Raw genomic sequence first — 144,179 nt, 5'->3', positions numbered from 1 at the left:
CCTACCTACAAATATAAAAGCACATTTCCTTTTATTTTATTTTTTGATACTAGAGATATTTTTGGAACTGATATTGTGGCCACCTCAGGCTTTTTTGTTTTTTTTTTGAGTCAGGGACTTGCTAAACTGCCAAAGCTGGCCTCCACCTTGCAATCCTCTTGCCTCAGTCTCCCAAGTGTTGGGATTAAAGGCTTGAGCCACCACATCCAGCTTCAAAGCAAAATTTAATTATTCATAAACCAACCCAGTTTGTCCTGTAGAAACATTTATAGGTCGGAAATAAAATGTCTCTCTTGACTACCATCCCTAACCTCAGTTCCCATCTCCTGAAGAGGTAGTGAAGGGCTGAGAATATAGCTCAGCAATGGCGCACTCACTTGCCTAGCATGTGCAAGGCTCTGGGTTCAATCCCTGGCACTGAAAAAAAAAAAAAAAGTTAGCTGGAGGTAGCTATTGCTGTATATAAATTACAGCCTTTTATTTGTATACAGGCCAATTAATAAGCATGCTGGAGCTTTAATTTTGAAAAGTTTCCAGGAGTTGCATCTGGGTTCTTAATAATTGCTGCTTGCTAAAGATAATGGGTTTTAAAAGCTATTACCAGGAAGTGTTAATATACCAATTTATTGTTGCTTGCTACATAAAACTTAGCCACCACTACGCAAATTTTTCTGGTTGAGATTCTCCAAAAGAATTACTTTCCTTTCTTTTTCAGATGTAATTTCAATATGGTACTGAACAGCAGCATGTCACAGGACAGAGTTAAAAATGATAGCTCTCTTTCACTTCCAGCTTGAAATCCCAGATTTCTAAAATCAACTCTCAAAAGTTGAATGAAAGTCAATTTTCCTAAAGCAGAGAGCCCCAGCCCCCTCTCTTCTGTTCTCTCCCTTTGTACTCTTCTGCGGGGACCCTCCCCACCTTTTCTAATCCAGCTGAAGAGAGAGCCATACTGGTGTCTTGGAGTCCTGAACTAACAGGCTAGGACTCTCCAGGGTGAAGCAGAATCATTTAGTGCATGATTTTTGCTGATGCACTCTCTGAAATTTCCTCAAGCGACTCCCCCCTCCCCCGGCTTTATATAATTTTGTTGCTTTTCAGTGATGGCTGCCATCTACATTCCTGTACTCTGCTTCCCAGCCACGAGCAGGAATTGGGATATGAAAATAGTCAAACAAAGATGCTTTTTGGCCCTCCTGAAATGAACGAAAGCATCAGAAACCCGAGTTCACATTAAAATAGTAAAAATAATAATGGTCACTAACAGGTGATAAATGCTTCATCTATTTCAGACACCCTTCCCAACACTTTGCATGGCGTTATCTCATTTCAAAACAGCCTTTGGCGAGGGTTGCTAAAGAAACGCTAAATCTGTGGGGCCGCAAGATCAAACCCTCCCCTCGTGGAAGCTGACAAGGTAGGGGCGAATATGGACCAATTCGTACAAATGAAGATTCCAGGTCCTTTCAGAGAGCCTTAGTGCCAGGCAGGCCTAGTGGGAACTCCCGTGTCTTGCTTCTCTTTCGAGTCCTGGTATTGAGCTGGGGCCTGGCACCCAACCATGGAGCTACGTTCCTAGCTCCAACTTTCATCTTTGGAAAAACCTGGTCGGTAATCATCGTGCCTTTCTGTCGATGAGGAAATGGAGGTGGTGGATTCTGAGCTGAAACCTGAACAGTGAGATCATGCAAAAAAACGGTGGGGGAAGTGCCCCTGGTTCGGGAACCAGCTTGGACCTTCAGGGACGTTGTGGAGGCCAGCTGTGGAGGCTGGGAGGGAGGCGATCCAAGGAGCGAAACCCATGGTGGGGCACGCTGCTGTCTGGCGTTCCTGTGAGATGCCCCCGTGGTGAGGAATTTGGCACCAGAGCCGAGACTCCAGGGTGTCAAGCAGAGTGGTCTGGCGTGAGCTCCTGCTGGACGCCAGCCCGACTCCCAGGCGGGCCTCACGGCAGTGAAGTGACTTCAAACCCTGCAGGCAGCTGGACGCACTGGTAATGCATGACATTTTCAGCATCTAGACGTCCCCTTTCCTTGGCCCAAGGTCACCACTGTAGGTAATTAATAAAGGGCCTGCTGAAATGACCATCTTCAATGTTAGAAATCAAGAAACATACAGGAGAAAAAACCCTAGACCACACATAACCAGAGCCTTTGGCAGCGCTCAGAGACGATCCAGGATCTCCTCGGATCCCATCCACCGCGTGGATAGTGCTCCCACTGGTCCTTCCTGAGGGACCCAGGAGCCTGGGGAGGGAGGCAGGAGTTTTCACAGTCTACCTTTTGTGACTTTTATGAGGGCTTTTTGTTTTTGTTTTCTGCCTAATAGATATCACTCTGCTCCCCCCCCCCCAAAAAAAAGTGACATAAATAATTTCCCATACTTCTTATCCTTGGGATGGGCTGAACTTGTAATTGTGCTGAATTTCTCTGAAGCTGGTTACCTGTTTCTTTTCAGGTGTAGAGACTGCTTTTCATCAAGGTAACTCCCTCAAACGCCCTGAGTGCAAAGCCTTTGCTGAATTCTTTTGTAAAGGGAGGACATTTCAGCTGCAAGTGGGATGGGTGGCGAACGCCGGAGAGTGACAGCAGAAGCTGATGACGCCCCAGTCTAAGCTGAGACGTTCGTGGGCGGGCGTGGGTGTGGGTGTTTAGAGAGAATTACGGGAGGACCTCACTCACGGGCCTCCCTTCCTTGAAGTGATTCACTCTGGGGATCCAGGTGCCCGTCCGGCTGATAAGCGCAGAGCTGTGTTCCACACTGTTTTCCAAAGGTGTGAGAGGCAAGGTGACAGATATGAAGGAGCCCCATCACTCCGCCTTTCTGACGTGCTGTGACTGATACTTTTAATCAGTTAGTGGAAAACACACACACACACACACACACACACACACACACAGAGAAAGAAAATGAAATAATAAGCCTTGAATGTTTGCCCAGTTCAAAAAGTTAATTTAGATTTAGATTGCTGGCCCACTCTTTGTGTCTTCAACCCCAAACCTCATACTACACACACACACACACACACACTCACTCATAGGACCTATTGGGAACAGTGGCCACCATTGGGCCAGGAAAAGAATAACATGCTTTGGCCGTTAGATGTGGGTGAGTAGCACCATAGCTGCTTGTTGACTGCAGAATCCTGATTCTGATTGAATTAGATAAGTAGGTTCTGGTGAAGGTGAAGAAGCAGCGAAGTCACCTGCGTGGCTAATTTCAGAAATTTAAAGAATATGCCAGCTCGGGCATGTCACAGAACCCAGTTTAAGGTGAAGTACAGGAAAGACATGGCTTCGACCGTCTGTTGATTTCTCTCCCGTGTGAGATGATCCGGGGGGAAGAGTGTCTCTCTAGAAGCCGAGTGGGGAGCCCAGGATCCGCACCCAGGGCCCCAGGGAAACCTGCCCATCCAGGCCACCCAGGTGTGGGTAGCCGCACAGCACCCATGAAGCCCCCAGGCCACCCCTGTGGCCAGATTCGCAGCCACCCAGGGTGCAGCTGGACGAGGAGTCCTTTGCCCATCTCTGGCTTCCTTCTGCACCTCGGCACTGCTGGCTCTGTTTTCAAATCACGTGCTACACCCATTTCAACCCATGGGACTGTATCAGTGCCAAGTGCAGGTGGCGGTGTGCTAGCCAACAGCAGCAGCCCCCTGGGGATAGCCGCTCTCAAGTGACACTGAACTGAGAAGGGAATGATCCTTCAGGATTCAGACACAGAGGTTTCTCGGTCTTTCTGGGCTGAACTTTTGAATTTCTTTTTGGGGTCCTGGGGATGGAACCTAGCATCCCTCTACCACCAAGCTGCACCCTCAGCCCCTTTTATTTTTAGGACAGGGTCCTGCTAAATTCCTAGGTTGGCCTTGAACGTGTGAGCCTCCTGTCAGTCTCCCAATTCGCTGGGATGACAGGCGGGCGCCTCCACGCCTAGCCTGAGCTGAACTGGATTTTTGATTCTAGTGCCAGAAACAGGAAACAGTGGGCAGATCGTTTGACCAGACTAAAGGTCAGCTCTGGCTTTAAATCTTTAAAGATTCCACTAAGTTACAGTAGAAGTCCTGCAGGTGGAACACGGCAGCCTGGGGGCACCACCCACAGGAGGGCTGTATCCAGCAGATCCTCTTTTAATACTGTGTGCTTCAGCGAACACTTAGGAACGTCCCTGGGGATGGCAAAGCTTGTCTTCTTTGCATTTTTTAATGTGCACAGAGGACATTGATGGCTCCAGCCACCAGGTTGTGAAGTGAAGGCCCTTTGCCCTCAAGTACAGGCACCCAGGCTCTGTCCGAGACTGAAATAGTTAGAAGTTAGAAGATTCCGTTGGCAGCGTGGAGGGGTTTGTGGAGGGAGGGACATCGTGATGACTCAGCCTGAATTGGCTTCTCCATCCATTTTAAAAATATTTGTTCTTTCTAGTGACACTCAACAGTAGAGTGTATTTGACATACATACGTACATGGAGCAGACCTTCCCATTCCTGTGGTTGTACACGGGGTGGAGTGACCCTGGTCGCGTATTCACATGTGAACTAGGAAAGTTATGTCCGATCCATTCCATTATCTTTCCCCTCCCCATCCCTTCCCTTCCTTCCCTTTGTCTAATCCAAAGTACTTTATTCTTCCCTCCTAGCCCCCTTATTGAATGTTAGCATCAGCACATCAGAGAGAACCTTCATCCTTTGGCCTATTTTGCTTAGTATGGTAGTCTTCAGTTCTATCCATGCACCAGCAAATGCTATAATTTCATTTTTCTTTATGGCTGAGTAATATTCCATTGTGTATATATATGACATTTTCTTTGCCCATTTTATTGGTTGAAAGGCATCTGGGTTGGTTCCATGGCTTAGCTGTTGTGAATTGAGCTGCTACAAACCTTGATGTTAGATATGAATTTCGTGTACAGTTTAAAACTCTGCAAGAATGTGATGTCTGAGCTGGGCATGGCGGCACATGCTTCTAATCCCAGTGGCTTGGGAGCTGAGGCAGGAGGCTGGTTTCGAGTTCAAAGTCAGCCTCAGCAACGGCGAGGTGTTAAGCAACTCAGAGAGCCCCTGTCTCTAAATAAAATACAAAATAGGGCTGGGAATGTGGCTCAGTGGTCGAGTGCCCCCGAGTTCAATCCCTGGTACCCATCCCCACTCCCCCAAAAAGAAGTGCCCCTTTGGCTCTACACCGTCTCAGCCCCCATTCATCACTGGAAGTTCCAAGTATTTACTGAAATTAGGAAAATCCTCAAACATACCTTCAGATTTTCATGCATCGAGGCCATAAAATGTGTATTTGCAAAGTAAACAATATTCCAAGTTGCTTTTTAAAGATGTGTATCTTGGGAAATGTTATTTTTCCAAATCCCTGGCTACCCCAGCAGAGTGATTTAAACTCATACTAGTGAGCCGCGGTGGGTATCAGGGTGAGAGCACAAAAGGCCCAGTTTGGAATGATTCTCCTGGCTGCCACGAGAGGCAGCACCAGGTCCAGATACCAAAACTGGTCTGAATCTCAATACCACATTTGTCCCCTCTGCGACCTTGAGCAAATCACCTCAGGTCTGTGAGCCTTAGATCCCTCATCCACAGGATGGACAAGATCATCACCCATAACCTCACAGACGTCCGTCCGTGCAGAGGCCTGACCTACCCAGGACACCGAGTCAACAATTTCCACCCTTGTCAGCCCTGTTTCTGATTATCCCCAAAACGCAAATCAGAAATTACGGCTTAACTAGAGGCTCAGATGGATTTGTTTGGCTTACGGAGCTTCAGTTTCAGAGTCTCTTTTTTCTTTTTGGTACTGATGATTGGAACCAGGGGTGCTTTACCACGGACCTACATCCTCAGACTTTTTCAATTCTATTTTATTTTATTTTTTTTATTTTGAGACAGGGGCTCCTTAAGTTGCTGAGGCTGGCCTCAGAACTTGTGATCCTCCTGCTTCAGCCTCTCTAGTCACTGGGATCCCAGCCTGCCTGGCAATGTTTTGATGACTTTTTAAAGATTGGAAGTGGCCTTTGTCATAATGGGATTCCACAGGTAAACAGAAACAGACACCACACAATTCCTATTCTTCTGCAGCTATTCTTGTTCTTAATCATGGGCTGACATAGCTGCCAGGTCATGTCTCCAGTCCCAGTTACCTTCAGATCCCAGAGGACAATGTCCCTCGTGTGACGATGGCAATTTTCTCTCAGGAGGATAACAACAGACATGTAATCTGAAACTCTACTGTGAGTCCCGTGGAGCTCAGTTAGGTGACTGCTGAATACCCAGGCACTAAAACGATGCTGAGATAAAACAAGAGACTTCAAAGTCTTGCTCTCTTCCTTCCTTAGGCCCAGACACCAGGCCTCCCTCACCCAGTTCTGGGCCTCAGTTGCACAAGGAAGTAAGAATTACTAGTTGTGGAACTGACCTGGTTCAAATCTCAACCTTGCCATTGACATTTGCGTTACCCTGGGCTATTTTTGGACCTCAGTTTCCTCAATGAAATGAGGGTAATAGTAGCTCACTTAAATGAAATCATGCATACACAGCTTTTAGCAGAGTGCTTGGTACACAGCAAGTGCTCAATAAGTGCTAGTGATCAGAATTAGGCAGTGGTAAATGGTCACTCATTTCCTGTTTTCTGAATGTTTGTGAGATTGTAAACCTGGTCGGGCCTGGTGTGTGAGCGTGTGTGCACTTGTACGTACATGTACACACACACACACACACACACACAGTTTAGCTACTAAGTCAACGTCCTCAATAATGTGTGCACATTTGAGGTTTCTGGATTTTCTTGGTTCGGTTTTGACAAATGATAATTCTGTAGGGAGTTGCTAACTTTTCAACGTTTATCTTCTTTGGCATGAAATTTTGTTATGGTATTAAAGTTCAATTGTCCATCTGTCCTGGATCTGCAGTTAAACCATCTTTTTATCCCTAATATTTGTATTTCTGTGTTCTTTTCTATTTGCTTTTGTGAGTCCAGTTAGACTTGCTTTGTTTAGAGTCTTTTCAAAGAACAAGCGTTGGCTTGGTGAGTTTTTTTCTGTCAAATCTTTTCTGTCTGACTTTAAAAATTACTTTCATGACCCTCTTGCTCCTGTTCAGTTTGGACCACTCTATTCCTTTTCTTACCTAATATCCTGGATTTATAAGAAGAATTAAAGTGAGGGCAGTCAGTAATAACATTCTCACAGGATTACGGTGAAAGGTCAGTGGGATGTGCAAAAAAAAAAATGCTTGTCGAGATGATTGGCATATAGTAAGTGCTTGTTAAACAAACTGTTACTATTTTCAAGGCTCAGTGGTATCATCTCTAAAATGGGTTGATGGGAGGATTAAACGAGATAGTTGTGTAGGCTGCTTGGGTCATTTATGTCATCTGTGATCAGACTTGTTTCCTCGGTGTACAATAGACTTGTCACCCATTGTAACGGTCACAGTTGTACCTGGGGGTGAGCTTCTTTAAGATCCAGGACCAGCTACAGAATTTGTAGAGACATGTGAAAAATGCAATGTAGGGCCTCCCGTTAAAATATTATTAGAAATTTGAACCAGCATGGGACTCTTTTGAATTTAGAGCCCCGTGTGACTACACAGGTTCCCTGTCCTGACGCAGGCCCTGTCCTCTCCCCAGGTCACCAGCAGAGAGCTGCTGCTCGGATCTTGGAGGATGATCTGATGCTCCCTCCTCCGTGCCCCTTCACAGGGGTGTAGTCTCCACTCTAACTGATTCCAGGACCTTGCCATTCCATCTGTCCCCTACGGCTGCTCCTAATGCAATCAGGGGGAACGCCAGACAGCCCCCAAATCAAAGGCCAGAACCAACCCTGGATAAGTTACAGCTGTGGTAAAGTAGCCTCCTTGTTCTCATATTCCTCAATTTATAGTCATAACTCGACGAAGCTGGCAACATTTGCCATTGATAAAACTCGGATAAGGCAGGCCCAAGGGTGAGCATGGATAACTAATGAGAAGCTTCAAATTGCAGGTCAAAGCGTATGTCTAAAGATGTACGGTGGTCTACATTGATAGCTTAGACTGACTTTTATTTTATTTATTTATTGATACTGGGGATTGAATCCAGGGAAACTTTACCACCGAGCCACATCTTCCATCCTTTTTAAGATATTTTTGAGACAAAAATCTCACTAAGTTGCTGAGGCTATCCTCCAACTTGTGATCCTCCTGCCTTGGCCTCCCTAGTTGCTAGGATTACAGGCGTGTACCTCTGTGCTTGGCTCAGAAAAACATTTTTTTTTTCTGTAAAAAATTGTCGAATGAATTTTCAAAAGGCTAAGTCAGCAGCATCCTGCTTACCTGACCACAAAGTCTAAGATCTTAGCCACCCTCCACGTTGTCACTCATGTTGATATGACAGTTGACAAAGAGATAAGGACACAGGAAAAACAGCATGTATGGATCACGTCCAAGTGGCTTTTATGTCTGTTCCTGCGCTTCGGGTTGCTCTGGCCTCCTAGGACCTCAGAACATTCTCGAGGGTGTGTTCATAGGTTCTTGGGTATGAAGATGTTACGTTGCTCTTGAAATAATCCCCTTTCCCCTTCAGGGGGCTAAGCATATTTATTTATAGTAAACATAAGCACTTGACCCGGCCTATGAGACCCAGGGAGTCCAAGGTGACAGAAGCCTATCCTGACCCTTCCCTGCCTTGGCACCCTGGAGTTCCCAGTCCCAGGCTGCTCCTGGAGTATGCCAGGCTCTTCCCAGCTTCTCGAGCATGCTCTTGATGTTCCTTGTGCCTCAGGTGCTCTTCCCCAGACTCGTGGTGTCCAAGAGGGTGACAAGTGCTGCAGATGACCGTCTCACCTTGACATGTGGCGAGGGCTACTGGATTCTCAGTCCCCTTATCAGTGTTTTTGCTTCCTGCAGTTTTAATTACCAGGATCAACTAATGTTAAATGGAGAATCCCAGAAATTAACAATTTATAAGTTTTAGATTATACCCCCCTCCTGAATGTGAAGAAACCGTCTCCCATCCTGCTGCATGCACCTGGGAGAGGCTCAGTCCTTTTATGCAGTGTATCCCCGCTGTATATGCTCTTCACCCATTGGTCAACTTAGTGAGACCCAGTTTCAAAATGAAAAATCAAAAGGGCTCGGGATGTGGGGCTGGGGATATAGCTCAGTTGGTAGGGTGCTCGCCTGGCATGCACAAGGCTCTGGGTTCGATCCTCAGCACCACCGGAAAAAAAAAAGGGCTAGGGGTGGGGATGTAGCTCAGGCGTAGAGAACCACTGAGATCAAGGTTCAAATCCAGTACCCCAAAAAATTAAATAAATAAATACAGAAGAGAAAAGAAAGAAAGAAAGAAAGAAAGAAAAGAAATTGGTTTAAGTTAAACAAAAGTAGAAGGTATTATTAAACTTAGTTTTACCTGTATCTTTTTACCTTTGTAAGTCTGGCTATTAGGGAATTTAACATTTAACATATAGGCTTAATATAATAAAAGATATTGTTAAATAAATATTAAAAAAGAAACACATGGGGCTGGGGCTGGGGCTCAGTGATAGAATGCTCGCCTAGCACACACGAGGCACTGGGTTCGATCCTCAACACCACATAAAAATAAAATAAAGATATTGTGTCCACCTAAAAAACAAACAAATAAATAAATATTTTTTAAAAAGAAATACAGTCCCTGAAAAGGCATAGTACTTGCAAAGTATTATTTTAAGCAAAAATAAACAATACTCATGAAAAAGAAAATTAAAAAAAAAATCCATAGTTCCTGGGCATGGTGCGTACACCTGTAATCCCAGTGACTCAGGAGGCTGAGACAGGAGGATCTCAAGTTCAAGGGCAGCCTCAGCAACTTAGCAAGACTCTAAGCTATTTGGTGAGATCCTGTCTGAAAATAAAAAATATAAAAGGTCTGGAGGTGTGTCTCAGTAGTTAAGCACCCTTGGGTTTAATCCCCAGTACCAAAAAACAAAACAAAAACAGAAAAGTCAATATCAAATAAAATGAATAAAAAAGCTCTTGAATAAATAAAAATTATAATGCAAATAAAATAAGTTATTAAAATAAAAAATATTGGGGCTGGTTTGTGGTTCACTGGTAGAGTGCTTGCCTGGCATGTGTGTATAGGCACTGGGTTCGATCCTCAGCACTAATAAAAAAAAAATAAAAAAAGGTCCATTGACAACTAAAAAAATTTTTTTTAAATAATAAAAATGGATTGGGGATATAGCTCAGATGGTAGAATGCTTGTTTATTGCATGCACAAGGCCCTGGGTTTGATCTCCAGCACCCCAAAAAACCACCACCACACAAAAACCCAAAAATAATAAAAAAGTATTAAAATTACTTCCACCCATTTTTTTTTTTACTTATATGGCTACTAGAAAATATTACATATGAAGTTAAGTATAACAAATATAATATTAAATAAATTTAAAATAACATAGGTCCTAAAGATAAATTAACAATTAAAAATAAAATCATATTGTAAATAAAATAGACTATGAAAATAAGTATAAAAATATATGAACATTATTTCTGCCCACTTCTCTTTTCTTTTAATTCTTTTTTTTAACATTTATTTTTTAGTGTAGATGGACACAACACAATGCTTTTATTTTTATGTGGTGCTGAGGATCGAACAGGTCCCGCCCATGATAGGAGAGCGCTCTACCACTGAGCCACAATCCCAGCGCCCCCTTTCTCTTTTCTATTTTTAATGTGGCGACTAGAAAATGGAGCTGGGTGCCTGGGGCTGGCTGTGTCTTCCTGAGCTGGTGCACCTCTTGGCTTTCCTATCACCTCCCCAGTGTGGCCCTCTCCACCATGCCAACTGTGCAGTGGCCTCCTCACATTGCTCCTGTCCTGTTCTCACCAGCACTTACTGCCACCTGCCACTTGGGGTTGCTGTGTCCTTCTCTGTCCCACCACCAGAACATGGGCACCTCCTCATGGGGAGCCTTCCTTCTCCTCCACTGAACCTGTTCAGGCTGTGGTCAGCCCCTGGCTACACTCCTAAATACCTGTTGAGTCAACTCATGTCAATGGTCTCTCTTTTTGTGTGTGTGGGGGTGCAGGAGAGAGACTTCAACCCAGGCCCCAGGCACGTGCTCTACCACTGAGTTATAACCCAAGTCCTTTTCAAGTGTTTATTTTATTGTATATTTCTTTTTCTTTTTATTAGCTGGGGTTGGACACAATAAGACCTTTATTTTATTGATTTTTATGTGGTGCTGAGGATGGAACCCAGAGCCCTGCACATGCCAGGCAAGCGCTCTCCTACTGAGCCACAACCCCAGCCCCTATTATGTATTTCATTTTGGTCTTTTTGGACTGGGGATTGAAGCCAGGGCCTCACACAGGCTGGGCCAATGCCCTTCCTGTGAGCAACATCCCCAGACCTTTTTATGTTCTGAGACAAGTTCTTGCTAAGTGGCCCAGGTTGGCCTTGAACTCAAGATCCTGCTGCCTCAGACTCCCAAATAGCTGGGGTTACAGGTGTCCACCCCTTCACTGGCCATGCCGGTCATCTCGTGTGCAAATGTCCAGGGATTACACAGCACAAACTGCAGGTGCAAACCCTGCTGCACACAGGGCTCGGATCATTGAACTTGAAATCTAACACTGAGAAATGACATCATTTTTTTAAATCGATCTTTATTTATTTATTTACATATGGTGCCCAGGATCGAACCCAGGGCCTCACACATGCTAGGCAAGTCTCTACCACTGAGCCACACCCCAGCCCTAAATGACATCATTTTTGCCAGGCGCTGTGTCGCACACCTATCATCCCAGCAGCTCGAGAGGCTGAGGCAGGAGGATCTCAAATTCCAAGCCAGCCTCAGTAACAGCGAGGTGCTAAGCAACTCAGTGAGACCCTGTCTCTAAATAAAATACAAAATAGGGCTGGGGGTGTGGTTGAGAGCCCCAAGTTCAATCCCTGGTACCCACCCCCCCGGAGAAAGAAAGAAAGGAAGGAAGGAAGGAAGGAAGGAAGGAAGGAAGGAAGGAAGGAAGGAAGGAAGGAAGAAAGAAAGAAAGAAAGGACATCCTTTTCAATTCCAAATGCAATTAGGTCTGATATTTTTGATTTGGCAGCCAGCCTCCCTGAAAGGTGGAGGCCCAGGAAGGGGGTTGCGGGGGAAGGAGACGGTGGGAAGGAGCCGCGTTTGCTGGCAGCTTGATAAAAGATCAGGCCGGAACCAAAAGAACCAATCCATCATCCCTTTCTTGATGGCTATTTTAAATATTTAGCTGAAATCGTCCTCATCTGGGCATCAGCTGTTTTCTCTGCAAACACCGTGGCCCGTGCGCACACGCGGTGCGGGGGAGGGGGCCTCCTAGGTGTCCTCCAGGGCGGGCCTCCAGGGGAGACCTACGCGGCCTGAGTCGGGAAAGCAGGGCTCCCTCGTAAAACCCTCTGATAGTTTAGCCATCTGGTCAGAGCGAGGCCGGCCCGAGAGAGGCCCAAATAAGGTCAAAGGGCGCCCTCCCCAGGGTCAAGGGGCCCCGCCAGGGTTTGCAGAGTGGACCCGGCTAAAAGGACGCCTGACAAATTATTGCGCATTCCATAGCTCTCGGCGTATTTGATGACAGTGGGCAGGAATGTTGTTGATATGCTCAACCTCGAGCCTGGGAGCAGGGAGGCCAGGCTCTGCTCCCGAGGCCTCGCAGGGCCTCCTACTCCCACTGCCCGCCCGTGGGCAGCCCGCGCCGGGCCTTTCCCCCAAGGTGGCGCTGGCCCTGCTGCAGCTCTGTCTTCATTCAGGAGCCTCTGGCTTTGGTGAGGGTGGGAGGAGGTGTTCCCCCACTCTCGGGAGGAAAAACGGGGACCCTCCGCCTCCCCCGGGGCCTCCAGGGGGGACCCTCTGCTCTTTTTCTTGCCTGTTTGGTTATCCAGTAGGAAGCTCTGCCATTTCGGGTGTGAGTGGCAATAGGACTGAACAGTTAATACCTTTATTTCTCAGAGGGGACCCCAGAGAGAAGGGAATTTGAGGTGATTCAGTGTTACTTCCTTTAGAGGCCTGGACAAAAGTAGAGGAAATCACTGGAGGCAATCCTTGGTGACACAGTACAGTGAGTGGAGGGTCTCTGAGTAGCTTCCTGTCCTCCTTGAATTTCTAAAAGGTACCAGAAAGGCATCTTGTCACTTGAAATTAGGGAGGATTAAGCCTCATTTGTGAATGTCCTTCCCTGTGGCTTTGGCAGTGATGGTCGTCATGCTGTAGGGAGGGGACTGTTTCGTCTGGCAAAAGGTGAGGCCCCTGCGACAGTTGTGTAGCACTTTTTCCATGGGACGTCTTTTGGTTGGTTTGTAATTTTTCCAGCTGCCAGGCCAGGAGGAACTAGATGTGGTACAGGCAGATGCCCAAGACCGTCCCAGAGGAGGTGAGTCTACACCCACACCTGTGTCCAGCAGGAGGGGATTCACTAAAGTGAGGATGTCTGAGCATTGGCAGGGCCCTGTGTTCCTCTTAGGGACTGCCAAGTTGTTTGGGTCTCTGTGTTTTGATTGTGTTTGCAGGACTGGGGACAAGTGCTCTACCACTGAGCTGTGTCTCCAGTCCTTTTTTAGATTTTGAGACAGGGTCTCATTAAGTTACCCAGATTGGCTTCCAACGTGTGATCCTCCTGCCTCAGCCTCCCAAGACAGGAGGATTACAGGTGTGCACCATCGTGCCTGGCACCAGCAGAGTGTGTGCATGTGCGTGTGGAGAGGATCGATAGATGACATAGCTGACAGGGGACAAGAAAGAGAAGGGAAGAGGAATTCGCCATCGCCTGCTTGTTGGAAATATTCAGTTCTGGGTCAGTGAGGGCCCACAGGTCATTGTGGTCTTGTGTCAGCGCATGGCACATTAAAACGCCCTGTTGGTAGCCCTGTTTACTCAAGGAACTGAAAGTCTGTGAGAATGACTGTGACTTAGAACATTAGCAAAACCGTAAGGAAAATGAGAGCTAATGCCACGTGCCTACCACAGCCCAGCAGCCTGCGGATCGTATCCCATTTCACAGATAAGGACACTGAGGTTCCCAAAGGCACGGCTGCTGCTGAAGGTTCGATGTCTAATTAATGCCAGGACTGCTGGGCCTACACTCTGTGAAGCTCAGTGCTGTGAAGTTTAATATATGTCATACCTTAAATGACCATAAATAAGTAAACAGACACAGACACTTACACCCACCGAAATCTGAGTTCCTAACAAGAGTGGAGTCAGCCTGGCTTGCCTGCCAGATTGCCATTTCTTTTTTTTTTTTAAACTTTATTTTATTGATGTATTTATTTTATGTGGTGCTGAGGATCGAACCCATGGCCTTGCACGTGTCAGGAGAGTGCTCTACCGCTGAACCATAACCCTAGCCCCCCCCATTTCTTCTTATTCCTGATTCTGCTAAAGCGAATGGTGACTAATTCCTGGTTTCCTCTAAACAACCAGTTCTCAAAGTTTCTTGTCTCTTAGAAAGCTAAGAAAAAATTTAAAAAACCTTGTTATGTCGGGCACAGTGGCCCACGCCTGTAACCTCTGCGTCTCTGAGGTTGAGGAGGGTGAATGTCAAGTTCGAGGTCAGCCTCAGCAATTTAATGAGACCCTGAACAACTTTGAGACCCTGCCTCAAAATAAAAAGTAAAAAGGCCTGCAGATGCAACTCAGTGACAAAGTAACCCTGGGCTCAATCCCAGAACCTAAATAAATAAGTGAATTCCTTTAAAAAAAATCTTATGTTAATATATTTAAAATGATAGTAAAAATCCCATTGGACAGTAGTAAATGTAAGTGAGAATTTTTCTGAAATGTATTATAAACAACTTCATTTCCAAAAAGCATCTAGCAAAGAGAGTAGCACTCAGTCCTTTCTAGAGTTTGCAGATCCCTTCAATGTCTGTCTGTCTTTACCAGAAGACAGCATGGTCCTTGTTTGCGTTTCTGTGTTCAGTCTATTGCCATGTGTTGTTTCCACTGAAGTTGGAGAAAAAAATCTGAATTTTTGGGAAAAGGAACAGTAACCCTTTTTGTTTTGGGTGCTGGGGATGGAGCCAGGGCCTTGTGCATGCGGGACAAGCCCTCTGCCACTGGCCACTGCCCAGCACAGAGAGGACTATTTTAATGGTCTTTCCAGATGGTTGTAGTGATTCTATCTCAATACGTCACCATGACTTGGCAAACTGCAGTTTCTGACCACTCTTTTTTTTTTTTTTTTTTTTTTGGCAGTATTGGGCATCAAGTCCAGGGCCTCACACATGCCAGGCAGGTGCTTTACCACTGAGATACACAGCGCCAGCTCCCGTGAGTGGGTTTCTTAAAGGTTCATTTTAATAGAGTCTCTGAACTGACTTATACAGATTTTTAAAACACAGGCACATTTCATTATCAAAGATTTTGAAAATCATACTTGTTAATATCGTTTACTGATCTCATTTAAAAAGTATGTAAGGACACCAGGCACAGTGGCTTGTGCCTATAATCCCAGCTACTCAGGAGGCCGAGTTAGGAGGCAACTTAGCTTGACTCTACCTCAAAATTAAATTATAAAGGGCTGGGGATGTAGCTCAGGGGTAGGGCACTTGCTTAGAAGCCAGGAGGCCCTGACTGAGTCCCATCACCAGCATAGCTGCACAGCACCTGGTAGAAAATACCTAGTAGTGGTAGGTTTTGGAAAGTACAGGGTTGGGAAAGTAGGTTTTGACTATTATCACACTGAGCAAGTTACTATTGAGAAAATGTTCACGTAAGTTATTTATCCATCAGTCAACGAGTATTTTTTGAGCCTTGAACGAGTTAGGATTAAGTCTGGTTCTGCAGGAGAGAAAATGCAAAGTTAACATGGTTTACACAACAAGTTTATGTCTCTGTGGACACACAGGTAGGTCAGTACCAATGTGGGGATTCCATGATCGTGAGGAACGGAGGCTCATTCTGTCTGTCTGTTCCACTATTCTCCAGTAGGAATTCTCACTGCAATATGGAAGCATGAGTTCCAAAAGCCTCTCAATGTCTGCCTAATAGCAAAAAGGCAGGCCAGGAGAGACATCTACTCCTTCTCTAAGGCTGTTTCTGGGAAGGTGCAAGTGAAACTCATTTACATCTCATTGGCCAGAATGTGGTCACATGATTTTAATAGCTGCAGGGGATGCTGGGAAATGTAGTCTTTATCCCAGAGAACAGTGTATCCTACTAAGGGTCAGGATTTCTGTTTATACAGAAGAGAAAGGTGACTTGGGGTAAGAGCAATTGCTATCCCAGGTACTTAACATGTACCATTTTAAGACCCTGATGTAACAGTATACTTTATATCAGCTGATATCAGGAAAATGGAGTCAACTTTTCATTCATTTATATATTTATTCTTTCAATAATGATTGCTTAAGTGCTATTTGTTTGACACCCTTGGTGTGAGAAAAACAAAGAAGAAATCGTTGTCCACCACAGAGAAAAAGCCAGGCTATGGAGAGAAGCTGATGCCCCCAAAATAAATAAGAAATCACCACAGATATTTTTCTGTAAAGGAATAATGAAGGACACGCACTAAGTTTTAGCCACAGGATGCTCATGCATGTTGGTATAAACCAGTGAAAAATGGGAAACAGGGAAATATCCAGCTGTTTAAAAACTCAGAAGACTCAACACATCTGAAGCCCTGGGAAGCCGTAAGCCCAGCAGAGAGACCAGCTGTGTGTTCCTTGAGGCAGGAGGGGAAGAGACAGACCGATGGAGGACGAGGGTCCAGATCTGAGACCTGACCCTGACTTGCTTTTGCATATCTCAATCTCTCGGAGATTCGGCTTTTTCATCCATGAACCAGAGTAAGAAAGCACAGCTCGCAGGGACTGGTGATTGAACCCAGAGGTGCATTCTAGGTACAAGTAACAATTGACTTAAATACTATGAATATTTATATAGGTGTGTGTGTGTGTGTGTGTGTGTGTAATATACACATGTATATGTATCTATATATGGGTAGTTTATATATGGATGTAGTTTAGTTTAAAATTTCTTAAAATTCGAGAACAGCTTTCTTAATCTGGGATGCATTGCAAAGGAATCTCTCTGAGCTCAAGTGGTTTGGGTGGTTTTCAGGTTGTTGCTACAATATACTTTTCTGCATTTAAAGAATCATTGCAGCGCTGTGAATAGCAGTCTGCAGGCCAGTGGTTAGAACCCTGTGCCGCGTCCTATTCTGAAGCTTTTAGCTATTAAAATAAACGTGGCAGGCAGCTCACTCTCTTCTGATACAGATCAACCTCCAAACTGCCCATGGAGATAAAAAAGCAAATCTCTATCAGGGTGTTTAAAATGCCTCATTTGTAACAACAAATGAAGACAGTGTAAAAATGTTTGCTTATGAATGTACACAAATCTACAGGAAGGTCCAGAAACTCATAGTGACGGCTGCCTCTGGGTGGGAACTGCAGGTTGGGATACAAGGAAGGAAAACATTTCTATTGCATAGGCCTTTGTGCCTCTTGAATAATGAGTCATGTGAATGGATCACCTCTGTTAAATAAAGAGATCACAAGCACAAGCAGCAGAAAAAGTCAACAAATGAAAATTCCAAATGCCAAATTATCATAGAATTCTTAAAGGCATCCTGGCCTAACGAAATTAAGAATGATTAGTTTAGAAACTGGGTGAGGTGGCACATGCCTGTGATTCCAGCAACTTGGGAGGCTGAGGCAGGAGGGATCGTAAGTTCAAGGCCAGCCTCAGCAACTTAGGGAGACCCTAAGCAATTTAGTGATGGCCAGTCTCAAAACAATGAATGAAAGGGCTGGGGATGTGGCTCACTGGTTATACACCTCTGAGTTTAATCACCAGTACCAAAATAAAACATTAAAAAAAAAAAAAAGAATTATTTGCTTAGAATTTTGCTCAGAGTTCCAATCATGTTAGAACATTAGGCTTTCTTAATGGAATTCATTTAAGGAATCTATGTCTTTGATGGACTTGGTTTTGGCCCCATGTCCCAGGCTCCATTCTGAGTTGCTATGCTCAGTTCCCTGGTCACCACGGTGTGCCCTAGATGAACAGACCAGTGTTTCTGTGGGTTTTCCTCCATGTTGATTTTCACAATGATTTGTTTTCTTTCTTTGGATCTATTTCATATTTTTAAAGATTTTTTTTTCGTGTGCTTTCTATGTATTTGTTTATTTAGTAACCAAGAGTGGGGGAAATTGTTATTTAAAATTAATATAATGATCCATGGTTATTCTAAGAAAACACACAGAAAATGTCTTTAACTATAAAAAAGAAAAGAAAGAATAAAAGAATTCTGTCTGGCTGTTGAAATTGTAAAATGTCTTCCCTCTTAGAAACCTTAAGTTCCAGGAAGAAGATTACATCCTTCCCCTCCAGGAACCACAGGAGAGCACCAGCGAGTTATCCACCCCACAGGGTCCTATTTCCAGAGGGGACAGTGACCCTTGGTGGGTACACTCCATTAAGCCCTGTTAGGGGGATACTTTCAAGCTGCAAGAGATGGTGAATGTCTTCTGGCAACGGCATTGTCGCATAGATGGTTGGGATTTTAGTTACACTGGGCTCCACGTACTGCATTCTGGGGCTGGGCTCGGAAGTCAGGCTGGGGGTCATAAAAACCAGATGGCTTTAGCCAGTCAGTTGTAACAAGGTTGAGTTTAAACTTCCGGAGATGGTGTAGGCACACGGGGATGGTTGAGGAGGATAGTGGTCTGCAAGGATTCCCCCAGGGTTGTGAACTCCTAAGTGTCCACAGTTATCTGTGAGAAGGACATAGCAGGAGGCTCAAACCCTTCCCTTCCCTCTTTTTTTTTTTTTGTATTGGGGATTGAATTCAGCTGTGCTCTACCACTGACTGACATCCTTAGCTCTTTTTATTTTTTATTTTGAGACAGGCTCTCACTATGTTGCTGAGGCTGGCCTTGAACTTGCAATCCTCCTGCCTCAGCCTCCAGAGTAGCTGGCAGTACAGATGTGTGCCTTGGTACCCTACTCCTTAGTGGTTCTTAAGTGGGAGAGATGTTGTCCCTATAAGGCAGTGTCTGGAGGTGTTTTGGGTTTTCACAGCAGGGCCTTCAACTGGCATCTAAGGGATGGAGACCAAAGAGGCTGCTAACCATCCGCAGTGCACGGATTCAGAAACCCTGACCTAGAGCTTTGATGGATGATGGGTTGAAGGGAATCTTCTCTTGTAATTTGATGCAACAAAGTTTTACATCAATAAAAAGCATTAATTCGTTTTTAGGAAGGGGAGGGGCCTCACCTGTGACATATTGTTTCATTTGGGGAATTATGCAGGTCCCAGGAGGACTGGCCAATAACCCCAGAAACAGTTGAGATCATTTGGGGAACAAGGAACATACCATTTGTCCCCACAATGACAACACACATCCTGCCACTTAAGAAATGCTTTTAAAAAAACATTGAAAAAAAAAAAAAAGTAAGATGTTTAGTTCTTATAGCAGGAAAAGTGTGGGTTTAAATCAGAACACGAGCGGAAGGAGTACGCCATGCGTGGTGGTCATCTCTCTGCTAGAGTAGCACTCTGTAAAAGCCTCGGATGGCACTCAAGGGGGTTTGTGAAGCCCCCTGAAATTGAATGCAGATATAGTTTGCACATGCCAACGGCTGTGGCTTGCACCAGATTCTCAGTGGAATCTATACCCACTCACCCCCCTAAAACGGCTAAGAGCCCTGAATGCAAAGGGTTCCAGATACGACTCTGACTCAATGCCTTTATATCCTTTTTTTTCTGTTTGAACACGCCATACCTGCACTGGGTAAATTAAAATCAAACAGTATGAGGGGCTAGTGCTAGCTCAGTGGTACAGAGGACATGTGTTTAGCATGTACGAGGCCCTACGTTTGATCCCCCACCACACACACACAAAATAAGTAAATAAAACATTCTAGCTGGGCTCAGTAGTGCATGTCTGTAATCCCAGCGGCTCAGGAGGCTGAGGCAGGAGGATCGAGAGTTCAAAGCCAGTCTCAGCAAAAGCGAGGCACTAAGCAACTCAGTGAGACCCTGTCTCTAAATAAAATACAAAATAAGGCTGGGGATGTGGCTCAGGGGTCAAGAGTCCCTGAGTTCAATCCCTGATTATCCCCCCCACAAAAAAAAAAAAAAATCGAGGTAAATGCAAGTAAATATTTATATATATCTGCTGCCTACATACATGCTTAATATACTATTCCATCTTTGCTTTTTTCACCTAATATACTTTCCGGGTTGTTCCACATGAAAATGGAACAGAGCATATATTTATATTATAAATATAATATGTGGAACATCACATATATTCATACTGTAAATACATATTTTCTGTATTACAGCTGAGTAAGGAAAATCTGCTCACCATCTCCTCTTTTAAAATGTTGATCCGCTGGGGGTGATGGTGCAGGCCTGTAATACCAGTGGTTCGGGAGGCTGAGGCAGGAGGATTGTGAGTTCAAAGCCAGCCTCAGCGACTTAGCAGGGGCCTAAGCAACTCAATGTGTCCCTGTCTCTAAATAAAATATAAGAAAGGGCTGGGGATGTGGCTCTGTGGTTAAACACCCCTGGGTTCAATCCCCAGTACTGCCAGGGGGAGAAGGGGGGGGGAATGTTGGTCCTTCTGTATGGCTCTTTCTTTTAAAGTCCCTTTCTCTAATACTAGAGGCTTGCCAGGTCACATCAGATTTTTAAAAACACACTTCGCTGGTCTCTGTGTTTAAAAAGTGGAGGCCCCTTCCCCGCATGGGAGGGTGTGTGGCTGGGGGTGGCTGGGCTGGGGGTGGGGGGACTCCCAGGTAAATGGAGCGTTGAGGCTGCTCTGGCCTCCCCAGGTGACTGGCCACCGCTGATTAGTTTAGAGTAAGAACCCTTCCTGTTCTCAAATTCCATTTCCACAGAAGCAGGAGGCTTAAGTCGTCACAGATGCCAGTGATGTCACTCATAAGGGGCACCTCTTGAGCGGGGCCCAAATCATCTGAAGCTGGCGGGGCCACCTGAAGCCGGGCAATCCCTCTGCTGATGTAACTGAGCCCAGGCCAGAGCCGGCCAGCCTGTTCCTTCCAGAACTCAGTGGCCTCGGACATGCTCTGAAGAACACGGGCCTCTCGGGATTTGGGCTGGAGCTTCAGAGGGAAGAGAGTTTAAAAGAAAATCAATAAATAAGTCAAGCTGGCTGCTGCGTTGGAAATCTGCCTGGTGCGCTGCAGCCCCCGAATGAAGTGTCCTTTGTGTATGCAAGCAAATAATTTTTTTTTTTAAAGATAGAGTGAGAGAGAGAGAGAGAATTTTTAATATTTATTTTTTAGTTTTTGGCAGACACAACATCTTTGTTGGTAGGTGGTGCTGAGGATCGAACCCGGGCCGCACGCATGCCAGGCGAGCGCTACCGCTTGAGCCATGTCCCCAGCCCGCAAATAAAAATTTCCTTCATTACTTTTCTGAATACAAGTTTATTATTTAAACAACCCGACACGTGTCTCTGGAGGGCCCCCTTGTTGCCTGGCGTGCTTCAAGATCTAGAGAAGGACTGCAGAAGAAATCAATCAAGGTAGCAAGACATGCTACAGAGAGAGGGACGAGGGAGAGTCCCCACCAGCCGGTGGCAAGGGTGATGCTTATATGAGCAGATTGCTGCGTAAGTGCAGGGGTGGGGGGTCCAGGTGTGTGTATATCCACCTATGAACCCACCTATGGATGTAGATGCTCAAGAACATCTGTGAGGGGAATCAGAATCTGCCAGATAAATGACAAAAAATATTCCCGTCTTAAATCTTTAGACAGAATTAGCCTTAAAATTGCTGAAACTTTGAACTCCCCACAACACTTAAAGGGATGTTCTGCTTTAATGAACAGATGAGCGGATAGAGAAAATATGGTCTTGGGGCTGGGGTTGTGGCTCAGAGGTAGAGCGTTTTCCTAGCATGGGTGAGGCCCTGGGTTTGATCCTCAGGACCACAGAAAAGTAAATAAGTAAAATAAAGATATTGTGATAACTACAACCAAAAAATAAATATTAAAAAAAAAGAAAATATGGTCTGTGCATACAAAGGAATATTATACAGCCGTAGAAAGAAGAAAATATCGTAATCTGTGATGATGAAGCTGAAGCTTGAGGACATTAAAATAAAATAAACTAGTTACAGAAAGACAAATGCTACAGGGTTCTCCCTACGTGACCCAGCCAAGCAGCCAAAGTCGTAGAATCTAAGTGCGAAATGGTGATTGCCGAGGACTGGGAGAGGTTGGGCAGGGAATTAATAATCAATAAAGTTTTAGTTGAGCAAGATGAATAAGTTCTAGAGATCTGCCGTATAACATTGTATCTAGAGTCAAAAGTACTCTGTTGTACCTTTAAAAATTTCCTAAGCGAGACATACTGGTGCATGCTTATAATTCCAGTGACTTGGGAGGCTGAAACAGGAGGGTTCTGAGTTCAAGACAGCCTCAAAAACTTATGGAGACCATGTCTCAAAATTTAAAGAAAGAAAGAAAGAAAGAAAGAAAGAAAGAAAGAAAGAAAGAAAGAAAGAAAGAAAGAAAGAAAGAGATGGGCTGAGCATGGCAGCTCGCACCTGTAATCCCAGAGACTCAGGAGGCTGACAACCTCTTTAATTCCTCACTCACTCTTACTATAATTTTCTTTTTGGGGGGTACTGGGGATTGAACTCAGGGGCACTTGACCTCTGAGTCACATACCCAGACCTATTTTGTATTTTTTATTTAGATACAGGGTCACACGGAGTCGCTTAGCCTCTTACTTTTGCTGAGGCTGGCTTCGAACTGGTGACCTTCCTGCCTCAGCCTTCCGAGCTGAGGAAGGCGTGCGCCACCCTGCCCAGCCCCTTACTATGAATTTTTACCTCTATCTTCTCTCCTTCTTCTTCATAAACATCACATCTTACACGACTTCCATTCCCTCATGTCCACCATTTGAAATGGTAAACCCTTTTAGCAAACTTACTGTTTATATTATAGACAATAATTGGACACATTATTTCTGTTTATAGCGACAAAACTGTAGACGTCTTATTAGGAGGCATTTGGTTTAAAGGGGTATATTGTTTGCATTGGGTGCTGTGAATATTGGTCTCCCCCTTACAGGTGAGGTACTGGAAGCCTTCAGGGACACTTTACAATACTACACGGTAGAAACTATACTGCCCCAGATCCCTACATACCGCTAGATAGAAAGACAGACAGACAGACACACACACACACACACACACACACCATGAAAAAACGAGGGAACAAAGCACCTCAAACAAACCAAGATGTTCCAACAACAGAATCCATAGACAACACAGTAGAAGAAATGTCAGAGAAGGAGTTTAGAAGGTACATAGGCTGATCTTCAAAATAAAGGATGGTATCAGAGAGAAAATACAGGAAGTAGAAGATCACTTCAATAAAGAGGCAGAGATTGTAAAAAGGAATCAAGCAGAGATCCTCAAAATGAACGAAACAATAAACCAAACTAAAACTTCAATGGAAAGTATCACCAACAGACTAGTCCACTCAGAAGACAGAACCTCAGGAAATGAAGACAAAATATATCCTCTTGAAAATGAAGTTGACCTCACAGAGAAGATGGCAAGAAACCATAAACAGAACTTCCAAGAAATATGGGATAACATGAAAAGATCAAATTTAAGATTTAATGAAATAGACGAAGCATGGAAATACAAACCAAAGGAGTGCACAATATTTTCAATGACACAATATGACATCCACAAATTTCTAGAGACATATAGAAAATAACAATGGACACAATATCAGAAAATTTCCCCAATCTAAAGGATGAATCGGAAAATCAACTACAAGAGGCTTACAGGACTCCAAAGGTGCAAAATTACAGCAGACCCACACCAAGGCACATTATAATGAGAATGACTAACATACAGAATAAGGATAGAATTTTAAAGGATGAGAGATTAAAAAAAAAAATCTAACTACACATGGGGGAAACCAATTCAGATTTCAGCTGATTTCTAAACCCAGACCCTCCATGATGGGAGTGATGGGAGGTGCTAGAATAACATAAATCAAGCTCTAAAAGAAAAGTGGATGCCACTCAAAAATTTTATATCCAGCAAAATTAAGTGTCAGATTGGAAGATGAAATAAAAACCTTCCAGGATAAACAAAAGTTAAAAGAATTCACAACCAGAAAGGTTGCACTACAGAACATTCTCAGCAAAGTATTCCACGAGGAGGAAGTGAAAAACAAATAAACAAACAAAAAATGAAATCCAGCAAAGGGAGAAGCTACACTAAAGGAAAGGTCAATGAAAGGAGAAAATAAATCAAGTTAAAAACCAAAAATAAACTCAAATGTCAGGGAATACAAATCATATCTCAATAATAACCCTGAATTTTAATGGCTTAAAATCATCAACCAAAAGACATAGACTAACAGATTGGATTAAAAAAAAAAAAGACCCAAAATATGCTGAATCCAATAGACTTATCTCCTCGGAAAAGACATCCATAGACTGAGGGTGAAAAGTTAGGGAAAAACCATCACTCACATGGATTGCGCTAACAAGCAGGGGTTTCTATCCTCACGTCGGATAAAGTGGACGTCAAGCCCAAGGTAGTCAGAAGGGATAAAGAAGGACATTTCATTCTGCTTAACAGAATCACACATCAACAAGACATAACAATCATAAAATTTTTGCCTCCAACAATGGAGCATTTATGCACATCAAACAAACCCTTCTCAATTTCAAGAATCAAACAGACCACAACACAATAATACTGGGTGGCTTTAACACACCTCTCTCACCACTGTTCATCAGGGATATTGGTCTGAAATTTTCTTTCCTTGATGTGTCTTTGTCTGGTTTTGGTATCAGGGTGATACTAGCCTCACAAAATGAGTTTAGATGGGTTCCCTCTCCAAACAATCTCCAAACAAAAACTAAACAAAGAAACTAATACGAGCAATGATTTAGACGTAATGGACACATATAGAGTATTTTCTCAGCAGCCCATGAATCCTTCTCTAAAATAGACCATATATTATGCCACAAAGTAACTCTCAGCAAATTAAAAAAAAAATAGAGATACTACGCTGCATTGTATCAGAACAGAATGGAATGAAATTAGAAATCAATGATAAAATAAAAAATAGAAGCTACTCCAACACCTGGAGAGTAAATAATAGGCTACTGAATGAACAATGGAGAGCAGAAGACATCGGGGAGAAGATAAAAAAAAATTAGAGTTAAATGAGAACACTGATACAACATATCGAAATCTCTGGGACACATGAAGGCAGTGCTAAGAGGAAAAACTTCATTGCATGGAGTTCATTCATTAAAAGAATAAAAAGTCAACAAATAAAAGTCCTAACATTACATCTCAAAGCCCTAGAAAAAGAAGAACAAATCAACACTCAAAGTAGTAGAGGACAGAAAATAATTAAAATCAGAGCTGAAATTGAAACAAAAGAAACAACTGAAAAAATTGCCAAAACAAAAAGTTGATTCTTTGAAAAAATAAATTGATAAACCCTTAGCCTCCCTAATAAAGAGAAAGAGAGAGAAAATTCACATTACTAAAATTCATGATGAAAACGGATATATCACAATGAATACTATTAAAATACAGAGGATAATTAGAAATTACTTTGAAAATGAATACTCCAATAAAACAGAAAATCTTGAAGACATCCACAAATTTCTAGAGACATATGATCTACCCAAACTGAATCAGGAGGACATACATAATTTAAACAAATCAATTTCAAGCAATGAAATAGAAGATGCCATCAAAAGCCTACCAACCAAGAAAAGCCCAGGACTAGATGGATTCTCAGCCAAGTTCTATAAGACCTTCAAAGAATTAACACCAGTACTCCTCAAATTATTCCATGAAATAGGAAAAGAGGGAACCCATCCAAACTCATTCTGTGAAGCTAGTATCACCCTGATATCAAAACCAGACAAAGACACATCAAGGAAAGAAAACTTCAGACCAATACCCCTGATGAACACAGATGCAAGAATTTTCAATAAGATTCTGGCAAATCACATAGAAAAACATATTAAAAAGATGATAGTGCACCACGATCAAGTGGGGTTTATCCCAAGGGTGCAAGGTGGGTTCAACATATGAAAAACAATACACATAATACATCATAACAATAGACTTAAAGACAAGAATCCTATCTCAATGGCTGCAGAAAAAGCATGACAAAATGCAGCAACCCTTCATGTCTAAAACATTAGAAAAACTAGGGATAGTAGGAACTTACCTCAACATTGTAAAAGCTGTCTATGCTAAACCCAAGGCCAACATCATTCTAAATGGAGAAAAATTGAAAGCATTCCCTCTAAAAACTGGATCAAGACAGGGATGCCCTCTTTCACCACTTCTATTCATCATAGTCCTTGAAACTCTAGCCACAGCAATCAGACAGATGAAAGAAATTAAAGGGATACAAATAGGCAAAGAAGAACTGAAACTATCACTATTTGCCAACATCATGATTCTATATTTAGAAGATCCAAAAAATTCCATCAGAAAACTTCTAGAACTAATAAATGAATCTAGCAAAGTAGCAGGGTATAAAATCAATACCCCCAAATCAAACACATTTCTATATATAAGTGATGAATCTACTGCAAGAGAAATAAGGAAAAACACCCCATTTACAATAGCCTAAAAAAAAAACATACTTGGGAATCAATCTAACAAAAGAGGTGAAAGACTTCAACAATGAAAACTACAGAACACTAAAGAAAGAAATTGAAGATCTTTGAAGATGGGAAGATCTCCCATGTTCCTGGATAGGCAGAACTAATATAGTCAAAATGGCCATACTACCAAAATTGTTATACAGATTTAATGCAATTCCTATTAAAATCCCAATGACATTCTTCATAGAACTAGAAAAAACAATCATGACATTCATTTGAAAAAATATGAGGCCCAGAATAGTCAAAGCAATCCTTGAACTTACCACAGAGCAATAGTAACAAAAATGGCATGGTACTGGCACCAAAATAGACACGTAGATCAATGGTACAAAATAGAAGACACAGAGACAAACCCACATAAGTATGCTTATCTCATACCAGCCAAAGGTGCCAAAAATATTCACTGGAGAAAAGATAGCCTCTTCAACAAACGGTGCTGGGAAAACTGGAAATCCATATGTAGCAAAATGAAATTAAACTTCTATCTCTCAGCATATACAAAACTCAACTCAAAGTGGATCAAAGTCTTAGATGCTAGAACAGAGACTCTGCACCTAACAGAAGAAAAAGTAGGTCCAAATCTTCATCATGTTAGCTTAGGACCTGACTTTCTTAACAAGACTCCTAAAGCACAAAAAGTAAAATCAAGAATCAATAAACGGGATGGATTCAAACTGAAACGCTTCTTCTCAGCAAAGGAAACAATCAATAATGTGAAGAGAGAGCCCACAGAATAGGAAAAAAATCTTTACCACACACACCTCAGGCCAATTATCTCCAGATATATAAAGAACTCAAAAAACTTAATACCCCCCATCAATAACCCAATCAATAAATGGGCTAAGGAACGGAACAGACACTTCACAGAAGAAGAAATACAATTGATCAACTAGCATATGAAAAAATGTTCATCATCTCTACAATTAGAGAAATGCAGATCAAAACTACTCCAGCCAGAATGGCAATTATCAAGAACACAAGCAATAATACGTGTTGGCAAGGATGTGGGGGAAAATGTACACTCATACATTGCAAATTGGTATAACCACTCTGGAAAGCAGTATGGAGATTTATTAGAAAACTTGGAATGGAACCACCATTTGACCCAACTATCCTACTCCTTGGTTTATACCCAAAGGACTTAAATTCAGCATATTATAGTGATGCAGCCACATCAATGTTTATAGTAGCTCAATTCACAATAGCTAGACTATGGAACCAACCTAGATGCTCTTCAACAGATGAATGGATAAAGAAAATGTGGTACATATACACAATGAAATATTTACTCAGCCTTAAAGAAGAATGAAATTATAGCATTTGCAGGTAAATGGATGGAAGCAGAGAATATCATGCTAAGTGAAGTAAGTCAATCCCCCCAAAACCAAGCCAAAAGTTTTCTCTGATCAGTGCATGCTGATCCATAGTGCGGGGGCGAGTAGGGAAGAATGAAGGAACTCTGGATTGTGCAGAGGGGAGGGAGGGGAGAGGTGGGCTATGGGGTGGGGAGGATGGTAGAATGAGACAGACATTATGACCCTATATACATGTATGGTCACACTACTGGAGTGACTCTCCTCCATGTACTGCCAGAGGAATGAGACATCGTGTGCTCCATTTGTGTACAATGTGTCAAAATGTCCTCTACTGTCATGTATAACTAATGAACAAATTAAAAAATTAAAAAAAAAATCAGCCTAGAAAAAAAGAAGAGGAGGAGGAGGCGGTTGAAGCAGGAGAATCACAAGTTTGAGGCTGACCTTAGCAATTTAGCAAGGCCTTGTCTCAAAATTTAAAAGGTTAAAAGGACTGGGGATAGAATGCAGTGTTAAAGTGCTCCTGGGCTCAATTGCTAGTACAAAAAAAGTGTGTGTGTGTGGGATGTGCCTCTGCGGTAAGGTGGGAAAGCACCCGTGGGTTCTGGTTCAACCCTAGTGTCCCACTCCCGATTTCTTAAGAGGGTGGATCAGGTTGAGTGAGCTGGTACTGGGTGACCTCAGTGGTCATGCCCGAGGCCCCGGGTTTGATGTCCAAGACCTCTCTGTCTTTGAGCCTGGGCTGGTGTCACACCACAGAAACAGAGATGATCTGTTACTAAGGTCTTGCTAAATGAGAGACAGTACGCAGCCCAGTATCAGGCTGGCTCTGGAGCTCCCGACCTGCCCTGGGAGGCTGGGGCAGTGCTTGGTCCTCCAGGTGGAGGTGGGGCCAGGGAGTTCAGGGCAAGCCACGGGGCGCTTCTGCCCAGCCCCTGAGCCCAGCATTTCCCACCATCAAACCTCTCAACCAACAAAAAATATTCAGTTTTTGTAAACCCACACACGGGAACCTGACCGCCGTGGGTTAGCTGCCATATTGATGGAGCAAGTGCCACTGGACAGAGCGCAAAGTCCCCAAGAGTGTGCAACACCTCCCTGGAGGACAAAGGTCTCTAGTCAGGTTCCTGCTCCTCAGCTACAAAATAAGATGCATGTTCTGAATATGGATCCCTCCATCCTCTGAGGAGGGCCCGCTCATTTTTAAAAATATGTACATTTTCAAGTTCTTTCCAAATCTTAATTACTATGTGATCTTTTTAAAAGAGTGTCTTATTTTTTTTTAAATGGGGTAAAATTCACATAGCATATAATTAACCATTTAAAATATACAATTAACATTGTTGACTAGGTGTGGTGGCTCATGCCTATAACCTCAATAGCTCTGGAGGCTGAGATAGGAGGATTGCAAGTTTGGGGGTAGCCTGGGCAAGGGCCTTAGCAATTTAGGGAGACCCTGTCTCAAAATAATATGTGAAAAAGGGCTGGGGATGTGGCTCAGTGGCTCAGCACTCCTGGGTTCAATCCCCAGCAATAAAAAAAAAGAGACATTTAGCGTGCAATGTTGTGCAGACACCAAACTATCTTCAGGGACATATTTACATCACACATGAAGACTGCTGGCAAGACAGGCCTCACTATTTTAGCCTCGAGTTATTTAGTGCCCCCAAAGCCACTAGGCCCCTGCAGGAACCTCCCATTCCTGGGCCATTGGTCATACCAGGTCCTTTTCTTCTAAATCTTGTCCTTGAATTTCAAAGCTTAATAACACACCCAACAAATTGCTATAGGGCTTTATTCACCGTCCTTGATATGTGGCTGGTTTATAAAGCAAGTGAATGTTTGGGCCTCCCGATGGCTACTGAACGCAAAATAATCCAGACAGAGAGAAATTTAATTATAACTATATTTGGTTTGAAAGGTCCCTGATGCTATATATTCATATACAAACTCAAAATAATTCCCCTTCCTCCTTTGTCAGACTGTTTGATAGGAAATAGATTGGAAACTGACTACTGAAAATTTCCAGAATAAAATTGGCTCAACAACATCTCATAACCTTTAAATGCACTAGATTGGGAAAAACAAACAAGGCCTTTTCTAAGCTATCATTTCTTTTAAAACGCAGACAGGTTATTTGGTACTTTAGTGCACACACACAACACACACATACTAAATAAACAAATAGATAAACTGAGACTATTTGCATGATAGTGCAGGAGGACTGCTGTGTGCACACAGACCTGCCTGTTCTGACTTCCAAACAGTAGTTTTATAGATTCACAAACAGAGGGAGACCCTGGCCATTGTTCCAAGCCGCAAACAAGCCTGTGTTTCTGTATGTTCTTAGGAAATGCTCTGGGTCAGGCAATGTTTTTTTTTTTTTTATTTATTTTTATTTTTTAATTTTTTATTATTTTTTTCATTTTTTATTTATTTTTTTTATTTATTTATTTTTTTCAGGCAATGTTTTTGAGGTCATACCAGCAATGGCACAGAGTTCGAAGTGTGTGTGTGTGTGTGTGAGCCCACGAGCACGTGCGTGCACACTGTGCACATGCATTCAGGGTTGGAGGGTGATAGTCAATTTTAACAATGCAAGAATTTTCAAAAGTCCAAATGTCCCTGGCCATGAGATCTGCATCATAATTGATTCTCCAGATTTCCATCCACAAAAGGCGGCTGTGGTCCATAAGAACAAAACACAGGGAACCACAGGGACCAGCATTTTTTTTTTTCCCTTTTTGCAAACTTTCCCCTCCCTCCAACTGACATCAGGGTCCGAGGACTTGCAGGGGATATGATCATGTTCCAGGTTTATAACATGTTAGCAGGTGCAGCGGACAGGCGAATCTGCACTGTTTTTTCCTCTGTAAGATGTGGTTCACATGGCTGAGTTTTTTCCATATGTTGATTCTTAAAAAGCAAAACTATTGGGGTATCAAAACTTTTAGTCACCCCTCCCCCCAAAAAAGTGAGGAGGACAAAAGAAGATGAAAATGAAAAGGAGGGAGAGAGGGAGAAAGAGAGAGATTGAGAAGGGGATGGGTGGGGTAAAATTAAGCAAGCCTTAGGCCTTAGGTCTGTGCCTTATTTTAACAGAGTTCTACTGTCCATTCCATAATCAGAGCTGGGAGAGGAGCCCCTGCTGGGTGGCTAATTAAAACAATTATAAACACAAAGAAGGTATCAATGGCATTCCAAGACCCAGACAAAGAAGGTTTAAATTGTCAAGGGCCTGTCTCTAAGGGGTGCTGAGGAGGAATCTTGCACCCAGGGCTCCTGAAGGACTTCATAGTCTGGCTTGTTTGCTTACACGAGACCCTCTCGCTCCTTCTGTAGGGTTTATAGACATCAGCACATATCCATGATGGAAGGGGAAGTTAATTTACAGGCGCACAAGAGCTTCACTGTCCTGGCATGTGGGGATATGCGCCTGAGTTTTAATAAGTAAACTTTTTCTGGAAAAAAGGGCCCCCGCCCTTCTTATGAATCTTTGGGCTCCCAGTTCCATGTGGTCAAATGCTAGTGAATTTTAAATGTCATTGAATATACATGTACATTAAGCACTGGGGTAACTTAAGCCATGTTAACAGCGCAGAGAGCGTACTAGAAGATTCCCTAAATGTGGTGTCCTCTGGCCAGCTGTGCTTCAGGAGAAGGAGCCAAAAGTCTCCAATTCACCAAGGCTCACCCTTAGGAAGTGGTGACAGCAACCTTGGTCTCTCCTTCCTCTGTGAAAGACTGTCGTAACTGGGGAAAGCCTGGCAGGAGGAAGGAGGGTGGATGGAAGCTGGGCGGAGCCCTGAGGGAAGTCCCCCTGCTCCCCCTCCTCCCAGGATTCCTCCCCAACACTCCTCTTCCTCCTCCTCTCTTCCACTTACCTCTGCTCATCTCCTTTTCCTTCCTCCTTTCATGCTCTAGTTCTCCTTCACCTTCTTCTTCCTTCCCCTTTTCCTCTCTTTCGCCTCCAGTTGCAAAGGGGATTGAGATTTTTCTGTGGGAATATCAATGGCCTCTCTGCACTCTGCCTTCGGGTTACATCTTTTATTTATTTTTTTGATACCGGGGATTGAACTCAGGTGTACTCTGTCATGGAGCCATCTCCCCAGCCCTATTTTGTGTTTTATTTAGAGACAGGGGCTCATTGAGTTGTTTAGCACCTTAATGTTGCTGAGGCTGACTTTGAACTCTAGATCCTCCTGCCTCAGCCTCCCGAGTTGCTGCAATTACAGGTGTGCGCCACTGTGCCTGGCTCTTCTTGTTACATCTTCTACAAGTAATTGGAAGACACGTCCCTTTCCTGGTGTGGAAATAGGATCAACAAACAGGTCAGAGGCCTGAGAACCAGTGAATGGAAACAGTGGTGGGAAGCACTTGTGACCTGTGACTACAATTACTAAAGAAAAATAGGATCTGACCAGAATGATTCTATGTTCTGGGATAAAAATGTGGCCTAAGAAAACACCTTTGCTGCTTTATGTGTTCATGAATTATCATGTATCCACAGTATTCACTGAAAGCACAGGAGCTTCTCTAGTTCGGAATGTCGAGATTCTGAACTTAGGACCATCTGAACCCAACTCCAGGTAGCAGCAAAACTGTGACAACTCCATCGAGCACCACAGAGGGTGACAGCCACAGTGAGCTGGACTTTCGGGATCTTCAAAATTTTTAGGGTAAAGCAAGGATTGGAACCCAGGTATACCTGCCAAATGCCAATGTCTTGGCTTGGCACAAGATCACGAGCCACCACACAGCTTTGTAGGTTCAAACAGCAATCCTTTATTCCCGAACTCACAGCGACTTCATGGGAACTCACAGCAGTCCCTCGAGGTGGGAGTTGTGGGATCATTCCAATTCTGTTGATTCTAGGGATGGATGCACCCCCACACACACACGATATGTATCTACACCATTTAAGCCAATGTCATCTTGTGAATTTTAAAGCTTTTCATTTTAGATTACTTTTAGATTTTAGATCAATACTGCAAAGACAGTGCAGAGAACCCTCCTGTGTGCTTTGCCCAGCTTCTCCTGATGTACGCATCTCCCACAACCACAGTAACCTTGCTAAAACTAAGACGTGAACCTTGGTCCAACGTCATCAACCCAACCAGGAGATTCCTGCGGTTTTCACCAGTTTTCCCAGAAGTCCTTCTTCCTTCTACAGGATCCAGCCCAGAAAACACATTGTCTGCATGCTCCCCTGGCCCTCCATCTACTCCTTGAGAGCAGAAACATCATGGGCCGCCTCCAGAGACCCTCCCAGAGCCCCCGGGACAGTGCTGGGCCTGCCACAGCAGGTGGTCATGATGGATAGGATCTATCTGGCCTGGGCCTGGTTGGTTAAGGTTCTGGCTGCAGCAGGGAACAGAGCTTTTTTTGTGTTACAGAGGAGCCTGCATTCCCTCTCTGGCCCTTAGGAAAAAATCCATGCCGACCTTGTGCTAGAACATGGCAGACATCCCAAGTTTTATGCAAGGGAATGATACTGTCAAGAACGTGTTTTACAGATGATTTTTTTGCTGAAGGATGAATTGGAAGAGGGCAAGATTGGAAGGGTGGGGACAAAAGAGAAGCAATTATCCAAGTGGAACATGAAGATGGTCTGCAGGGGGTGGCCGTGGGGGTGGACATTGAGCCCACGGACACCTGTAGCACTGGGCACAGCCGAGCCCAGATCCTCACCTCTAAACACTATTCTCTGATAAAAGGAACAGGGTCCCTTCAGGAAATGGCTGATTTCAGGACTCAGACAGGAAATATATAAGATGAGCTTGGCGCACCCTGGGATGCCAGGAAGTAAGGAAGGGCTTTACAAATGAGGGGGGTGTGTGGGAAAGACCCAGGAGTGACGGAGACGGAGCTGGAATAATTTGAGCAACCAAATAAGTAACGAGAATAACGTGCCACCCAAGTTATAGGTGAATCAATAAATGCGAGAAAGGACGGTGCTTCCTTACGGAAGAATTCCAGTTAAAAAGTACCAAACGAGGGATGGAATTTGAAAGTGACCCTTGGCGATCACAGGAATCACCTTGCAGGGGAGGTCACTGATGGATGATTCCGGGGCCGGGGCAAGAAAAGAACATGAGAAATGGACAGGCACATGCTCAGGACACGTTTCAAGGACACCTATCAAGGACAGTGGTAAAGACAGCCACTGTCCAGTGGAGGAGCCCTAGAGCCACTGCCCAGGGACCAGTCATGAGATATGTTGATCTGTCCGGAAAGCCACAGCACACCCTGAAGAATGGGCATCCTCTCATTCTCCTCGTGAGAAGACCCCAGAGAACCCCAGGGTGGAGATCATCCTAAAATAATTGGTCAGTCCTCTCTAATCCTGTTAAGTTCGTGGAAGGCAAAGGAAGACAGAGTGTCCGGGATTCTGAATTAGATCTTGGGGCAGAAAAGGAACTTTTATGGGAAGAGGGACAAAGTCTGATTGAGCCTCTGGATGAGCTAACAGGACTGCAGCAGGCGACTCTCCTCGTTTTGATGGCTGGATCGTGGTTGTGTGAGATGCTAACCGCAGGGGAACTGGGGAGAGGTTCTCCTGGGAACTTGGTATTATTGTCACAACTGTCTTCTAAATCTAAAATTATTCCAAAGTAGAAAGTTAAATGCTCAAAGGAAAAAAAGATCAGGAAATATAATTTGGATACATGATCAATTGAAATTGTTGGTCAATAGGTGTTTGGGGCGATAGGGAAAAAGTTATAGTATGCTTGGCTGCAGTGTCGTCAAGCAGGATAAGGAGAAATAGATGCATATAAAATGCCCTTATGCTTCCCACGAATCATAAATCTGTATCTGTCTGTCCCTTCACTCATTGAGGTGCCTATGTCAGATCAGGAGGACACTCCCGGCCATCATCTCATTCCTAAATTTATTTTTACAGGGAAAAGAACATGTAAAATTTATGACCCTGCCTGAGGCATGGGAGTGTTAGCTTCCTCATTCCTAAAATTCTTAAAGAAATGTATAGGGTGGGGAGGCCACCAACTTTACTAGTGCGTATCTTGGTTTCATTATTATCTGAAATTAGAATCTTTTTTTGGACATTTGAGGCCAGATACTGGAATTAGCCAGCATGTATTCTGTGGTTGTCCCAGGGCCTATTGTCATGGAGAGTCGAATGCAATGATCCTTCTAATGGCCACCATTAATCGAGCACCTACTATGAGTTAGGATTTGGACTTGCTATCAAGGATGCCTTCTTTTACTTACTCTTCCCATTTAGAGGTGGCGGCTGAGGTCTGGAGGCACTGAGGCACCCACTGAAGATCTTACGGTGACGGGCGGTGGTGGATGCATTGGGGGCAACCCGCCCCGGCATCTCAGCCAGGAAGCAGCAGAGCTGGTCTGAGATGTGTGTCTACCCTTCCAGCCAAGCCGCAGGACCCCTGTTCTGTCTCCCACTCCCTCTTCAGACAGCCGAGGGCAGGACAACTCAGGGAAACTTCACAATGCTGCCCACGCCAATGTCTTGGCTGGACACAGGAAAGAGACAAGCTCGTGTACCATGGGGACGACCCTAAATCCCAGGCTCATATTTTAGACAGTCTGCCAACTCCTGCCATCGCCTCCTGCAAAAGGACCGCCAATCTCACGGGGAGAAGCAGCCTCACCTGTCATTTTCAGGTTCATCCCCCCGAGTCAGGTCAGGTCTGGCCTTGTGTGGTGCTGACCCATGTGTGCCTTCTTCTGTCACGGTCTGTCCCCACGTTTCCCCCACAGGGTGCTGCTTTCTTCTTCAGCACCAGGGACTGAACCCAGAGGTGCTCTGCCTCTGAGCCACATCTCCAGCCATTTTGATTTTATTGTTTTGAGATGGGGTCATGCTAAGTTGTTCGGGGTCTCACCAAGTTGTTGAGGCTGGCCTTGAACTTGCGATGCTCCTGACTCAGCCTGCATGTGCCACCACACCGAGTGAGTGGTGTCTTCTTACCGACTTGAAGGAGATCTCTGTGTCCTGGATGTTAATCATTGGCCTCTCACAGGTAGGATATGCCCCTGTTGTTCCACATAATGCCAGGTACACCGTGGGCACTAAATAAATGTTTCTGAGTAGAAGCCTCCTGCTCTGCTTGTCTGTTTACTTTCCTAATTGTGTCTTATCATTCCTATGGCCAGTGTTTTTGTTTTTTTGCGGTGCTGGGGACTGAACCCAGGGCCTTGTGCATGCAAGGCAGGCACTCTACCAACTGAGCTATATCCCCAGCCTTAGGGCCAGTGTTTATAATGTGGAGGTGATGACTCTCTTTACTTGACAGGTTATGTGCTTTTTAAGTAAAAAGTCATGGGGCCAGGGACATAGCTCAGGGAGTCACCACCTGCTTAGCACGTGTGAGGCCCTGGCTCTCTCCCTAGCACCACTGACTGACTGATAAAATGAATGAAGTCATACACCTATGCTTCTACATTTTATTCCACGACTTCCATAGTTTTGCTTTTTAGGTTATTTAGTCAACAAGGATCTATTTTTGTAACTACAGGGAACTAAAACATGTAATCTAATTTTACTTTTTTCCGATCAATAACCAATTTCCTGATCCATTTCTTTTCTTTCTTTTTTTTTTTTTTAAGAGAGAGCAAGAGGGAGAAAGGGGGGGGAGAGAGAGAGAATTTTTGATATTTATCTTTTAGTTCTCGGTGGACACATCTTTGTTGGTATGTGGTGCTGAGGATCGAACCCGGGCCCCACGCATGCCAGGCGAGTGCGCTACCGCTTGAGCCACATCCCCAGCCCTTCCTGATCCATTTCTGTTGAACTGTCCCCATATTCCTCATTTTAAAATACATTAAGTCTTGAATTATTTAGAATTATTATGTATTATTTCTTTTTAAAAAATATTTATTTAGTTGTAGATAATCACACAATGTCTTTATTTATTTTTATGTGGTGCCGAGGATTGAACCCAGTGCCTCATATATGCAAGGCAAGCACTTTACCACTGAGCTACAGCCCCAGCCCCATCATGTATTATTTCTATAATAAGAAATAGAATTTTTTTTTGTGTGTGTGTGGGGGTGTGTACCAGGGATTGAACCAAGAGACACTCAGCCACTGAGCCACATCCCCAGCCCTATTTTGTATTTTATTTAGAGAATCTGAGTTGCTTAGCACCCTGCTTTTGCTGAGGCTGGCTTTGAACTCGTGATCCTCCTGCCACAGCCTCAATAAATAGGATTTGTTAAAAGAAACTGTCATCTTCTGTTATCTTTCCTGTGTCTCTGGGTTGTTCCACACAATGCCAGGTACCCAGTAGGCACTAAATAAATGTTTCTGAGTAGAAGGCTTTGACTTTGTTTCTTTTTAACAGTATTAGAGATTCACGCTAGCTACGGCATCAGCACAGGTATCTTGGGTAAGGTCATAATACCAGTGGTTTTCTTCTCGTGTTGCTGGTTTTTCCAATAGACTACACAGAATCCCCACCTATGAATGCAGAAACAATCATATTGGGTGCTAAGATTCCGGATATGAAAAGCAAACTGGACAAGTCATATGTAATCCTCTGCCCTCTTTTGCACGTGATTGGATTATTCATATCATACATTTTCAGCTGTTCTTAAACTAAGCTACTTTGCAGTAATCTTGAATCTTTTCCCAAATAATGCACTGAGACTCTGGAAATGAGAACACAATTAGCAGCTCCGAATAGATGCTGGATTCCCGCTCCTCTTTCCTTGCTTTTTGAATACGTCCAGCTTTAAGGGATTGCTGGGGTGGATTCCGCCATCTCCCCACCCACCCTCAAGGTGTCCCTTCAATTTTCTGATGTCAGGGGCTCCGTGCTTCGCCGCACACTTCCAATACTTAGGGGGCCCTCAGAGTTACTGGAAGTCCTGCAAAGCTGTCCACTTATTTTATTGTGGACCCACCCCTTGTCACCCTTCCTGGATCATAGCTTTGTTTCACTATCAAGATTTACATTTAAATACAGGAGTTGGAGCATCTTGGAGGCTATTAGCAATGAAAGGTAATCAATTGGAAATGGTTCCCTGCTGGCCAATTTCAAGCACAGTCATCACCAAAAACCAATTGTGCTGGCAGCTTTGGGTTCTCCTGAGCATCATTGTCCCATTAAAGGATCCAGGGTTTGCTGAGTCCTGGGATTTGCAGACAAGTTGTATTTCACAGTGTTCAAGCAAATCAAGGCTCATGGGATAAATGCCCAACATTCTTGGGGCAAAAAGTCCAGATTTTTAATTGCTTCTCTTTTTGCTAGCTCAGACATAGTTAAAGTGGTGAAATTTCAAATGAGATTATGTTTATAAAGTTTACTACACTGTCAGATTAAGGGGTGGCCAGATATTTTTATTTACTACATACTACATATTATCTAATATTAGTAAGATAAATAGATTAATAAATTAATTCAATTTAATAAGTGATTAAATTATACAATATTATGTATTAACTATACTAATCATATATTCATCATGATTGTATAAATATTAATATTTAATATATCACTCAATGTAAATAAGATTTCAAATGCATTTTTAAAAACTCAACTAATGTCAGTAAGAACAACTACTGCTATAATGATACTCAGCTTATCTGAATTAGTATAGTGCTTAATAAAAAAATACTTGATTTGGAAAAGGGCACAGTAAATGGGCTCTCATCCCTGCTGGTACAAGCTCTGTGGAAAGCAATTTGGCAGCATTTAGCAAGGGCCTTAAAAATGTTCAGAACCTTTGACTAGTAATTCGATTTCTGGGAACCATCAGAAGAAAATAGTCCAATACACAGAAAGAGCTTTATGTGTGAGGATGATAAACACAGCATTATTTTTCATTATAAAAAATTAGAAGAAATCCAAATGTCCAATGGTTAAGGACATTTTCTGGCCAGGCATGGTGATGTGTACCTATAATCCCAGAGACTTGGGAGGTTGAGGCAGGAGGAGCAGGAGTTCAAGGCCAGACAGCAACTTAGCAAGATCCTGTCTCAAAACAAAAATAAAAAGGACTGAGGATGTAGCTCTGTGGTAAAGCTACATTCCCAGTACACATCCCTTCAAAAAATAACCCAAAAGCCAGGTGCAGCGGCTTGGGAGGCTGAGACAGGAGGATCCCAAGTTCAAAGCCAGCCTCATTAAAAGTGAGGCCCTAAGCAACTCAGTGAGACCCTGTCTCTAAATAAAATACAAAACAGGGCTGGGGATGTGTGGCTCAGTGCTCAAGTGCCCCTGAGTTCAATCCTTGGTATAAAAACCAAAACCAAAACCAAAAAGCAGGCTCTGGGGATGCCACTCAGTGGCAGAGTGAAGCCCTGGGTTTGAGCCTGAATACCAGGCAGGGCAGGAAAAAAAAAGGAGAGAGAGAGAGAAAGTTGGATATCTGCCTACCTCCCCTTCCCCCCAAATTGGTGTGTCACCATGGGGGGAAACTGGGAAGGACGGAAGGGATCCCTCTGTATTATTTCCTAACTGCATGGGAATCCACAGTGATCTCGACTGTAGACTGAAATTCCAACAAAACTATTCATGGCGGGCAGCAGGCCAGCTTGCTGACCCCTGGGTTAGACTACAGGTTGTCACCCCCCTGCAGTTAGTTGGTACTGTACCCTGTGCTACATAACTCTGCAGGGCCTTCCCACCATAGGCACATTGTCACCCCATCCCTGTGACCATGGGCTGGCTACAGCCAACACAGGGCTGATGCACGTGAGGTGACCAGAGGCTTCGGTTTTGCATTTCGTCCACCCTCTTGCACTCCCTTGGTATGTAGGGGAAAGTCTTGGGACTTGCTGACCCAAGAGAAAGTGTGGCGACCCAAGGAAGAGACCTGAACTTGATCTAAAACATGAAGCCAAGTCCTGTCAACCAGAGGCCTGTACCTCAGCCACCCTTGCCATCCGTAAGTGAGAAAAATAGGCCCTTGTGAGGAGCCAGGGCTTTGGAGGGGGTTGTTTGCAGCATCACCCTGCAGTGGCTAATAACCAACAAGAGGGAGGGGGTGAGCGGCCTGGCAGGGTACTGTGTGTTCTTCTCCACTGTGCTGGTTTACTTCCTGGCTACCAGGAGGGGAGCTGTTCTGCTATACCCATCCCGCCATGGTGTTCTGCCCCACCACAGGCCGATAGCAAAGGAGCCAGTCAACCATGGACTGAGTCCTCTGAAACTGTGAGCCAAAATAAACCTTTCAAGTTGATTTTCTCATGCATTTTGTCACAGTGAGGAAAAGCTGACTGATAACACCCTAGTCTTAGGAAGCTGGTGGAGGCTCAGACCTGGGGCCCTGGAGCCCAGCACACGTGGGCCTGGCTCCCTGGACTAGCAGCAAATCACCAGCAAGTCCACGTCTCTGAAATCAGTTTTCCCTTGCAAAGGGATACAAATGCCTTCCATCACAAAGTTTGACCAGAGTCACGTGGGGATATGTGTGATGGCTACTAGCTCAGTCTGAGTATTCCTCCCATCCAGGACCCTCGTTGGTCAGCCCAGCCAGAGTCTTGATTTCTAGGGTTGAGGGCCCTGCCACTTTCCAGTGATACAAACAGGGCTCCTTCTTGGGTGTGTCCTTTTCTTTCCTTTGGAAAACTGGCTACGTAATTTGCAGGGCCTGATGCAAAACAAAACAAAACAAAACAAAAAAACACCCCCCCCAAAAAAAAATGGCGATAGCAGAGCATGCAACAGAATTCAGAGCCCATGGTGGCGACACCGTTACACACCCAGGAGGACAGCCCAGGTCCTCCCTGGGAACAGCTTGTCCTGCAGGCTGCACATAGAATCATAGCTCTGCAGAAGCCGCTCTAATTTGGATCTGGAATGCCCTCCAAAGGTCCATGGGTTAGATTAGGTCACCACCTTGGCACCATTGGGAGGTGGTGGAACCCTTTAGGGGTGAGTTTAGAGGAAGGAAGTTAGGTCATTGGGGGTGTGTCCTTGGAAGGGACACTGGGACCCCAGCCTTCTCCTGTTTTTTTACCTCCCCAGCACCCTGAGCAATAGGGCCAAGCAACCATGGCTGAAACCTTGAAAACTGTGGGCGCAAATAAACCTTCCCTCTTCTTGATTATCTCAGGTGTTCTGTCACAGTGAGGAACACTGACTAACACAGATGCCCAGTCCCCTCTCGGAGATTCCACAACCAAAGAGCTTCCCAGGGGATTGCAGCAGATGGGCACAGCTGGCACTCACTGGCCTTGGGGGCTGCCATGGGCGACCATGCCCAAGGGGCAGAGGTGCCCTCAGAAAATCTCTGAGAAGACGGAAATGCTGATCTATGGACGGCTTGTGCGTGTGTGTGTGTGTGTGGGGGGGGGGGGGTGCGCTCAGGACTTGTGCACCAGGTTTCTATATAGAAAAGCTGCCGCCAACCTGAGCCTGCGTTACCGCCCAGACGACAGACAGCACTGGTGGCTCCCGTGTCCCCTTCCGGGTTCTCCGGGGCACAGCCGCTCACTCCAGAGGGCGCTGCCTGCCTTTGCCACTGCTCTGCAGTCAGGTGGGGCAGGGCAGATGCTGATGGGTGCCAGTAGTGTCAACAGGAGGGCGCTCACCCCACTCCTGGGGGGACCTCAGGCTGCCACCTGGACCCCGTGATGAGGAGGTAGGGTGCGGGGGAGGCAGACAAACCACGATTCCCTCACCATCCCAAGCTGCGGTACTAGTTCTCAGCTATTCTTCCCTCCCCACCCCCCACAAAAGAAAGAGGGGTTGGGGGAGGGCACACAGGGGACCAACTTCCGTTTTTGTTTTAGGCCAGTAGATTTCATCATTAGGCCAGAAGCCCGACAGCCCATTTTACAGATGCCCAAGGGAGAATCAGAGGGAAGATCCGTGGCTGGATGTCCGCTGGAGAGTGCTGCCAGCCGCGAACTCCACCTCCTCCAGCCCCTGCAGCCATCATGGAGGGCAGCTTCCAGGAGGCTACCAGGCGCTGGGGAAGCCAAGAGGCGGGGCTCAAAGGGCGCACACTTTGTTAGGAGGTGAAAAGCTCTGGGCTGGAGGGCAGCTCGGTGCTGATGGCGGTGGTCATTCACGGTGAGCATCACAGATGCCCCTGTCTATTCTCCCTGTGCACGCGGAATACACGCACTCCTTGTCAAGTGTTTTTAGGAGGCGGCTTCTTTAGAACTGTCCTGTCACCTCACCGCCATGCTGCTTCCCTAACAGCACTGGACTGTGGTCAAGGTCATCCTTCAGGTGCCACACCTGGACAAGGGACAGGGGAGGGATTGCAGTGGGCAAGATGGCCTCAGACCAGCATTGAAGGAGGCGCCAGATCTCAGTGACCAAGGGAACACTGAAAGGTCATTGCTTCAAAAACCAAAATGCAAAGCGGTCCACAAACCAACCTGTGAATTTTAAATAAAGGTAGCCTCCCACTCCTCCACACAGAGTCCTGCCTCACAGGACAACCTGCGATAACCTGTTAAGGAGGACAAAGTGGTGACAGGTGGGGCTATTTATTGTTTTCTAATATATATATATTGCATTAAAATACCGGTTCTTAGTGGCCGAGTCTCTCCTGTCCCCTTAAATCTGGGACCCGAGGGGAGTGTCTCTCATGTCTCATCCCAGTTCCAGCTCTGAGGCAGCCTGCCAGAATGCAGTCCAGGTAAAGATCTGGCTCAAGCTGGGCAAGATGGCACACACCTGTGGTCCCAGTGATGTGGGAGGCTGAGGTGGGAGGATCACAGGTTCCAGGCCAGCTTGGAACTTAGTGTTTCAAAATAAAAAGGGCTGAGGATTTAGCTCAGTGGTAAAGAGCCCCTGGGTTCAATCTGGTTCACTTAGGACTCCAGCTGATCCCTGTAGCAACAGGAATTGAGGTTGGTGCTTTTTTCTAAAGAAATGAATTCAAGGACAAATAAAAATTCCTGATCGATAGTGTCTAGAAGGCAGCAAGAAACCACCAGCAAAGAAGCAAGACTCTTCACTGGGGATTTCACAGCTGAGCCAAAAAAAGTCAAGAAGGATCCAGTCCTTCCTAGTACCTCACCCAACACTCACCTGTCTGTGGCACTAAGCAAAGCCTTCTTTAAAGTGGCCACAGAAGTACGCAGTTCTTAACATGTACCCTGCTGCCATGTTGCTTGTACTTGAGGCTCAGCAAACTGTGGCCTCCATCCCAATCATGCTCTGTTACTGCAGACACAAGTTTACTGCTGTGCAGCCCATTCTGTGCCCATTCTCTACAGAGGGTTTGGTTACGGTGGGGGCAGAGTGGGGTGATTGTGCCACTGCAGCAGAAGGGAGCATACTGGGCAGTGTTCACAGGGAATGGTGCCAACAAAACCCTGAACATTTACTATTTGATCCTTTTCTGAAAAAGTTTGCAACGCCTGGTCCAAGTGAAGTCAAAGGCAAACATACTCTTCGACTTCCTCTTCCAGAGTGACTCTACAAACTAGGGCTGGCGTGGAAATGGCATCTCCGTCGCATCTGTAGCCCTCACTACTGAAGCTGCTTCTCAGTTCTACTCCAAGATTAGCGATGGTCTCATCCAGCTGGTGCGTAGCCAGTTCACTCTGGGTGACTTGTATTTAACCTTACCAACTGCCACCTTCTAATTTCCTTGCCAATAAGGCAGGGGTAAAACCATCCCTGCTCCTGGAAGGTTCCTGTCCTATGTGTCCCTCTTAGCTCACTTGTCTCTGAATCCTCACCTGTCTCAAAATTTTCTAAAATTTATTACTGTTTTCAACATCTTCTCTAACTCAGCCTTATTCTCTTCAGCTACATTCTCAGTGTTACGCAAATCCTTATCTGTGGCTCTGCCAGAAAGCTCGGCCTGTTTTAGTGTGCTCCAGAAGTTGCCGGGAAGGTCTGGCCTATCACGACCTTGGTCCACATCCCCTGGGCTGCCTGTTGTGAAGTTTTATTGGAAAACAAACACATTTGTTCTTTTCTCATTGTCTTTGGTTATTTTTGTGCTAAAACCCCTGGCTACAAAATGCAAAAAAAAGACTTTATAGTTCCATGAAGCCCGAAATGTTTAACACCCGGCCCCAAACTCTGCTCACCTGTGGCTCTGAGAATCCAAATTTGCTAAGTGATACCAGGTTGGATCAAATGCCCTTGAAGTCCACACAGCTGTTGTTAACAAAAAGCTGTCACTAAAAGGACAGTCATCTTTCCTGCTTATCTGAAGAGGTATAACTTCGAAGTACAAGAGGCGTTTGTGATTTTGATCCGAGTTCCCACTCAAGAGGTCAACCACCTTCTATTTCCAGAAATGCAGATAAGACGCATGACGAAGGCAGAGAGGTAATAGTTGTCCAATCTGCACAAGAGCACCAGCATTCAGCCGCCCAACATTCTTCCAACCCCAAACAATAGTTCCAGAGCAAAGCAATGATGAATTCTATCATGGGGAGTTGCTATGATTTTAATCTTTTCAGACACCACCTGCTGTAGAACTTAGATAGAGTCAGGGTTATTCAAACTGCTGTCATAGAATAACCTACGTACCGTACTTTTGCTACCTTATGAGTGAAATTATGAAAATTTGCCATTACATCCTTTTTTTCTAGTTTATCAACAGTAGATTAGTCCACTTCAAAAACATACCTGTTTGGGGCTGGGGTTGTAGCTCAGTGGTAGAGCACTTGCCTAGCATGTGTGAGGCTCTGGGTTGGATCCCCAGCACCACATTAAAAATAAATAAATAAATAAAAAATAAAGCATTGTGTCCATCTACAATTAAGAATATTAAAAACTAACAACAATAACAACCTGTTTGAGGGCACCCAAGACTTTATATTAAACAAAGTTTGTATTGAAAGGAAAGACACTGAAGTAGACAAACAAATCAGCTCTGGATAAATGATATATCCACAGGGATCCTCTAGCCTACTGAGTGTCAACCCCAGGACAAAGTCTGCTTATGAGGGTTAGATTTTCACCTGTGTCATTTAGCAAACACCAAGTGCATTTTGTGCTGCGAAAAACCTCAGCTTTAGGCTGTTCCAAATATCTCACATCCCAGAACCAGGTCTAGAGCTTACCACTCTGCCACTTTTCTTTCTGACACAACTCTTCTGTTGTTCAAATTCTACCGCCCACCGCGCAGGCTGCGCTACCATTAGCTTGACCTTTGGCGCCACCTCCAGGTCAAACTGCATTTTGCATCACTGTAAGGCTAAATCCCAAGTGCATGGGATTTATAATGAAGTCACTGAGTGGATGGGGCTCGGGAAGCCTTTCCTCTACCATAACCCGAGTATGGAGGAATGTAAAGAAAAATCGTGTTTCTCTTCTGTCACTCTACAGATGAGTCTGCCTTTTTATTGTAAAACAGATAAAAGAAACCACACAAATGTATAAGGCAGATGCTCTTGCGATCACTACCCAGGTTAAGAAATATAACTTTCCCAGTCCCCCCCATACCCTCCACATATCCCATCCTCCACTTAACCCTCCCCACTCTACAGATCAGTTCAGTTTTAGTTTTCTATGTCCTCTAACTAGCTGAACAAGTCCATCAGGGATGGGTCAGTTTTAAAGTCGGAGTCCATCATGGACAAGTCTGTCTGCTGGACGGAGCAGACTCGACGGAGCAGACTCCGTGGTCCCCACCTTTGAACAGCCCAGGCAAACTGCTCAGGCAGTGTCAAGGAGTGTCTCCGTGGTGTGGCTTGGGTAACGCATGTCCCCATGTTAAAGTTGCTTCAACCTGGGCTGCTGGAGGCCCGGGAGGTGGGACAGCCAGCTCCCGAATGGATGGTCCGCCCGGCCCTGCCTGGAACCCCGACAGCCCACCCTGGCTGCACTAGAGGTCATGGCTGGGCTCCAGGGGGGCCTCCAGCTGTCCCACAGAGACCAGGGGGCCGAGCTGTCCCGAGGCGCTGCTTTCAGGCGGGAAGGTGACCAAGTCCGAGTTCTTGTTTTCACTCTGGTCGCTGTGCTGCTTTTTATGGCATCTCAGGGAGTCGTCCCTGACGAAGGAGGCACCGCAGGTCTCGCAGCGGAAGGCCCTCTGGGTCACGATCTTGGCCATCTGGTGGGCACCGCTCTCCCTGAGCCCTTCCCTGCCCTGCGGGGCCCTGTTCTCGGTCTTGGCCTCATCCCTGTGCAGCTTGTCGATGTGCTTGGCCAGGCTGCTGGGCCGCTTGGTGTCGAAGCTGCAGAAGTCACATTTGAAGGGACGGTCTTTGCAGTGGACCCTGCTGTGCACGCGCAGGGCCGCGGCGCTGGAGCAGGAATAGCTGCACTCGGGGCACTTCTCGGGGTGGTCGGCCTGGTGCAGCCGGCTGTGCTCCAGGAGGTCGGCCCGGTCCCGGCCCTGGAAGGCGCAGTGCAGACACTTGAAGGTGTGCTTGATGCGGATGTGCGACTTGAGGTTCGCCTTCATGGTGCAGCGCACGTCGCAGAACTCGCACTTGAAAGGCTTCTCCCCCGAGTGCACGATCATGTGCCTTTTCAAGTCCGAGCTGATTTTGAACTTGGCGCTACAGAGCCAGCACTGGAAGGGGGTGTCCCCTAGCAACGGAAGGTGCGTTTCCATTAGAGCAGGCAGCAAACAGAACTCCCCCAAACATGCATCGGCACACCTGGCCGCGGCCAGACGACCGGGTGTTCTGAACTCCAACTATTGGCAACTTCTGAGAACACGCTTACCCTGGGTACCAACTGACCAAGCCCTGACAACGAGCCTAGAGGACCATTACACCCATCTTACACGTGGGACAACTGAGGCTTGGGGCTCAAGTAGCAGGGATTTGATGCAGATCTCACAACCTCCAAGTCTACTCTGGATGACAGTTGAGTTTTAGATCGAAACTCTTTAACTGACATCTTGGAATTGAAAATGGAAGAAGAGGTGAGGTGTAGGTCACATGCATTTTCCGAATAAAGGTAAGATTTAGGAACAGGCTGACCATAGTGTTTATATTACAATCAGTTATTTGGTTTGTATTACTAGTTGAAAGTTTTAAAAGTTTTTTTTTTTTTAATTACAGATTTAGTTTTATGTATAAATTCACAGATGACTGCAGTAGTAGGGACAGGGACACATGATGAAAAGCCATAGCCTCCTCTCTAGTCCCTCTGAGCGAGGATAAGAATGTCAACCATCCCAGCCAGCCAGCCACCTCTTGCAAGCTGTAGGCGATGGCTCCTGCCCTCTCAAGCTACCTCCTAAAGGTAACAGGGTTTAGTCCACCTGAGTGAGGTTTGGTGAGGATCCCTCTCCTCTCCCTATTAACTCCTCACTTCGTAGAAGCAGCTTTATTTGTACATTTAAGTTCAAAAACATTTCCATTCTGTCCTGTGAATTTCCATATGTTAGTCGTATTCAGATTTCAACTCTGGAACCAAACTACAAATAATTTAAATGAGGACAGAGTATGTGATATTTGTCAGAGTCAAAGATGGCACCAGAATAACAACCATCTTCTTATAGGGTCATCGTGACACCCGGACCAGTGGCTAGTGTCAATGACCATCAAGGTTAAGCTGTTCTTTCCTTTACGTGCTCATTTTTGGCCACTACTTAGCTTGGTTCTTGACTGGGGCTGTGCAGTTTTTGAGTAAAAAAAAAAAAAAAAAACAAAAAAACAACTCACATAATATCAAAAGTTATCCAGTCTCAATTATATACTTTTCATGTGATTAAAAAAATGCTTTTGTGAATTTTCCCTGCCCCTCATTGTTTTGTTCATGTATCATCCTGATACCTCTCCTTGCTAGAATCCCAGGTAGCTATACTCCGTCACACACAATATATTTCATGACACTGTGTTTCCTCCCTTTTTTTTTTGCTACAAGAGTATCTTCTAGTAACTTCCACTTTGGTGGCTGGGAGAACAGTCTTGAATCCTTACATTTACTTCTATTTCACACTCATACACAAGACAGTTGAGCTGGGTACGGAATTCTAAGGTCAAAATCATTTCTCAACTTTGAGGGTGAGTTTCACTGTATCTAGGAGGCGATCCTGCTGAGAAGTCTTTCTAGGTATGGCTCTTCCCTTCCAACTCCCTTCTGCCTGGATGGCATCTTGTGAGCCCTCTCATTTTCCTGGACCCTTATAATTGTGGGATCCTTTTAGTTGCTCATTTGATTTTCTCACTTCTATTTCTTTTCTTCCTAGACCTCATCAGAACCCCACGTTACAGTTTTTATTCTCAATTCTCTACCCCAATTTCCTCCACTCATTACTGGGAAACTTCGTTAACCTTATTGCTAATAGCTCTGGGTTTAATTCGTGTCTTTGTTCTATCTCTTCATAGAGCTCTAATGTTCTAGATGGAACATTTTTGCTAGTTGTTGACAGCAAACAGAAAGCAAACATTTTTTTTTTTTTTTGTCTATTGCCTAAGGACCCTCTTACTTTTGGGATTCATTATTGGTTATAGTTGGTACATTTCATGTCATATATTTCTTTCAAATGGCTCACAATCCTTGGCTGACCATATTTAGAAAGATAGACTGGTTTAAGGATGAGAGCTTGATGCCTGCTTCTGAGTTTTTGTATGGGTGTTGGCTTCTCCCCTGAGCTTTGGGGCCTTGGCTATCTCTTTGTCCACTTGGCTAACTCCACGTCCAGAGCTCGAAGGGCATTCAGACATTGGCTGGAAAGACTGGTTCTCTCTCACCTTCATGGCTGCCTGCATTTGTCAACTTGGATACAGCTCTCTTTAGTCAATTTTAAATGTTTGCATTTTCCTATCTGCTTGATGCCATCCATAAACTCTTTAGAAATGCTCATCATGAGCCTCATTAAGAATGTTTCATCCCCCCAATTTTCTGTGCCACAATGGGTTGGTCCTATTTTTCTAGAATTTTAGTGGGGTCCATAGCAGGGAAGGAAACATTTCAAGAAGTCTGATTTGCAATTATATTCAACTGACTTTGCCACATCCCCCAGTTAAACCATACAAAGTCAAATACTGAAACGCCCAGTTTCCAGAGCCAATGTTTATTTGAGATACATCCTTTGTTGCTTGGCTGTCATATTGAGTGCCCATCCCAACCTATATTTCCGCAGGTAAGTTATAAAACTCAGCCGTCAGACTGTTTTACTGAAAGCTGTTGTTGTGGTAAAGAAAACCTTGACAAGTCACATAACCACAAACTCCAAATTCCTTTGCTTCTACCACCATGTCATTTAAAGTTGCTCTTGTTTTAAGTAAAAGGAGGTTAAGAAATTAGAGAAAAGCAAGGTCCTGAGGTCTGTGGGCCAGACTTACCTGTGTGGGAGCGCAGGTGGACGGTGAGCTGGCTGGAGTTGCGGCTGGCGTAGGGGCAGAGCTGGCATTTGTAGGGCCGCTCATCTGAATGGATCCGCAGGTGCTTCTTGAGGCTGCTGCTGTCCACAGCAGCATAGTCACACAGGTGACACTTGTGCGGTTTCACGCTGGTGTGACACCGCATGTGCATGGTCAGGTTGTCTTTCCGGCTGAAGCACTTGTCACAGAACTCACACTTGTGTGGTTTGTCTCCTTCAAACACATAAGGATTCAAGGTTTTAAGTGTTTACTAACCAGGAGGACGACACAGATTGAACCAAGATGGGCAAATGGCCTGGAGACGGGGAGACCCTGACTGAAGGCTAAATCAGCACATTGGGAAAAAGAAGCAAGCCATTCATTGATGGCTGAGAAACTGAGGAACCCTCAGGGAAAGGAGACAAAACTCAGATGGAAGCAAATCATAGGCCAGGCTCTCTTCGGAAAAAGGGAGTGGTTACAGAAGTAGCCAGGACCAGGGCAGCAGGTATGGTGGGGGGCTCTGGCAGCTTTCTGGCTACTAGTTGAGAATGCTCAGGTGGACTTCTTCCTTTGCTGATGCCCTCCAGTATACTCACTGTCACCCAGGCTGGCAGTAAATGAGGGTACTGAGGCCTGAGAAAGAGTACAAGGCCTTGGTAGCTGGAGAGGCCCTGGTTAGTGGAGAACCCCATGTCCAGGACCTCTCCAGCCAGCACAGAGTTCCACCCCTGCAACTACCCTCGGCTGATCCAATAAACATGAGATCCAAGACATGCCCTACTCAGAGCTTGCAGTTGTTAAAGCAAACAGGAGTTCTGAAATTATGGAAATAACCAGGGGAGGCAAAATAAGACTTATAAGTAGGCCGACTAGCAGAGAGGCACTCAGAGTCACTGGTAATGATGGCAGGAGAACACCCTCATGTGCACATGGTCGTCCACCCAGGCTGTCCCCAAGAACCGCCAGGAACATTAGAGTAGAGAGGCCGACAGCAAGGAGCTGCAGCCTACCCACACACCATTCCTTTTTTGTTGTTGTTACCGTTACCAGGGATTGGACTCAGGGCACTCGACCACTGAGCCACACCCCAGCCCTATTTTGTATTATATTTGGAGAAAGGGTCTCCCTGAGTTGCTTAGCATCTTACGGTTGCTGAGGCTGGCTTTGAACTTGCGATCCTCCTGCCTCAGTTTCCCGAGACACTGGGATTATAGGCATGCACCACTGTGCCCAGCTACACACAGACCATTTTAAAATATCTTTGCATGACAGTGTTTATGCCTTTCTTGCTGGCTTGCTCCCAACCCCAGTCTTCACCCTAATATAACCACAGTCTCATCTTAACCGGCAGCTAGGGAAGGGGGGTGGAGTAATGGTTAAATGAACAGTGGTATATGGTGTTCTGTAATTCACTAACTTCAGCCAGCCTGATGAATAAAATATAGTATCCTCATCAAACTTGAACTTCATTGCTTACGGCCTTTGGCACATGACAACCATGTAGTCTGGACATTCTGTCCTGTTATAAGTTTTAATTGATCTTCTCCAGCTTATTTGCATGAAAGACAGCCTTGTCCTCCTAGTTACTGGTTTAAGGTTGCACATACTCCACTTGGAATGGAGAGGTGACGTCATCCTGATTGACTGCTGACTGGGCCATGTCCAGTCCATTCCTCCAATGACCTGACACTCCCCTTGCTCAGATGCTGGGCTTGCCCCTCCCCCACCCGTTTCCAGCTTTCCTTTTTTTGTGGTGCTGGGAATTGAACCCAGGCCCTTGCACTTGTGAGGCAAGTGCTCCCCCACGGAGCTACATCCCAGCACTCCCCCCCCCATTTATCACACCACTTGAATTACAGCTCTGGGGCATTTCAGTTTCTTAGAAAGTACACGTGGGGCTGTTGTCTAAGAATGTAGCAGCTTTTGTGTCTTCTGGCTTCCAGATGGATTCTGAGGCAGGGAAGGCAGCGGGTACGGAAGCAGAGGTGGCAAAGGGAATTCATTCTGGCTCTGTACGTTCAAACAAGGCTTTATTCACTTTTCAATGGAGTGATTAAAAAACCGGAAAATGAAAGCCATGTGCGTAAATATACACACAGAGGCGTATTTGCTGATACACTCACTGTATGAGAGAATAAGCCGTTTTAAAATTCTCCATTCAGAAATAATTCCTGTTAACACGATGCTTTTATTCTCAAGGTTTTGCATGGGACACGGTAGGAATAAAGCATATTTTAAAAAATATTTTTTAGTTGTGGATGGACACAATACCTTTATTATTTTTATGTGGTGCTGGAATGGAACCTGGTGCCTCACGCATGTGCGGGAAGTGCTCCACCCCTGGGCCTCAACCCCGGCCCCAGAGCATATTTTTATTCCGCTTTTCTCCCTCTCTACAGGGCATCCTATTTCTATCATATATTTCAAAATTATTTTGTTTTTCTTCCTCTGGAATGAACTGGCATTTAAGGTATTAAAATACTAACGTAACCTCAGAATGAAGGTCAATGAAAAGCTGAACCAATGTAGGCTCAAGGCCGGGCTTTCCAGGACCTCCCCGACGTGACCACAGCCAGTATATTCCTCCCCTCCTGGGGGACAGATCTCCTACAGGCCTGTGCCCTGGGCACCGGGCACACGGTCTAGCTGCCCATACGCGCCCTATACCCTCTTTACACCTGCCAGCCAAACTAGCTGCCTGCTCTCCAGGAGAGTCAGTGGTGCCGGGGGGGCGGGCGGAGACTTCCTTGGGAGTCTGTGGTCCAGCTTATTTCCATTCTACTACACTCGGCTTATCTTTGTCACTGTTGATATTTGTGCTGACATGGGAGCAGGGTGGGGCAGACCTGCTGGCGTCTTCACCTGGATCAGGCGGTAGCACCAGCTCTGCGGGCCACGGCCACGCGCCCCCAGGAAGAGAGTCAGGTCCACTCAGAGTGCAGCGAGGAAGCAGTAAAAACAGACTCAGTCGCCCCCCGAGTAAGTTCTGCGTGATGAAGTGGGAAGCAAGCTCCAGGTGCTGCGGCAACCTGAAGTTCGCCTGTTGTCTAGGGAACATGCTTGTGTGACAGTCACCCTGAAGCTGAGCTAGTGGTTTCCCCACGTCACACCATTTTGATGAACGAACAACTGACAAGTCGTGCTTTTTATTCAGTGCTTTTCATACTCAGTGTTTGGCAGACATTCTTAAAAATGAACTAAGTGGGGCCAGGCGTGGTGGTGCTCGTCTAATTCCAGGGGCTGCAGAGGCTGAAGCAGGAGGATCCCGAGTCCAACACCAGCCTCAGCAGCAATGGCAAGGTGCTAAGCAACTCAGAGAGGCCCCATCTCTAAATAAATTACAAAAAAAAAAAAAAAGAGGCTGGGGATGTGACTCAGTGGTTGAGTGCCCGAGTTCAATCCCCAGTATCCGCCCCCCCCCCATTGAACTAAGTGAGCCTGTTATCAAGGAAAATGACCCAGAGTACCATGAGGACTCTTGGGCTCTCTAGCTGTAGGATTCTGGAAGACAGGTCTGACTCTTGGTTTCACAGCTTTTTTCAACCTATGGAACATGCCTAATTCACCACAAGGCTCCAAAAGTTCCACATCTCAGAGAATTTTGAATTTTTCCAATTAGGGATGCTCAACTGGTAAAATCTCTGCAAATAACTGAAAATTAGAAAAAAAAAAAAAAAAACTCCCAAATCTGAAATATTTCTGTCCCAAGCATTTTGGATAAAGGATATTCAACCTGCACTTAGATCTTCTGAGAAGACATTAACAAGTGAATTTCCCCCCCATGGCATAATGAAATGGTAAACCAGCCTTTTCCAAATGACAAAATAAAGCATGGATAAGATTCAGAGTGCAAAACAGACCAATAGATTAGAATTCAGCAGTTTGCAAAAGTCCTTGATGGGGTTGCAGGTCCACACAGTGACTGTTTCTAAGAAGCTACCATTTGCTGGGTCCTGGTACCCTCCCTTCCCTCACATCCCAGGCCTGCTGAACATGTGCAAGGGCACCCACCTGTGTGGATTCTTAGATGGCGGTCCAAGTCTTTCATGCCGTGAACAGTTTTGAAGTGGCACCCTGGAAGGGAAGACAGCACAGTTCTTAAAATACACACAGTCCCAACCATCTACCAGGGTTCGACTCGTGATTGTCAACTTCATGGCGGAGCGAGAGTGTACTCTCTCCATCATCGGTTTTCACCTTCCACCTGGTATTCCATAAGTTACCCACCCAAGACAGCTCTCGACTATAAAAATAGGCTTCTGTTAGCCGGCTGTGCCCAGCTGTAGGCTAAGGTAAGTGTTCTGAGACGACAGTTGGTAATTTAGGTGTATTTTCGACTTAGGGTAGTTCAATGAATTCATCCAGAAGTGACCTCTCCCAAGTTAAGGGGCACCTGGGATTTCAGAATAGAAGCTACTAGGAATATGATGTTCTGTTGGGAGTGACAAGGAGCTCTGGATGCTCCACGACTTCTGGAGCCCCCCCCCCCCCCGCCCCAGGAAGACTCTGTGTGGATATGGATTTCCACAGGTCCTGACCATGTGGGAGGATGCAGGGACCTCGAGTGAATTCCCAAGGAGCTCGCATGCCCACGCCTGGCACAGGGAAGGGGCTCCGGGCGCCAGGTGTACTATACCTGGATAGCAGCAGTTGAATGTCCTCTCTCCAAGGGTGGCGGTTTGTTCCCTTGACTCTGAGGGGGGTGCGATGGCAGGAGTCTTTTGGGTGTCACTGCCTTCAGGAGGCTTTGGAATGTGACTGTCTCGTTCTGAAGCTGAAATTGAGACATGAAGCGTCACTGAATTTCTCAACCACAACCACCAAGGTGAGTCCGAGACGTAGGTTTAGGTTTAGCTGATCACACTTTCCTTTACCTGGTTTTCTCCCTTTTTTTTTTTTTTTTTTTTAAACATTAGAGACTGAACCCATGGGTGCTTCACCACTGAGCCACATCTCCAGCCCTTTTTAAAAATTGGAGACAGGGTGTCACTAAGTTGCTTAGGGCCTCACTAAATTGCTAAGGCTGGCCTCGAACTTGTAATCCTTCTGCCTCAGCCTCCCGAGTCACTGGAATTACAGGTGCGCACCCCTGCACCTGGCTTCCAAAAACATTTAAAAAAATGGAAGCCATGGACATTACAGTTTGTCTTGCAAAAGTCTTCTTCCTGTAACTACCAATTTCCTAGAAACACAGGTGACAGAGGGATTAACACCTGTGGCACAATTCCAACTCAAAGCCACTGAAGCACACCGAGAATGACTTAAAGTCCTAGTTTTTAAAAACAATTTCCAACTTATCACAGGCTGATACTTTTGTCAAACATAACATGAATTACAAGGAAAATGATAGAAAGGTCCAAACATTGTTATGATTAGAGATGACTGGAAGCTGGAGGCCCTGGCCATGTCAAGTGCAGGCTTTAAATGCTTCACTTGATTTGGTACTATTCCCCCAGCCCTGGGGATTAAACTCAGGGGGCTCTACTTCTGAGCCACATTCCCAGCCCTTTTATATTCTGAGAAAGGGCCTGGCTCTGCTGCTGAGCTGGCCTGGCACTTGGGATCCTCCTGCCTGAGCACCCCCACCCAGTAGCTGGGATGACAGGTTTTGTTTCAGTTCAACAGGCCCAGACCTTGCTTCGAGTATCATTTGCTCTCCAGCAAAAACCAGTTACACCAACAAACAATGTGAAGACTGAAGAGGTAAAACCACAGATGGAAGGACTCGAGATGAGGATCTAAAATATTAGAGCCTTATTGGGTCACACATTGGGTCACACACTGTAAGATCCACTTAAGACAGTGAGAGTGTGCAGATTCCCCGAGAGCTTGGCAGAGTTGTAGATTTTAGGGGTGTGAAGATGAAATGAATTCAACGCATCCTCATGGTTTGGGGACAATTTTGACATGTTTCCAAGTGGTATAAAATATTCAGGGTAGAATAGTGGTGTGCAGGAGGAATGTGATTGGCCATGTGGAGTTAATTGTTGCTGTTATATATGTTAAACTGTGATTTTTTTTTTTTTTTTTTTTGGTGGTGCTGGGGATTGAACCCAGGACCTTGGACATACTAAGTGAGCACTCTATCACTGAGCCACATCTCCAGCCCTGTGAATTGTTAATTGTAAGCTGAGTAATGGGTGTGTCAGTTTGTGCCATTATTCTATTTGCAGTACGGCTGAACCACGTCTAATCGACATTCTTACCTGCAAAATGGTTAGATAAGCCTACAGGTGAGATTGTTATAGAAATTCTTAACTTCATGTGGGTCAAAGACTAAATAACTTTAATAAGTTTTTAAATAAGTTATTTAGGAATAAGTTACTTAAGTTCCTAAATAACTCAAAGGTGATTTATCTCCCAATAGACTGAAATCCAAGCGGGAGTGCTGTCAATGTGAGATTTTGAAAAACAAAAACAAAGAGATGTGGACTAGTTTATGAATTACAGGTCAAGGTCTGAGAACTTTTGGCTCCAGATTATAATAAAAGGTGGATTCTATCTTTATTTTTTTTATTTATTTTTTTTTTAATTTTTTTTTTTTTTAGTATTTATTTTTTTAGTTTTCAGCAGACACAACATCTTTGTTTGTATGTGGTGCTGAGGATCGAACCCGCGAGCGCGCTACCGCTTGAGCCACATCTCCAGCCCTGGATTCTATCTTTAATGAGAGCTTTACCATTAGCAACCAAAAGCACACTGGTGTGGACTTCAGTCCTAGGAAGACAGTTAGTTCAGCTACGTGCTAGCTGCGTGACTACTGGCAAGTTACTTAACCTTTCTGAGCCTCAGTTCACTCAGCTGTAGCAAGTGACAATTTACATGCCTGAGAGTTGTACAGTTAAAGGAGATGAAAACTGTCAGTTCTCAGGATAACATGTTGAGAAAATGCTCATAGATACCTGGCTTCAGATGCCAAAAGTGAGTAGAGCTATGACTGTCACATCCAACCAGTTGGGTACCTGAAGCCCCATAACAAGGGTCTGAACAAGTGATAGAACCCATCGGCTCTCAAATGAGGACCATTTGGCAATGCCTGGGGACATGCTTGATTGTCACAATCAGTGTACATGCATGTTTGATAGGGGGTGAAGGCAGGGATGCGGCTGGACATACAACAATGTGTAGGACATCCCCTACCCAAAAGAAGTGGCCTAAATGTCAACAGTGCCAACTAGTCGCATGTTAGTGATCTGAGTAGGATCTGACACCCCGTGTGTCAGAATCACCTCAATCAGAGAGCTCATCCCAGACTCGGACTAGGAGGTGGATTTGGAGAGAGTCGGGGTAGATCCCAGGAATGAGAATTTTTAAGATACTCCTTGTGAGATTTAAACCTGTGCTTCCCAAAGGGCAGTGGCCAAAGCATCAGCACCACCTGGGAACTAGTAAAGTTTGCAAAACCTCACACTATGTCATGCGTATCTTAAAAAAAAAAAAATAAAGGCAGAACCTCAGGCCCCACCTCAGACCCACACCATCAGCCTGGACCCTTGCAGCGTTCCTAGGAGACTCATGCATGCGAGGTCCCAGAAGCACTGAGGAACCCAGTGTCAACCAAGACTTTAATGGCATTTAGCATTGTAATGCAATTTCCCATGTTCTGTTCTAGCTACTGATGACACATTTTATGCATGGGTGGCTTCCTTGGTTTAGACTTTGGAGACTTCTTAAATAAGGGTATAAAATGCCAGCATGCCCACCATGTACAGAGCAAGTTTTTAGCAAAGGATTAAGGATTCTGTGGCTGACCAGCTGTTATCCCAGAGATTTCCAGGACTGTGATGACTGTAGTGATCATGCAGCTGGGACCCTTTGAAAGGCAGCTGTATGGATGCTTAGGGGATGAAACATCTTTTCCATTTTAGTAAATTTCTGCAATCTGCACACATTCGCGTGAGCGCACACCCGCACCCATACCCACACCCACACACAGCCCATTCGTGGAATAACTCTCATCCAGTGGTTCCCAATCATGAGTGTGCATCAGAATCACCTAGAGAGCTCGTTAAGTCACAGGTGGCTTGGGCCCCATCTCTAGAGCTCCTGCCTCAGTAGGTCTAGGGTAGAACTGGTAAATTTTTTTTTTATTTCTAACAAGTCCCCAGTTGATGCTGATACTGGTAGTCTGGGAATCACACTGAGAAATTCTGCTCCATGAGAAGGGAGGGAAGAAGCCCAGAGACCTTCAGGGTTACAGGGATGGAAGATTCTAGTCGACTGAAACCTACGGTGCCTGACCTATGCCCTTCAGGGGAGGGCACAAACAAAATCTTGTACTAATTAACAATTCACATTTTAAAGAAAACCATTAAAATCTCCAGGGTTTCTTATTCCAAGGCGGTCAAGTTAGACTGAAAACTGAAACCTAAATGAGGTGTTGTTAAACAGGGGTTTAGGGAACTGTTTGGGAAGCCAGCTCGGCAGTTACGAACTTCAGTTCCACCATTTATTTGTTGTGTGGCCCTGGGTGAGTTACTGAACCTCCCTGTTCCTGGGTTCCACATCTGTAATGGAGATTACGGTGCCCGTCTCATAGACATGGATGAAGATTCGTGGTCAGTATTATGTACACGGCGCCAAAGTCAGCACAGTATAAATGTTCGTTTCATTCACTGAGGTACACTTAAGAGCTCCTGGACTGTCAGGGGGAGGAACATGCACGTTTCTAATAAAAACTTGAAAAAAGGCAAAAAAAAAAAAAAAAGATGGGTCTGTAGAGCCCCCGGGACTGCATCCAACACTAACCACACCCAGGAGAGCCTCTGATGGGGAGGTGAGAGGAGCCTCCACCTTGGCGCATCTAGGAGTCCAAAGCAGGTAGAAGCCCACTCTCCTGAGGAAGGCACAGCTGGGGGAAGAGACCCCTTGAGCTTGAAAGTGGGGGTGCTCAGGCTTGACAGACACCAGGTTAGCACAGCGAGCACTGTTGCCCTTTGGGAAGTCACTAGTGGCGCTGGCAAAGTCGCTCCGTGGCAGAGTACTTGCCTGACCTGAACCAGGTCCCCAGGTTCCACTCCCAGAAAAGTGGAGAAGTTGCCGGTCTTCTGCATCTGGTTGTTTTGCTGACCATTATTCTATCTTCACTGGTGGTGATGGGAGGTCTAACAATTTAGCCTTTCCCACTACATTCCCCTCCAAAAGCTCCTTAGTTTGCAAGTGGCCTTGCAACTCAAGAATAGCTTCATCCTAATGAAAAGGCCCTGCCCCTTGTTCAGGGTCAGAGACCCAAGCTGTGCAGATAAAGCGCATTAGTTCCATGACCCCTTTCCTCCAGCCCTGGCTGGGCCCAGGCACACTAACAAGCCCTGCTCCTGCTGCAGGGCGCCTAGAGTTGACCAGAACACACCACGAATTTCCTACTCCCCAAGAATCAGGACTGTTCACAGAAATAAAAAGTAGCTCAGTGCACCGACTTTGAGCTCCAGGCCTGGTTTTCAGCAATTCTCTTCCATAATCACTTCCCTCAAAGAGTCAATATCCCCAGAACCTCCCAACTTTCCCTTTATGCAGAGGATCAGCAGGAACCCTGCCTCCCACTCCAGGGGGACCCTACAGTTCCAGCCAACCTAGGTCTCAGGCACAGGGGTCCTCATGTACTTTGCTTAAGTTTTATTTTTTGATTTAATTTTTTCCCCAAATGCAAACTATTTCTTTAGAAGACTTTCATTAAAGTACTTCCCTCCACCACTTCCTCCAGAAGGTGTAGTCAAAGCCCCTCTGACCCATGGTCATGCAGGGTGGTGCTGAAGATAACGGGGCGCCAGCCCTGCTGGAGGTGTGAGCTCTCTCGAAGAGGGAGGATCAGATACCCAGCCCCCGCCGCTTTCTGGGCAGAGAAAATGCAGGGGAGAAAGTCCAGGGCAAACTCCTCTCCCCACCCCCTTACTTAGGAAAAAGGGGAAGGCAGGGAGAAAAGTAGGAACCCACATTGTCTTGGCTTGAGCGTCAGATACTCAGAAGGAGAAGCGCCTTAGAAGTGCAGATCCCTACCCTCCCGGGAGATGGGGGCGGGGTGTGCCTAAGGGTGGCGAGGAATTCCGCGACTTAGAAAAGCTCCCCTCCCGCAGGCTTTTCTCAGGAAGAGGATCCTGTGATCTCCGGGGTTGGGGGTAGGGAGACACGCTACCCCGCGGGGTTAGGGTAGCCGGTCCACGTCGCAGCCGTCTTTGCCAGGAGTCCACGTGGCAGCTGGGATGACCCTATCACTGTCCTGAATCCCGCCCCCAGTGACTCCCGCCTCAGTCACAACCCGTGCTGCGCCGACACCAGGTCTCGGACCTCCACTGACCCCCAGGCTCCAGCCTCGCAAATGCTCGGTCTCTGCGCCGGCGTTTCCCTCGCCCGGACCACCCCGCCCCGCCCCGCCGTCTCCACCGCTCGCTCCCAGCCATCGGTTCCCGCCAAGGTGCCCCCTCCGTGAGACCTTCCTTGGACAACGCATTTGAAATGCTCCCCATTGCCGCCACCACACCTCACAAGTCCCCTTCTTGGCGTTGGCATGATTTTTCCAGCACTGATCTCTTAACGCGTCCTACGTTTGACCGGTTAATCTCACGCGCCCACTCTCTCGTCCCCACTGGACCACAAGCTAAGGAACACCGGATTTTGTCCTCCTGGTTCATAGCTTTGTTCTTCTGCAGGCTCGAGCCCCAGGTCTGGCACCCGATAGGAATACCACCCCATTCCTGGGACCAACGCAGGTCCCAGAATGTCCACCTTCCGAGCGCGCTGCCCAGGGAGCCCGCACACCCCAAAGACAGCCTCCGAGGTGTCCTTCCAGCGTGTTTGGGAGGCGAACCAGTGTTTGTCAGCGCGTGCGGGAGTGGCCGGGGGAATCGGCAGAGGGAGGGGCACAGTCACCTTCCGAGGGTGTAGTTTACCAGGGGGGACATGTCATTCACAAAGGCCGGGGCGGGCGCGCCCAGGTCCGAGGTCCAGGACACCACTTGGAAGCTTACTTCTCCATTCCACGCCCCCTGCCCAGAGCTCGTCCCCACTCGGTTCTAAGGACGGCGGAGCAACTGTCCCCAACTCCCAAGCAGGGCGTCCCTACTCACCCAGCTCCTCCGCCACCTGCGGGCCCACCTCGGCGAACTCTTCGGAGTTGAGATGCTGGGGCTTGGCCTGCTTGCGACGCGACATGGCGCGAGGGCGAGGCACCCGGCGGGTGGGTGCGAGTGGCCTACTTCACCCAGCGATTTCCCCGAGTTCGGAAATTGCCCCCTGCTCAGCCGGAAGGCGCACGTCCCGGCGACTCAGCTCCTCAGCCGAGCGGGGAGATTTATCCCGAGTCCTGACGGCTGATTGGCCTGGAGCCAAGACCTCAGGGGTCCTGCGCACTAGTGGTCCACGCCGGGGCAGCCCGCACCACCCGAGAGCTCGTTAGAAATGCAGACTCTCGGGCTCCACCCCAGACCCGCTGAAGCAGAATCTGCATTTTAACAAGATCCCCAGGTGATTCGCATGCACATTAAAGTTGGAGAAACCATGTCTGCATTTTAACGAGATCCCAGGTGATTCCTTTGCCCATTAAAATTTCAGAAGCACAGCTCTCCTCCAACTTTAATGTGCGCACGAGTCACTGGGGATCTCGTTAAAATGCAGATTCTGACGGTGTGGGTCTAGGGTGGGGCCCGAGCTTCTGTATTTCTAACGAGCTCCCAGGTGATGTCGCGGCCGCCGCTGCCGCTCAGGCCGCGCTTTTACACTCGCTCTTAATTGGTCTGGGCTGGGACCTGGGCGTTGGTCTATTTTTTAAAAAGCTCCCTGGGTTATTCCGATGCGCCGCCAAGGTGGAGGAGAACGACCTCCACTCGTGGTTCTCAACCTTGGCTGCGGAGTCGAATATAACATTTAGAGGGGGACCAGAGAGTCTCCAAATGCGGGGTGAACTGTTCCTGGAAAAGTCGGTTAAAATGCAGATTCCGCCAAGTTCTGGGTTCGGCGGCTGAGGGCAGGAATCAGTGTTGTTATCCCTCCCGCTCCGCACGCTGCTCCCTGCTCCCGGGCCAAGCTCCTGTCCTAGGACTGTGGCGCCCCGGGTCGAGGACCACACAGGAGGAGCCTCTGAGGCCGAGGGCGCCGGCCCCGCCTCGCAGGTGACTCAGGAGCAGTCCTCAGGGGTTTAGGCTAATTGGCGTTCATGCTCAGACTAGCTGCGACCTTGATGAGACCCGAGGGGGAACCCTCCTTGCACCACGTGAACGACATCCAACAAGGATCGAGGAAGCCACCTACACCCCACAGGTGTTTACTTTCTTCAAATTGGGGAGTTACTTAAGGCAGGGCTGCGCCCCAAGCTTGCCTGAACCTGAGAATCACGTGTGTGTGTGTGTGGGGGGGGGACCCCGTTGTTAAAGACCCAGCCAGGTTCAGCTCAGAATTCGTGGGTTAGGGCCCCCTGATCTGCATTTTACAATCACTGCAGGTGAGTTTTATGGTGTGGAGAGTCCAAGAAATGGCCTGCCGGGTCCTGTGGGCGTCAACAGCGTTTGTGATAGGCCCTCTGTTACAGAGGGTATGTTGGCAACCCCCGTGGCAGGGCCTGTGAGAAGTGCATTTTTACATTTTTCAAAAGCTGAGTTGTTTTCCTCAAAGTTCTCCTTGATTTTCAAGTTGTGAATCAACTTAGGAATGTTTGTGTAAAGCTGGGTGAAGTCATTCAAGGTTAAATCCCCAAGACTTACAAAAGCAACTTTTAGTTTCTTTGGGCTGTGTGCGTAGCTACCCATATCTGTACGCATTTGGAGACATACATGTACTGCTGTTCATGGTGGCTCCTGAAAATGCCTGGGGAGTCCGGATAAACTGGGAACAGTGACTGCCTCTGGGGAAGGGGGGGGCACCCAGGGCAGAGGAGCGGAGGAGATAGGGACCCTCCTTTATACTGCCAGGTGTGTGTACACACCAGTGCATTTACTCCAGGTGGGCATTACTTCACCTCCTGTGCACACAATCAATTCCTGGTCCATGACACATAATCATTACTGTGCTATTGCTGATTTGCATCTGTGGGGTTGCTTGGGTACCTTTTGGCTTATTGTGATACAATAAGTAAGAGAGAAATTCTTCCCACCTAAAATCTAGTACTTTAACCTCAAGCTACATCTCTATGTTCCCTCCACTCCTTTCCCCATTTGATAACCATCAAAAGGAACTTACCAACTTCACTCCTTTGCCTTTTCTCTTAAGCAAGTTTTATTACACCAATATGTATTTCTAAAAACATACACCATTTAGGGACTGGGGCTGGGGCTCAGTGGTAGAGTGCTTGCCTAGCACCCTTGAGTTACTGGGTTTGATCCTCAGCACCACATGCAAAAATAAAACAAAGTTATAAAGAATGTTTACTGGGGTTTCCTGGCTCTGGGAGTATTTAAAAAAATAAAAATGTGTGCAATTTTAATTTTAAAGGACTTCATAAAAGGGTACATAATATTCCAGGAATTACTTTTTCCCACACCTTATATTATTGCTAAGAGCATCCAAATTGCTGTTATTGTTCACCCATTTTGACTTATATGTAATATTTCATTGTGTGAAAAAAAACATGGTTGATTGACTGTCCTGTTGCTGGACACTTGGGTCCATGCCAGGTCTTGGCTACTGTGCACAGTGCTGCTATGACCCATGAGCTTTGTGAAACTGTCAAGCTTTCTCTTGAGTGAATGTGTTCTTGGGAGTAGTATAAGAGATAACACCAAGCTGATTGCACCAACTATGTGTCCCCAGCAAGGGCTAAGAGAGAACATGCAGCCACGCTCTTCCCCATAAAGGAAAACTCATTGTAAAGTCTTCATTTTTGCCAACTATATTGATAAAAAAAAATGGTATCTTACTACCACCTCAGTTTATATTTTCCCTGAATGTATTCTTTTTTTTTTTTTTAAATTGGTACTGAGGGTTGAACCCAAGGGTGCTTAACCACTGAGCTACATCCCCAGCCTCTTTTTACAATTTATTTAGAGACAGGGTCTTGCTGAGTTACAAAGTGCCTCGTGAAGTTGCTGAGGCTGGATGTGAACTCACGATCTTCCTGCCTCAGCCTCCCAAGATGCTGGGATTACAGGCATGCTCCACCATGCCCAGCTGAATGTATCATTTCATCAAAACACTAGTGAAAAGTATGAATATTTCCCACCAGTACAATGGCAAGAACTGATTGGTTTTATTTTTGTAAGGATTGTTTTGCTATTTTGCAAAACATCCCTTCAAAGTCCTGGTCTTAAGTTTATTAACATGTTCAGTTTTAACGGCTTGATTTTAAGTATCATAATTGGAAAATTGTAAAAAAAATAGGTGAGTTACAGGAAATACAGATCTAAGTGAAAGCCAAATATATTATGCTTAAGTAGTCATGACTCTCCCCTTTTCAATCATATTTGGCAATTATGCCAGTTTGGAATCTGGCTGATAAATTTTCATCTGTCCTGAGAAGGCAAATTGAACTGAAGAGGGTGTGTCAGTCACTATATTTTTATCAAGTGGCCTTCAAACCCACGTAAACTTTCTTATTTTTGAGAAGACAGTTGAACAGACAAGTTTAAGCATGCAGAGAGCAGCTTTTACAGGTGACAACTTTCCTTGTTTCAGCAACAATGTCACATAGCAAGGGACTCATCCCACCTGCCCTTCAAAATTCTTTCTCCGCAGGACGATTCTGTGGAAGGCAAGTTCCTTCCTCATTCTTGATAGGTTGCCTTTATCCTGATTTTATAAATGACTGCCGGGTAGCCTGCTTTCTTCACAGAGAAAGTTAATAAATTCTCCACTTTTATCACTTTGTAAAAGAATAATGGAGAAAATCTGTAACTTTCATAACTCTTAGATATTTTGCCAAGAGATAAATAATGCACCTCTGAATTACACAGGAGTTTCCTGGTCACTCGGCATCTCTTTCCAAAGCATCAGGAAGATCCCAGAGGCAGGCTGGGCTTGGTGGCACATGCCTGTAACCCCAGCGGCTCAGGGAGGCTGAGGCAGAAGGATGGTGAGTTCAAAGCCAGCCTCAACAACGGTGAGGTGCTAAGCAACTCAGTGAGACCCTGTCCCTAAAAAAAAAATACAAAATAGGGCTGGGGATGTGGCTCAGCACAATGTAGGAACTAAGTACAGACAGGAACCTGCCTGACTTTGAACCTGGCTCTTTGGGGGTGGGGGTATGTATGCTCCGTGGAAGAGCAAGCTCAAGGTCTTGTCTTGGGTTTGATCCCCAGCACACAAAAAAGAATCCTGTTACTTCCCTGCTGTGTGATCCTCTAAAAAAGCTGCTCTGTGTCTCATTTTTTTGACTGGTGAAATGGCAATGTCACGACACTAGGGGATTATGGCGAATGGGTTTATACTCACAGGGTGCACAGAATACTGTCTGTTAGACACTGCTCTGTTAATAATTCTTTATAATCATAGGGTAAGGGTTATAGTCATCCGTAATAACACCTAACACTCATCTATAATTGGTTGTTCCCCTTAACGAGGCACAGATATTCCATTTTACATGGAAATAAATTTGAAGCAAACAAACGTGTGGTGACAGCCCTCCACTCTTCTGAGTCACAGAGTTCTCCTGCTTTCCTACCAGCTACAGTCCACACGTTAAGTGAGTGAAGCTTTCTTCTTTCTTAAAGAGACAGACATAGATAAAAGCACATGATACCAGGGCCTCCCAGGTGTGAGCGCCCGGCCTGGGTCCTGTCTCCTGAGCCACCTCTCTGGTCTTCTATTGTCACTACTGCTGCTCTCCATTGACTACAGCGTGACCAAACCAATGTTTATCCAGGTACAAATGACTTCCCGAAGGGCTGTAAAGATAGACAGGAGCAGGTCTTATGGCGTCATCGTACTCCATCAGGAATTCATTTATTTGTCCATCTGACAAGGCATTTTGAGCCCACACTGTTGCCTAGCATGGTCCTAGGTGCTGGGGACAAGGTGGCATCCCAGACAGGGCCCAGCAGGGCAGTCAGGAGTAACACACCAATGAATGTACAAAGTCACTTCAGATAGTGGTCAGTGCTGGGATCAGAACAGTAGGGAGGGATGTGATTGAGAGCGAGAGGGTGGTAGAGAGGGAGTGGCTTTTGAGCTACAACCTGAATGTGATAGCCAGCCATGGGAAGAACCAGGGAGACAGCAGTCCTGGGCCAGGGGATGGTAACAGCAGAGATGCTACAGGAAAAACACACTATCGTCTTTGAAGCAAAGCAAGGAGATTCAAAGAGTTCCCAGAGAACGGAAATATGGCACATTAAAAAACAAAAAATTAAAGCTGGGAATGGTGGCGCAGGCCTGAAATCCCAGGGGCTCCAGAGGCTGGGGTAGGAGGATCAGGAGTTCAAAGCCAGCCTCAACAAAAGCAAGGTGCTAAGCAACTCAGTGAGACCCTGTCTCTAAATAAAATATAAAAAGGGCTGGGGATGTGGCTCAGTGGTTAAGTGCCCCTGAGTTCAATCCCTGGTACCCACAACAAACAAATGACAACAAACTCAAGCTCACCTAAGATTAGTGAATGTCAAGTTAAATTGAAATTCTGTGTCCACCTGTCTGAAAGATTAAACACACATGCTGAGCATTTCCCAGCTATTCCCCATGTACACGGCACTTTTCACAACTACAAACTTTTCAAACTACATACTTTTCAAACTTCCAGTGCATAAGAATCATCTGGAGTTCTTGCTAAAATGCAGATTCTGGTTCCAGAGTATCTCAAAGTTAAAAGTGTATGAAGATCACCTGGGGACCTCATTAAAAGGCAGAGCCTGATCTTTTTTTTTTTTTTTTTTTTTAAAGAGAGAGTGAGAGAGGAGAGAAAGAGAGAGAGAGAGAGAGAGAATTTTTAATATTTTATTTTTTAGTTCTCGGCGGACACAACATCTTTGTTGGTATGTGGTGCTGAGGATCGAACCCGGGCCGCACGCATGCCAGGCGAGCGCGCTACCGCTTGAGCCACATCCCCAGCCCAAGAGCCTGATCTTAATGCTTTTCAAACTTTAATGTGCAGAAGCCATGGAACTTGTTAAATGCAGATTCAGGGCAATAATCATACGAGTTGTTCAGCCTCACTAATTATAAGAGAATAAAAATTAAGGCAATCATGAATTCCCTTTTTCTTCTCACCTATCATATCAATAAAAATCAAGAGTGCTGATAACATCTATGTCAGGGGGATTGGTCTTCTAATGTACTGCAAGTGGGAACATCAATGTTTACAGCCACTTTGGAGGGCAGTTTGCCAATAGATTTTTAAATGCACCCTGCCAGTGATTTATAAATTCTGCTTTCTCTCTCTTCTCTTGCAAGGAAACATTTGCACATGCACACGAGGGGGAATGGCCAAGGATGCCTGTTGCAACACCACTGCAACAGAACTGAGAAATAACCTACATGTCCAACAATAGGGGAATGGCCAGATCAGACTGGGGTTTAGCTCTGCCATGAAATGTCAGGCAATGGACAAAAATAACCAGCCACATTTATGAACATATGATGGCTAAAGCTCCAAGGTATAATGCATTAAGGAAAAAGGCAAGATCTACATAGATACCTAGAATTAAACACATATTCAAATACATTTATGCCAGCAACTGGCAATGTGGCTCAAGGGGAAAGGGCATGCTTGGCAGGCACAAAGTTCTGGGTTCAGGGGCTGGGGTTGTGGCTCAGAGGTAGAGCGCTCACCTAGTGTGGGTTTGATCCTCAGCACCACATAAAAATAAAATAAAGATATTATGTTCACCTATAACTAAAAAATAAAAAAAGTCCTGGGTTCAATCCCCAGCACCAAAATAAAGTTTAAAAAGCCCATAATGTTTTCCATGGTGAAATATATGTAAGTCCAGAGGAAAAATATAGGAAGAATGTATATTGGCTACATCTATCCTTAGTGATATATTTTTTAAGAGAATGTATTTTTTTTAAAGAGAGAGTGAGAGAGGAGAGAGAGAGAGAGAGAATTTTTTAATATTTATTTTTTAGTTCTCGGTGGACACAACATCTTTGTTGGTATGTGGTGCTGAGGATCGAACCAGGGCCACACGCATGCCAGGCGAGCGCGCTACCGCTTGAGCCACATCCCCAGCCCGAGAATGTATTTATATACTACTTACAATTAAAAGAAATAATTAAAATCAATAATGAAATCATGGTAACTTTATACAATGGAATACATTCTATGTAACTAACTAAAAGAATAAAGTATTTGTCTGTGCACTGCTATGGAAAATCCTTCAAGATACATGAAGTAAAACATCCAAAGGCCAGGAAGTATATAAATTACACTGTTTCGAGTAGACAAACACATATATGATAGCATTTCTATATATATATATATCTTCCTCTCCTTCACAGACTGGATGCATAGACATGCGCTTGTGATTGCTCAGGAGACCAGGGATCTGGAACAGGAACTATCCCTGGGGAGGAGGACAGAGGTGTCTGCAGTGAGGCTGAAGTGACTGGTAGTGGGCGCCATATCTTTCAGCAAGCTTTTAAATTTTAAGTCACAAAATTCAGCCTACAAACAAGAATGTGCAAAATGTAATTGTGTAATTTAAGGGATAAAATGAACACCCCTGTGGCCAGCACCGGCTAAAGCTATGGAACCTTCTTTAGGCCAAAGAAACTGCACATGTGGAGGCTTCTCCTGCCTTCCGCCCCCCTCTTCCACTTGTGTGATTTTGCATGATCATTATTTTAAAAAATGCTGTCACCTAATAGTGTGCTGCCTAGTTTTGTCCCTCTCTCTGTCTCTCTCTCTCTTTCTCTCTCTCTCTCTCTCTTTTTTTAGTTTTGCATCTTTAAGTCTTTGAGATTCAGCATGTGGCCGCTGCCCGGAGCCTGTTTATTCTCACTCTCAGGCAATCAGAGGCTGGGCTGCACCACACGTACACCTTCCCTGCCAAGGGCGCTCTTTAGTTTGGTAATTAGGAGCCCTGTAGCCAGGAACAGCCTTACCTAGGTCTCCTGATTCATGTGTGTGTTTCTCTCTACCCAGAATCTGCATTTAACAAATCCCCCAGCTGATTTTTCTGCACATTAAAGTTTGAGAAGCATTAGAATCAGGCTCTGTTTTTTAACGAGGTCCCCAGGTGCTCTGTGTACAAGTTTCACTTGGAGACACTCTGGAAACAGAATCTGCATTTTAACAAGAACTCCAGGTGATTCTTATGCACAGGAAGGTGTAGGTGCGGAATGGCTGCATTAGGGCCTATGTTCACAGCCGGCTTTCCCGAGAATTTAAAAAGCAATATATGCTGATGGGAATGTGAATTGATAAAGCCACTTTAGAAACTGGTTGACAAGTCACTAAGGCACAGTTTTGGAAAGGGAAAGAACTGGGGACATACTATACATTGGCCACTTTCTTTTAAAAGAGAAAAACAGCCTCTCATTCAGCTGCTGGCTGCTACAGGCTTGGCATTCCTGAGCTGCAGAAGTGTGTTCTCCAAGAAGAGGGCTCTCAGCTCCTAGCCCCCGCAGCAGCGTGTGGAAGGCCTGGGGTGGGCAGTTCTTTCACCTGCCCCCCCCCCCCCCCCGACCAAAAATGTTTCCTACCCTTTGTGACAACAGTGACATCGCACAAAGCAACTGCCATCTTGGGGGTTGTTAGTGCCACACATCCTCCCTGTCTACTAGGACCCTCCCTGGGCTTGCCTTTGTTTCACAAAGACTAACTGGTGCCCACTGGGGGCGGAGGACATGCTCATCTCCAGGAGTGCAACAGGAGGTCTTCAAGGAAGTCACAGGGCCATCAAGAGGACAACAGGTAAACAGCGATGATTGAGGGTGCTGAGGGTCACGCAGAGGAGGCGGGTAGAGAAGGGGGTGAAGGGGGCGCCTGTACAAAGCCCAGGAGGTGAAGAGAGGGCACTGCTGAGACACCCCAGTGGGCAAGCCGGGGTGCAGGAGGCCGGGGGAAGGAGGTGGGGGGAGGCGAATGCCCAAGACTCTGGGTGGCAGAGGGAGAGAATCACATAATTGCCGGCTCCTTTCTTACCTCTATGGTCTGATGCCTGTGTGCCCCCCAAATTCATGTTGAACTCCCCCCCCCCCACGGCCCATGGTGATGGTGTTAGAGTTGGGGCTGCGGGAGGTGGTTAGGGCCCGAGGGTGGAGCCTTCCTGAAGGGGGAGAGGCCACTCCCTCCACACTGCCTCCCCCCAGGGGACAGGCCTGAAGCTAGGAGGTGCCATTGGGAGGAAGCAGCCTTTCCCAGACGCGGCTCTGGGGCCTTGAACTTGGACTAGTCGAGGCAGGGATTTCTGTTGTTGATAAGCTACGCAGCCCATGGCACTTGGTCACAGCAATTGAGGCACCTGCTCCCTTCCTGAAGTGTCCGGGGGCAGAGCTCAGGCCAGCTTTGGGCAGGTATTATCCTGTCTTATCCTGAGGCAACGAAGGATGATAACTGGGGGAAGTGGTCAGGCCTACGTGGATGGAAAGGGTGGACACTGCCATGGTGGGGTCCCGCGGGGCAGAGTCTAGTCACATGGTCACACAAACTACCCGGGAGTCTGGGAATGGGGATGTGATAAGGTGGCCGTGTGCTTTGCTCACACTCAGGGGGACTCTGGACATCTACCCTCTTCTTACCCTCGCACATACCCAGGGTAATATGTGATTATTCTTCACAGAGCTCCACGATGGCAGAAACCCTCAAACAGCCCCGTGTGTCTGCAGGTCATTCGAAGTGAGCTGCGGCAGAGCCACAGGGGGAATGCTCTACAGCTGAGCTGGAGGGTGCTCTTTTGTGTAAATATGTGAGGGTCTTCTGAATATATTAAATAATAAAAAAGCAAGGAACCGAGTTTTGCACAGAGCATGCTACTCCTTTTCGCAGAGGGAAGGGAAGGAGGTACTCATATCTGCTGATGTGACCGGGAGGACACTGGAAGGCTGTGCCGTGCAGCACCTGCTGTTGGTGTCCTGCTCGTGTCCCCTCACCCTGTTGCCTAGTGCATGCTAGAACGACTTCAAAACCCTCTGAAAGCGGAAGCCACAAGATAATGCAAAGAGGAAGGAGGTGGAGAGCGGTGAGCGAAGCAGAACAGCAAACCCCAGACAGACAGACAAATGTGGGACGTCCATCTCAATCACGGCAGAGGGAACACCCAAGAAATCTGGAACTAAAACATCTAGCTCTGGCATCTGGCCTGCTGGCCTGTGGGCAAGCTTTGGTTGCTCCGCACGGCAGATACCTTCAGGTATTTTTCTAGTTATCAGGGCCTTGCACGCATGTGAGCCTGGTCTAAGCGTCCCTGGAAGAATGAGCTGGTTTTACACGAGTTGATGTGAAATGACTGTGGAATCCGAGTCACGGGCTGAGTCCACCCTCTAGGTGTACCTCGTACACAGAAGTGCCTGGCGCACAGTAGGAACTTTATAAACGTTTAGGGCATGAATCCTGAATAAAAGATATATTATTAAATCAACAGAGAAAGAAAGACAAGCTACAGAACAATATTCAGAGGAAGAGACCATGAAAAAGAATCAAGAAAAAGTAAAACAACAAAAATATATACACGTAGGCAGGAGTGAACATAAGAATTTCTGAAAAGAAGCTGGGCCTGGTGGTGCACGCTTGTAATCCCATCGACTCAGGAGGCTGAGGCAGGAGGATTTCAAGTTTGAGGCCAGTCAGCAACTTAAACCCTGTCTCAAAATAAATAAATAAACAAATAAACTAAAAGGGCTTCTTGGCACTTGTTATTATACTCATGAATTGAAGGAGAAGCTGAGATTCAGAGGTTAGATCATTCATCTGGGTCTGATGTCTGGGAAGACGTGGAGCTGGGATTTGAATCCATTTCTTTCTGACCTAACAGCCCTTGTACTTAACCAATGCACTCCTTGCCAATTGCCCCAGTTCTCCATGGACCTGTTTCAGCCTCCAGTCCTGGCTGAAAAGACCTGCCTAAGGGTAATGTGGGCGTGCCTATGCCATTTACCTGGATTAGGTGGAAAGATGTACTATCAAGATGACTGCAGGGACCCAGCCTGGTGGCGTAGGTCTATGGTTCCAATGACTTGGTAAGGCTGAGAAAGGAGGGTCACGGGTTTGAGCCCAGCCTGGGCAACTTAGTGAAACCCCAAGCAACATAAGGAGACCCTGTCTCAAATTAAAAAATAAATAAATAAAAAGGGGCTGGGGATGTGGCTCAGTGGTTAGGCACCCCTGGGTTTAATTCCTGATACCAAAAGGAAAAAAAAAAATAAAGATGACTGCAGCTTGTTAAATTGCAAGACATTTTAAAACAGAAAACTTTAGGTTCTCACAGAGGATTCAAAACAGTGATTTTTCAAATTAATCTGAAGCTGGGCTCCCCTGGAGGTGCAGGGTAGCTTAGATTTAGCCCCAAATTAGACGATTCCTCTTTAGGCAGCTACAATGTCTCCCAATGCCAGGGCCTTTCTAGTCCCTGGCCCTTACAGGCCCTTCTGCTGGTAGGGCTGGGCCTCAACAGGGGAAAACTTGCCTCTCCTGAAAGTTAGGGAGGCTGGCAGGTGCTGGCAGGTTGGGTGGGGAGCCCTGCTATGGCAGAGAAAAGAGAATTGTTCAGGGGGGAAAAAAAAGGAGGGGGTGGGGGAGGAAAAGAAGCAAGTCAAGAAGCCAAGATGGAAATAATTTTCACAAGGACTTTTTTGCCTTTTTCACCGTCCTTGTGCTGAAAGTGATTTGAAAGAGGCGGCACAGGGAGAATGTGGTTCCACTCATCCCAGGGCTGAGCACTGGGCACAGTCAGTAGGAGAGCCCTCGTGGAGGACATTCACCAACAGTCTATTGTATGAGTCTCTGTTTACTGTGTCACTGGGAAACCTCAAAATATCAGTGGCTTTCCGCACAAATGTTTATTTTCTGTGGCTCTCCTGGGCTTGGCTCTAGGCTGGGGCTGGGGTGGAACTCTACCCAGGTGGGGCTCCTTTCTCCTGGGGCCACGGGCTGCACAGGGCATGGTCTTCAGCCCTCTTCCCAGCAGCCCACTAGCTCTCCACTGGCCAAAGAAGTCCCACAGTTCGCCCAAACCACTGGGGCAGGGAGGCCCGCCCCATACCATGATGCCAGTGGACAAGGTCTTCGTGAGCACCCAGTATAGGGAGAGAGTAAGGGTCCCAAACAGTAATCCAGTCTACCCCAGCTACCAACAGTAAAAACAGCAATAACGTCAGAACGATTAAGACGGAGCCATCCATTTATAGTAATCATAAATTTATATCTAAAGTACTGGGTGGAGCATTCAGACTTTTATCTGCCTGAGGGCATATGATTTGTTATTTTTTTTCCTGGAAAACTGACCAGAGGAGGGCAGTTCTGAGCTTTGCCTTGGGTGTGTTGCTGCACGCCACCACAGGGGGGCAGCATTCAGCACTGTTTGACATCTGATCTTGACCTTCCTCAGTAACAAGGGCTGATCACACCTGTCCTCACAGGATCCTTATCCAAAGTGCCACTTAGAAGCGTCCCACTTCAGGTCGGGGCCTGCCTCAGCAATTTAGTGAGATCCTAATAACTTAGTGAGACCCTGTCTCAAAATAAGAAATAAAAAGGGCTGAGGATGTCGCTCAGTGGTTAAATGCTCTGGGTTCAATCCCCAATACAACAACAACAACAAAAAAGGTGTCCCAGTTTGGGTGATGGGGAGTCTTATATAATATGGTATAAATATACATATATTTTTCTTCTTATTCTGAAATGAATGGCTTTCCCAGGAACTTACACAGTATAAGGAGTGCCAATCTTTACTTTGGGGTGGTAGGACTGGGAATTGAACTCAGGGGCCCTCAACCACTGAGCCACATCCCCAGCCCTATTTTGTATTTTATTTAGAGACAGGGTCTCACTGAGTGGCTTAGGGCCTTGCTCTTGCTGAGACTGGCTTTGAATTTGTGCTCCTCCTGACTCAGCCTCCCAAGCCGCTGAGACTACAGGCTACAGGCTTGCACCACCTCTCCCCAAAGGAGGCTGCTGGTCTGTCTTGCTAGACCACGAGCTCCCAGAGGGCCAGGGTCCTGCCTGCCCCGTGTCACCATAATCGCAGGCCACTTTGCCAATCAGCATTTGCTAAATACATGCACTTGTTCTGTTTAGATCATCATTATTATAAAATGCCCGGCATGCTGTAAAAACACAGGCAGCGAGTCTCTCCCCGCCCCACTTCCTACCTGCCCGCGTCCCTTCTCGGTCTCCCCGCTGCCTCAGCCCCTCATGCCCCACGCTGTTCCTGTCTGGGTTTCCTATTGGCTGTTTCCTCCATGTGGACTGCTCTTCCTCTTGATGCCCTGTGGCTCCCACCATCCCTCTTTCCAGTCTTTACTCCAGGGGTAACTTCTCGGGAGGCCTTTGCTGACCTTCCTATGTAAAAGTGCACCCGGCCCCAGCACCCGACTTGTCTCCAATCCTCTCCTGGCTCCCGGGGTTTCTGAACCCCTGGCAAGTACTCATGAACTCTGTCTAGTATTTCTCCTCTGCTTCTCTCACTAGAAGGCAGGCATCGCCAGGGCAAGATCTCCATCAGTTTTCACAGCAGCATCTGGGACATAGTAAGTGCTCAGGGAACGTTTATTGAAGGAACAAAGGAGTTCAGGAAGCATTTACCGAGCTGCTCGGGATTAGAGTGGACAGGTCAGTCTCAGCTCCCGAGACTCAGGCCTTTGGAAGAGAAAATAGACAGTAAGCCGTGGTGGGCTTGTGCCTCTCCATCAACAAGCCTGTGGTCCTCTTGGGCCCTGTGAAAAGTCCCATAGGTGTGGCCCAGAATGACCCCACCTGTGAACTGAAGAAACCTGAGTAGCTGCTCACCCATAGACTTCTTTTTCCTAATAACGAAAATTTACCTCCTTCAAAATTCAGTGAAGTAACCCTCAAGACAAGATAATACTGGAAAAAGAAGGTCCAGAATAAATGACTTTCATTACTGCTCAAGAAATACCAATTCAGCATTAAACCCTGAACTGCTTTCTAAATAATTCATTTTAAAAATTATAGTTAACAACATTGAAAAAAAATAAAAGAAAAAGATAGTTGGATCATAGATATATTGCAAAGGACTGTTTTGCTTATAATTTTTATGTTCACAAAATCTTGGCCGTCCATCCTGTCGAGATGTGACAGCAATACAAATACGTGTACCCTTGTGGGGAACGCACAGGTGACTGGTTTGAGCGTAGACAGGGCTTTCCTCTGGTCACCTTCGATGTTTTGAGAGTTGGTTGTGAGAGGCATAAAATACTGTATGTTCCGAGCATACAGCAAGTGTTCATTAATGCTCATGCAGTCAGAGGTGAGAACAGTCCCTTGCCCCCCACTGCCTGCCTTTCCCCCTCAGCTGAGAGGAAGGCATGCCACTCACTGCTGACATCCTGCTCTTTTCAGAGTGACCGACCACTAGGCTGGCCTTAATTACACCACGCTTTACTCAACTCTGGGTGAATGCACTGTGCCCTTTACTAGATTTCTCATGCATGATTCTAGCTCCAGAACAAGATCTTAGTCACTAGATGACTCAAGACAAGTGAACTCCTAAATCCCAAGTAAAATAAATGGCTGTGTGGCCCAGGGCCAGCTGCCCAACCTTTCTGTTGTATTCTCTAAAGTGCAGATGCAAATGGCAGCTTTGTTCAATATGGCTCTTTAAGAGCAGTGGCCTCTGATTTAATGTGACATACACAGGAAAGGCTCAGTAGGTAGAAGGTACTATGATATAAATTCACAAACTTGAATAGATCAACATTTAAAAAAAAAACAGGCAAACAAAAGAAACAGCCCATATTTCCCTTCCACTGGTAAAATGTTGATCATATGATGGAATATTATTTGGCTGTAAACAGAATGAAGTGCCGATACAGCCAAAACGAGGACAAACCTCGAAAACACTGTGGTGAGTGAAGCAAGCCTCACAAAGGCCCGGCTGCGGCTGAGTCTGTTTATGTAGATGCCCAGAAGGGACACACCCAGAGCACAGGATGGGTGGTTCCTGGGAGTCGGGGTGCGGGCTGAGGAGTGGCTGCTGAGGGGTGCAGGGTGTCCTTTCGGAGTGATGGAAATGTTCTGCAACTAGATGCTGTTAATGGTTGTATAAATCTGAAGACAGTGAAAACCAGTGAATTGTGCAGTTTAAGAGTGAATTTTATGGCCTGTGAATTTATCTCTGTAAAGCTGTTATAAGAAAAACTGGCCAAAACAAAGATAAGTAATTATCCTTCTGCTCAACCCATTTCTTCTCTCTGTAGACTGTAAAATTCTCCTACATTTTTCATGTCTTGGTGATGATCTCCACCCTCCCGGGCTGACTTCTCCACTCCGCACAGTGCCCATGGGCCTCAGGGCCTACAAATGCTTTAAATTCTTCTAAAAACAGAGGAAAAGAATTTAATGCAATGCAGCTTGGATTTATCCATCTCTATAGCCATGTAGTGTGAAATGTAATTTGAAATCTCTCAATATATAGAGATGTGTTTATGTGCATACACGTGTATGGGTGCACGTGAGTGTATGTGTGTGCTTTCATGTCTGCATATGTTCATGTATGTGTGTATAAGAGTGTCAAATACACACTTGCCCTTGTGTGCACACATAGCATATGTCCATGAATGACTGTGCATGCATGTGTACGTGTGCATATGTGGGTTTATATGCACGTGTATACATGCACATTTGGGAATGCGTGTGCACCTGTGTATGCACACACACTTATGTGTGTGCACATGAATGTGTGTACATGTGCATGCATGTGATACGTGTATGTGTATGCACATGTACCCGTGTGTATGCTTGTATGTAAATCTGTGCATGTATGCATGTGTATAGATATATGTGAAAGTTTATGCAGACGTGTACGTGTATATGCATGCATGCATATTTGTGTGTGCATGTGTGAATATAATAAGGCATGTATATTGCATGTGTATCTTTATGCATGTGTATGAGTGTGCCTGTTTGTGTCTGAACATGTATGTTTGTATGCTTGCATCTATGCACATGTGTGTATGCATGAGTTTGCCTGTGTATATGTGCATGTGCAGGTGTGTGTGCATTTGCATGCACAGGCATTCATGTGTATGTACACACACATGCATTTTGGTATGCATATGCATGTGCATGTGTGCATGCTTGCATGCAGTGCATATTTGTGATTCATGCGTACACGCATGTGTATCCATGTTCATGTACATGTGTATGCACACTTGTGTGTATGTGCACACTCATGTGTATATGTGTCTGTGCAGGTGTGTATGCACATGTGTGTGCATGTGCATGCATGTGTGTGTTTAGGAAGGGACCTACACAGGCAAAAGGACTCAGGGCACTGGACAATCATAATGTGGCCCTGACAACTCCCAATATCAATGTCCTCAGGTTTGGGAACTTGTGGGAACCCTCTTTTGCTTCCACCACACCAGGACGGCATTTAAAGCACCAAGAAAACTGGAAAATGAAACCAAACAACATGAACACACCCTTTGCCTCTGGCTGTTGCTTGAGCCAGACCCTAGGGCAGGTGGTGTGTAGGGGGCCGCGAGGCATCTGCACTAGGAATGGACCTGGGCTCAAGTGCAGTGAGACCAGTCACCAGCAGAGCAATCCTGGGCAAGCCACACGACCTCTGTTTCTGTGGCTGTGTTTCCCCATCTCACTGGGAGGCAGACAGGTCAGCGAGGGCACCTGAGAGTCAGGGTTGGCTCAAGCACATGTCTGCCTTCTTTCAGGCTGCGTTCATACAGCTTGCAGGACATGCCTGAGTGCAGGGAGCCCAGGGGTGAAAAGCCCCTGAAGGGACCTCAGAAACCCTGGACCTGCAGCAGGAGCAGCAGGCCTGCTGGGGGAGGAAGCGATCACCCCCTGCATTCCTATTCCTCAGTCAAAACCTTCCCAGAAGATTCAATTCTGGCTAATGACTTCAAGGGGAATTTCAGTTGAAAGCCTTGTTTTTTACTCCAAGGAGAATTCTTCTGATGCCAACACAAAGAAAAGCAGAATACAAAGAGCAAACCGACACACATTCCCTCAAGACACTGAGCAGCTAGGATCCCTAGAGCAAGGGTGTTCCAGGACAACCTTTGAATTCTGGAAACTCTGAGAAAACTCATGTAAAGCCAGATGCCAGAGGCTTAGACAGCTCACTGGATGGAGCACAGAAGGATGTTGTTGACACGACACTGAAACATCGTGGTGTAAGAGGCTCCCAGCAAAGACACTTCAAATTCCCAAATCACAGCTGTGAATCGGATGCTCACCACTGGGGGACAGGTGCAGTGACCGCACACCAAAGGCCTCCCAGGTCCGCTTCTTATTCCCTCCTGCCAAATTGGCAAGAAAGAGACCCATGAATGGGGAAGTAGAGGGAAAGCAGATCCCTGTGAACAAAAGGTTCCCTGACTGAGGAAGTTGGAAGAAGGCGGTGGCCAGTGGGAACTTGCTGAGGGGCGGGCGGGCTCCAGGTTTGGACCTCTTGGGCTAATCGCTCTGCAACATCCGCAGGTCTCTTACTTTCTCTAAGACTGTGCTTCTTTATCCTAGTATTTCCCAGGAGGCCTGGATCCCTGCAGTCTCCACAGAGGCTGGATTTTAAATGCATGTTCTCAGCAACGCCCCCCCCCCCCATCTGCTTTATTAGAACTTACTGAGCTGCCCTGGGGCTGAAGGTAAGTATTCAAAACCAGTTTTCCAGGTGATTCTTACACCAGGCTGTTGGGCTCCACCTCCTTTTCTTCACCATGTCTTAACAGTACCTCCCTCAGGGACTACAGGATGATTTGATGAGTTTAGCACAAACATGACACAATAAATCTTAGCTTTTATCACTGAACAATCACAATCACCGTTATTTAATAAACATTATGCACCTACTACCTGCCAGATTCTATGCCACAAATCAGGGGGTAATGGTGGGCTAGATGCATGGTTCTTGCCCTCATGGAGCATGCTTGGCTCCTGGGAGCCTATGTGATAAGCAATCGGTGCACAGTAAGACTTTGGTACAACGTGGACACTGCCAATCAATCCGGGTCCTAGGGAAGCATGGGCTTGATCTCTGCTCCAGCAGGGGAGCTGTCTTGCTCCTAGAATCAGCTGGATGAGGGGCTGCCATAGAGGAGAGGAAAGAAAGTTCTAGACCAATAGAGACAATACAGAAAGGAGCTACAGGTGCATTGGAGAACTGGATGGAGGCTTATTTCTTTTATTGAATACCGGTCTCCCTGCTAGACACGGAGCTGACTCGGCTTCTCAACCTCAGCTGCGCTGCTGACTATCTGGGCCAATCTAAATTCTGTGCTTCACTGGTTTGTCTCTGAGAGGCCAGACACATTTCAAACACCAGACTGCTTATTTTTCCACAAGTGGCAACATTCTATCTCTAAACTGCCTTTGTAAGGATGCTTCTGCTTGATTTTCAAGCCAATTATTTAATGCAATCCCTCCAAGAGTACTTGGTGGTCTTGTTGTAGGTCAGTTATTTTGATGAATCAGGACACTTGTGCTAATCTTTTTTTTTTTTGGGGGGGGGGTACTGGATATTGAACCCAGGGGTACTTAGCTACTGAGCCACACCCCCATCCCTACTTTGTATTTTATTTAGAGTCAGGGTATCACTGAGTTGCTCATGGCCTTGCAAAGTTGCCAAGGCTGGCTTTGAACTCGCCATCCTCCTGCCTCAGCCTCCTGAGCTGCTGGGATGACAGGTGTGCTTTCGTGCTAACTTTTAAAAAGCATTCTGGTTAAAATGAAAGCTCCAAAGTAAAAGAAAATAAGCTTTTAGCACCCCTCCTAAGATCACACCCAAAGACTGCTGCCCCACCCCTCCTCAGGAGTGTATTTGAGAAACTGGGCTCTAAAACAACTTCATTTTACGTGACGATTCCGAGTTTCAGAATGATGGTAAAGAACAAAATCCCCTGAAAGGGGTTAATGAAATCACTGGCACTCGATTCTAAGGAAACTTGGCTCCACTTCAAATTCAAGTTTAGATTTTCATGTTGTAAAACACCTGCCCAGCCACAAAGCAACTCCAGCTTTAGGATCAACCCAAGTGTAGTCACCAGGGTGAACTGAAGTTGGGCTTTACTGTGAAAAACGGGACCAGAGACAGGGGAATTGTAAAGAAGACTGGTTGGACATTCGGAAAACGTGAATTGACAACCACAGACGACCTAACTTAGCAGCCAGCACAGAGCAGACCCCGAGCACAGTTGGCTTTTTAATGGACTTGTTTGACTTACAAGTAGACAAGATTCAATTCTATTGACAAAGTGCAGTTAGAGGAAAAAAAGTCCGTTCTAAAAGGATGGGGAATGGAGAGGTGAAGTCATTTTCTTTTAACTTCCAATGACAATTTTTAAGGCGGTACCTGAGGGCTTGGCCTTTGTCAGAAAAACTGTGTTGCTGCCCTACCAAGGGTAGGGACAGTCTATTTTTCTGGGACAACATTCTCTCCATAAGAGAAGTGAGACTTGGCTGTCTGAAGGGCTCCTCAGGTGGCCACCTCCCCACGGTCTAGGGTCCAGCGAACCTTAAATGAAAGAGCAGTGGTTTCTCTCTTCTTCAGAAAGGAATTTTCTGGATTGCAGGAGATCCCTCCTCCTTCCTGCCCAGAACTAAATGCTGAGGCAGATTCACTTGTGAAGATGCTGAAATGAAAATTCCTTACCTCTCTCTGCCCTTTGAAAGACTCTTTATTTGCCATTCTGTATTCATCATTTTGCAGTTTTTCTTTTTTCTCTTTGTAGTGCCGAGGATGAAACCCAGGGGCTCACACCTGCTAAGCCGGCACTCTGCCGCTAAGCTGCACCCCCCGCCCAGCCCCTTCTCTTTCTTAGAGAGGGTCCCCTAATTTGCGTAAACTTCAGGCACTGTAATTGCTGGATCCACTCGTGGGGTGGAGTCAGATTTTGTCCAGGCTGCCTCCTTGCGAACTTCCTTATCTAGTAGAGAAACTGCCTTTTCCCTTTCTGGAAACCAAATCTTCTGCAGGAACCACTCAAAAGTCGAATTCAGATTTGAGGCTCAGTTTTATGGGGAAGCCACTCATTTATAAATGGAGGTTAACAGGCTTCAGTTTGGTGGTGAGGAGTCTGTGATTTTATGTAATCCAGTGTCATCATGACACCAGCCAGGGCCGGTAAGGCATTTACAACTTTTTAGTCTAAAGGTGCTTCTCTGTGAGGCTTTCAGGAAGGGTGGCATCAAGGATCACAAATAGCCCTGTGGCTTTTTAGGAGTTTATAGGCTAATCCCACCACAGAATGCAGGGCGATTTTACTATTTCAGGAAGTAGATTCATATGTTTGTTAAACCTGGTGCTGAAAATAACAATAATAAAAAGCCTTAAAAGGTGGTCAAATTACTCAAGCAGAATTCTCTATTCAGTAAAAAAATATGCCATAATATGTAATTTAAATCTAAAAGACTCCTGTTTGCCTCACTTTCTTGAGACTCATTTAACTTTTCATGTTAACTCTAATCTCAGGTAGAGGGGGTGCCCAGTGAGGGGTTGGCAAGCTGTGGCCACCACCTGTTTTTGTATGGTCTTGATGCCAAGAATGTATTCACATCTTTAAATGGTTGAGAATAAGGTCAAACAATAAATAATATTTCGCAACATGATAATTATATGAAATTCAAACGTCAATGTCTATAAACGAAGTTTTATTGGAAATCAGCCATACCGACTTCTTTCCAGTTATTTACAGATATTTTCATACTACCATGGCAGAGTTGAGAGTTGCATAGTCCATAATACTGGACATCCCTGCCACCTGGCTTTTGCTGAATCTAGGACTAAGGTCTTCCAACCGGGTTCTAGAGCTTGGGAATATACCAAGGTATTTCAAGAGGTACACAGGCCCGAGAAAGGAAATCACTTCTCAAATCTTAACTCCCATGGGTACTTTTTCTTAAAGTTGAGAAGGTAAGAACACACCCAGCTGTGAAAAGTGGCTAGTTGAGAAAAATCCAGATGTTATCAATGCACAGAGCTGAGAAAACTCTGGGACATCAAGATGTCGATGTTACAAAATCCAGTGACTCCAGGATTGGAAAAGAAACCTCAGTCAGCGTTCAGTTCTTTGCTTTTGATAATATTGACCCAGTTAATTATGATTGACCAATATGTGATTGTTTTTTTTGGGGGGGTATATAATTTAAAAGGAGTTAAAATAATCGAGAGGCATTGCTATCACAATACAATTTTTTATATGCTTATTTGTTTGAATGAAACTTTAGAGTTTACATCAATAAAAAAGAATATTTGGAATATAAATGAAAATGAATTGTATCTCATGGTGGCAACTTTTAAAAAAATCCAGTTTTTTTAAAAATTAACATTTAGTAAGGATACATAGACTGATGCCAAACCAAGGCTGTCTGCCTCATTAAGACTCACAGTCTCAGTAAATATTTTGTTTATATTTAATAATTACCATAATGTATCATAATTTTATATTGTTTTGATCAATTTTTTTCTAAGGATGATTTTATGTAGACGAAATGTTTAAAGCTTGGAGCCCTGTGGGCATGAGAAATTAAGAAAATATGATTTCCAATTTATGTAATTACAATTTCATGGCTGATAAGATCAACACTGTGTCTTGATGTCAAGCCACTCTCAAGATTCTAGAAACTTCCCTGGCTGGCTCTTTCAACCTGATTTGCTAAGGTGGGGCACTGCCCACTTCTCTCCTGGCAACACAGCATTTTGTCTTGACTTGGATCAGAGCAGGATGAACTCCCCATCCCGACCAGAACAGAGTTTAAGGGTGACTGCAGAGAAGATCCTATGTTCAAACGGGTCAAAAGAAGAACCCCCTGTGCCCTTTCTGAAGCACATATTCCAGGAATCACTCTAACCAAGCAAAATGAAGCCAAAGGCGTGGAATAGGGAAGAAGAGTCCGAGATCTGTGTTGAGCCCCGTGTGTTGCACATCTTGGTTGAATCTAGTGCAGACGGTATTTTAATATAAGAGACACTCTGGAAGGCAGGACTTACTTAACTAGAGCCTGGAAATAAACTTGAAAGCTATCTCGGCAACACTAAAGATTTGGGGACAGGGCATTCTAGGAAAAAATGAGGCCCCAAAGCCTCCTCTCACTGGGAAGAGGACTTCAGGATGGAAGAAAGAGTCACAGTTAACTTTGCTTTCTATACAGCAATGGAAAAAAATATAAGTTTACCAATGATTGTTGAAGATTGGAAATAGCCATTAGCTATTAGAAGAGAGATGTGTCCTAACACCATCTGTAGGAACAGGAAAACTTAGAGAAAAGGAGAAAACCACAGAGTTTATAAATAGTAAAATTACATAAGATGGAAGTGACTAATAGAATGATAAAGATAAAATATCTGAATTTCCCTGTCATAGCAAGGAGAAGGTGATGGTTTTTAATCAGTGGGATGGTTGAAGATAAATCAGACTACAAAGGTCATAAGGTATAAGCTGAGACTTAGAATATTACCATGAGATAAAGCATGAGTTAAGGCTGAAGCTATTAAATGGAAGGAACATTATCTAAGATGAAGATGACAAAGAACACGCAACAGCAGAGGTCCCACAGGTACCACGTACGAACGACAAAACACAATGGAATGAAATCCCCCGTAACGCAAGAGAAGGTTGGTCAAAAGCAAAGTCCAGGGCTACGCTGGCCTGGCCCCAGTGAGGCCCTGCACTCCATCCCAGCATGCCCACTCAAGGCAATTCCAAGTTTTTGGACTCCTTCTTTCAGTTTACCAGAGAGGGCTTGAAGATTTGAATAACAAAGATGATTTGATTTGTAAAAATGTGAACTTTACCGAGACTACATATACACTCTTCTCTGATAACCACCAAATACTTACAGAAATTTGTCCCATAAATGGCCTCACAGAAATTGAAAAATTACAGAAAGCATGTATTTTAAAGGTCACATTATGAGACCAAAACTTACATCAGAAACAAAAATCCAAAATAGATTGTAACTACTTAAAAAATAGGAAACATGTCTTTACTCATCCCTTGGATTCTGCACCTCCCAACCAACCCTACAACTGAAATAAAAAAATATCTTGAAATTCAGGAAAAGAAAGGAGATTCCTTATAAAATTTATAGGCATACAGATGTAAGGGAAATTTTTGAAAGAGTTTGAAGTAGACAATGAAGATGATTGAGGGCATCGCCAGTCCCCAAACCTGGTGATCTATTCTGTAGGGGTTGGTGCCTTTTATTATTTTATTTTTGTTGTTGTTGCGATGTTGGAGAGTGAACCTAGGGCCTCAGGATGCTAGGCAAGCACTCTACTACAGAGCTGCATCTCCAGCCCCGTGGTTTTGAGTTTTTTACAACTTTGTCAGTTACTGAAATATATAATAATGCATGTAATTTGTAAACAAGTGAACATTAAACAGATTTAGTCTGGTGGAGTCCGCTGATTTGTCACCTGGAGATACTGATCCAGTCTGCCCCCTTTGTAAATTTATTCCAGCATTCCTGATTGTCTAAGTGCATTTGTCGAATTCTTCTTTGAACCTGAGGTGATATCTTACTGACTCCCTTTGAATTAATGACTGAAATAAAATCTTTGACAGATGTTCTTTCTATATTTGTATAAGCCGTGGTTTTAACTTTAAAAAATTACTTTTTTAACCTAAGTGGATCATAATGGAAAAAGGTACAGCTTTAAATGTTTTGTTATTCAAGGAGGAATAAGTGAATTTAAGATAGGAAGTGAGAATAACAAAATAAACTGAAATAAAAGCAGATCTGGGGACAATCTCTGTTGAAGTTGAAATCTGAAATTCAATGGAGGAGGGACAGAGAAAGAACAAATAAAAGCAAAAACTCTACTTTCATTTTAATACAAATGCATAATAAATCCTTTGCAAATTGAGATGAAAATACTATATGAGTATATAAATATTATACATATAATATATATAAATAATACTCAATACTTATATATATAATATATACATACTATATACACTATATGAGATATATATACATATATACATATATATATGTTTTTAAGAGAATATTAAATGGAAGTATAGGATAACACATGAAAACTTAGAACAAATCAATGATTTTTTTTCCTTTTGCAAAATATCAATTATGAAATTGATTCAGATGAGCTAAACAACATGAACAGACCAGTAATCACAGAAAAAAATGGGAAACTTTGTCAAAAATGAACATGAAAAAGAGAATCAGCCCAGAGAACAGAGCAGAGAATTTCTGATAGTCAAACTATTGCAAGTCATTGAACAAGAAGGAAAAGACTCCAATTTATCTTCAGATTAGCATGACTTAAAACAAAAACAAGCAAAAGCCAGATAGAGATAGCACCAAAAGAAAACTGAGATTAATGACACTTATGCATATGGTTGTAAAAATTAAAAAAAAATTGGAAATGGAATCCAGCAAAGTATCAGAAGAATAATCCAACATGGCCAAGAGGGTTTGCCCCAGGAATGGAAGATGATTCAATAATACAGGATGTGTGGTATACTAATTCACTCTATCAACACATTCAAGTGCACACCCATATGGTAAAAAATTGAAAAGATATTGATAAAATTCAGCAACCTACCCTGATAAAAACTCTTACGTGAAATGTTACTTGAAGAAAATGACGTGAGAACTATAAAAAACCATTACTTGTAGGAATATACATTATATCAAATTGGGAAATTTTTTTTAAAGATATAAATATATATATATATATATATATATATATATATATATATAGAGAGAGAGAGAGAGAGAGAGAGAGAGAGAGAGAGAGAAATTTTTTAATATTTATTTTTTTAGTTTTTGGCAGACACAACATCTTTGTTGGTATGTGGTGCTGAGGATCGAACCCGGGCCCCACGCATGCCAGGTGAGCGCGCTACTGCTTGAGCCACATCCCCAGCCCAGGAAATTTTTTTTTTTTTTTTAGTTGTCAATGGACCTTTATTTCATTTATTTATATGTGGTGCTGAGAACCAAACCCAGTGCCTTGCTCATGCTAGGCAAGTGCTCTACCACTGAGCCACCACCCCCACCCATCAAATTGAGAAATGTTAATGCCAATCATGTTAAAATTAAGAACACAACAGGGATATCAACTATATCAACAGTCCCAAGACAATAGGACAAGGAAACAAACAAACAAACAAAAAACAGTAAATACATGGGGCAGAAAGAGAAAACACAATTTGAAATGAGATGACTATTTTATAATCATCATAAATCCTATTTATCAGAGATTAGGGGTTTTCATTACTTCATGTTGATGAATGTGAACTTTTGCTAATGGTGTTTGACAAATATATAAAAATAGTTTTTCTTTATGCTTACAACAACTATTTTGAAATAGAAAATATTTCCATTCATAATTACAATAATCATAGAGAAACTAAAGTCTTGTATGGTAATAGACTGTGTATGAAGAAAATTAGATATCATTTTATTACATAATGTTTACAACAGGAATCAAAGTTTTTTGAATAGAAGAGTGGTAGATGGACACAATACTTCTATTTATTGTTGTTTGTTTACTTATTTATTTATGTATGTATATGTGATCTGAGGATTGATCCCAGTGCCTCACCCCTGCAAGACAAGCGCTCTACCATTGAGATATAACTGCAGCCCCATAAGTCATTCCTTTTACACATAATATTGGTGTGATTCAGTCCAAGTCCCCTAAAGATTTTTTGTTTTGTTTTTTGGTGTGTTTGTGTGTCAGGGGGTAGTTATTGGATAAAATGGCTTCATTTGGAAGAATGAATATCTAAGAATCACCAAGAATATTTTGGGACTAGATAGCAACAGGAAGTCTTTGTAAGTCTAAAGGATTAAGGTATTCCTTAACACCAACAATCAAATATTTGATGTTGGCAAGCCAGAGAAGATGTAAAGATCAATGGGACAGAATAGAGATCCAAGTATATTTGGGAATTCAATCTACACCAAAGGCAAAATCAGGATTTCAGTTCTAAGGAAAATCTTATTTAACTTGTGGTGGTGGCACAGTGGATAGCCAAACCCATATACCAGAAAATATAAATATGAATCTTGGCTGCCATAGGGTGCGGACTAAAACCAAAGAAGCAAATAAAAAAATATTAAAGAAAAAGAACCTCTTCATCTCTGGGGGAGGAGGGCTTTAAAGAAATATAAGAGCCACAAATGAAGAATGGAATTGCAGACTACATAAAAAGCAGTCTCTTTGATTTGGCCACAGTGCCACAAGCAAAGTCAAAGGACAAGAGATAGAAGGGGAGAAAACTGAGCACCGTACCACAGATGTGGGGTTTAGACCCCCAATTCCCCAATAAGCTGAGACAAATGAGGGAGGGCAAGTATAAGTTGCAAGGCCAGGTGCTCATCAGGCCTGGAGATGTCACAGGCCGTGCAGATGCAGACACCAGCTGGGAAGCACAAAGAGCAGATAACTGGTTCACTCACCAGGCCACTTCAAGAGACTGCTAACTGGCAGGACTGCAGGTGGCTGGGCCACTCTGTAGGAGACTACCATTTTGAAAGTCAATTGGGGGCTGGGGATGTGGCTCAGCGGTAGCGCGCTCGCCTGGCATGCGTGCGGCCCGGGTTCGATCCCCAGCACCACATACCAACAAAGATGTTGTGTCCGCCAAGAACTAAAAAATAAATATTAAAAATCCTCTCTCTCTCTCTCTCTCTCTCTCTCTCTCTCTCTCTCTCTCTCCTCTCTCACTCTCTCTTAAAAAAAAAAAAAAAAAGAAAGTCAATTGGGATCTATGCAAATACAAGCCACAGAAACTCACTGAAACACAGTTTTAAGCACACTTTCTAGTCTTTGGAGAAAGAAAAAAAAAAAAGGCACTGAATCTGAAGAATTATGTAGGATGTTGACTGTGGCAGTTTGTGATGGAAAATCCCTAAATAACCGAAATATCCACGCATAGGGGATGGCTGGCGAGAGCACCGGACATTCACACTACTACCCTTGGCTGAAAGAAGCCAAAAACCAAATGAACTAGGGTTAGCTGTGTTGACCCACAGGACTGTCAATAAATGGAATAATCAAGGCAGGCTGCAGAGAAGTATGCATTGCATGATCCAATTACTCTAGAAATAGGAAAACCCTTTTCTATATTACCTTCATCTGAGTCCATGCATGCACACATGAACACAGAGAACGTCAACCTTGGGTTGGGAGGGTTAGGTTTGGGGTTGTTAGCTTGGTTTTTGTACAATTTTGTGCACAGTTTATTGCAGGGAACAAATTTTACTGTTGTCATTTATAATATCAGAGTATGCTGCGTATGTATAGGTATGCCTATGTGTCTGTTTGTACATGTGGTGGCTGCCTGGTGAAGATATGAGAATATGGAAAGAAATACAGAATGCAAGAAGAAAAGAGTAAACTCAAGCCCGGCTTCATCACTGGAGTAGAAAACATACACGTGGAAGCATAGGGAAAAAGACTGGAAGATGTCCACCAAGCTGGTGACGATGTTTACATGTGGCCTGGAAGGTTATCAGTAGCTTCATTTTCCCCATACTATTCCATTTGTGATGTGTCCTATCTTGAATACACATCATATTTACAACAGGAAAAAACTCTTTTAAAAGTTGAAAAAAGGGACACTCTTGGGGATAGAAGAACAATGTAGAAAACAGTTTTGTAATGGAGGTTTCATAGTTAAAAGGTGGCTGAGTAATTTTCTAAAGAGCTTCAAGTAATACAGTAGTGTCCCCCACTCTCTGGGTTCATATTCCAAGACATTCCTTGAATGCCTGAATTGCAGTTGGTTGCAAACCCTATATACACTATGTTCTTTTCTACACACATAAACCTACAACAAAGTTTAATTTATAAATTAGGCACAGGAAGAGATTAACAATAATCAACAAAAAGAACAATTACAACAACATACTATATTAAAAGCATTTAAAACGTATGAACTTATTTCTGGAATTTTCCATTTAATATTTTAGCACTACAGTTTGACTATAGGTAACTGAAAGCAAGAAAGCAAAACTGTAGATCGGGAGGCACTGTAATTCCAAAATGATAAAATTACTAAAAATTTCTAGCATTGTACACTGCAGGAATTCCTGTTTCAGACCAAAACCAGTTAATAATTCACTACTACCAATACTGACATGAAAATAGAGAAAGTCTGGCAAAGCTATGCAATAAGGCTTCAGAATTATATCCAAATACTAAGAATCCAAGAAAGAAGGGAGACAAAATCCAGCTTTAACTCTTTGGCTCTTTCGAAGGGTACTGGATCTGCATGTCTAATAGGCAAACCCTCAAGATTTCTAACATCACTGTTTTTTATTTCCCTAGCTTGTTTTTACCCAAAGCACAAATAACATCTTCATATGAAGGTGAGATGATCTACATAACAAAAATTTTTTTTTCCTATTCCTAGGGATAGAACCCAGGGCCTCATGCATGGACCCTGCCACCGAGCTGCATATATATAAGTTCATATATTATGAAAAAGTAAAAGTGACAACTTAGGCAAAAATGCATCTAAGTATGCTCATAACAGTTTAATCATGCTTTCAGAATAGTGACCACCCCTCTTTATCAATCCTTGTCTACATGGAAAATCAGAGATATTAAACCCCTGGAGGATATTTATAGGTATAAATAGGAGTAATTCCAGTTTCTCTCTGGCGCCACCTACCGATCAAATAGCATTTCAATTCAAAACAGAATACAATTTGAATTTCCCTCTCAATATAACCTATGCTAGGTGCTTTTCCAAAACCATTCATCTGGATTCCGGATCTGTACAGATATCAACAACCAAAAAAAGTCCTAGAAAAGTCCTCTCAAATTTTAGTAGAAACTTGCATCATATTTGTGTTTAAAAAGGGGTCACTTTAGGTACTGCACTTTTTCCATATAAGTGTGAAGGTGGTAAAGTGTTTGTGCAATATTCATGAGAGAACTAAAAGCCTCTGCTACTTCCAGTTCCCTTTAATTATACAATGATTTACACTCCCTCAGACCCAAACCATATCTCAAGAAGCATTAACGTTCGGGATCTTTTAACCAGGTATCAATTTATTGGGGAACTGTTTGTTCATTAGCACTAAACATTTTTTTTTCAAGTATTCATGTCACATTATGTAGAAAATGGTTCTCCAAGCCAATAGATGTGTATCTATGTAATACACTAACACCCCAAATTCTGGGAGGTATTTCAGAATGGGGCTTAAGAGAGGCTAGGAAGTACCATCTACTACACAAATTGAATGAGATGGAAAAGAACCTTTATTACAGTTGAAAAATCAAATTGGAAACAAACAAATGTATTCACGACTTAACCCATTTAATCCCCACTCCTAATTGGAATCATCCTGGTAACATTTAAGATTCTACCGTAGAACGCGGTGATTCAGAGGTGGTCTCAAAGTAGTTACAGTGTTAAAAAAATTACAGTAAGAAGTTCAAAATACGATTTATTACAGGGGGCGGTCACGGCAATCCTTAAAAACATCAAGAGCCAACCTTTCACAGAACACTACTCCTCATTTCTCGTCCCCCTTTTCTCAGTACTAATCGGGTATGGAATCGGCGGGACACAGCAGAGCGGGGTGCGCCGCCCCTTGGATGATGGAGTACGTCTGCTTGGGCAGCTCTTGCTGCGAAGAGGAGGAGAATATCGGTGGAGCCGTGGTGGCCACCGCGATGCTCTGGCCCCCGTCGCTCACCACGGTCACTTCAGCTGTCCCCTCCTGAATCAAAGCATTAAGGCCTTCAAAGTCAGTGCACGTGATACCCGAGCTGGCGATGAACGTCTGGTTGCCGGACGCTTCCTGGGGCCCGGCGGCGGCCGTGGGGATGAGAGTCTGGTGCAGCGTGGCCCCGTCGGTCTGGTCATGGGTGGTCAGCAGGACAGTCGGCTGGCTCATGGCGCCTGCCTCGCTCGGACATCCCGAGGTCTGAGGAGGCGCGATCAGACTGACCTGGCGCAGGATCTGCAGCCGGCTGTTCCCTGGGAGCTCCTCTGGGCTCTGGGCCACCAGGGCAGGTGGCACGATGTTGACTGCGGCCGCAGCGGCCTGGACGATGGTGTTGGTCTGGGGCACCTGATGCCCCACGATGATTTTGACTCTTCCCTCGCTGAACTGGGGCACCTGGCTGGGCTGGAGAGGCACCTGGAGGTGGCCGACCGTGAGGGGCGTGGCGGGCTGCTTGCTGGGGTCGATCTGAAACTGGAGGACGGTCACATCCGAGTTCTTATTCTCGTTGTACTCACTGTGCTGCCTCTTGTGGCTCCGGAGCGAATCCTCCCGCATGAACGAGGCGTCGCATATGTCACAGTGAAAAGTCTTCTTGGCGTCCAGCTTGGCCACCTGCCGGCTGCTCTGCCTGCCGGTTTCCTTCCTCTCCAGGGCCTCGGTCTTGACCATGTCCCCGTGGAACTTCTTCATGTGCTTGCTCAAGTTGCTGGGCTGCTTGGTGTCGAAGCTGCAGTAGCTGCACTTGAAGGGGCGCTCGGTGCAGTGGATGCGCTCGTGGACGCGCAGGGCCGCCTTGCTGGAGCACGAGTAGCTGCACTCCGAGCACTTCTCCGGGTGCTCCGACTGGTGCACGCGGCTGTGCTTCCGGAGGGTGGCTTTGCTGTCACCCAGGAAGTCGCAATGTGGACACTTGAAGTTATTCCCGCTGTGTTTGATGCGGATGTGCGACTTGAGGTTCCCCTTCATGGTGCAGCGGACATTGCAGAACTCGCACTTGAAAGGCTTCTCCCCCGAGTGCACGCGCATGTGCCTTTTCAAGTCCGAGCTGATTTTGAACTTGGCGCTACAGAGCCAGCACTGGAAGGGGGCGTCCCCTGTCAACACAAGGTGAGTTTCCATAAGAACAGGCAGCAACAACCACAGAGGATCCCCCCGTAGCACACACCAGAAAACTGCTTAAACCAAGGCGAGCGGGAGGCGACCTTCTAACTGCAGCTCCCAGCAGCCCCTGGGAGGAGGGAGGAGGGAAGGACTTCTCTTCTTCCCCAACACCTGAACCACCACCACGTGCTTTTGCACACTACCGCCCTTAGGAAGCCCAGAAGAAAAATGGGAGTTGGAAAAGAGCTATATAATAGTCCCAAAAAAGTTTTGCAAACATACTCGTTTATATTTAACACAATCAAACTATCTTCATACAGTTAATGCACCCACTTTGCTAGTTAATGGCTCACAGTTGCATAATTTTGTATAATCCGTCGATTTTGATTGAGTTACATGTTGTAATTGAGTCAACAACACATTTCCAAATGGGTTAGCTCCACGCTGCATTCATCCGAGGACTCTCTTTTTACAGTGACAGAAACACCAGCTTATATTTCATGCAGATTTTTATTAATAGAGACAAGTTTATTGCACAAAGTTTATTTATCCCACATGGCCAGCTGCGTTCTTTACTTGTGAAGTTACAGAATCCAGCTGCTTGATTTTTCAAAAAAAAAAAATCATATTTGCTGAAAGATGAGCAGGGAAAGTGAAATTGCAAACATCTGGATGGACACGATTTGTAAAATTTATTTTCTCAATGAACGCCAAGTCCAAATTATCTAAGGCACTGATAATTCAAGCAAATTGGTGACCCTTCATTTCAATATTGCTTAACCAAAGGAAATAACAGCAGCTAACAGTCTTCCATTGCTTTTGGGGACACTGTGCTGAGCTCTCCACCGAATGGTCTCCTTTCAGGGGCAACATCCCATGGCATGGGGGCTAGTATTTATTATATTTTATTTTATTCTTTTGGACAGTATTATTAATATCAGTCCTAATAGTATTGTACAGAAGGGCTGAGACCCAGAGAGACTACATAATTTGTTCATGGTCACCCAGTGGTCTGTGGCAGGGCTTGGATTCCGACCCAGACTGATTCTGGAGCCAAATAAGTAATTGTTTATTTAATGAATGTTTGCTTTCTAAGGCCATATACTCAAAAGATTGGGATTATGTTCCAAGTTTTTTTTTTTTTTTTTTTTTTTTTTTGGTATAAAACCTACAACATAACCATGAGCTGCTTGATGAATTCAATAGAGGTGGCAGGGAGCAATTTAACATGCTTCTTGAAAATTGGGAAGCCTAAGTCTTCACAATATACTGCATGACCAAATACCAGCAAGATCATGCATACTGACCTGAGAACAAAAATGACCAGCCACAGCCAGTGGGCCAAATGCTGCCCACAGCCTGTTTTTGTAAATAAAGTTTTATTGGAAACAGCCATTTGTTTACCCACAGTTGTTTTCACAGTCTCCTGGCAGAGGGAAACAGCTGTGACAGAGCCTGTAAGGCCTTCAAAGCCTAAGGTATTTACCCTTTCTGAAAAAAATTTCCTTTTTTCTGCCTTAGAGTGTTGTTCTTAACTTTTTTTATGTCATCACCCCTTTTGGCAGGTTAGTGAAGCCTTTACAACCCCTCTAACAATATGTTTTACATGCACAAAATAGACTAAAAAACAACAGGAAGACAAAAGAGGCCAACTAGATTGAAATAGTTACTGAAAATGTTAAAAGAAAAAAGAAAAAATTCTGTGATGTGGCAATGTGTACGCTTTATCAATGTATTAAATAACAAGAGCTAGCGGCGGGTCTTGTAACAACAGTTCTAAATAGAAAAGTGTGCTAAAGATATTTCCATCTAGATGCACGAGTGTGATGAAAACATCTATGATTTTTGCTGGCAATAAGTTCATGTGCTGTGTTACCAGACTGGTTGCCTGTTTTCATAACTGAAGGACACAGTTATTTCCAGTAAATGTTCCGAAAATGAAGTAATAAGTTTTTCACATTCAAGTTCAAGGGCCTATCTCCTAAATTCTATTCATGGGTTCCTACAAAGAATCATGAGCAATAACACCTGCTCAGGATGTTCTACAAGAGTTTTCTAGATACCTTCCTGCTCATATTACTGTGACAGTCATTTCATTTCTTGAACAATCAAAAGAACCGAAACCCAGAAAAACCAGATGAGCAAATCTCAGAGCTAAGTTGCAGAGTGTAACAGCACTTTCTGACCTGAAAAGCAAAGGGTCTAAACTCTTCTGTCATTGTATTTTGTTCTAGAAGAACAAACTTATTTCTTAAATGAAGTGTACTGGTCAGACAGGCCCACTGAACTGTAAGGTCTTCAAAGCCACTGACTGTTCCTACCTACTACCGGAATCCCCTCGGGCTCTGGCACACCGTGGGCTTAAGGGATGTTGCTGAATGAAGAAGGCACTGATACGTTCAAGCTGAAAAATCTTTCTTGAGTTTAAGTTGGTACTGAAATGACTGATGATTTAGTATCCTGAATCGACTCAAAGGTAAAAATAGAATCCTATTAATTTACAATTTTACGAGTGTCACCAATTTATACAATAGAAAAATTAACATTCCATGGAGACAATGCAGAAATGGCATACACCTAAATTTTTAGAAAACATACTGCTCTGAGTGGTAAATTCATCTTTATAGGTTGCAGGGAATCACTTTCATAAACAAATCCTTGAGTTTCTCTAGCTTAGTCTGAGGGAGAATACTGAAGAATCGGTTGGGCATCAGTTATGCTAATGTCATAGCTTGCTTAATAGCTTACACAAATGTCCCTAAGGCCCCTCCCCCCCCAGCCCCCACCCCTGTGGCCATGTCCTCTGCTGTGTATGTGATTCTGTTCACTTTCCCACTGCGGGCAGGGTGGCTTGCCATCACCCACAGCAGCGGGCTCAACCATGTCACTGGATTTGACCAATGGTATCCTTGATAGAAGGAGTGGCTTGACATGACCTTATGGGGCTGGCTTGTATCTCAGTCTTTACCATGAGGTGATCAGTCCTGGCCTAGCCCTCTCATCCCAAGACGACAACAGACAAGTAGTACAAAGATGAATTACCCCAGCCAAGGGTCATGGCCAACCAGCCGATGGCCAGCAGATTCTCAAACTTGTGAGCCCAGTCAAGGTCAGTAGTTACCTGGTGGTCCCCAGCTGATCCCAAAGATGTCAACAGAAAAGGCATATTGTTGTATCTACATAGGTTTAGTGAAGGTTTTTTCTTTCTTTCTTTTTTTTTAATATGTTGCGTCATTGTGACAAACAGATATGGATCTTAGTATCTAGAAATGAGGTACTGCCAAAGCAGAGGACCAAAACATGTAGCACTGGTTTGGGGACTGATTTGCAGGTGGAGGCTGGAAAGATGACAATTCCCATGAAATGGCAAGCATTTCATGACAAATATTTGGTGAAACTGCCACCTGGGATAACTTAGAAGGCAGAAGGCACGTGAGTTTGAGCTTTCTGAGAGAGAGAAATTCTAGACAGAATAGGGAGAGTGTTTCAGAAGCTGCCTATGATTAGGTACTGTGAGGAGGAAAAGCTTGAAAAAGACCTGAGCATCGTCCAAAGCAGAATTTAGAGGGAATATAGAATAAGTTAAAGATTTGCTGGATATAGTTTTTCATCTCCAACCAGATTTTCAAAGTAAGATGAAGATTCTGTTCAGGGAACTGATCTTAGAGAAAAGACAAATGAGAAACGAAGGGTCTGGATGTAGGATTCTGTTAAACTCCGAAGTGGTTCCCTTAGCTGGACGGAAGGCTTTCCGGCACCTGGGGGACATTAAAGAAGGAAGTCTCTGAGGCACGCGAAGAGGCAAGACTCCAGAAGAGGTGTGTGGCTTCTGGCATACAGGCACACAGGAAATCCACCATGTTTTTAAGATGGCTCTACCAGCCAAACCGTCACCGGCCTAGGCCAGCATAAAATGCAAAAAAGATCGCCCAATTCTGGTGGGCAGGAAGCAGGCTGAGAAGCTCCTCGGAGGATGTTTTCCAACCCTTATCACAAGTGGGATGATTTAGGAGGCAGAGGGAAGAACCAGGCAGCCAGCCCAAGGCCTAATCTTGAAACTGGTCCTGTCTCCGGAATGGGGGAACCTGGGAGCATCTGCCCAGAGGGTTTCAGAAGTGCTCTGGACCAATGGGGGTGGGGTCTCCATTCACCTTCTCCCAAACAGCAGGACAACTGTGGCTGTCCTGGCTGTCTGACCCCTGCATGCTGGGTGTGTGGCAGTGGACCTGGAGTCTCTTTATTTTGGCTCTTTCCAGATGAGGTGGAGCCACATCCTGACCTGCTGGAGACCACACAACCCTGGCCTTCAAGTCTGACCCGAAGACAGGATGAGACTTGTGGGGTCTTGGGGGTAGGTATGGATGCATTTTACCTGTGAGAGATGTGAATGATGATGGGGATGAAGGTGGAGTGCATTTGCACAAGGGTCCCCAAGTCCTCACCCTCCTCACATCCCTGACCTTTGCCATGTGACCTTATGGTGACCTCCCACTGTGGGTGAGCTCATCAGACACCAGGACCAACCGTGTAGCTTGCTTGCTGTAGCCAATGTGACGTAAGTAGACTTGTGTAATCAGAGGCCTGAAAGGGCCTCACCCAGAAAGGATTGCTTGCTAGTCCCTCTACCATCACTGTGAGGACAAGTCTAGGTCAGCCACAGTCCTAGGAGGAGGATCAGAGATGCATGGAGCAAAGTCAGGTCATTCTAGCCAAGGCCAGAGGACAGCCAGGAGCCTGCAGCCAGCAGATCCCAGCCAAGGTCTGTGGACACAGCCTTCGCTATACACATGGTTAAGCTGAGCCAACATCCACAGCAGCCCCCTGCTGACCTGAAGTACCTGAGTAATGAGTATTTACTATATGAAGCCACTGAGATTGGGTTGTGTTATGCAGCATCATCGTATATCAACAGCTAGCTTATACACACCCTGAAAGAAAAATAACTTGTTGAGTCATCTACTGTTGACTTTTCTGAGCTGTGACTTTTGTGTGTGTGTGTGTGTGTGTGTGTGTGTGCACTCACGAGTGTTTGCAGTGCTGGGGATGGAACCCAGGGCCTCTCACATTGCACTGAGCTACATCCCACCCCTGTGTGTTTGCTGATCCAGCTGCTTCGTGCTGAACTATTCAGAGGAAAATTTAAACATTATCAAAATGTCTGGCCATAAACCAGAAGTTTATAAGTATCCATTGCTTATATCTCTATTTCATTTAGCATTCCTCCTCAATTATTATATTTTACTTGCAAATATGTCATGTTATAGTTATAAAAAAATATCTGTCAAGTTGCAAACTTGACGCTATCCCTGATTTAACTGTGAAAGGCTCTTCTAGGCAGAAGAAAAGCAAAATTGCAACAGTGGAAGTGATCGGACACCTCCCCTCTCCTCTGTGGCCAAAGGCTCTGCGGTGCCCAACGCTGCCAGCCAGGGAGGCGAGGCGCAGCGCGGTGGCGGCGGGACTTACCGGTGTGGGAGCGCAGGTGGACGGTGAGCTGGCTCGAGTTGCGGCTGGCGTAGGGGCAGATCTGGCATTTGAAGGGCCGCTCGTCCGAGTGGATGCGCAGGTGCTTGTTGAGGCTGCTGCTGTCGGCTGCCGCGTAGTCACACGTCTTGCACTTGTAGGGCTTCACGCCCGTGTGACACCGCGTGTGCGTCTTCAGCTTGTCCTTCCGGCTGAAGCACTTGCCACACGTTTCACACTTGTGGGGTTTGTCTCCTTCACACACACGCCAAGGGCAGCAGGAAAGAAGATTAAAGAAGAAACAGCTTATTTCCTGCCACCTTGGAAAAGAGGAATTACGCAACTCCCTAAGGATATCTGGAAAACCCCAAAGCCACTTAGAGGGTGCCCAAAGAGCCACCGCGGTGGAGGGGCAGTTTCTTCTTCTATTTGCTTATTGGAAACTTCTTTCTATGATGAATGAGAATTCCCAATTAATAACAGGAGGCAAACAAAATAAAAATTCAGGCTCCAGCTGTGTGGGAGCCGGGGACAACTAATGTCCCCTGTATTTATTCTCTTTTCTCTTTTCACAGTAGACAAACCCTAAAATTTGAAACCCCTAAGGTTTAGCAGAGGTCATGGCTGGCGAGCCAGAGAGGACATTTCTCAGCTCTGTGTCTCAGTTTCTGTGAAGGCAATGGCGGGAAAGCCGTGTGTCCCTTTTGTGAAAGGAAGCACTTTCCTCCTTATCACCGACTGGAACTGGGACACCTGCGGAGTCAGCAGGTGCAGGCAGATGCCGGCAGGGCCCCTACAGATGGTGGGAGAATGCAGCTAAGGACAGAAGGACTTCCGTTCCTGCATGCCCTTCTGGGACAGAGAGGCCACCCTACCCGCTTATCTGTGGGTGGTTATGTGACAGACGCACAAACCCCTGTCCTGCTTGAGCTGGTGTTTGGGTTTCTCTGTTACAGCAGCTTAATCTGAACCTGACACATGTCAGTCGTGAACAACTGCTCATTTTTGATGTGTATTTTTTGGTGATGATGATGATGATGAATCATTATTGTTTGTTGGTGCATGTGTGCTTTTTTGGCACAAAAAAAATTCTCTTGGCTGACGTTAATTTAAATGCTTAAACTTTTGAACAGCATTGTAGCTCTGAATTATTTTATTTAATCCTCTTAACAATTGGAATTAGAACCCAGGACCATCTTGTTTATTTAGCCTCATGCTACAGTGATGCCCAATTGCCTACTTTCTTGTACCTAAAGTAATTTTGGTCATCTTTTTTTTTCACCTCATTAAATATTCACAACATGATTTTGAACCTGAAATTTTATTTTATTTTTTTAACATTTATTTTTTAGTTGTAGGCGGACACAATATGTGGTGCTGAGGATTGAACCCACTGCCTTACACAATCTAGGCGAGCACTCCACCTCTGAGCCACAACCTCAGCCCAGAAATATGTATTTTATACATGTGCCATCAGTGACTGAAATCAGCTCCCTACGTGGCCACTGAAGAGAAGGAAGTAGATGTTCACACGCTGATGTAGGAAGAGGTCCAGTAGCAAACGAAGAAGCAAGTTGTATAGAGTGCTACTTAAATTTGAATGTTTTTAGTTTCACATAAACATGCCAAATCTTTTTTTTTTGGGGGGGGGGTACCAGAGACTGAACCCAGGAGCACTTGGCCACTGAGCCACATCCTCAGCCCTATTTTGCATTTTATTGAGAGACAGGGTCTCACTGAGTTGCTTAGCACCTTGCTTTTGCTGACGCTGGCTTTGAATTTGTGATCTTCCTGTCTCAGCCTCCTGAGCTGCTGAGATTACAGGCATGTGTCACTGCGCCCGGCTAGGCATGCCAATTCTTTAGAATGGTATAATAAACCATTTCGTTCAGTTGAGTCAAAGGATTAGAAGAGTCTGAGAGTTGGGATTTTTCATTTTTTTACTATATGTATCAAATATGTACTTTGCCAAGTCCCACACAGCCAGGTGCTGAACTATGTTGTTAGTTAGCCAAAAGTGATCACTATCATCTTAGAACAAACATTTGGGATTTAAAAATACTTCTAAAACTTTCTTATAGATTATCATTTTTATTATTAAAAACCTTAGCAGTCAATTTAAAAATCCAGGAATAGTAATTGCTCAGCAATCCCTGTGGCCACTACTCTGTTTGTGTGCAATAGGGGGCAGATGCTTATTGGTGCATCTGGGTGGCTTCTGGCCAGCTTTATAGGCAAGAGCCCTGTGACTGTTGCTGTCCACCAGTCCCCAGGGGTTATTAAGCACACCCTTGTCTCTGAGGAAACTAGCAAGGTCGCTGCCTAGTCAATTCTTGGAGCTGAAGATGATGATGGAGGTAGTTCAGTTAATCAGGAACCACCCTACAAACACAGATGTGGCTGGCTGCATGTGGGCGTTCTCTGCAGATCTGCAGAAATTAAGTCATTCTCATTTGTTTTTACAATGGTCTCCCAGTCGCCACCAGGAATCACGGTCCTTAACTCTTTCAAGGATAAATATGCTGTGCTTGATGGCTGAAGCTTCAACCTCTGAAGGCCACATGGAAAGATTTATTGCTTCTCACATGAAAATGCTTGCCATACATGAAATTAAGGTCTGGATAATTAGAATGAATCTAAATGACATGACACAGTGAGGCAGATGAGATAGGATGGTGACCCCAGTGCAATAAGGCCCTCAGTCATCCCGGCCAAGGAATATAAAAAATAACTGTTGGCTGCTTCATCTTCCAAGGCTGGGCTCGACTGCAGACTCTGGACAACTAGTGAAAATAAAGTCAAATTCACTGGGTCCCTCACCTAGACACACTGACACTCTTTGAACATGTATAATACAATCTTTTGAACATGAACATCTAACACTTCATTTAAAATCGCCTAGAAGCCATTCTTTCTCCATGCAAAACATCTGGGAAACACAAAAATAACCCACAGTCGGCTTCTGTCTCTACTGGTGATGCATCTGTGGATTCAAGCAACTGCCAATCCAAAATATTCAAAAAATAAACCATAACAACAAACAAGTACAAATAAAAATACAGCAAACAACTATTTATATAGGACTTACATTGCACTGAGTGTTGAGAGTCATCTATAGTGATCCAAAGTATATGTAAGATGTGCCTGTGTGGCCAGGCACAGTGGCACATGCCTGTAATTCCAGCGGTTCGGGAGGCCAAAACAGGAGGATCTCGAGTTCAAAGCCAGCCTCAGCAAAAGTGAAATGCTAAGCAATTCAGTGAGACCCTGTCTCTAAATAAAATACCAAAAAGGGCTGGGGATGTGGCTCAGTGGTGGAGTGCCTCTGAGTTCAATTCCCAGTACCAAAAAGAAAAAAAAGAAAAGATACACCTGTGGCATCTATAAAACTACTATTTTTACAAGTCTCATTTTTGTAAAGGACTTGAACCTTCTCAAATTCTGGTAAGCTCCCCTGAAGATCCTGAAGGACAAACTGTATTAAAGAACATTAAAATGATCAGAAATAGCCACTTTCCTCTTCCCTGCTTGCTGGCCTGCTTTCTCTCTTTCTTTTCGTGTCCTAGGTATTGAACCCAGGGTCACTCTATCACTGAGCTACACCACCAGCCCCTTTAAAAAACTTTTTTAAAATTTTGCAACAGGATTTCGCCAAGTCGCCAAGGCCTTGAACTTGAGATCTCCCGCCTGAGCCTCCTAAGCAGCCGGGATTATAGGTGTGCACCACTTCATCCGGCTCATTTTTCTCTTTCTATACGTTCACCTTTTTCTCCTCTTTAGAAAAAGGGATTTGGGACACAGAGGCCAAAGACGCGTGACTTACCTGTGTGAATTTTTAAATGCCGCTCCATATCCTTCATACCATAGGCAGTCTTGAATTGGCAACCTAAAAACAAACAAACAAACAAAAAAGGAAATATTAATTACAAAGGAAAGCACAGTTACTTTTGAGTGGAGAACACTGGCAGAAACTTCCTACTCCAAGCCATGTGGGTTAGCAGCACAGTAAGGGCACAAAGGGATGTCATTCGCCCCTTAGGTGACACACCAGGGGCCCCTGCCCAAACCGTGGAGCCTCAAGTTTAATCCTGAGGAGACACCACACACACCTAAGTCCAGGCACATTTTGCAAACTGACAGGCCTGTACTGTTCAAAACACGTCAAGCCCCTCGGAGACAACGGCTTGACTGTTCCTGCTTAGAGGAAATTAAAGACACCTAAGAACCAAGTGAAACATGCGGTCATGGGTCAGACCCCGGACCAGGCAGGGAAGTGTTTTTCTTTTGAAGGAGGACATGAGTGGGACAGTGAAATCTGAGTAAGGTCAGTAAATGTGATACACACACACACACACACACACACACACACACACACACACACACACTAGTTTCCTGCTTTTGATGATTGTCCTGTGGTTCTATAGAAGGAGGCCCTACTTCTAGAAAACACAGAGGTATTCAGGGTAAGAGACCTTCAGGTCACAATTTACTCTCAAGAGACTTTGGGGAAAAATATATAGAGATCTATCTAGAAAGAATGGCAAAAATGAATGTGGAAGATGTTAGCATCCTGGGGAATCTAGATGAAAGGTATACACAGGGACATTTTTGCACTATTTTTGTAACTTTTCTGTAAGTCTGAAATTATTCCCAAATAAAAAGTTAAGCAAAAGTAAAGAAAGAGCATTTTTTCCCCCCCGGATGTTTTGTTAAGCTTTAGTGCAGGAACAATATTCATAGTATCGTCTAGTCTCACAAGTTCCCTTCGAAAGGCCCGTGGCTATAAGCCTTAGTGCCCCTGGGCACAATACCAGTGACAGAGAGAGAAGGGGCCTGTGGTGACATCCATGCTGGGAGGCTCTGATTTTCAGGCCAGACAGTATGTGTCATGTTGATACCCAGCTGTCAAGAGCCCTGGACCCCGACTGAGTGTCACATCCTCTACACAGGCAGGACATATGGGGGCCATACCTGGATAGCAACAGTTAAGCCTTTTCTGAGCAGGTGGGGTTGAAGGCTTTTTGGTGCGTGATGACTTGGTCGGGAGAGAGATGACAGTGGCCGTTTGGTTTTCGTTGCTTTCCGTGGGCAGATAAGTTTGATAGCCATGTTCAAAAACAAATTCTGGAGCTGAAACTAAAAGACATGGTCGTTATTTAATTCTCATAATAAAAATATCCACCAGCCATTCCCTTTGCTGACCTTTTCCTTGGTAGAGAACGAACATCCCAGTCTCCCTTGATGTTTAAGAGTGATTCCATGACCCAGTTCAAGCCAATGAGACACTAGAGGACATTTGTTGCAGGGCTTCTGATGGATGCCTGGAGCTGTGGCAGCCATTCAGTCACCAGGAGGAGAAAGTGAGTGAGTCAGATGCTGGGAGACAGCTCTGAAACAACAGATCCAGACCCCTCGAATGAAGAGGTGTTCCTACAATTTACATCAGGTAAGTTTTATGCTAAATGCAGCAGATGCCCTAGGCGCGCTGGTAAGCTTTATCACAAAAAAATCCTAACAAACTAACAGAAAAGTACTGATAGAAAGACTCTGGGTAAGACTATTCTGATAACGTTCTTCTTAGCATACGTTTTCCACATATAGTATTCCTGTACTTTTGCTGAAGTTTTTAGGCAAAAGGAGAGAGAGCAAGAGAGCGAGCACAAATAGGCAATGTCATAATATTTTTTTTCCTTTATTAGACTATAATCTGTCACATGAAGATTTGGCCTTGAAGAGGAATAAGTAAATAGTGGTTTTCTCAGTGGGTGGACATTATCAAGCTGAGAAGCCCTAATGGTGATTCTAAGAGCTGCTATCCTACAGTTTTCCAAACCTCAGGCACCCAGGAACCATCTTCAAAATTTTGCAGTTTTATGTATAGAATATACTTATTTAATTCCATGTAGATCCAACGTCACTATTGATTTTAGCCTTGCCCAAAGCAGTAACTTCCCTGATAACAGGCTGAAGCTGCTAATTGCATTTTCTCTTTACACAAACACGGTATTTCTTTGAATCTAAGATGTTCGATTAGATGATGTTCTTATTTTATTTAATTTTTTTTTCTTTTTTAATGTGGTGCTGGGGATGGAACTCAGTGCCTCATTCATGCTAGGCAAGTGCTCTACCACTGAGCCCCAGCCCTGGCCCTGATGTTCTTATTTTATAAGCAATGAAAATGTGGCCCATAAAATGCATTATGACCCGATGCTTTCTCATTCCTTAGGAATTTTATTTCATATTAAATGCATTCTTTAGTCTTCTGACATCTGACAGGAAACCCCGGTTCCTGACTCCTCCATGTGACAGGCTGGTTCCTGTCAAATAACACCTGGGTTCTGACAGCACCTGCTCTCCGAGCAAACCCAGGGTTCCCATTCTTCTCAGGGAATCCGTCGTGGGGGTTAAAGTCAGCCCACGGAGCCTGACAAGCTGCCATCCCCGTGTCCACGCCGAGTCTCTCTGAGGCACGCGCCAGCACCCGCCTCTGGCTGAGAGGTTTTCACTTACAGCCTGGGATTTATCGCCGGTCATGCCTGCTTTCAAGTGCCCTGCTTGGTTCTCAAAGTGTGGTCCCAAGCCAGCAGCACTGGAGCTACCTGGGAACTTGCTTCAAAGGTAAATTCTCAGCTTGCACCTCGGAGGCATTGAATCAGACCCACTGGGGGTGACAGGTGCCTGGAGACGGTAACTTAGTGTTCTAACCAGCTGTCTGGCTGATTCTGGTCACATGCCTGAGTTTGAAAGCCACCGCACAGACCATCCTATTCCAGTATCTCAGAGTAAACTCTAACCTGGCCTGGTCTAGAGGGAATCTTGCTGGGTACAGTGGTGCACACCTGTAATCCCAGCAGCTCGGAAGGCTGAGGCAGGAGGATTCAAAGATTCAAAGCCAGCCTCAGCAACTTAGTGAGACCCTGTCTCAGAATAAAAAAAAAAAAAGGGATGTGGGCATGGCTCAGTGGCTAAGCGCCCTGGGGTTCAACCCCCAGCATCCCTCTCTCTCTCTCTCTCTCTCTCTCTCTCTCTCTCACACACACACACACACACACACACACACACACACAGGGAATCTGCTCCCCTGGTTGCTGCTTTGGGAGAACTGGAACTTCAGTCATTCTTCCCAGGAGCGTTGGCTTCATTAATATCAAATCAACCCTGTTACTGTCTCCAGGCATTTCTGGGTACACAGCTGGGTACAGCGCTTCTCACCACAACTGAACCATCATGGAGAGACTTTATGCAGTGGGTCAACTGAAGACAAGCAGTTGCAAAAGCCTGAGGTGACAAGAATGGGATCACGTTTGTTCCCATGCACAGGAGGATACTTTCTGGCCGAGGATACTTTCTGGCCAAGGCCTCCTAGCCCGCCACTGCCTCAGGTGGGTGCCAAGGTGCCTCTGAATTGATTCAGGTCCTGCACAGCAACCTGCTGCTGTGTGACCTCAGGCCAGTTATGAATTCCCTTTGAGCCTCAGTTTCCTCACCCATAAGTAGGGATAATCCCCAGGTCCCCCTGAGGAGGTGGAGGTAAAGCTTAATGAGAGAATTTGATATCAGGATGTGGCCACCGCTAAATGACAATAAGCACCAGCTACTCTAGTTGAACAGATCTGGACTTGGGCCCAGTGCACCAAACTCTCCCCTCAAGTGGTCATGACCTAGGTGGCCCACTGTCCCTAACTGGGACTGAGGGGTTTCCAAAGGTACTGGACCTCTGGTGCTGCAACCAGGCTGGCGTGTTGTGCTGATGCGACCTCTGGACTTTCTGAACAGGTGGCTCCCATGCGGGAGGCACCCAGAGTGGGGCTGGCCCTCCTGGCAGGCTACCTCACAGGGGCCTCAAAACCCTCCTGGCGGGCACGTGCTGGCTCCGCCTGCCCCTTTCTGTTTCTGGAAACGGGTGGCTCTCTCTCTCTGCGCTGCCCTGCCACCAGCATCAGCTTTGCTCTCTGGCCTGGGCTCCCGAGGATCTGAAGTCCCTCCCAGGCATAGGTTTTCCCCAGGCTGCCGCGTCACTCTGTTGTTCCCTGTGCTGCTCGGGAGCTTGACATCTCCATGTGTCTGTTTCGGCTTCTGTTGTCTCGGGACCATAGGAGGCATCGTGCTCGTGGGAAGGTAACAGAACAAAGGGCATCAGCACCCACCTGCAGGGATCATTTTGGGTGTGTGGCCAGTCAGGTGTAACATGTGTCACCTAAGAAGACAGTCACTAGACTAGAAAGTGTTTGCTCAGGAGCAGGGGCTGCCAAGTGTCACCTTCCCTTAGTGCCTTCACCTGGAGGATGGGGCCAGGGCCTGTCTCTCTCCCAGGGCTGCTGTGAGGGTCAGGGTTGGCATCCGCACTGCTGGGATCTCGCTACTGGTCATTCATTTATTCAGTTCAGTTTCATGAAATGCCTCTTGGGCACCATGCAGTGTTCTAGGTACTAGAAACAATAGTGATCTAAAGGGACACAAGCCTGCCTTCACGGAGGTGACATTCTAGTTGGGACTGGGGCAGGCCATAACTAACTGAAATACACAGCACGTCAGGTGCTACATGCCATGGAGAAATGCAAAGCAGGGCGCTCTCAGGGGTGCTGGGACATGCAATGTGAGGCAGGGAGGTCCAGGAAGGCCTCGTTGGGGCCATTTGCACACAAAACAGGGAGGCATATGATTACATAGTCTTCTGGGGGCTGGGGTTGTGGCTCCGTGGCAGAGTGCTTGCCTAGCATGGGTGAGGCACTGGGTTCAATTCTCAGCACCACATAAAAAATAAATAAAATGGTCTTCTGTTGAAGGCATCTGGAATTTAACAGCAACCCAGAGGCAGTGGGTGACAGTAAGTGTCACACAGACAGGCAGCTTGCCTAACTGGCTTCATCCTCAGGGTCATGCCTCCAAACCTGGCTTCCCTCTAGGGTCCTCTGTGGACAGCGCATGTTGCGGAGGTACCCCAGGAAACCCTTCCTGTGGCCGTGGACACCAAGGCACTGCTGGTGACCAACTGCCTCCCTCGGCCCCTTTGGGTGTTTGCATGTGATTTGATGGTGGAGTCACCACCCATTCCCAGGTGTCAGTGTGCCTGTGTGTGGGGGTGGGGTGGGGCGGGTGGTCAGAAGTAAGACTGACCTGGAACCAACTTCTCCACATTCACCAGCTCTGGGGCCTTGACCAAGTCACTTCTCTACTCCTCAGGGTTACTTTGGGTCAGTCAAATTGTAAAGTGAGTGGAGACCACAGAGCTGAGAGCTTACTGTTCTAGTAAAGACTCCAGGAGGTTAAGACGTCCTGAGCGGGAACACTCAGTTATCAGCTGATATTGCTGACATTTGATGCAATAACAGATTATCATTCACTGGTCTGCATTTAGATTTCATAGACTGAGTGGCATTAGCCTTGGGGAATCTCTGGGCACCAAGCAGCAGTGAAGGCAGCAGGGACAGCCCCAGATCTGCCAAGGGGGATAGCAAGGACCACTATGACTCACCCCCCCCCCACTCTAGCTTGGCCCTTAAAATCAAGTCCCTGCTTAGTGAGAGAAGATCTCCTGGCCCAGCAGCTGAGTCTCAACACACCTGCGGGGGCTTTTGGTTTGATTGTTGCCTCCTGGGGATGTCCCTGGCTTTCCTGTGTGGTCAAGTGAGTCTGAGAGGCTGTCACATTTAGTCCTGGTTTGTAGCAGGGAAATCCTGAGCCTTTAGTTATTTGGTCATACATTTGCTTAAAATGTAAGCCTGCCATGTGGATTCCACAGGGAATCGAAATCCTTAGCTCCTTCTCACTAAGTGCCCTCAGTGGATGGGCTCATGTGCCCACCTCCTTTTCCACATGTCACCCTTCCACTGTCTGAAGACGGCTCTCACATCTCCAAAGTCAACCCGTTTCCTCTTCTCTTCTTCAATTAAAAAGCTCCATTAAAGGGGCTGGAGTTGTGGCTCACCTAGCATGTGTGAGGCCCTGGGTTTGATCCTCAGGACCACATAAAGGTTAATAAATAAATGTATTGTGTCCATCTACAACTAAAAAATATTTTAAAAAGGAAACTCCATTAAAAATCCTTTTCTCTTTTTAAAAATTATAAGTCATTATTTTTGCAAAATAAAAGTGAACACTAATTGTTGGCAAGTTTGGAAAGTACAAGAAAAAATTGCCGGATTGCTGTCATCATATGTGACACACATCATGTGTGTTCACTGCGGATTGTGCCTCTCCAAACCACTTAGCTCTACTGCAATTCAATTATTATCTAAACTGGGTGCAGTGGCACATGCCTGTAATCCCAGCCGCTTGGGAGGCTAAAGCAGGGGGATTGAGAGTTCAAAGCCAGCTTCAGCAAAAGTGAGGGGCTAAGCAACTCAGTAAGACCCTGTCTCTAAATAAAATACAAAACAGGGCTGGGGATGTGGTTCAGTAAGGCTCTTGAGTTCAATCCCTGGTTACACCCCCCCACCCCACCCCCACCCCCGCCCCGGGAAAAACAGCTGGGAATATGGCTAGGTGTTTAAGTGCCCCAGTAATCCCCCTCAAAAAAAAAATGGAGAAACTATTTAATGACCATCTTTCCCTCCATTTGGTAGGATGAGACACACAACCTTGTGGTCCTCCCTCTCCCTGTCTAACACAGAGCCTGGCGAAGGGCAGGGTCTCAAAGAACCTTTGTTGAATTAATGATCAACTAAATGGCTACCATATTCTTTGCATGCAGATTTTAGAAGTATAAAACTGGAATCATGGCTTAAAGTACTTTATAGTCTTCTTTTGTTTTTTTGCTAGACAATTATACAAGTTTGTCACCAAAGCATTTGCCATGTTATCATTTATCCAATATATAATTTCTAATGGCAACGTAATATTTCATTATTTTAAAATAAAATAATTATTTTAATCAGTTGTTGTATAGACTGATTAACCATTTTTCTTTCCTGGAAATTGAAGAGGCTTCTAGGTATTTATCTATTTATTTGGTACTAGGGATTGAACTAGTGTCCTAGGGGCACTTAACTACAGAGCCACATTCCCAGCCCTTTTTAAAAATATTTTTATTTTGAGACAGGGCCTCGCTAAATTGCTGAGGCTGGCTTTGAACTTGCAATCCTCCTGCCTCAGCCTGGGATTATAGGAATGTACCAAAATGCTGGGCATCTAGTTATCTATTTTTATAAATAGCACTTCTCCAGGATTTTTAATGTAACCCTAGCTTCTCCGCAGCTGGGCACCTCTGGGTCTGTCTGGATCCCAGGACTGAGCCTCTGCCTCTGGGTGGGGCCCCTGACCACGCCCCCTGCCCATCGCTGATTGGCTCAGCTGCAGACACCTGATGGCAGCTGGGCCAATCAGACTCGCTGCCCTGGAATCCGGGAACTGACACAGGGCACCCGCCAGAGGCCATGTGCGCCCATGCCATCTCGGGATTTGGCTACAACGAAGTCAGATTCAGTAGTTCTGGACGGGCCCTGAGATCCAGCCTCTAAACTGTGAGGGTCCAGGAAGCCCTAACACACGACTGGCTTCTAGTTCAATCTCATTTTTGAGACCCAGTTAATCTCTGACCTCAATTCTCCATCATTTCCCATCCTTCTATATAGTTTCCCCTTTGGCTTAAACTGTAGCAAGGCAGGAGGCTGTGCTGGGCAAAGAGTTCCAGGTACAGAAAATTAACCTGTACTAGGATGGGAACTCAGCAAACAGGAAAAACACAAAACAAAACAAACAAAAAATGCTAAGAATAATGATTCCTTCCGCCCCTGCATTCTTGCTTCTCCTCCTTGTGTTCCATTTCTTTATTCCTCAGATCTGTGGGGCCCTTGGAGGTGCTGGCTGTCCCTCCCTACTCCCCCCTCTCCGGGTCCAATGGTTCTCAACCTGATCACACACCAGAGATGCCCATGCAGAGATCTAGGGTGAAGTCTGTAGGGAGAGAGATCTATCGGTGTATTTTTCACAAGTTTTTCAGGTAATTCTCTGGCACACTGCTCTTTCAGAACTCCTGCTCCAATCTATCTAACGGGGCTGCGGTAGGAGTGAGGCTCTGCGGAGGGGCCCTGGGTTTGGAATTTCCCTGCTGAGCCCCTCTTCTTTGCCCCTTGCTACCTCCATTACTGTGGGACTGGGCATTTCCACATGTCCCAATGCTGGTGGGTGGTATGAGGAGTTTCTGGGGCTCATCAGGAGTTTCCTCCCTGATAAAGGTAAGCTGCTCCTCTCTTGTCTGTGGAAGTGGCTGGGAGGAGATCTGAAGTCTAAAGCAGGAACAGCCATCTGTGGCCACAAGGGGCAAGGACAGGATAAATGCCCATTGCCAAGGACAAGAAAATGAAAAGAACGTGCCACCAATGAGCCCCAGGGCCCACCTGGGATCGGCCTTTCCTGTTCTTCTGGATGTGGGAAATGTCTCCACTGTTCATCCTGCTTTTAATTTTGTGGGTTGAAGAGCAACAGAAAGCATGTGAACTCCTGAGCTGGTTCAGTGCCCCAGGAATCCCCGAAACCCACTGAGGATCGGGAGTCTGCATTTCATCAAAACCTCCAGTGGTCGCTGCAAACAAATTAGCCTGAGCAACTCTGCAGTGAGGGTTTCCCTTAACCCTTGAAAGCACAGGTTATACAGCCAGATACCATGGGTCTGAGAGCCAGTCCTATCATTTTCTGTCCCTGTCATTTTGGACAAGTGATTTATTTATTTATTTACTTACAGTATTGGGGACTGAACCCAGGAGGCATGCCACCACTGAGCTACAACCCAGTCCTTAAAAAAAAAAAAAAAAACAAGTGAGAGATTTGCTAAATTGCCCAGGCTGGCCTCAAACTTTCAATCCTCCTGCTTCAGTCTTCAGTCTCCTGAGTTGCTGGGATTATAGGCATGCACCACCACACCCTTCTTGGACAAGTTATATAATGCCCTATGCCTCAGGTTCATTAATGGGTGGTAATCATTATTAGTACCTAATTTATGGTTGTGAAAAATTACTTCATTTGAAGTACTTAGAAAAGTGCATGGCACCCAAACTAGCACTGCATGAGAATTATTATTATTGCCAGGTCCTCCGGGCAATCCCTGCATAGTTTGTCTTATTAAATTACTCATATGCTCAGCAACTTTCAGAAATAAGGCCAGAGTGAAAGCATGGCTTTTGCTACATACCTATGCCCTGAGTTATTTCTCTCTTGCCCCTGCTTCCAAATCTTACTCCAAGTTTCTCCACCACCAGCAGACCATGAAGAAGTGTTACCTTCCCATCACCTTCCTCCCAAAGGTCTGTTACACATTTGATCTTATTCACACACCCCTCCACCCCCTCACTTCCCGCTCAGGACTGATGTACTATTACTTCTTTGCACCTTTAAGGCAGCACTTGCTGGGGTTGTATGTCCTATGACTAAGTCCTCCTCCCTTCTCCAAGGGGCTTGGCCTCTCCAGGGGCAAGGTGCACCCCTAGGATCTCAGCCCAAGCACCTGGCACAAGACCATGCTGAAGCTCCCCTCCTGGAACCCTCCTGATGGGCCCAGGCTATGTCCTGTGCTTCATGCACATTAACAGGCTTGATCCTTCCCTCTGCACCCTCCTGCCCTCATTCAAGGGCTATTCTGTTAAGTGCCCAAGATGTGCCAGGCCTGCTGCTGGGGACAGGAAAACAAGACTGACTAGGTCCCTGCTTGTAGGGAGATTTAAGCCTAGAACCACTAATTTGGGGCTCATAAGCCAAGTTGGGCCTTCAGATTTTGTCCTAAGGCTTTCAAAATCAATTATGTGGCTGGGCCTTCCTTATGTTGATATCCTCTGGTCAAAGATCACGAGGGACACACCCCTGGTTGCAGCGAGGAAACCTCCACCATGTTCGATGTATGTGTGGGGAAAACCTGCGCCGGAAGCTATCAGCAAGCAAGGGTGACTCTGTGATTTGCATCTTAATGAACAGGATTGAGAGGGAGAAACGACCAGAAAACAGCTAAAGCTCTTAATAGGTAAAGAAGGGAGGCTTGGACAATGTTCCTGTTTTGTTTTGTTTTGTTTTTTTCTGAACTCAGCCACAGTGGCAGAGTGGTCTTGTTCTGGTCCTGCTCCAAAATAGTCACAACATGTCTTGGTCTGATGCCGATGTTCTGTGAAACTGTTTATGTTCAACAGGAAAAGGACATGGTGGACCAGTGAGAAGCAGGCCAGCTCCTGGCCACACCTGGACCTTGCAGGGACTGGCTGCTGGCTGGTGCCGGCTGCTCTTCCCTCTTGATCAGCTGCTGGGCTGCTGCACACCTGGCCATTGCCTGACCCCTTCCGCTTTTATCATCAAGTAACTGATTCATCACACCTGTGATGAATGCACAGAGAGAAAACAGGTGAGAAACCTAACCTCAGGTGTAGGGCTGAGGGCTGGCTTCTAGGTGGAGGAAATTTCTAAACTTGAACCTGAAGAGAAGACATCAGGCAGAAGAGGTGGGAAAGGCCGTTCCTCTGTCTGTGCTAACATTTTTCAGTTAAATCTCCTATCCCCCTGATTGGTGAGTACAAGAGGCAACACTGACAGCTAGAAGTGTCTTCCTCGTAGGACCCCTGCAGTCTGAGAGGGGGAGAAATGGAGGCATAGTCCTGTGAGGTCCCTGCAAATGGTACAGCCAGGATTTGTGCTGAGGCAGTCTGTCTCAGAACTCCAGACTCTTTAAACTAACAGACCCTGTTGTCTTTCCATTTATTATGGACATTGAAAATGAGGCACTGAGGACTCTTGGGATTTGCCCTGGTTAGAGGGCTCCTAAGGATCTAGGCAGCCAAGATCCAAACTCAGGAACCCGGGCTGGAAGCCTGGCTCCGTGGGAGAGCACTTGCCTAGCATGTGCCAGGCCCTGGGTTCCACCCCCAACTCTGCAAAAAAGACACAGAAAACCACCCCCTCCCTCCAAAACAAAAACCCCCAACACCTCAGGGATCTGATGACAGAGCCCCACGATTTTAAGCAGTGAACTTAGAAAAATGCATGTGGGTCGGTAGTTTTTTTGTTCACCGGCATCAACATATATTTTTATTTCTCCTAGGTGAAAGTTATTAAATCATATGTGAAACAACAGACAGCTTTCGAAGCTAGAAGGCAGAGAATCCGTTTTACTTCATATTCAACTATGGCACAGGGAGAAGTGGGAGCCAAGGGAGGAGGGGTTTGGCTGGATCAAGGACAGAGCAGTCTGGGAGCAGATGAGGATTACGGGCAATGGCTGTGCAGGGGTCAGACTGTGGCCCTGGGCAGTGAGTGACCCTGCAACCTGGCTGAGACCTGGCTCCCCCGGGAGCTTGTTAAGAATACAGATGCCTGAGTGTCTCATTCAGGAGTGAAGCCAGGCACTGGCACCTCTAACAAGCTCCCTGGGGATCCTGGTCCACAGGTAGGGGCTGGGACTGCTAGATAATGGAACCCTGAAGCCCAAACTTGAGGGAGTGGAGCCCAGAAAACCTTCTAGGGAAAAGACAGCAGCACGCTGCTTGAGTAGCTGGCCCCAGAGCAGACACAATGGGAGGAGCCGCTGAGCCAGGTGGAGAAGAGACGCAGGGTGGTGGCACTGTCCCTTCACGGATGTCTGCATCAGTGAGAGTGGTCACTGAACCCACTGACTTGGCCCTTCATGTGAACCCTTACAGCAGCCTCACAGTGGCCCATCAGGTCTTGCCCCTCTTCTGACAGATGGCAGTGAGCGAGACAGGAAGTGACCGGCCCACAGGTGAGGGCCATCGAGTGGCAGACTGGGTTCACACATGTCGCACACACATGTGCGTTACTGGGACTGGGCTTTTGAGGACAGGAAAAGCACTGACCCTTCAAGAAGAAGAACACTAGAGGAAGGGGAACACACTCACGTCCCAGGACTGAGACGGTGGGGGACAGTGGTCCTGCCTCTTCCCCACATGCACAGTTGCTTGATTTTTTTTTTTTTCCATGAAAATGTGAAAATAAGAAGCACCTGGCTCATCTCCAAGGTGATTTCTAGCTTTCACATTTTCTTTTTTCTTGATACTGGAGATTGAACTCAGGGGCACTTGACCACGGAGCCACCTCCCCAGCCCTATTTTGAATTTTATTTAGAGACAGGGTCTCACTGAGTTGCTTAGGGCCTCACCTTTGCTGAGGCTGGCTTTGAACTCATGATCCTCCTGCCTCAGCCTCCCAAGCTGCTGGGATTACAGGTGTCCACCACCACACCACACTCGAGCTTTCACATTTTCTTGGTCACTTCCTTGAGAATGAGAATTAAGAAAACTCTGGAGAGAGTGGGGTGACCTCAAGTTTCTTTAATGAAGGTTTGTGAGGTGATTGTTTTCATGTCTTAAAAACTCACTGGAAACATTATTTTGATGTGTTAGTGCAGGCCCGTAACCCTAGAGGCTTGGGAGGCTGAGGCAGGAGGACCCCAAGTTCAAAGCCAGCCTTACCAAGTTAGTGAGGCCCTAAGCAACTCAGTGAGACCATCTCTAAGTAAAATATAAAAAAGGGTGGGATGTTGCTCAGTGGTTAAGCACTCCTGGGTTCAATCTATGGTTTAAAAAAAAAAAAGAAACATTATTTTGGATTCACAAAATATTGCTAATCGCCAAAAGCTTTCAACATCACACCATCGTACAGCTCATCAGTGAAAGTTGGTTCCCCTACTTTCAAATGCTCCTCCCCTTGACTCCAGGTGATCTCTTTGGTAAACATTTAGAAAAAGCTAGAATAGCTTGTGGGCTGACTTAGCCTTGTTGATGTAATCTGTTTGGCCAACAGAGTTTTAAAATTGAGAAATTTCACATTTTTCAATTTTTTTCTGAAAAATCTAGATATTTAACCACCTGGATTCAAAGAGCTGCTGCACTTGGGGAGGAGTCCTGTGTGATCTCCTTCCCCCATGACCACAGTCCCCGAGACCACAGTCCCTGCGACATTCCAGTGCCTCCCACGAAGCCTTGCTATCTCATTCCAGAAGCTTCCCTTGAGTACAGTGCAACATGACACAAATGCAGAGTCTTTTTTTTTTTTTTTTTTTGCACTAACCTCGAGAATCTTTTTATGTCTGCACACAGGCCTGGCTCCCCTTTCCCAGGCTAAGTCACATTGCACTGCGACCTCTACTCTGACTCTCACATCCGCGCCAAAGCTCCACCCTTTCTCAGTGGTACCTATTGTACCTGAGCACCCTCTTACAGGACCAATACCTGGCCTAGGCTCACGAGTCAATGCATTTAGGTAGATCATAAAACTGAGAGATTTAAGGTGGAAAATCCCAAGGATATCAAAATTGCCCAGGTTTTATGAATTTACCTCCCCAGAGCACACACTGCTGCCCCTCCCTCCCTCATCTATTTGTCCTTTGACTCTGAGGTGACCGGGTCTCGGGGCTCTTTGTTTAGGAAGGATGCTGGGTCTTCGCACACATGCTGTAATTTTTTTTTCCAGGTTGTTTGTTCATCTTTAGACTCGTTTTTCACTTTGGGAAAGCTGTGACCTCATTTCCAATCAGATTTAGGACTCTTCCTTCTTGGGGGGTGGTCCACAACCTGCCTTCTTGGTGAAGCCCATTAATATATTTTTCAATTTGTATTTGAATGCCTTTAACTAATGCCTTCTCCATTTCCCTATAGGACCCACAGTTTTTTGTAAGTATCTCATTAATGGCTTGCTTTAAACTCTTTCTGCCTGGTTCCTTAAGACAGATTAGATAGATGATAAATCTAAGTACGGGATTATAGGTCCACGTTCGGGTGTGTATGTGTATCTCTGTGTGTATTATATTTACTTTAGTAGTTTCATGTTGTTTGTTGGTTTGTTTATTTTGGTACCAGATATTGAACCCAGGGACATGTAACCACAGAGTCATATCCCAGCCCTTTTTATATTTTATTTTGAGATAGGGTCTTGCTGAGTTGCTTAGGGCCTTGCTAAGTTGCTGAGGCTGGCTTTGAACTTGGGATCTTCCTGCCTCAGCCTCCTGGGCCACTGGGATTACAGGCACGTGCCACTGTGCCCGGCTTCACTTTGTACATTTAAATTTTTGACCTGTCTGTAGTTTGTTTTGGCAGAGTGGACGCAATGGAGGGCAGGGATGGGCTTTTCTGTTTTCTTAGTCTGTAGTACAAGAAAGGGAGACACTGAAGCCTGTTTGCATATTAAAATGCAAAAAAAACCCAAAAACAATATGTTTTTCCTTCCTTCACTCAAGTAATGCAAGCTCAGGGCTTATACATGTACACCCACTGTCAAAGAAAACCACTTATTTCGCTGTGACATATTTTCTGCAAGTACCTTTTTCTTAGTATATAGTTTTGGTTTTGAAACCTGTTTTTTGTCTGTCTTGCTTAACATGTGACGTTTCTAACTGCTAACACTTACTGCTTTAACCTAGCAGCTCCCAAACCTGGCTGGGCAGCTGGCTTCCCAGTGGAGCTTGTTAAAAATAATGAATCTACCACCCCAGGGGTTGGGCCCCAGCAAGGTATTTTTAACAAGTTCCAGGAAGGTGTTTGGGAGGTGGCCAGGCCACCCCTAGCCCAGAGCCCCCCAGCCATACCTGTGATGGTCTGGGTCTCTGAAGTGATGGTTCTGGTGGTGGTCTGAGTCTGGGTGGCAGGCACCGTTTCCTCCGATACAAACTGGACTGTGCCGGGGGCCGTTCCGGCCGCGCTGGTCAGCTGGCAGCCGCTCTGCTTGTGAGCTACAAAGGCATCTAGGTTGTTAAACTGCTGCTTGCAGATGCCGCAGATGTGGATGTCCGGGGTCAGTTCAACCAGCACGGTTGTGCTGCCTGGAACTCCATGGGACAAAGGGAGAGTCACTGATTAATTCCAAACAGCTTTAAATTACATTGCAAACCTGATTCCTGGTAGGAAAAGGGGCAGCATGGCAGACCTGGCCAGGTGCCAGGCCAATATCCTTAAACCCTTCTTCTTTCTTGCAAATAGAATCCCAGCTGTCCTAGCCACAGTTACCCAGATCCAAGGGATGGCTCAGGATGACTTGTTGCCCCGGGTGCCTTTCTGCAAGGAAGTTCTTTGATGTGTAGGGCTGCCGGTTACTTTGCAGGAAGCAGCAGCCACCTCCTATCCCAACTAAATGGTTATTATGAAAGTCACTCCTCCCACATACCCAAACAACCACCACCATAAGAACCATTAGCCAAAATAATCTTGGTCCCCTACATATTTGTTGAGCCCTTCCAGCACATAGCTGGAAGAGTTTCTGGGGAACACTTAGCATTCATGATAAAAAGGGTGCAGAAAAAATTGGCACTGTTCCCTCTTCTTTTGGCTTTCAATGTAGATGTGCAGTTGGGGCTTCTGCAGCCATCTTGTAAATATGAGGAAAATGCTAAGATTCTTATTGACTTTGGCTCTTACTTCACTAGTCCCCTAATTTGGTCCTAGAATCAACTAATCCCAGACTTCTTGTTAGGCCAGGGTACTTCAAGTTTCTGTTACTTGTAGCCAAAATTCATTCCTAAATGACAGGGGCATTGCTTCTTTACCATAGTAATACCAAGAGTTAATACTGTGTTACTATTTGCAAAGCATTTAGCAAATATTAACACAGTATTATATGGCCCTATATTAGAAAGTACTATCTAAATATTTGTTAGATAAGGTATATAATTAATGTCCCTAATATGAGAATCTCAATTTTTATTTAAAAATTTTCTTTGCATTATTATGAGAAAACTCATGTTTATAAAAGAAGATTTGGAAGAAACATAAAGAAGCATATTTTTTCCATTTGTATCTCCCATGAACATTACAAATATATTTACAATTAAAAATTGCACATGATCATGATATATTATAGAACTAATGTATTACAGAACTTCCTACATGATATTACATTAACATGGTGCTATACCATAATAATCTCTTTATAGGTATAATTACTTAATGGCAAAACATTATTCCACGGTGCCTGTGCAGTATATAATCTCTGCAAAAATAAGGTATTTACATTATTTTCACTTTCCCCAAGTTAAATAGTACAAGACTACCTTTGTGCATAGATGATTGCTATCCATGCACTATAATTTCCTGAAAATAAGATATTTACATGATGTCTAATTTTCTCCATGTCTAAGATAACAAGTCTCTGTGCAGAAACACAATTTGGCTGACTTGCTCAGGAGAGAGACTGCTGAGCATGGTGACATCAGTCATCTTGCAGAGGGCCCTATGCACTGAAGTCCTTTGAAATCAGTGGCTGGAAGGAAGGAAACAGTCTCCCTGCAGCTACTGAATCACCTGCATGGGACTAACAGGTGAACAAGGACTGGAGAAGTACAGTGACTTGCACTGCTGAGGATTCCTTAATGATGGAGCAGGGCTGATCCCCAGGATAAAGGAGTTTGAATACCAAACAATGTTGCTGGCATGTGGAAGTGCACAAGGAATGAACTAGACCGTAATTAGAATCTTGACACTCTCACTTACCAAAGTGACTTTGGACTTGGCTTTTCTACAAAATGGAGAGAAGAGATCTTTCCACTTACTAGGGTTGTTGGGAAGATTAAATGAGATGGTGTTGGTAAAAGGCCAGCACCCCCCTCTCCCCAAGCCTGTGACCTGGTGGGGTCATTACTCTTCAAACATGGACATAACTGAACCCCACTTAGGAGATACTGAGTTATAATGGTCTGGGAGTGAGGGGTTGGGGTTTAGGGAAATCTGTTCTTTTCATAAATTATGCAGAAAATACCCAGCCAAGTTTGAGAGTCAATGTCTCCCAAACTGTAACGGCTAACAAGTTGAGCACTTACTATGTGCCAGGTGTCTGCAAACCCTTGCGCCAGGCCAGGGTTCTCAAAACTTCCTGTGCTTCAGAGTCACCCAGACAGCTGGTACAGATCACTGGCCCCACCCCGAGATCAGCTGGGTGGGGCGCAGAAAGCTCCTTTTAAATACGCACTCTCGCTCCCAGGTGGTTGGTTTGAGTTCAGCCCCCGGACCACACTTTGGGAAACAAAGCATCGGGCAATATTGGGGACTTAAAAAGGTTGACGTCCTCAACAGGATAATAAAAAGGAACCCCAAACTCAAAAACAGCGACCCCAGCCCGTTTCCCATTCAAATCCCCACCTTTAATGTGGAAAAGGCTTTGCAACGCGCCGTCAAGACCTCGTGAGACTCTCCAATTCCCAGAATCCAAATTTGAGCCATCGAGGCAGAAGTTTCCCCATCAGGGTTGCCCTGGTTACCCGGGTTCCCCTCTTCCTTCCCCGAGTCCCAAACTCCGCCTGGCGGGGCGGGAATGCACCGAGAGGTGCGATTGTCTGAGCCGCACGCCCTCCCCCACGCTCCCTTCCCGGGGGTCTCGCAGCGCAGGAGGGCTCCCCCAGTCTGGCTCCAGCTTGGGCGCGCCCCCACCCCAAGCCCCGTCGGGCGCCCCCTGCACCGCGCCCGCCGGCTCCCCGAGACGCGGCTCGCCGCCGTCACCCCGATTTCGGGGCCCCGGGCCTGGTGGCTGCGTCGCTGACGTGCTTGGGCCCGGGCCCCGGAGCGCGCACTGGGCCCTGGAGCGCGCACTGCGCCCGGAAAAGCACTTACTTTGCACGGAGCCGGGGAAGCTCTCGCCCTCGCCGCTCGCGTTCATGGCCGCAGATTGGGAGGTCCCCGGCCGGCTGCGGTGCCAGGGCTGGGGGCGCTGCTCTACATGGTGCAAGGACTTTTCCTTTTATTTTTTCCACACCCCCCAACCTTCCTTCTCCCAACTCTGCGAGGCGGGGAGGACGGATGTAAAGCAAGCTCCACTTCCGCTGCCTAGAGGGCGCTGGCCCTGCCGGCCGCCCCAACCTGGCTCTGCATCAGCGCTCCCCGGGGAAGCGGCGGCCCATCCCGATCCCAGGCCGCGGAAACCCCCCGGGTTCTGGGTGGCCGAGCGCGTCCGGTGTGGGCAGGCGGCCCCAGGAGGACGGGTCGCACCCCTGCGGTTCTCGCCGGACGCCGCCACCCTCCGCCTTTGCACCTGCCGCCCCGGGCGTCTGGCCCCTAGGCTGCGGTGCGGTGGCGCGGTCCCGGGACGCCCGGGTGGCTTGCGGGAGACCGCTGCAGGCTGCAGATGGGGTGGGGGCGCGGGGTGGCGGGCCTCGGAGGACCTGGCGGGACGTGGCTCTGAGGAGGCAAATCCTCAGAGCGCTAGGTGGGTCCCCTGCCCGGCTGGTAGAATCAAGAGGACCGTGACCAGGTGGATGAAGAGAGGAATGGTAACTCGGGTCTTAACGCGGAAGATCCTACTCCAGGGCCCTCCAACTTTATCGCGCTCCACAGTCGCTGGGAGGCTTGTCCTTCCAAAGCGTTTCTGATTCAGTAGGTCTGAGGGCAGGCCCGAGAACGAGCATTTCTAAGTTCCCAGGTGAGGTCCGCGATGTGGGTGGTGTCCACACTCTGAAGACACTGCGCTCCCTGATGTGTCCTCACCCGCCCGGCCTCCTCTTTTCCTACTTTCTCCTCCTGCAGCCCATTCCCTCCAGCCCGGAGCGCTGATGCTTTCTCTTCGTTCTGCACCACCTGCCACCTGCCACCGCCCTGACCCCTACGGGTCTTGATTCCAATCCGCAGCCTTAGGGACTCTGCCTTGTCTGGCCCTTGCTAGTACAGCAAGGCCCCTCCTCCTCACTCCGTCTCAGCCCCCTTGCCCCTGTGTACTTTATCTTTCCTCTTAGAACTTGCCACTTGTCATGTATTGTGTGTCTTAGTATCTCTGTCTTCCTATGTGTTCAGAAAGACATTCAAATAGATATATTTCCTCCACCCCCTTACTTTTAATAAGTCCCCATGGAACTAAGGATTTAAAAAAATCTCTTTGTTTGAGGTACCCCCCAATGACTGACTTGGCCTAGTGCTTGATACATAGTCGGCCTTCAATAGATACGTCTTGTGTCGCTACTGGAACTTCCCCAGCTGCTCCTCTAAGAGTGTGCTTATCCCTCCAGCAATGACTTATTCATGTGCTCACAGTGTGCCGGGCCCTGTGCTAGGCCTGGAGGTACATCAGCCCTCCAGACAGATGTCCTGCCTGTCTGAAGATCAGGGCGGCAGTCTACTGAAGTCCACTCCTGTAGCATTTTGGTTATTGACAGAAAAATTCCTACTGCCCAGGGACTTCGAAACTGCTCATCCTCATGTGTCCTGTGTAAATAAACATACTGGCTGACAGTTGTATCAAAATATTACACATACAATTAGGGAAATTAAACAGGGTTTGTTTTTTTTTCAGTGCCAGGGATCAAACCAGAGTCTTGCACATGCCAGGCAAACACTCTATCACTGAGCTACACTCCAGCCTCACACATACAATTATATACAGTATCTAATACTTGATAAAAATAAGAAAAATTATGTTAATGGTTTGTGTATTATTCCTTTTACTGTCATTTTAGAGTGTACTCTTTCTACTTCTTAAATAAAGTTTACCGCAAAACAGTCCCCCCGTGCATGTGCAGCCTCACTGACCTGGTAAGCTGCATCCTATGGTTGACTTCTACCACCTAAGTGTGTGTGAGAATACTCTATGACAGTCACTTGATGACAAAATTGTCTAATCAAATCCTTTTCAGGACACATCCCTGTTCTTAAGTAACACATGACTGTAATCCAAACAGCAGTGCCATTTCTTGATTGTGATAAGATCTCCAAAGATCATAAAATAGGGTTATGCTAGAGCTGCGGGCTGGTGAGGAAGGCCTTCCAGAACAGGCCCTGTTTGCATAAAGAGCTGGGAAGGAGGCAGCAAGTGAGGATGGGTGAGGCAATTCTAGCCCCAGGAACTGTGGGGGTGAGATCCCTGAGGCTGGCAAGAACTGGCTGTAACTTGTTGCCTAAGGTCCTACTGTGAAACTCACCTCCGCCCCCCTGCATTGCTCAGGCAGCTCGGTAGCCTTGCTATTGCTGGAAAAGCCCAGGTCTTCCTAAACTAGGCCACGGCAAGGGGGCAGAGTCAAAGGCAATGTCACTTTCCTGAGAGTCCTTTCCCTTATCTGGCCCGCCATCTTGAAGAGTCCTTTCCCTTATCTGAAGATGTTCTTTCCTGGGACTCTCCACAGAGCCTTTCTTACAGTATCTAACTAAGATGGCCAATCTATTAAATTATTTCCTTGCTTAAATAATGTCTGGCAGGAGACTTCCAGATGTTTTCTTAAATTATTAAGAGAATACAGCATTTTTTTTCCCCTAGCAATGTCTATAGTAACAAAAATAATGAGGACATAATTGACTGAGTTAACTATCATAAGTTTTATGAGCAAAGATATCCTTAATAAAATAGTCTATCAAGAGACCAATGTTTTTTTCCATGATAAACATGTTAACAAATGCACTTTCCCGCAGCAATCATTCATTGTTCACTAAAAAAGTTCTCACGGCAAGAAATCTTGCTTATTTTTTTGCTTGGTTTACAAATCTACAACCTTGCCTGGTGTGTAGGAAGGCAGGGATGGGTGAATGGAAGATGGAATACTGAGGTTGCTTTGGAAGATACTAAAAATGCAAATCTTTGTTCAGGAAAGTGTTTCCCTTTTCAGTAAAAAACACAGACAAAAATGTGATATGATGTCAGAATATAGAAAAATTATAGATTCCATTTAACTTTGATGAAACTGTTATTTTTAAACTTCCCTTACTTTTCTAGACAAAGGTTAGCAATGATGACTAACTTAGGGCTTTACATTTGCAAAAGTACTGGTGTCTACAGCCTCTCTACTCAAAACATATTATGGGAAATGATAATCAAGGCTGACGGGTCCCAGGTCTGTTGGCCCTCTGCTCAGCTCGACATATTGGGGAAGCCTGATCTTGTTTCTTTTCCAGGCTTCTGGACGTCTAGCTTCCTTTTAGGTCTGGTTAATGGATAGAAGGAAGAAGCCAGATATTCCCCACCTGTCCCCTCCGTATTTTAGTGGCAGTGGCTCTGTCTCTTCCCTAGCTCCAGATCCCACAGAAGGGACCTAATGGCCTCATCTTCTGCCAGTGACTGGTCCCTGATGTGTATGTCTGAAAACACCCCCCTTCCCTTTGCTCTCCCTATCCCACCCCAGGGTGAGGGAAGACAGTGGCTTCCAGGTGTTCTAATCATCCCACTTGGCTTCTCAGCTTTCACCACCTGGCATCAAGTTCCCTGCATTACATTTGCTGAAATCCCCCAAGTTGCTTCTTTTGCTCTGTTCAGACCCTGACTGACACAGTTGGATTAAGCTGTATGGAGTATGTGATTTTGTTCTGGCTTTCTTGACCTCTCTGTAGGTGCTCTAACCTAGAGAGCGCTTCAGACGCTCTGAGGGAACTTGTTGAAGCCCACGTGCTAGGGCACCACCCAGATATGCTGGAACACCCAGATGTACTGTGGTCCAGGCCTGCAGGGTGGAGACACACCTCAGGTGACTCTATGGGCTCCTGACTTTATTGAATCCTGATCTGAAATCTTGGAAGGGGACCAGGGGGAATTTCTTTTGCAAAATGGATTCACTAACAATGTTTAGCAACTGCCCGCAATCCTTTAGTAAATGTCCATGAAGAAACACTCAAAATAAACACCAAACCCTCTGTAATGGGATATGATCAAGACTGAACCTGTTGGGCAACAAATGGAGGGTACACAACTAATTATTTGGATGAGAGTTGACTTGGAATCTGGCCTGGCTCCTCACTGAGGTGGCACACCTGTGATTTAATATTATACTCGCTCATTTAACTTCATATGAACCAGCATGCACAGGCCTGATTTTTTTCTTTTATATAATTAATGCATAAGCATGGAAACACCCAAGTGATATAAAGGGTCGGTGAAGAGTGGGTGCCTCCCCAGCCTTTCCCTTTCAGAAAACAACCACTACAACCAGTTTACTGGGTGTTCTCTAAAAAAAATTCTTACCCATATAAAAATGGCAGATGCATATTCTTCCCTTCTTCTTAAACACTTCCCTGGAATGCAATCAGCCTTCCACACCTCGCTTTCTTGCATACGAATGTATTTTGGAAAATACTCCTTACAAGTGCACCTAGATTTGCCTTCTGGATTTAGGAAGGGTCTAGCTTTCTGCTATATATAAAACATATATCAATGTTTACTTAGGCAACCCTCACTAGGGAACACTCAGTTTCTAGTTTTTTACTACTACAAATCCAGGTGCCATTAATATCTAGATTTATATCTGAATCAAATCTGTACCTGAGAGTATATCTGCATACTAATTTCCTAAAGAAGGATGGCTGGTCAAATCTTGGTGATTTATTCTTAGAGGCTCTTTATTCATCCAAATTCCCAGTCCATTCCAAAAGTATCCCTATTGCAGTTGTTTTGATAATCCTGATTTTCATTAAAATGTCCTGGGAAGTATTTTAGTCAGGGCCAAGCTGGCAACTAAAATCAAAAGTATCCAAATAGGGGGGCTGAAAGTCTAGAATCTTCTATCTTATTCTCAGTAGTCTGAGATCTGTGTTTCTGTCAGCAGGAGGGTCTCTCTCAAGGGTCTGGACCCCTTTTGCGTGTGCCTCTCCTTTCCCCCAGGCTGGGCCTGGGAAGGCCACTCCCTTCCTGCATTGACTTCCAGCCCCTGGCAGAGTCCAGTCAGGAGGTCCTGCTGCACGCAAGGGGGTGGGGCTGGGAAACAACTCTATAGTGGGGTGGGGGACATTTTGATGGACAGGTGGTTCTGATGGTTGTCTCGTCGTGGAAAGGGCTCTCTAACGCAGATGATATATCATAAGGAGATCTGTGAATCTAAGCTTTTCCTTAGCTCACCTTAGTGGACAGGACTACTTTCTTGCCCAGGTCTTCCTGTGGGGAATACGGTTCTCCCATATTCCACATCATGTTAATCAAAGTCTCCATCCCAGTGGTCTCAAAGGTGATGATGTGATCCCGTCATAGCAGACATCTCCTACCATATGGAACTCCTCCTCTCAGCTTCTGTACCATGTGTATTCTGTCCTTGTTTCCCAACTAACATTCAGTTTCCTACCTGATGACCCAGGACCATATCTACTTTTTCCTTTTGTGCTCCAGAACTCTCCTAGGGTGGGCTAGGATCCCCGCTCCAGATGCCCAGGTATGGCGGTATTCCAGGGCTTTCCACAGTGTATCTTCACAGTCGACTTGTCAGCGAAGACACCTTTGGATACACGAGAGCTTTTCTCAGGGATGCTTGCAGGCACCCATGCCATCTGTCCTTCCAGTAGCTGGACAGGCCTGGTTACTGGGGATCCTCTACTGGTTACATTGGTCAAGACTAATTTTTTGTCTAAGGCTGTGCCCAGTCTCCATCTATATAGGAAAATCTCATTTTCTCTTGTCAGGGATTGTTCTACCAGTGGACAATCAGGTGACCAAGTTCTGTTTAATGAGACATAGAGGAAATCTCTTGGAGGCTTCTGAGAAACAAACAAACAAAAAAATTCCTTCCTGAGAAGAAAGAGGCACGTGAAAAGAAAGCCCTGTTCTATTTTCTTTCCTACTTCCATTCTCTCTGCTCTGGCCTTTTCCAGGAGTGGACCTAGTTTCAGGGCTGCTGCTGCCATCTTGGGGACCTCCTGTGTAAAGCTTGGGGTAGGGAGCAAGGATGCAGAGAACCTGGGTTCTTGCTGAGCCATTGAGCCAAATTGGTCCTGTCTGCCTCCTGGATTTCATTAAATAACATTAAAAAAATGTCCTTATGATTTAATCTGGTTCTCCCCAACAGTTTTCACAATGGGGCAAATAATAAAGTGATAATGATCGTGCAGCACATAGGGCAATTGACAATACAGTTACAAATTGCCAGACTTTTACACGAGAAACTTGAACTGGCTTCGGTGGATGCAAATTTCTTGTGTCAGATTATATGATTAAAGTAGCTACACATACTTCCTGTTTAGGCTTTTTAAAACTGATGTTCTTGTCACATATTTGATAAGCACTGTTCATGAAAGGCATATCGGTACAAGGAGGCTCTATAAAAATATAAATATAATTATGAAGACAACTTTTCAGAAAATTCCAACACTATCATTTTATATTAGAGCTCTCTGAGCAAGCATCTTCTTGTCTTTCATGGACAAATATTGAAATCTCTTATGATAATGTGGATGGCTCGCAAGTCCAATCTGACTTACTGATGGAATATCACATATTTCACCATAATGATGAAACTCTCACTGGTAGGACACACAGGCATGGTTAGGTCAATTCCCTGAAGCTTAAAGCCACTAAAAGAGCTTCCATGAGAAAGCACAGAAACGTCTGCAAACTGGGACAATTATCAGGAATTCTGTCCAGACCCCCAATCCAGGCCATGTTGGTATGGGGCCATGTTTCCTGGGCAACTGGAGCATTAAACCCTCCAGCGGCCCTACTGCCCCTTGGCCCCTGCACCTAGCATCGATCTCTGCTGAGATGCACAGGCAGCCAGAGGAGCACTTTGACACTCAACACGTGAAGTTCGATACCGTTCAACAGAGCAGTGGATGCAGCAATGGAGATCAGCGTTGTTCAGTGGAGGACCTGAGTGAGGACTGATTCTGGTTTTTGTTACGGAGGGTCCATAGTTACTGTATTTGTCATGATTCTTTCGGTTGCTAAGGAGAGGAACCCAAATTTGAACTGGCTTCTTATCAAGAAGGGAATATATGGTTCTCATCTCAGAGATGACTTTAAGCAGGATACCATCAGAAATGGCTTTTTACGTCTTTCTTAGCTCTGATTTAGGAGAAAAAAATAGTTCATCCTGTTAAAATTTCAAATTTAGTTTCGATTTTTACCTACATATTCAAGGCACACAGTTCAAAGAATTAATCTACAAGGCTTGTTATGAAACGCAGAGGTCTCCTTCCCTCTTTCTCCCGCTACAAAACGAGTCACAGGGTAATGATGTTTGAGCAAATACTCCGTGTTTACATTATGTAAACACTATCCACAGCTGAGCCATAGTGTATTCCGATTACTTTTGCTTTTCTGTACAACTTTTTGTTTTCATTAGCGTTAAAAACATTTCCTTTTGTTTGCTTGCTTACTTTTCTATATGTGAACACATCTGAATTATTCACCACTGGTTGTGTAAATCCTCTCTCAATGTATTCAGAGACGGCCATCTCGGCTGATTTTCTATCAACCGAAGAAGATCCTTCAGTCTGGACTGGGGCAGCTGAGCAGCGATTGTTCTGGAATGTCATTCTGGGACTTCTTAGTTTCTCCCTCATGTCGCATTCCTGGTTTTATAGACCTTGTGTCTTCACCTTCTTGGGTCATTCCTTTCCTGATGCAGTAGATTCTTGTGATAAAGTACAAGTGAAGCACGTTTTAAGATTTCACATGTATAGCCTCATACTTTGTTGATCATTTGCATTTAAAATTCTAGGCTGTTGAGAGCCATGGACTATTGACACATGTCCAAACTTGGATGAATCTCAAAGACATTATGTTGATAAAAAGAGCCAGTTTCCAAAGGTTGCGTACTCTATGCATTTATATGACATTCTCTAAAGACCGGAATGACAGTGACAGAGAACAGGTCAGTGGTTGCCGGGGTTCAAGGTGAAGGGGGGGCTTGACTGTAAAGGGGCGGCTGGAGGGGCTTTTGGGAGTGATGAATGTTCTCTTTGCTGATTGCAGGGGTTGTTATGCAATCTGTGCCTGTGTTAAAATTCACAGGACTGCACCTTGAAAGAAAAAGCTTCTTATATTACAGACTATTAACATAACCAAAAACATCTAGGGTAGACGCACAGTTGATTCTCAAGTTCCAAAAGTCACCATGAACACTGAATTAACAAATATTGGACCAGAGTTCCCTTAGGAAAATATAGAATTAGGGTCCTATGAATCCTGGCCACAATATTTTCATCAAACAATCATTATAGAACCTTGCTTTATGTGTGCTTCTATTTAAAGACGTGGTGTGTAATGTGTATTGATCATTCATTAACATGGGACTCATGCTTAACCACACTAACTCACACCTGAACCAGGCTGACCCCAAGACCAGTTTCTTCCTCAGCACATGGCAGGCTTCTTGCACTTAGGAACACCAGATGCCACTTCAGGTTAAGCTTGGGAGTCCTTTTAAACAGTGAGCTCACCAACGAAAGCACAGAAAAACACAGAAATGCAAAAAAAAAAAAAAAAAAAAAGTGGCACTAAACAGACCCCAAAGAGGATCCTTGCTTCCAGAATGAGCCTGAACAAGAGGCCGGAGGATCGGCCTGACCTGGTTATATGTGCTTTGGGAAATTCAAAACGTTTGCTGCTCACACTTGTCCACAAAAGGGTCAAGAGTATTATTTTGGGGGTTGCAAATAAATTTTAGTGGGTAGGCAAATTCCTAAATGCCGAATCCAGTGAATAGTGAGAACCGACTGAGACTGTCCCTTAGATGTTGCTTGCTACCACTGAGTCCCTCGAGCTGCTGGTGTTAGCGCAGTGTCATTCTGGTCATTTTGTTCTTTGCCAGCTTTTAGCTGCGTTTCCTTGTCCCTTAGGAATCTGAAGGTTAATGATGATTTTTTTGTTGGATCTACTCCCTTGTTGCATGGGGTGCTCAGAGGAGCCTTGCACCTTGGGTTCTCAGATTTTGAGGAATTTGCTGGATTTTTTCCTCTACCTCTGGCTGATCTGTGCTCTTTCTGAATCTCCTGGTGTTTGGAATCTCCCCCGGTGGTCTCCTCATTTTTTTCAATGGATCATTTATTTCTCTCTAATTTTCATGTCTTGTTTTTTTTTTCTCTTTCTTGCTATTTATGGAAAGTTTCCTCAACTGGGTCTTTCAAGAGTTCCAGTTTTACATTTCAGCTCTCATATGTTCAATTCCCCAGAACTCTTCTACTATTTGCAGTTTTAGAAATCAGTGTCTTGTTCCTGTTTTGTGGGGAGGGGGGACAGCATTTTGTCTGAGGTTGTTAATGTTTTGGGGGAGGGAGTTTCTTCCTCCTGCCGGGTTTTAGTTCCCACCCTGTGACCTGCCTTGTGTCTGTTGGGTTGTTTTGGCCTTTGCCTTTTAGATTTTCTTAAAGGTCTTGTGCCTGTTGGCTGTCCAGTCTTTAGGAAGAGGTATTAAAGGGCTGATTGACAGCTCTGAGAACATAGAGGAAACCTGGGCATCCGTGGAGACTGACCTACCTGGCTGTGTCCTGACCACCCCCAGACATGTGTATGTTTCCTTTTCCTACGCTGGGCAAACTTCCCAGAGAACACTTGTCCACTCACCTGCGTGGAGGATACTATCCTTCCTGCAGGTTCCCTTGGAACAGAGAAGGTGTTTCAGTCAGCTATTTCACTATTGTGACTAAAAGATCTGACCCGAACAATCATAGAGGAGGAAAAGTTTATTCGGGGGCTCATGGTTTCAGAGGTCTTGATCCACAGACAGCTGGCTCCATTCCCTGGGGCTTGAGCAGAGGCAGACTATCATGGTGGAAGGGTTTAGTGGAGGGAAGCAGCTCACATAATGATCAGAAAGGAGAGAGAGAGAGAGAGAGAGAGAGAGAGAGAGAGAGAGAGAGAGAGAGAGAGAGAGATACAAAGTGCATGCCCCAAAGCCACATCTCCAGGAACACCCCCCCCCCAGCCTTCAGTGACCACCCCATTAATCCCTATCAGGGGACTAATTCACTGTCAGTGATTGAGTAGAACTCTCACAACCCAATCATTTCTCCTCTGAACTTCTTGTATTGTCTCACACGTGAGCTTTTGGAGGACAGCTCACATCCAAAACCTAACAGTAGGGGAGAAAGTGTGGGGGTTCCAGCCTTGGAATGTAACTTTCCCCATCCACCTGCTGAGACCCTCAACCTGACACACTGTCTAGAAACCAAAGAATGAAGTGCAGTCATTGGGCAGGTCAGAGTTGGGTGTCCAAAAGGCAGAAGAGGGAGGGAATCTGGCGTCTAACTCTTTTCAGATGTTTAAACCCTCCATTTCTTGCCTCGCTTTTACCTTTATTTGCAGAGTTCTCTGGGGACAGTCATTCCAGATATTTCCAAGGTTCTGCAGGAAGCATGGATTCCTTTTTTTGGCAGCTTAGGATTCATCTCGCTTGGGTCTGCTGCTTCATTTACCACTTGTTACTCTGCTTTCCAGTGTCAAAGATAATTAAAAAGAAAAAAAGAAAAGGTAAAATCATTAGGTAATGATAAAACCTTCAGATAAAAAAGCGAACATACATTAAAGATTTTATTGAACTCAGTAATAGTCAGGAACTAGTCAGGTGTTAGGACCAGAGCAGAAGAGAATCCAAAGAATAGACACCTTCACTTCCCATCCACTGACGCACACAGCAGGGGGAGTTTGAGAGCTCCCAGGGACTAATGCTTGCTGGAGTTCGAGCTGCACTGCTGCTTGCCTGTTGGTGCCTCCCCAAACCCCAGACAGACTAAAGCTTCTTCCCCCAGATACCAGGTCCCAGCTGCATCCTGTCATATGGAAGGGACCCTGCCACAGTCCTTTCCAGCCACCTAGCAGCAGTCAAAGCCTGTGCTACACAGGTGCAGGACTCCCTGGGCGCAGGAATGACTGGCCAATTTGCGTTCTGCAGCTCCTGGGCATGAGCTGCAGCCAGAGTCTGGCCCAGGCCACAGCATCACCCAGCCTTTCACTCCTGGGCCATCTGGTCCCCCTCCCCCCAGCCCCGCCCCCATTGGCAGCTCTCCCTTAGCAAGTCACTCCCACTTCAGGCCCTACCTAGCCTACGACATGTGCCTTCAATGTCTGACTTCGAGAGGTTTTATATTGACATTCTCAAAACGACTAGACCACAGCGGCCGAGAACAGATGGAAGGTGGCTCCGATGCAGGGTGAGGGAGGGAGGGTGGCCTGCGAGAGCTTCCTGGGATGATGAACTGTTTTGGGTCCTGATGGTGATGGTGGTGGCCCACATCTCTGCGTACATGGCGATTCATAGCACTGTAGGCCCAGAGACAAAGGGGCAAGTTATTTGTATTTTAAATTGAAAAATGAAGTTAAACGAAACTAAGAAAATAGTTGAAATGATTAAAAAGAGTTCCCCCGGGGGAAGGTGTATCAGTGGAACCCCCCGAGCTGTCTCTGTGAAGGTGAGCGGAGGGGTCCGACAGGGAGGAAGCGTGTTCGTGGAGAGCTGCCCTCACCTCCCATCTGACGCTTGTTAGAGGCGTGTTGGTTTCCCATTTCCCATCTTCTCTCTTGTGATTGTTGGAAAAATGCCCTGCCTCTCAAAGATGTCCAGGCCCTAATTCCCGGATCCAATGAATAGGTTATCTTCTATGGCAAAGGGCCCAGGCAGATGTGGTTAAGCTAAGGACCTTGGGATGGGGAGGTCATCTTGGATTATCCAGGAGGACCCCACGTCATCAAGAGTGTCCTTGTAAGTAAAAGAGGGAGACAGGAGAGTCAGAGTCACAGAGTGATGACAAGCCTGAAGCCGAGGACAAGGAGGGAGGGGGAAGGCAGACAGAGATCCGGAGAGGCTGCCTTTCTGGATATAAAGGTAGAGAAAGGGACCAAGAACCCAGGAAGCCAGGCAGTCTCTAGAAGCTGCAAAGGCAAAGACAGATTTCCTCTGGAGCCCCAGGAAAGAAGGATGCTGCCCTGCCCAGCCTTGGTTTTGGAACTCATGATCTCCAGCATTGTAAGATAATTAACCGCTCAGCGACTTAAACCACTGGATTTGTAATGATTTGTTACAGCAGCTGCAAGGTAGAAATGCACACTTATCTGTGCATTTGCTTCAATATTCCTGATGGATGAATGTTCCTGTTCTTTAGATTCTCCTCTGGGCTGGTCCTAACATCTCCATGGGGAACCAGCCCTGCTCGCACCTTGAATTTAGCCCCGTGAGACTGATTTAGGACTTCTGACTCCAGGACTGTATGATAATAAATTTGTGTTGCTTCAAGTCACTAAGTTTGTGGTAATTTGTTGCAACAGCCAGAGGAAACTAATATCCCTCCCTCTGCTTTGGGACACAAAGAGAAATAAAATGGCTCGTGTGGAGAAGGGCTTGAATAACTCACTAACTTAATAAATAACTCAGGGTGAAGCCCAGGGCCTGAATTAAAGTAAGCTTTTATTGTATCGGGATCACTTATATGGTTTTTGAAATGTATTCAAGTCCCCAAACTCCTGTTAATGTAACAGAAATCCACTCAGAGTGTGAGAAACAACAATCTTGTTGGGTCAGCATTTATGCCTGACGATAGGACATCAACGGCTGTGCAGGCTCCTGCAGCCACAGAGAAAGTCCATGTGAATGAGCCACGTCCAGCCGGTGTCAAAGGTGGAACAAAGTCCTGCAGGACACCAACTGACTCCAGTCTCCCTCCCTGGGCTGCAAAGATGAATTCCCTGGTTGAAACCTCACGACCGAGTCTCCTTTTGATTTTTCCAGCAATTTCGCTGTTCACTTTCGTTTTGGTTCGAAGATATGCAACTTTTCTCCCCCCCAGAAAACAAATTTAGCACCACTCCAAGGTGCCATTATTCTTTAGTCTTGGGTCCTAGTATATTTGGCTCAAGTATCTCTTTAAAAAAAGGTGGATTTAGTCTATGGGGTGCCTGATCAGGTCTGGAGTGGAAAGGGAAAAAAGAAAGCAGTTGAGGAGCCGAAGATCCCAGTTAGGTCTCACGACATGTCGTGGCTGGTCTAAGTTCCATGGGTTTATTCTTCACCCCCCCCCCACTTCTTGTCCACTACCTAGGAAATGCGAGACACACCAATAACTTAGTTTAGGGTATAGTTTCTGCCGTGGGTTGACTTGTGCACTTACCATCCTCCGCCACCTGCAAAAATGATATGTTGCATTTCCAAAATTTCATAGCTATGAATGCGATCTTATTTGAAAATAGGGCTTTTCAACATGTAATAGAGATGTAAGTTACCTTGAGGTCATACTGGGGGAGGGTGGACCCTTAATCTAGTACGATTTATGTCCTTGCAAGAAGGAGAAAAGAGACAGACACACAAGGAGAAAGTTGTAAGGAGAAGCAAAAATCGGGGTGATTTTTGAGCCAGTCAAAGGCGTCACCTACAGCAGGAGCTAAGAAAAAGGGCACAGACCAACCTGTCCAGCCTTCAGAGGGAGCACAGCCCTGCAGGCACTGTGACCCGGGACTCACTTCTGTTGTTTAGAGCTTCTCAGAGAGGGGTACTTGGTCCCAGCAGCCTTAGGAAACTCTTGGTTTCTCCATCTGGGCTACCATGACACTTGGGGCTCGGTAGCTTTTTGTCTTGGAGGCTATTCAGCACATTGTGGGATGTTTGGCTACATCTCTGGTCTCTACCAATGGATACCAGGAGGAACGCCTGGCCCCACACTGGGGTCAACCAAAAATATCTTTGGACATTGTCAAATGTCTCCCGTGGGGCAAAATTACCCCTGGTTGAGAACCAATGATTTATAGTTTAAGAATCTCTTGTCCACTGAAATAACTGAGGTGAAATAATGGAGTCTTTCAACAAATAAAACACCTCTAGCTGCTGACCACTGTTTGTGAACTCTCCATTCCCTGGGACGTGTTCAAGTTCTGTGTTGCAAGTTTCTCCCCTGGAGAGCGGCCGATCTTAGGTTCTGTGTTGGTGCCCTTGATCCCCACAGAAGGACTACAGGAGACTGTGTTTGAACACATAGGCCACCTCAGTGTGGCGGCACACTGCCTGCCCATCATCAGCTCAGGTGGTGCCACTTGGTGAAAATGCAGATTTGGGGTCACGGAATATTTGTGATGGTTAATCTTGATTGTGCACCTGATTGGATTGAGAGATGTCTAGGCAATTCGTAAAGCACATTTCTGGGGGTGTCTGTGAGGGTATCTCCAAAGACGAGCACCACATGGGACTCCAAAATGAGGGGGTAACTTGCCCTGAGTGCGGGTGTCACTGTCCCATAGTCTGGGGACTCCTGTGGAACAAAGCAGAAAACGGTGGAAGCTAGCCAGCTCCAGAGCAAACTGGATGCTCCTTGAGAGTTTTGTGTGTCTTTCTAAGGCTTTGCCCATGGACTTGAGACACCCTCGGTGCGGGCTCACACCAGCAGCTGTCCAGGGAGCTTCCAGGTTTTCCATCGTGGACTAGGGCTACATCTTTGGTCTCTCTTGTTCTGAGGCTCCAATGTCTTGGATTGAGCAGCCACTGGTTTCCTAGGCTCTTCAAGTCAGTAGACCGCCATTGTGGGACCATGCCACCTCTGATCACGTAAGCCAACCTAATAAATTCCCCTTCATATTTAAACACACCCACGTTACACTAGGTGGACATAATACGTAAGCACATGTCTACATGTCACAATTATACACACTTGCATATTCTATTTGTTCCCTTCCTCTAGAGACCCCTGACCAAGGAAATGTTGTGGTGGAAAGTGTGAGAGGGAGACCCCCAGATTGTGCATTTTCAATGAACTCCTTTGTCGTCTCCAGTGCACTCTACATTTGTGTCACACTCAGGAAACAAAGACAGAATGAATAGGTTGCATGTTTCCAGTAATTTCTCGGTTTTGTCTAGGTCATCCAACTTCTTGGTATGTCATTGTTCCCAGTAATGTCTTAGGACCCTTTTCATTCCTGTGGCCTCAGTTGTAATGTCTCCTCTTTCTGATTTTGGTTATTTAAATGTCCCTTTTTTTTCATAATCTAATGGTTTGTTGATTTTCTCAGTCTTTTTAAGAAAAAATCAACTCCTATTTTCATTGATCTTGTTCTTATCCTTCATTTTGTTTATTTCTACTCGAATCCTCCTTATTTCCCTCCTACTGCTAACTTTGGGTACAGTTTGTTTTTCCTCCTCCTCCCCGAGGTGTGAAATTTGTCTGTTGATTTGAAATCTTCCTTATTTTAGATGTAGGTGTCCCCGCCCCCCACCACAGCTTCCCTGTTGGTATGGCTTTTCCATCAGTTGATAAGTTTGGGTTTGTTGTTCTGTTTCATTTGCATCAAGATTTTTTTTTTTTTTTAAAGAGAGAGTGAGGAGAGAGAGAGAGAGAGAGAGAGAGAGAGAGAGAGAATTTTAACATTTTATTTCTTAGTTTTCTGCAGACACAACATCTTTGTTGGTATGTGGTGCTGAGGATCGAACCCGGGCCGCGTGCATGCTAGACGGGCGCGCTACTGCTTGAGCCACATCCCCAGCCCCATGCATCAAGATTTTAAAAATTTCCCCTTGTATTTCTTCTCTAACCCATCCGTTAAAGGGTGCGCTGTTTAATTTCCACTTATTGTTCATTTTCCAGTTTTCCGTTGGCTATTGATTTCTGGTTTCCTTCATCGTGGTTGGACGCACACCTGTGACTTCATTCTTCTTGAACCTGTTAGGACTGTTTTGAGGTCTCACATGGATCTACTGTGCTTGAGAGGAATGTGTGCTGCTGTTAGGTGACGTCTTCTTATCCCTCTGTGAGGTCTGGTGGGTCTGGGAGGTTGTTCAAGTTGTTGATCTTCTGTCTGTTGATCTCTGTGTTGGTGAAAGCGAGGTATTGGGATAGTTGTGTTGCTATCTCTTTCTCCCTTCCATTCTGTCCACATCTTCTTCATATATCTGGAGGCTCTGCTGTTAGGTGCACATGTTCTTGTAATTATTACCTCTTCCTGGTAAATGGACCCTTATGGAAAGTCCTGGTCTTTAGGTCAGTTTCTGACTTAAAGTCCACCTTGTCTTGTGGAAGTGTAGCGGCTCTTGCTCTGGGTTTGCATTTGAATGGAGACCCTTTCCCTGTGGTTTCGCTCTCAGCCTGGGTTATGTTCTTATATCTAGAGTGAGTTTCTCACTGATGATACACTTGGATCTTATATATTTTTTTTCAATTTTTTTGAACCTATTTGGCCATTTGACATTTTTTTTGATTCAGGAGCTCAAATTATTTGCACTTAAAATAATGACTGGGATGAGGGTAGAGCACTTGCCTAGTATGAATAAGGCCCCGGGTTCAATCCTTAACACCACAAAAAATAAAACAAAACTAACAAAAAATTGTGTTAGGTTAGGACTTATTACTGCTGTGCTTTAAATCGTTTTTTGTGTGTCTTGTTATTTTGTTCCTCTTTCCCTCTCTTGTTCCTTTCCTTTGTGTATTTTAAATTCTTTTTCTAGTGATATACTTTGATTCTTTTCTCGGTTTATTTTGTCTATCTTTGATAGTTATTTTCTTTGTGGTTTCCATGGGAATTATATAAAACATCTTATAGTTTTAACTATCTATTTTAAACTTACAGCAATTCAAATTCAATTGCATATACTGTTGAGAGGCACAGCCAAGTCAGGATGGTGCCTGGCATTGCCAGAAGGAGTGGTTGAGAGGTGACGCCAGCATGCCATTAAGATGATGATAATTAAGTTAAGCTGTGTATAATTGCTGTGACTGGTTGATGCTGGATTGGGGCAGGCTGTGTATTCAGTTGTATATGGACCTCTGCGGTCCAGGTCCAGCAACAGGGTGGCTCCTGCTGCCTCAGGCGCCCGCTACTTTTGAGTTCTCCCGGAGTTTCCCCGTTGAGTTCCTGTGAGTTCTCATGGGTTCCGTGGAGTTCTCAAGGAGCCGGTGGAGGGTGAGAGAGTTCCCCTGGAAGCGCTTGTGGAGTGCGGGTGAGAGTTCGGCAATAAAGTAGTTCCTGTTTGAACCTACAAGTGCCTCGCGGAGGCTCGGTTATTTTGTGCCCAGCCAGACTGCGGCAATATACAAACTCTATATCTCCCCCCACACCCTATTTATGGCATTGATGTACCAATTACATCCTTTTTGTATTTTGTGTATATTAATATAGTTCTAGAGTTAGTTATTTTTTATTGATGCATTATAGTTTTACATAATAGTGGGATTCATTATGACATATTTGTATATGTATGTAACATATTTTGGTCAATCTTATTCCCTAGCACCCTCCTAGTTGTAGTTATTTTACGCTTTTGTCTTTTAAATTCAATACCAGAATTAGAAGTGATTTACATGATACCATTATAGTATTTCAGGAGCATGTAGTTGTCTATATATTTACTGTACCAGTGAGTTTTACATTTTCATATGTTTTGTGTTGCTGTTTAGAATTTTTTCACACCAGGTTGAAGGACTTCCTTTAGCAAATCTTTTAAGGTAGGTCTAGTGGTCATGAATTTCATCAGCTTTTATCTGGGAATATCTTGTATCCCCACCCCACAACTTTTGAAGGAAATTTAGTGGGTATTGTGTTCTTGGTTAAAAGTATTGATATATTTCCCACTTTCAGCACTTTGGAAAGATCATCTCTCTCTCTCTCTCTCTCTCTCTCTCTCTCCTGTTTTGCAAGATTTCTTCTGAGAAATCCACTTGTAATCTTTGGGGAGCTCCAGGGTATTTGCTGAGTTGTCTTGCATTTTAGAGATTCTTTCTTAGTCTTTAACTTTTGACAGTGTGTCATAACATGTCTCCTGGTAGGTGTTAGGCCTTGTTGGGTTCATCCTAGTTGGATTCCTTTGAACTTTTTGAATTTGAGTTTTTAATTTCTTTTTTTTTCAGATTGGGGAAGCTTTTGGCCATTATTTCTTCAGATAAACTCTATTCTTCTGAGACTTCTGTAATGCCTGAAATTGGTCCATGGGATGAAGATCCGTAAGTAACATTTTTCTTAATTTTTTTTTATTGTTGTTATTCTCACTCTTTAATTTCAAGTGACCTGGTTGAATTAGCCGATTCTTTCTTTTGCTTGACCACGTGTGCCATCAAACCACACTTGTGGAATGTTCGATTCCATTATTGCCTGCCTCAACTCCAGAATTTCTGTTGGTTCTCTCTCCTCGCTTATATTCTCATTTTGTTCAGAGATCCTTGTTCTGATTTTGCTTTGTTGTCTGGGCTCTCTTGGAGCTTCTTTAAGATGTTTAGTTTGAATTAATTATCAGGTACTAATTATTTAGGGTCAACTTCTTTTGATTAAGCCTTGTTTCTCTGTTTCTTCATGTGCCTTGTTATTTTTCACTGTGATTTGTGCACTTGAGAAAAGTCATCTCTCCACATTTTTGTGGACTGGCTTTGTAGAGGGAGAGACCTTCACTCATCAGCCCAGGGGCCTCACAACCTCTTTTGATATGCATCTTCTCTGTGCAGGTGAACAAAATCTCATGGGTTTCTATTTTAGATGCTTATAAGGTCTGTGATACTGAAGGTTCCCTGATGCTGCAACAAGCCACTGGGCCCTGCTGTGTTCTCAGTGGTCCCCTGTCACCCAAGTACGCTTGTTCCCCACCAGCATTGAATGCGGTGAGCCAGAAACCAGTTTTTAAAATGTATCCTTAAAAAGCCAGAATGTTGGATGCCCATCAAGGGAAAGGCCATAAACTGGGCTTTCTCTACCAATTGTGCTAAGAAGTGCTCACATGGGAAAAGGCTTTCCTTACCCATTTTAATTGTACTTTTCTGTAGTTTGGGGTACTGGGGTATTTGCTGAGATACTGTGGTTCTTATTTGGTTCCTGGATTTCTCATAAAGATGTCTCTGCCTATATATTGTTGTTAAGTCAGTATCTCTGTCGGGGAACAAAGTCTGGCACTCCCTAATATGCCATCTTGCAGATGTCACTAAAGTAAGGTGTGACTTTAAATGTAGTTTGTTCTTCATATGCAGTACAGGGAAATTTCTGATTCATGATTATCCTTTAAAGTTGGCCGTGCTTAAAATACTCAGAGGTATTTCACCTCCTCTGTTAATTGAGCAAATAGAAGCTGATAATAATTAGAACTACATTCTGAGGGCTTACTAAGTGTCAGAATCTGAAATAATTTCTTTGAAGATGGAATTGATGACAAGTTGGACTTCAAGGTCCTGGGTGTGTACAATATTGACTGATCTATTACTGACTTTCTGAGGGACTTTAGGCAAGTTACTCTCTGAACTGCTTTCAAATGAAGAAAAATTCTGCTATTTCCCATACAGGTTTAAAGTGGCAATACAAAAGATAATATAATCAAGGTGTTTATCTGAGAGCCTGGTTCCAGATAAGGACATAGTGAGTATTAATTGCTGTTACATGAACTTTTTAGAGGCATATATATATAGGCATATAAAATATATAGGCAATAATATATATGCCTATATATGCAGATATATAGACATATATAGGCATATTATATAAACACACACACACACACACACACACACACACACACCAGAATCCAGCCCCAAAGTATGTATGTTTGTCTCTAAACCCTCTTTCCTTTTCTTATTTTTTGGTACCAGGCATTGAACCCAGGGGTGCTTAATCACTGAGCTATATCCCCAGCCCTTTAAAAAATGTTTTATTCAGAAACAGGGTCTTGCTAAGTTGCTTAGACCTTACTTACTTAGTTGCTGAGGCTGGCTTTGAACTTGGGATCCTCTTGCCTCAGCCTCCCAAGATGCTGGGATTACAGGTATGCACCACTGTGCCTGGTTAGAACCTCTTTCTTTCTTTCTTTCTTTCTTTCTTTCTTTCTTTCTTTCTTTCTTTCTTTCTTTCTTTCTTTCTCTCTCTCTCTCTCTCTCTCTCTCTCTCTCTCTCTCTTTCTTTCTTTCTTTCTTTCTTTCAGTACTGGGGATTGAACTCAGGAGCACTCAACCACTGAGCCACATCCACGGCCCTATTTTATATTTTATTTAGAGACAGGGTCTCATTGAGTTGCTTGGCATTTTGCTTTTGCTGAGGCTGGGCATGATCCTCCTGCCTCAGCCCCCTGAGTAGCTAGAACTGTGCCTGGCTAGAACCTCTTTCTTAGTGGCAGTTTCTCTACAGTTTTGGGCTTGATGAAAAAGTGGATCTTTAGCTTTGATGCCAGAAACTGAATCTACAGAATGGGTCAGATGACCAACTTGATCTGGTTTCAAAGTAGAAATCCCCATGTCCAATCTTTATTCATTCAACAAAACAATGTTGTGTTGACACAGTTCTAAGACACTAAGAGCTTTCATGTTCCCTCATTTTATCATCAAACATATGATGTAATTATTCTTATCATTCTCATATTATAAAAGAAAAATTGAGGTATAGAGAAGCCAAATAGCTTCTTCTAGGTTATATAATTAATAGATAGCAGATTTAAAGACACAAAATGGTATAGCAACTAGAAATATACCTGCAAATCCTTTGGAAATCTAACTAGATTTTCTAGTCTCTCTAAAAATACAGTGATGAATTAAAAAAGATAATAAGAACATGCTGGGGACCAGTGCTTTTGAAATCATACTGTGTACAAGGCAATCATCTCGGGATCATGTTAGAGTGCAGATCCTAATTTAGTCTCTGCAGAACTCTGCATTTCTAAGAAACTCTTGGGAGAGGCTGATCTGTGGGTCTATGGAGCACACAAAACAGCAAGGCTGTAGTTTTATATGAAAGAAAATGAGGGTCAAGGAAAGTACTTCTCCAAGGCCGATGTGACTTGTTTAGGGGAAGAGCCTAAACAGGCTATAACAATTATAGGTCAAGTTCACAGATAGACATGGCAAAAGGGTTGGATCAGATGCCAAAGTGAGTACCAAAGTAATTTTTAAGGCAGTCTTTCGTCCACATGTATTAATAAATGATGACTGAAACTAATATTTCTTAGTGTTTGGTTGCTTGCTTATTACTTTCACTTTTTTCTTTCTTTTTTTTTTTTTTTACATTTTTTTTTTTTTAAAATTTTTATTCGTTGTTCACAACATCACTTTTTTCTTTTCTTCACACTGGGGATTGAACTCAGGGGTGCCCTGAGCTACATCCCCAATCCTTAAATTAAAAAAAAAAATTATTTTGGGACAGGGCCCTGCTAAGTCGACTAGGCTGATTTTGAACTTATGGTCCTCCTGTATCACCTCCCAGTTTGCTGCGATTAGAGGTATGCACCACTTTCATGGCTTTTCCCCCTCTAGATCCACATCTTGGTTTGGATTTCTCAGTGGCAGAGTCAGAGACAAAGAGTGGCAAAAGTCATCAGGCTGTGAGCCCAGGAAGCCAGCGGGAGTGTGGATTTGTGACAGGTCAAGCAAAGGTACTGTACGCAGCGCAGTCCTATGGAGGGTGGACTCCAGGGAGCTCTGAGACAGTGCAGGCCACACTCAGCTATTGTCTCAGTTAATTGGGGCAGTTACAACAAGAATACCACTGGTGGGGGGCCTTAAACAACAGAAAACTTACTTCTCCAGGTCTGGAGAAATGCAAGATCAATGTGCTGGTCCATTTGGTTCCTGGAGAAAGTCCTCTTCCTGTCTACTCATATTGTAGAGAGAGACCATTTCCCCGTGTTTCCTCCTATAAGGACACTAACTTCACTCATAAGGACTTCATCCTATGACCTAATTACCCCCAGAACACCTCGTCACCAAATACCATCACACCAGGGATTAGGGCTTCAATGTGTGAATTCTGGTAGGTGGGGGGATTGTCAGTCCAGAACTGGGCTGGTTAAGCAAGTAGTCCCGGAGACATGTGGCCAGAGAGTCCTTAAAATGCACCAAGTCCAAAGTCAGATATGCTGATAAGTGTGAGATACACACTGGATTTGGAAAACTTAGTACAAAAACTATGTGAAATAGTAATTTAAAAAACTGATTAAAATATTGAAATGATAATACTTGAAACGTCATGGGCAAAATAAAATGTTTAATCAAAATTATTTCACCTTTTATTTTTTGCTTTTTTTTTTTTTTTAATCTAGTTACTAGACTATTCCAAATCACACAGGTGGATGTAACTTTATTCCTACGGATAGTGCTGGCTTTTACCCTTATACCATCAGTCACTAGATAAGGGCACTGGTTGTCAAGGGTCTCCCTTCCACCTAGAAAAACTGGCTTCAGCAGCTGGTTATGGAGAAAACCAGATGTGCGTGGCTATTGGGAATCAGAACACTCTGGGAGTCTGTGTGCAGAAAGGGACCCAGTGGAACACAGCAGTGTGATGACATTGTCCATCATCTGTACAATACTTGCACCAAGACTTGGACAAAATTTTATTTATAGGAACTTCTCTTAAGATGAAAGTTCATCATAAACAACAATATTGGTGGCATCTCAGGCTTGATATGCTAAGATTATTTATTTCCAAAATATATAAAAAGTAAACATAAAACAATCCCAACAATCGTGCACGTTTTGGAACATTCTGGTAAAAACCAATGTTCATTAATCCTCAGCAAGGAAATTCTGTTAAAAAGAAGAGTCAATCATTCTCTGATATATGTAATTACGATTCTCCTTCCCTTCGATTTTATGAAGCCATTTGAATTCCTCCGATGTGTTACTTTGACACTTAATGCAATGTTTATGCAACAATCATAAAATTAATTGTGTTCCTTTTTGCAACTACTTAAAAATCCCCATCCTTGGCCTGCCTTATTGACATGTGCACATTAAAGTATGACTATGTGACAATAATAATTTTATAACAATGAATAAATGTCAAATTAATTATGTCAAAATAGTAATTTGTCTGCTTCCTTTCTGATGTGTATGATTATTAATTTTTGGGAAGTGTGCAGGAAATACTAAGCATCTTGTTAGAGCTCAGGCTCAGCCTCTGGACTGAAGTTTATTTTTCTTTTGAGATGTGTCACTTGGGAGTGTACTTTTCACAAAACTTGGTGGCCTACAAGTCTGAGGGAAACTCCAGACTCTATCGCAGATGACACATTAATGGCTAGGAAGTGTCCATGTGCAAATATTGCCAATACTGTATGTGAAAAATGTGTACATTTTTTTGTAGGTTCCCCCTCCCCCAACACATGATAAGGATTCATGATAAGGATTGTACTATCTATCTTCCAATTGTTTGCCAGGATATCTACCCAGCTAAAACTGAAAGTGCGTCTGTTTTTTTTTTTTTTTTAAATTTCCCCCCATTCTTTCAATGTTATAAATAGACATCCTTGGAGAATCTTCCCAATTTTGAACTTTTTTTTTTTGTACTCAGGGGCACTTGACCACTGAGCCACATCCCCAGCCCTCTTTTGTAATTTATTTAGAGACAGGGTCTCACCAAGTTGTTTTGCTGCTGAACATTTTTGATGATGCTCTTCTGCCATTTCTCAGATGATATTTGAAGAGATGCCCTGGCTGTTTCTCTTAGAGTCACCCTGGGTTTGCAATGTTTTTTTACAGACATTTTCCTATGCGGTACTTTCAGAGTATTCCTTAGTGAGAGGAGGATTCATTGAAAAGCACCATGAGACTCAGTGGGATTTGGGCGGAGCCTGTGGCAGGCTGAGGTTTAACTCCCCAACCCCTTTCTATTGCCCTCTGGTAAGAAATCACACTGCATAGATTTTGGTGTGATTTTCCAAAGTTCTAGGAAGTGCCAGGTTATCAGAGCTGTTAACTGGGCTGTTTGCAGAACCTGCAGACCCAGGCATGCTCTCCGGGTGGCTCACCAGTCCCCTGTGGGCACACAGTCTGCTGCCCTTGGCACGGCAGTCCTTGGGGACATCTCTGACTGTTCTCTCGGGCTGGGGCCTGCCTCTGAGTGGATTTTCTGTCTTCTTTCCCCCTCTCATTCTCAGCGGCTCCCTCTCCCTCCCCTCCTCTGCTCCTTCTCCTCCCACACTTCCCCTTCCTCGAATGGGGGATTCAGGACTCGGGTGGGTGGATAAGGTGAGCTGTGCAAGCGCAGAGGCAGATCCTTATTAAGGAATCCGACGACTGTGTATGTCATGGCCAGCATGGAGCATAGGACGTGACCATCCGGCTACGAGTGGACACTTTGTTGTTTTCAGTGCTTTTCTATAGTAGGTTGTGCGTCTCTGATCCTCTTGAATGTGCACCTTTACACCCACGTGCAAGGGCCTCTTCGTGGGAGTGGAACTGCCCAAACCAGGGAAACGTTTTTTCAAGTCACAGCCGCTGTGTGCTCTCAATAGACATTGGTCCGTGTGAAGAGGGATGCCTGGGTGTCAATTCAGATCTTCTCTTTCGAAGTGTTTCTTTGAGATGTCAGCTCTTCCAATTTAAAAGATGCAAGGACAAGCCCTCAGCCTCTATCTAGGAGGGGCTTCTGGATGTGAGCGGAGCTTAGCCTTGTGCATTGAGAAAGGGATAGCTAACCCAAACCCTAACCCAAACCCTAACCCTAACCAGAGCCCTAACCCTAGCCCTAACCCTAACCCTAACCCTAACCTGAACCCTTCCTCATTATTGATTTTTTTAAAAAATACAAATGTTGTAATAAGGTACATAATGATGTTATGAGACTCATATGAAATGGTTACTATAATGAGGCAAATTAATAGGTCCCTCATCTCCCAGAGTTGCCTTTCCTTTTGCTGTGTATGCTGCAAGAGCAGCCAAATTTCCTCATTAGTCAAAAATTCCACTATGATATTATTAACTGTAGCCCACACTGCCAATACAACCAAACACATCTGGTCCACATTCTGGGTGTTGGTATTGTGAATAATTCATCTACTTTCCTTTTCCTTACCTAAGTTTTCTAATTTTTCTATTTATCTTAATTATTCTCCCTCCCCTCCCCTCCCCCTCCCCTTCCTCCTCCTCCTCCTCCTCCTCCTCCTCCTCCTCCTCCTCCTCCTCCTCCTCCTCTTCTTCTACTTCAACCTTATTCTTAGGGGTACCTGGATGGAACCCAGAGCGTCACACAGGCTAGGCAAGAGCTCCACCACTGAGCCACACCCTAACCCCTTTGTCTTGTGAGATGCCATTTTATTTAGTTCCCAATCTGTGCAACATGCTGAGTGTACAATGATGTGTAAGACACGCTGTTCTGGCCCAGAGGGAGCATTCTGGTGGTCTAGCGGATAAGACCCAGCACGGACCAGGAATTCACAACATCAGGTAGCAGGGACTTCACTAAGTCAAGGGTGGCAGGAGCAGGGTGCCTGGGGATTAGAGACTCTCTCAATCCCCAAACTCTTGGGTCAGTGGCATTGCTGGGGCAGGAGAATCCAATGAGGTGAAAATTATATTTATCCATCATACATGGGTGGAGAATATTGGAATGGGTCAAGCTCTAATCTAATATCTAAGATTCAAGTGGTTTTTAAAATTTAATATTTCTGCTAAACTAGTAATATGACCATCTTTCTTATATGAAAAGTCCTACATTTATATAAAAAATTTTGGAAAATATTTTCCAAGTATAATGAAAACATTAAAATTACTCTTAAATCCCACCTTTCAGAGGATGGTAAATACTATTTTTCTTTCATCTCTGCTTGATGGGATGGGGCAGGAATATATCAGTCAGGGGCAGATGAGGATATCAATTGGAAAGGCCCATTAGCGTGGTGATTTGGGACCCTTAGCCACTGAGCCACATCCCTAGCCCTTTAAAAAAATTTGCTTTGAGATAGGATCTTGCTAAATTGCTGAGGCTGGCCTTGAACTTGTGATCCTCCTATTTTTAGGCTAAATTTTTTTAAACTTAATTTTTAAATTTGTTTTAATTAGTGATACATGACAGTAGAATGCATTTATGCACTTTGATATATCACACATAGATGGGATATAATTTCTCATTTTTCTGAGGGTACATGTTGCAGAATCACATTGGTCATGCAGTCACATATATACATGCAGTAATAATGTCTGTTTTGTTCTACTATCTTTCATCTCTCTCTCTCTCTCTCTCTCTCTCTCTCTCTCTCTCTCTCTCTCTCTCTCTCTCTCGTTTCCCTCTACCTAATCTAAGGTAACTCTATTCTTCTCTAGTGCCCATCCTCCTATGGTGAATAGCATCTGCATATTAGAGAAAACATTCAGCCTTTGGTTTTTTGGGATTGGCTTATTTTGCTTAGCATGATATTCTACAACTCCATCCATTTACTGAGAAGCACTGTAATTTCATTCTTCTTTAAAGGTGAGTAATATTCCATTGAATATATATATACACCACATTTTCTTTATGTATTCATCTATTGAAGGA

The 144,179-nt window shown here is 45.1% G+C and overlaps 1 protein-coding gene across 3 annotated transcripts; it reads right to left on the bottom strand.

Moving 5' to 3' along the window:
* Positions 1-45,357: 45,357 nt before the first annotated feature.
* Positions 45,358-118,112, bottom strand: Zfp64 (ZFP64 zinc finger protein). Of its 3 annotated transcripts, XM_026391007.2 has the most exons (9): positions 117,941-118,112; positions 114,931-115,170; positions 101,388-101,552; positions 100,240-100,302; positions 96,420-96,671; positions 53,781-53,918; positions 53,156-53,218; positions 49,124-49,375; positions 45,358-46,412 (listed from the first exon to the last, which is right to left on the bottom strand). In XM_026391007.2, exons 1-9 carry the CDS (start codon positions 117,984-117,986, stop codon positions 45,703-45,705), a joined length of 1,929 nt encoding a protein of 642 aa, XP_026246792.2. In that variant the 5' UTR covers positions 117,987-118,112; the 3' UTR covers positions 45,358-45,702. The 3 variants fall into 3 exon arrangements, with proteins under 3 accessions (XP_026246792.2, XP_026246790.2, XP_026246791.2); XM_026391005.2 differs by lacking the exons at positions 45,358-46,412; positions 49,124-49,375; positions 53,156-53,218; positions 53,781-53,918 and adding an exon at positions 89,362-90,946; XM_026391006.2 differs by lacking the exons at positions 45,358-46,412; positions 49,124-49,375; positions 53,156-53,218; positions 53,781-53,918 and adding an exon at positions 89,362-90,946 and having other exon boundaries at positions 114,931-115,164.
* Positions 118,113-144,179: the final 26,067 nt, after the last annotated feature.

This window comes from Urocitellus parryii, chromosome 6 (assembly GCF_045843805.1).
Source record: "Urocitellus parryii isolate mUroPar1 chromosome 6, mUroPar1.hap1, whole genome shotgun sequence".
In the NCBI taxonomy this organism is placed as follows: Eukaryota; Metazoa; Chordata; class Mammalia; order Rodentia; family Sciuridae; genus Urocitellus; species Urocitellus parryii.
The sequence above is the reverse complement of the archived record's forward strand: the minus strand, read 5'-3'. Positions and strand labels throughout refer to the sequence as shown.

Coding starts and splice junctions, on each gene's coding strand:
- Zfp64 (XM_026391005.2), bottom strand. CDS start 117,986: ATGAACGCGAGCGGCGAGGGCGAGAGCTTCCCCGGCTCCGTGCAAA. Junction 100,303..101,387: donor GCTTAACTGTTGCTATCCAG/GTATGGCCCCCA, acceptor GTTTGTTTTTAG/GTTGCCAATTCAAGACTGCC. Junction 90,947..96,419: donor CCACCTGCGCTCCCACACCG/GTAAGTCCCGCC, acceptor TTGTGTTGACAG/GGGACGCCCCCTTCCAGTGC.